Source organism: Podarcis pityusensis, assembly GCF_964106645.2.
Source record: "Podarcis pityusensis genome assembly, chromosome: 17".
NCBI classification, from domain to species: Eukaryota; Metazoa; Chordata; class Lepidosauria; order Squamata; family Lacertidae; genus Podarcis; species Podarcis pityusensis.
In genome coordinates this window covers 5,317,053-5,418,718 of record NC_138042.1, presented here as the reverse complement: position 1 = coordinate 5,418,718, position 101,666 = coordinate 5,317,053, and the positions used below count along the sequence as shown (strand labels likewise).

The following is a 101,666-nucleotide window of genomic DNA, read 5'->3' as shown; positions in this document are numbered from 1 at the left end:
GGAGAGAGGTTGTTGATGTGTGTTGATAACTTTGCAGTAGTTTCCAGAAGATTAGCCCTGTCACCATCCTGCCTAGATCATCGGTCACTGCAACCATTTCACCTTAGGTAATTGCCACTCTGTCCTTGTTTCATTTATTTCCCCTCCCACTTCACTCCTCTCTCTACACACACAAAAACACTCCCATGTATGCACTTATGTTTGCCAATTCAGGATGGAGCTTCATGCAGCTCGCGACGCGGACTGCGGCCCACAAATGCTTCGACCACAAAAAATTTGTATGTTCCCTGTTTGCGCTTCTTAGCCATCCCCACCCAGCCAGGTGGCCACCAGATGTGTTGGGGAGCAGAACTCCCTTCAGCCGCAGCCAACACAAATATCTGGAGAAAACGGAGTTGAGGAAGACTGCCCTTAGTCTTTAAGGTGCCACAAAAAGTCCTTGCTACAGTTATTTTGTGACAGTATTAAAAACGCAAAAAAGTGATGACGCCGCAGCTTTTTTTTTTTTTTTTTGCAGTGTCATCTTGAATATATCTTCTCATCTTTGCTGAGAATCTTGCCCTCCCTCTGAAATCTACGCCTCCCCTGCCTGGTCTGATATGGCAGCTCTCCAGGGTCTCCTCGGGAGTGTGGCTAACTGCAGCCGTTATCCTCACTAGAGCCTTTACCCGTCTTGCAGTTGGGGACCCTGTTAAGGGAAGGTGCCACAAAACCCAACCCGAAACCTTCCACAAGCGACAGAGTGTGTCCCATGCATCATGGAGCAAAGATAGCCCTTCCCTCTTTTCGCATCCATGGTTCCACATCCCCCCCTCTAGGAAGGGGAGGGGGTTCTGGGGAGTGGGGGGTGTGTGGAGTGAGTCTCCTTCTTCTGAAACCGGTTGTTTTTCTGGGGCGCATCTCTCCCAAGCGCTGACATATCGGGGTCACCGTCACCCGCCTGTCGCTGAGCTGGCTTTGAAGGCTCCAGATTAAAGAGCGGTGGCTGTCACAGGCGCCGAGCTAATTGAGAGCTGACGTGGGCGCCAGGGGCCTCAGGTGTGTTCGTGTCTATGGAAGGATCCTGCCTCTTCAGAAGAGAGTGGGGCACAGTGAACGCTGGTGGGGGGCACATGCTCCAACTCAGACCCACTTTGGAATGGTGTTGGGATGTGTGGTGTGCATGGGATGGGGAGACGGAGTCTGAGGGACCCATAACCAATGGGGGATGCCTCCTCTTAGGGTTCATTATGTTTCCAAGCACAATTCAAAGTGTTGGTGTTGACCTTTAAAGCCCTAAACGGCCCAGTATACCTGAAGGAGCGTCTCCACCCACATCGTTCTGCCCGGATGCTGAGGTCCAGCGCCAAGGGCCTTCTGGCGGTTCCCTCACTGCGAGAAGCAAAGCTACAGGGAACCAGGCAGAGGGCCTTCTCAGTAGTGGCGCCCGCCCTCTGGAATGCCCTCCCACCAGATGTCAAAGAGATAAACAACTACCTAACATTTAGAAGACATCTGAAGGCAGCCCTGTTCAGAGAAGTTTTTAATGTGTGACATTTTAATGTATTTTTAACCTTTGTTGGAAGCCACCCAGAGTGGCTGGGGAAACCCAGCCAGATGGGTGGGGTACAAATAATAAATTATTATTATTATTATTATTATTATTAATTAATTAGTCATGACGGTTTCCATTCCAAGAGTCACGGAGACTCCCTATAGTGACAGTCCATTTGTGATGGATACTTTTCGGTTTGCACAAGACGAGGATGCGAAATGATGTGGCCCCTGCTGTGTGCACTTAGGATCTGTGCTCATGGTCATTTAATAAATGTCAGAACAGCATGTGACCGGGTCAAGGAGGGGATCAAAGGAGCCATGATCTCACCTACGGAGACTGTAGCAAAAACCCTCCTGTTGCTGAATCTCTCCACTACCAAGAAATCACTCTACCTTTCACGGGTGACGGTCCTAGAATGTGTGGTGACCAGTTGGCTCCAAGTTTTTGTATATGAAACTGATTATTTTGCTCCCTTCCTGTCTAGTTTTTAGCATAGCTCTGGGACTGAAACTTGCCCCTCCATGAATGACCTGTGCTGAGAGAGATGAGGGAGAACAGGGTTGCATACAAACCTGTTGATTCTCCTGGACATTGACACAGCTTTTGATAGTATTGACCACATTATTGTACTGGGCTGCCTTGCCTAGATAGGCTTTCTAGGAGAAGTGGCACACTTTTGCAGTGGCTTTGCTCCTTCTTGGTATGATGAAATACTGCCTCACCCTGTAGCTCAGCGATGGGGAACCTTTGGCCTTCAAGATGTTGCTGTGCTACAACTCCCAACTATTGGCCATGCTTGCAGGGACTGACTGGAGTTGCAGGTCAGCAACAACTGGAGGACCAAAAGTTACCCACAGTTGCCATGCCCCCTCATGCTTCTTAACATCTCAATCAGCCTTCCTCAAACTGATGCCCTCCATATGTTTTGAACTACAAACTCCCATCATCCTCAGTAGTCAGGAATGATAGGAGTTGTAGTCCAGCAACATCTTGAAGGCCACAGGTCCCTCACTCCTGATCTAGGCAAAACCACTGAGAGAAGTCGTTCACAGATGTGGACTGGGATTCAAGTGGGTATGCTGGAGAGACCCAATTTTGTGTCTCGTTTCCATTGCCTGATTTTGGGGAGGCAATGAAAGTTCTAAACTTGTGTCTCACCACAGTTTTGGAGGAGAGGGCATTGAACAAACTGAAATGTAATCCAGACACAGCAGAGGCACTATTGTGGAAGTACTGAAGATCTGGGAAGAAGTATTTTGGTTATGTTAGAATCCAGGGGTCAGCAAACCTTTTCAGCAGGGGGCCGGTCTACTGTCCCTCAGACCTTGTGGGGGGGCAGACTATATTTTTTGGGGGGAAATGAACAAATTCCTATGCCCCACAAACAACCCAGAGATGCATTTTAAATAAAAAACACACATCCTACTCATGTAAAAACATGCTGATTCCTGGACCGCAGGCCGGATTTAGAAGGCAATTGGGCCAGATCCAGCCACCGGGCCTTAGTATGCCTACCCATGTGTTAGATGGAGTTTCATTCACCCTAAAGCAACAGGCATGGATTGTAGGGGGTGCTCTTGAACCCATTTCTGCTTACTGGTGACAGTGGAACCAGTAAGTGGCCTTTGCTAACTCCACCGGGTTCTCCAGCTACACTCCTTCCTAGACAAAAGTCAGACCTAGCCTTGGTCACTCATGCGCAGGTTCACGGTGGATTACTGAAATACAATCTATGTTGAGGTGTCTCTGAAGAAAGTCCAGGAAGTTCAACTGGTTCAGAATGCTGTGGCCAGGCTTTCACCTGGGGTCTGCACCACTGACCGTCACTCTGGCTACCAATTTGTGTCTGGGCTCAATTCAAGGTGCTGCGTTGGCTTTTAAAAGCCCTAAGCCACCTGGGACCAGCTTTGGGCTCCTTCAGGAGGAAGGGTGGGGTATAAAGCTCAATAAATAAAATAAAATAAATATCAGGCATTATTGCTCAGTGGCCCACCCCACAACTAGCTTAAGATCTGCATTCAGTTTTCAAGCTCGGTTGACATCCCTTTGTCAAGGTGTGGTTGGAGAGGATGAAGGGATCAAATGCCTTTGGGGCTGTGGCAAAATGATATTAAATGGCCTCTCAAGGGAGGCTTGTCTGATTACTCTTAAGCAGGTGCTTTATACCATTTTATTACGGAAGGCATTTTATTAAAAAGTAAATATTTGCATTTTGTAAGACAGCTTGATTTAGGGAGCATAAACGCTGAAATAGAGCCTGTCCCATTCAAGCAACCTGGCAGGTGCTGCCAAGTTCTACATAAAATGCAGGGTTGCCAACTTTTCCCACTGGCCACAGTCACTGTTTCCTTTTTTAAAATAAACAACTTCATCCGTGGGGTGTGGGGAGAGATTTAGGAGTGCTCCCAGACACCCTGTTTGTTGAGTACTCATGCCGGGAGATTAGATGACAACTCTTTAATGAGCTGCATTCACTCTGATTTGTTTGCGGAGATGTTAGACAGCTCTTGCGTCAAAGCCAGCATTATCCCACATTCTCTGGTGTCTTCCCCCATCCCTGTCCTTATCACAAAAGACTGATCATTTGCGGAAGCGTGTTGGTTGCAGAAGAGCTCCAAGTCAGCTTTAATTGCTCAGCCTCAATTTGCTGGTATGTGACTGAATCCCACCCAAAAATAGTGACAGTCTGGAAGTTCCTCAACTCTGCTGTGAAAGACTTTGCTCCTTGTTTTTTGCACACCGGGCTGCTGCTGAAGGCATAAGAGCAGACCAAGCCTATTTGTTTTTTGATCAGTTGGCAACCCTACATGAATGCAAGGTTGACTTATTGGTGGAATGGAAAGAGATTCTGTGGTGGTGACCACAAGCAAAGGGGGAGAGGGTTCCTGTGCCTTTAAGAGGGAATTTTAACAGCATGACAAGCTGCACCTCCCATAATACTTTGCTGGTTGCTCCCTTGCTCCTTGCTTCCCTTTGGTGGTCCATGTGTCCCACAATACACATCCTTTCCCAGGCTCTATCAATAAAAGTAATTGCAAAGAAAGAAACATATGTATTCTCCCCAGACCTGCCTTTTGGAACCTTGCTTGGTGCTATTGGTCTGTAATTAGTATTTAGAGCAGTGGTTCCCAATTGGTGGTGGTCTGTGGCACCATTCACATAGCAAAAACCTGGGCTTTTTTCAGCCGGAACTCGCCGGAACTCAGTTCCGGCACCTCTCAGGTGGGCGCCATTGCCAATAAGAGAATGAGAGAGGTGGCATATAATTTGGATAAGAAAATAGGCTTCCAAGTGGAAAAGTCAAAATTAGAAACAGAATTGTTAGAACCCAAAACTAAAAATTTGTCAAGAATGTATAACTTGCTGTTGAAATGGAATACTCAGGATGAAACGGTGAAATCTGCTATGATTAAATGGGCACAAGATGTTGGACATAATATTATGTTCGCTGACTGGGAACAGTTATGGACCACAGGTATGAAGTTTACGGCATGTAATGCCTTAAGAGAGAATATTATGAAAATGATATACAGGTGGTACATGACCCCAGTCAAGCTTGCAAAAATTTATCATTTGCCCGATAATAAATGTTGGAAATGTAAAGAAACTGAAGGTACATTCTTTCACCTTTGGTGGACGTGCCCAAAGATTAAGGCTTTCTGGGAAATGATATATAATGAACTGAAAAAGGTATTTAAATATACCTTTCTGAAGAAACCAGAGGCCTTTCTCTTGGGCATTGTCGGCCAACTGGTGCCAAAGAAGGACAGAACCTTTTTCATGTATGCTACAACAGCAGCAAGAATACTTATCGCAAAGTATTGGAAGACACAAGATCTACCCACTTTGGAAGAATGGCAGATGAAGGTGATTGACTACATGGAATTGGCGGAAATGACTGGCAGAATCCGAGACCAGGGAGAAGAGTCGGTGAAAGAAGACTGGAAAAAATTTAAGGACTATTTACAGAAATATTGTAAAATTAAGGAACTTTAGAAGGATGCTGGATAGAAATTAAGAGGTTTTTAGCTGTAATGCTTTAAGAGACATGGAAAAAAAAAAAGGTTAACAATTGGGTAAAAGATTAATGGTAAGGATTTGCTGAACCAACAAACTGAATTGGAATACAAAGAAGGGAGGTATGAGGAGGTCTGGGGAAATAAGAGTAAGGAAGATAGGTTATGGAACATTAGTGTGTTTTTAACTGCTTTATTTTGTATGTTTTTTCTTACTTTTTGCTTTTTTGCTGTAATTTATACTTTTTTCTTTGTTTTCTGTATTTTTGTGAAACTTTAATAAATATCATTTAAAAAAAAAAAAAAGAGAGAATGAGAGAGGTGTTTGTGGTGAGTTCCAGCACCTACTTTTCTAGAAAAATAGCACTGGTAAAGGCTATCAATTTTTTATTTTATTTTATTTGAATTAAGGGATCCATGGCTTATCTTTTGAAAAACAGGGGGTCCACAGCACTTAGGTCATTGGGAACCACTGATTTAGAGGAATTTGTCCCCAAGCATGATGGGGAAGTTGTAACTGCAGGACCGGACACTTTTTTGCAGTTGCGCTGTTGAGCCCCTCACCAATATGAAGATGATCGATCCAGGATTTCACCAGTGTGAGACTCTGCTTTTCTGCAACTGGGCTGAATCCAAGAACATAGGGAGCTGAAGTGAATTCCTACACCACAGCCTATGCTGGATCAAAGCAAATGTTTATTTGGTCCGGAGAGAGATGGCTCTGAGCCTGAGGGGGCACTTTATTATTTATTATTTACTTATAATATCTATATCCCAAGAGCCTAGGGTGCTATACATGGTTCTTCCTCTCACCATTTTATCCTCACAGCCATCCTGTGAAGTAGGTCTTGCTGTGGCAACACCATTATTCTGAACATAGATTTTTTTCTGTTTACTTGTCAGGGCTAAAACTTAACCACAAGCAGGCTCCTCCTCCAGGAGTTTTCTGTAATCTTTTTTAAAAGTGCCTAAGACCTAGTCTACACATGCAGTAGAATTCTGAGGTAAAAGTCTGAGGTGGAGTTGTGGACTGTATGACTTCAGGCTGCAGAGAAAATACCTTTTTGGCTTTTTAGTTTCCCTCTGTTAAAACTCCTGGGATTATTTTATTTTTTTTATGTGCCACTACAAACACCAGGGACACAGCCAGCTCTTGCTGTGCTATTTTCTTCAGTGCAGATAGGTTTTTGGTAGGGTGGAGCTGAGGAGCTGGAGGGGACAGATTTTTTGAGATTTCATCTTAAGGCTCCATCACCACTTCCTGTGGCAGCAAACTGTATACATTAAGGGCACATTGGCCACACACTTAAAGCACTCTGATACCACTTCAGTTATGCCTTGGGGGAAGCTGTGGCTGTTCAAAACAGTGTCATAGCGAATGTGACCATTGTAAGCAACCCCGTGCACTGGGCATGGAGGAGCCAAGTCCCCTCTCTTCAGCCCCAAATCACAGGGTCCCTGCTCTCAAACACCTGCCTCTTATCCACTTGATGTTTAGTCGTTTAGTCATGTCCGACTCTTCGTGACCCCATGGACCAGAGAGTAGCTTCAAGAACACTGTCCAACCATCTCGTCCTCTGTCGTCCCCTTCTCCTTGTGCCCTCCATCTTTCCCAACATCAGGGTCTTTTCCAGGGAGTCTTCTCTTCTCATGAGGTGGCCAAAGTATTGGAGCCTCAGCTTCAGGATCTGTCCTTCCAGTGAGCACTCAGGGCTGATTTCCTTCAGAATGGATTGGTTTGATCTTCTTGCAGTTCATCGGACTCTCAAGAGTCTCCTCCAGCACCTCTTATCCATTACTGTTGCTTAATGTGGATTGCAGACTTCCTGTACCTCCATTACTTCTCTGCTTTCCATATGACATTCTGCTCCCAAGGAATGGCATTCCTACACTTTCCCAAATACTCCAAAATCCAAATTGAGGGAGGGGGGAAAAGTATGGGGCCAACAGAGAGTTAATGGAGGTACAGGAAGCTTACGATCCACCTTAAATGGCAGTATGGATGAGCCCCAGGCCTAGTGTTCCTGGTTGGGTTTGGTCTTTTAACATCTCTTCCTAGAATCAGAATGGTAGAGTCAGAAGGGACCCTGAGGGTCATCTAGTCCAACCCCCTGCAATGCAGGAATCTCAACTTAGTAATACGTATAGAATCATACATATAGAATAGAGCGGTTATCCTGCATTCTGAACTAGCTCCTCTCTGGGCCTAGCAAAGCCACTTTTCCTGGCTCTGCCAACATCTGAGAGCCAGGGGGCTTTTATGGGGAGGAGGAAGGGGTGCCATTGCTCGCATGCCAGCCTTAGAACGGGGAGGGAGAGGTTGGCTTTTGGCCAATGTAATGAACAGCTCTTAGCCAGTGCCTGTATTGATCGCTGCTAAGTGCTGGTTGTTCCCTCATTGCTGATTCAGAGGTTGATTCATGCTGGAGCGTCCAATTCAGAGGAGGTGGGGGAAGGAAAACTCCAACGGAGGGGATTATTGGAGTGCCCAGTGATGTTGTCCATTACATTGGCCGGTGAGGAGATTCCCAGCTCAAGTGGAAGCTGGTGAATCACTTGATTCCAGCAGGAAATGCTGAGTTGAAGAGGAGGGGGTTTCCAGGGGTCTCCCTCCTGCAAATTTCACACACGCTGCATGGGGCCTCTACTGCTACGTAGGTGTCCCAATCCGGATATTGGCCATTCCTCTTGAATCAAGACCTAAGCCTCTGGAGCAGATAGGTGTGGACATGATCTGGATTGGGGAGCTACCAAAAGCACCACCCTGTGCAAAATTTACAGCGGGGGTGGGGGAAGAGGATAATATTGCCAGTTCTGTTTCCCCGTCTCAGGTAATGATTTTTTAATGGCAAATCAATTGACCAAATCAAAATTCAATATGCATCTCCATTCGTTTCCTGCTTTTTCAATTGTTCAATTAGCACCCTCCATTGCATTGTTAGGCTTGTGTTACAATGCTCACGGTCCTGCTGCATGATGGATTTTGTAGTCTTAAAGCATCAATAACAGCTTTTTATCACACCTGCCTAGATCGTTCAGTGCTACACTGTGATGGTAAAGTTGCACAAGAATGATTCAGCAGTTATGCATTTTGGGGGAGGGGAGGGAGTTGCCATCTGTGCCTTTAACCCATCATGCAAAAATTAAGCACGGGAAACTTTCTCCACTATCAGTTAATGTCTGAGCCAGGAAAAATTCACCGGTTCAATTCACATGTGTCAAGTTGCACAGCAGATCTCTGAGAATGAAAGGCAGCCCCTCTAGCATTTATCTGATGCAAAAGATGGCAGTGCTGCAGGATTTGAGAGTGGCTGGGGTGGGGTGCAGGGGAAATCTCGTGGCTTGTAGGTAGATGTTGAAATCTAGACAGCCGTGTCTTTGTTTAGTAGACGGAATTCGAGTGATCCAGCTTTCCAGGTTAGGTGAAAGGGCAACAACAAGCAGTAATTACCAGAGGGGACAAAGTACAGTGGTACCTCGGGTTACAGACGCTTCGGGTTACATACGCTTCAGGTTACAGACTCCGCTAACCCAGAAATAGTACCTCGGGTTAAGAACTTTGCTTCAGGATGAGAACAGAAATCGTGCTCCAGGGGCAAGGCGGCAGCAGGAGGCCCCATTAGCTAAAGTGGTGCTTCAGGTTAAGAACAGTTTCAGATTAAGAACGGACCTCCAGAACGAATTAAGTACTTAACCCGAGGTACCACTGTAGAAGCTTTTTTTTACCAGCTCAGCCTAAAATGCAGAAATGAAATCATGCAGCCAAAGCCTGTCCCCCTGAAGCCTTGATCTCCATGCCAGGAGAAGCCTCACCTGCTGAATTTACGCCTGCCATGTAGCTACTAAGTGTCTTGAAAAGCATAAAGTGGCAGTGCTCCCGATGATTTGAGGTTTCTTGGGGCAGAATTGTGGGCTGATCAGAAGGAGGCAACTTTACAAGGAAGGCTGGTTCAACGAAGCAGCCCTGGACTTCTGCCTGTGTTACAAGGAGGCACGTTCTCAGACTTTGCTGAGAAGGCAACTTTGCTGCAGCAAAACAGGCAGAAACCAACAGGAAATGTTTTCCTTAGTGAGCAGCTTTACCTGTTGAATTCTGCTTGTCATGCAGCTATCTAAAGGCAACAAGAGCCAGGCATACACCAGTCTTCTCTAAGCTACTGCTCTCCAGCGATTTCAGACTACAGATCCCATCAGCCACAGCGAGGACACAAGCTGCAGCTGATGGAGGGCAGCAGGTTGGGGCTGCTACACATTACCTGCATCACACAGCATAGAGGAAGCTGCTTGGTACTGAGTCAGATCACTGGTTTGTCCATCTAGTTTAGTGTTGTCTGCTCTGACTGGCAGCAGCTCTCTAGAGTCTCCCTTGGGAAGTCTTTCCAATCACCAGCTACCCAATCCTTTTAACTGGAGATAAAGCAGGAATCGAACCTTGCACCTTCTGCAACTGCAGCCTGACACACAAATTCCAGATATTGGCCGTACCATTTGCAGGGCGGGGCAGAGAGGTGGACACAGACACACTTTGGAACTCCCTAACTCAAGAAGGTGGACTGGCTCCCTCCTTGCTGTCCTTCTGCCAGCAGCTGAAGACTTTTGGGAACTGATAGCTTTTACACTGACAGCTTTTAATGAAAGAGCTGGTGCGGTGCTATTTTTATTGTAATTATATATCTGTATAGATGCACATACACACACACTTTTAATTCTATCAATGTTTAATTGTTTTTAAAATCAGCCCCCCCCCCCCGTTTTTAGCTGTTCTTATTCTTACAGTGGACACTTGGGTTGTGAACGTGATCCATGCAGGAGGCACGTTCGCAACCTGCAGTGGCACGTCTGCGCACGTGTGGGTTGTGATTCGGCACTTCTGTGCATGCACAAAGCACGATTTAGCACTTACGCGCATGTGCCGGTACTTCTGGGTTTCGACGGGTGTGTAACCCGAAGAAATGCAACCTGAAGCGGCTGTAACCTGAGGTATTTATCAGCTGCCATGAGTCCCTGTCAGGGAAGAAGGCGGGGTATACGTACAGTATACTACTACAGTGGTACCTCAGGTTAAGTTGTTGTTTAGTCGTTTAGTCGTGTCCGACTCTTCGTGACCCCATGGACCAGAGCATGCCTGGCACTCCTGTCTTCCACTGCCTCCTGCAGTTTGGTCAGACTCATGTTTGTAGCTTCGAGAATGCTGTCTAACTATCTTGTCCTCTGTCGTCCCCTTCTTCTTGTGCCCTCCATCTTTCCCAACATCAGGGTCTTTTCCAGGGAGTCTTCTCTTCTCATGAGGTGGCCAAAGTATTGGAGCCTCAGCTTCACGATCTGTCCTTCCAGTGAGCACTCAGGGCTGATTTCCTTAAGAATGGATATGTTTGATCTTCTTGCAGTCCATGGGACTCTCAAGAGTCTCCTCCAGCACCACAGTTCAAAAGCATCAATTCTTCGGCAATCAGCCTTCTTTATGGTCCAGCTCTCACTTCCATACATCACTACTGGAAGTACTTACCGTAATTCGTTCCGGAGGTCTGTTCTTAACCTGAAACTGTTCTTAACCTGAAGCACCACTTTAGCTAAAGGGGCCTCCCACTGCTGCCGCACGATTTCTGTTCTCATCCTGAAGCAAAGCTCTTAACCCGAGGTAATATTTCTGGGTTAGCGGAGTCTGCAACCTGAAGCGTATGTAACCCGAGGTACCACTGTACTACTACTAATAATAAATGCATATCATACATATTTTAAAAAGCAATCTTGAAATTGAGCATTTCATTCATATATGTGTGTGTGTGTGTGTGTGTATAGAGAGAGAGAGAGAGAGAGAGAGAGAGAGAGAGAGAGAAAGTGAAAATCTGGACACAAACGTTGTTGAGCTTTTTTCTTCTTTTTGCCAAAGTTGTTGAGCTATTTTTAAGGAAATCCGCCCAAATCTACACTTCTGACATGGGATGCGAAGCACCCGGCCTTCCCCGGACACACGGGCGATCTCCCCGAATCCGCTGTGCGTCCGGAAAATTCCGGAAGCATGGCAGCCCCCAGATATGAATAATAAAAGCTCACGTGTATGCTAGCAATACAGCATTTCACTGTAAAGAGCAATGGGACTCCGCCTTACCGACGCGCGGCACCCCTTAACGGATCCCGGCGCGCCAAGCGGGTCTCCGATGGGTCCCCCAGGCCGCGTGGAAGGAGCCGGACTCCTCCCTCGGCGCCCCGTTTCCAGGAGGGAGAGCTGCGGGGTGGAGACGCAGCTCCGGCTCCGGCTCCATGGCTGGCCAGCCCGGCCAGGGAAGGTGGAAGGCAGTGCCCGGAGAGGCCGGCCAGACAGCAGCGCAGGCGCTCACTCGCACCCACGGGTGCCCGTCCTGTGCCACCCCCATCGCCCCCTCCTGTGTGGGAAGCGGGAGGAGGGGTCTGCAAAAGTACCCAAGCCCCAGGCCCATGGCTGGTACGCAGGGGCTGGAGGATCTGCAGCGTCAGAAGAAGGTGGCCAGGTGGACTTTGGGCATCACCCCGTTTCAGCAGAAGAGCATCGGGTTCCTTGGGCGGACCAAGAAGAAAGCTTTTTTCTGGCCTACACATAGCACTTTAAGCTGCGTCTCACGCAGTGCAGGATTTACTTATAAACTAAACAAGCTATAGCTCAGGGCCCCATTCTCTTGCCCCCCCAATATACTACTTCTTAATTGTATTTCACTATTAATATACTTCTTCTTAATTTTCTTTCTTTTCAACAATTACTTTGATAAAATACATATTTTGTTATGTGCAAATGGCTTTAGATACCTATTAGGTCCATAAATTACAATACAGTGGTACCTCTGGTTGCGAACGGGATCCGTTCCGGAGGCCCGTTCACAACATGAAAAGAGCGCAACCCGCAGCGGCACGTCTGTGAACGTGCGGGTTGTGATTTGCCGCTTCTGCGCATGTGCATGACGTCATTTTGTGCTCCTGCGCATGCGTGAGCGGCGAAACCCGGAAGTAACCCTTTCCGGTACTTCTGGGTCGCTGCAGGACGTAACCTGAAAGAACGTAACATGAAGCAAACGTAACATGAGGTATGACACTATAGCATATATTCAACACAAAAAACAGCAACAATTTGTTGACAAAGGACAGTTGGACATATAAAGGGCCCCATTACCTGCAGTAGCTTAGGACCTCATCAAATCTAAATCCAGCCCTGGTCAAGCGAGGTAGTGGTGGGGAGAGGGACTGCATGTACCGTATTTTTCGCTCTATAAGACGCACCAGACCACAAGACGCACCTAGTTTTTGGAGGAGGAAAACAAGAAAAAAAATATTCTGAATCTCAGAAGCCAGAACAGCAAGAGGGATCACTGCGCAGTGAAAGCAGCAATCCCTCTTGCTGTTCTGGCTTCTGGGATAGCTGCGCAGCCTGCATTCGCTCCATAAGACGCACACACATTTCCCCTTACTTTTTAGGACGGAAAAAGTGAGTCTTATAGAGCAAAAAATATGGTAATCATGGGAGAGGGAAGAAGTCCCCTGTCTGCTCCAAGAAAAACTTGCAGCTCGTGGGAAAAGGGCTCTCTGTGCAAAGAGGTTCCCCCACCGGCCATGCCAAGCCCGGCCGCAGCACAAAGTGGTGCAATAGTCCAAGAAATGTTTTACTACTTAATGCTGCCAGTGGTATAATAAACTGGCCCTCAGAGTAGTGGGGATCTGGGACATTCTGTATTTCAGAATGCTCCCTTAAAATACACTATATATAAGCGACCAACCTCCCAGAGTTTAATACATTCTGTTGGCCATTTGGCCTCCGGCCTTTGGGGAGAAACCAAGACTTCCCCACATGAATCATAGGAAAGGTGAGCTTGAATCTTTATCATACCTTTCTTCTGCTGCACATGCACAGGGGTCTTCTTTTTTCATTTAGCTTCTGTTTGCAAAAATCACCAATGGATTACTTATGTGCCACCTATTATATTGTGGCATGTGTGCCATAGTTGTGGCCATATTTCGCATGGATCAAATGCAGTGCTGACTGGTGGGGCCTTGGAGATCTTAGGAGCCCAGCGGCAGGTGCAGCCAGAGCTTCTAGGCCCAGCTGAGGCAAGTTATTGCCTGTACTTTTCTTCATTTCATTTCTCTCTTATCTCACTTGCCCACACATACACACACACCTATGATATATACAGTCATACCTTGGTTTTCTAACAGCATAGTTAAACGTTTTGGCTCCCAAACGCCGTAAACCCGGAAGTGAGTGTTCCAGTTTGCGAACTATGTATTTTTGGAAGCCAAACGTCCGACGGGGCTTCTGCGGCTTCCAATTGGCTGCAGGAAGCTCCAATCAGAAACTGTGCTTTGGTTTTTGAATGTTTTGGAAGTCAAACAGACTTCCGGAATGGATTCTGTTTGACTTCCAAGGTATGGCTGTATAGGTATAGGCCGGCCCAATGTTGAGGCAGAGTGAGGCAGCTGCCTCAGGTGGCAGATGTTGAGGTGCAGGGAGTGGCCAGAGCTGTGGGTGCCATGTGGCCTGAACCTGCACCAACTATGCTAGCCTGCTGCCCTTGAGTGCATTAGAAGGCACTGCCCTCCCACCCATATTGGAGCAAGGTTTCACTGCCAGTCCATTTGGCTTCTGTATGTTCCTTAGGAGTGTGGGAATGTTCAGGGATGCAGGAGAGGATATATTGTCTGATAATATCCTTTTCCAACTTGTGTTAACAAGTTCCACAATTTAGCAGAGTAACATTCCCCTTTTTAAACCTGCAGCAGATGCATTTGCTCAGGCTCGCTAAAGCCTCTATAATAACTGTTCTGGCATTTCCCCCTTATTCCCTCATAAAAGATAAGACACGACACAGTCTTCTATAAAAGTATAAAAAGGTTTACTTTCACATCATTCTGTTCACAATAGGATCCCAGAAGGCAGACTTCGCTTAGAAAAGTAACATATACCTGGAAACTATCTCATAAGAAGACAGTCCCTTTGTCCTCTCTTGGCTGGAAGCCAAGAGGGCATCTTTGGCTAAACAGATGTTGCTTCTTCAATGCATGTAGTCAAAGAGAGAGAGATGGCTGCCCTGCCCTGTGCTTTTGTCGTTACCTGCACAGGTGAGGCCACACCCACCTCTAGTCACATGCAGAGGAAGTCTGTCCCAGCCCAGAAGGAAACAGGAAGTTTTCCTGCCGACTGGACAAACATTCCTCCCCATGTGTAAACATGTTCACTCTAGGAATGCTGTACTTGACTGCTCTTGTGTTTCACATCCCACAAGGAGAAGGCACTGTCTTGTCTTTTGTGGGAATGCTCAGGGTGGCAGGAGAGGATAAAAGGTAAAGGGACCCTGACCATTAGGTCCAGTCGTGGCTGACTCTGGGGTTGCAGCGCTCATCTCGCTTTATTGGCCAAGGGAGTCGACGTACAGCTTCCGGGTCATGTGGCCAGCATGCCTAAGCCGCTTCTGGTGAACCAGAGCAGCGCACGGAAACGCCGTTTACCTTCCCGCCAGAGCGGTACCTATTTATCTACTTACACTTTGACGTGCTTTCAAACTGCTAGGTCACCCCATCGCGGGGATTTGAACCGCCAACCTTCTGATTGGCAAGTCCTAGGCTTTGTGGTTTAACCCACAGCGCCACCCACATCCCAAACTTATATATACTAACAGGTTTATCCCATAAGGGAAATGACCTGGGGGACTGCTTGGCTGGCAGCCAGTAGTTCATTCCAGGAAGTTCGCAGGACGAAAAGAAGATGTAAAAGAGAGAGACTGGCAGCCTTCCTTGGCCTTTTACCAGGTCTGGAAAGGTCACGGCCACCCACTAGTCACATGCAAGGAAGGATGCTCCAGGCCAGGAGGAACAGGAAGTTTCGACTGGCTGGACCAACGTCCCCTGCATGACCGCTCTAGCAAAACAGGTAATGTTGTACTTGACTGCTCCCAATGGATTACATTCCACATCTTTCACCTCGAGCAGCAAAATGTTTTGCCTTCAACTCAGGATAACATTCCACGCATGTGATGAACATAAGAAGAGCCCTGCTGGATCCAGCCCAGACCCCAGCTAGCCCAGCCCTCTGTTTTCACAGGGGTCAAACTGATGCTCATAGGAAGTCCAAAAGCAGACCCTGAGCACAGCAACAGCAGTTCCCACCAAGTGGTACCCAGAGACATACTGCCTCCAGCAGCCCAGATGGAACAGAAGCATCATGGCTACTAGCTACTGAAAACCTTATCCTTCATGAATTTGCCTAATCCTCTTTTAAATCCATTCAATTCACTATATATTGTGGTAGCAAGTTCCTTAGTTTAACCATGTGCTGTGGAAATAAGTACTTTTTGTCTCTGTCCTGAACCTTCCAACATTCAGCTTCACTGGATGCCCCCAAATTCTGATAATATCATGAGAAATGGAGAAAAGCTTTTCACTATGCAGTTTATCCACACTTTGTATAATTTTATAGATCTCTTTCATATCCCCTCTAATTCACCTTTTCGCTAAACTAACGCTCCCCCCAAATGTTGTGACCTTTCCTCATAGGTGGGTTGCTCTGCCCCCTTGATCGATTTGGTTGCCCTTGCGTTTTTGTGAACTTTTGTGAACTTTTCCCAGCTCTAAAATACCCTTTTTGGGGGTGAAGTGACCAACAGTTACTGATTCAGGCTAGTGACCCATCTGACTCTTCTCACAGTGGCCAACAAGACACCTGCAGGAAGGCTACAAGCCAGTGCCTTCTCTTGAATTGTGATTCCCACTAACTGGTATTCAGAGACTTACTGCCTTCAACTGTGGAGGCAGAACATAGACACAGTGGACCCACAGTGGACAGTTCACCCAAGATTTTGCTGTAATCAATTTGTTAGTCTTAAAGGTGCCACAAGACTGTTGGTTGTTTTTCCTACGAAAGACTAATACAGCTACTCTTCTGGAAATGAAGTTCCCAGTTCAAATCCTACCGCAATTCTGACCTAACCTCTAAAAAAACTTAAAATAATATTTAGCATGCTTTTGACATATGATTCATATGTTGTTACTATATTTGGTGATTTATCTGACTTTTATTTTCAAGTTGTTTAGCTTGTTTGTTGCTCAAAGAACTCTGGTTTGGGGGTGATTTGTGTAATAACTAAATAAAATATTGATGGAGCGCTGTCTCTTAAGTATACCCATCTGTGCAACAAATTCTGCTGACAAAATCCTTCCCTCTTCTCACACCCCCTCTCCCAATACCTTTGCTTTTAAAATCGGACCTCCACCTTGTTTCTGAGGTTGGCGGTGTGGTTCTTTGTCCTTGCCTCCATCCTATATTTCTGCTGATCTGTCCAGCATCATCCAGCACCCACCTTCTCCTTGTCTTCCTCCAGCCAATTCACATTTTAGCTCTCTGCTGAAGGAAACCAAATGAGTCATTATCTTTGCCTTTGGATATATATGCCCTCACTGGCATGGTCCAGAAAGGGTTCTCTCAGGTAAAGAAGGAAGTGGGATGACTCAGTCCACAGGAACTAGGGAGTTCTCCCTGGCAATGACACAACTGGGGTGATGGAGGCAACCAGTGAAGCTGAACGTAGGAAGGTTCGGGGCAGGCAAAAGGAAGTACAGTGGTACCTCGGGTTAAGAACTTAATTTGTTCTGGAGGTCTGTTCTTAACCTGAAACCGTTCTTAACCTGAGGTACCACTTTAGCTAATGGGGCCTCCCACTGCCGCTGCCGCGCGATTTCTGTTCTCATCCTGAAGCAAAGTTCTTAACCCAAGGTACTATTTTTGGGTTAGCGGAGTCTGTAACCTGAAGCGTATGTAACCTGAAGCATATGTAACCCGAGGTACCACTGTACTTCTTCACATAAAGGTAAAGGGACCCCTGACCATTAGGTCCAGTCGTGGCCGACTCTGGGGTTGCAGTGCTCATCTCGCTGTATAGGCCGAGGGAGCCTGCGTACAGCTTCTGAGTCATGTGGCCAACATGACTAAGCCGCTTCTGGTGAACCAGAGCAGCACATGGAAACTCCATTTACCTTCCCTTCAGAGTGGTACCTATTTATCTACTTGCACTTTGAGGTGCTTTTGAACTGCTAGGTTGGCAGGAGCAGGGACCAAGCAACGGGAGCTCACCCCGTCACGGGGATTCGAACCGCCGACCTCCCGATCGGCAAGTCCTAGGCTCTGTGGTTTAACCCACAGCATCACCCGTGTCCCTACTACTTCACATAGCACATAGTTAAACTGTGGAACTCCCTCCCACAATAAGTAGTGATGGGCACCAACATGGCTGACTTTCCAAAAGGATTAGACAAATTCATGGCGGCTGCTGTTGTTGTTATTATTATTATTATTATTATTATTATTATTATTATTATATTTGCATGCCGCCCATTTGACTGGGTTGCCAGTCAACGGCAACTACCCATTATGGCTATGTTTTCCTCTGCTGCATGTCTCTGAAAACCAGTTAGTGGGACTCACAGATGGGGAGCCTGTTCTTCCACTTATGTCCTGCTTGTGAGCTTACCAGAAGCATTTGGTTGGCCACTTTGAAAAAAAGGACGTCGGTTAATGTGGACCTTTGGCTTGATCCAGTAGAGCTCTTATTATTTTCTGAAAGTATGTATTGCCTGCTTTGCCCCCATCAAAGAAACAAGCACCTTACCAGGAAAAATATGGTAGCCCCACTGCCAGGGGTGGGTTGTGGGTGTAAGGCTGGCGTGGGAATTCTTGCTAGTGATTGAGAGCCCAGAGAGCCGGGGGGGAGGGGCACTAATTAGTTCATCTGTAACCTTCTCAGGGAAGGGACTTGTCTCACTCCCCACCCCACCTTGATGTTGGTGTACATAAATAGTGATATATTATCGATTGATTGTTTTTTGTGAGTAGCTGTTTCTGCCAGAAGGCACTCATAGAAATACACATCAATTAAAAACATAAAGCCAATAATATAGTAAAACTTTAAAATCACCCCCACACCACAATAGCCACGAAACCAGTGGGCAAATAAGCAAGAGAACATCATTCCTCTCGGCATTAGTTATTGTTAATTCAGGTTGTTTATTAATTCCAGTTGAGAAAGGGCATGACCTCAGGCCGCTAAGCAGAAGCAAATGACACTTCCAGGCTCTCCCCGCGATTGTGGCAGTTCAGACGGCAGAGAATAAGTTGCATGTTCTGGATGCTCTCGCATGGCAATAAAAACTCACTGCACGTAAAAAACAAAAACGAAACCTAGAGTCCCAGAGGGTGAAGTTCTGCCTAGCCCATGGGTAGGCAAACTATAGCCTGAGGGGCGGATGCAGTCCAATCGCCTTCTCAATCCGGCCCACGGACGGTGCGGGAATCAGCGTGTTTTTCCATGAGTAGAATGTGTCCTTTTACAGTGTTACCTCGGGTTACAGAAATTTCAGGTTACAGATGCTTCAGGTTACAGACTCCACTAACCTAGAAATAGTACCTCAGGTTAAGAACTTTGCTTCAGGATGAGAACAGAAATCTCATGGCGGCAATGGGAGGCCCCAATAGCTAAAGTGGTACCTCAGGTTAAGAACAGTTTCAGGTTAAGATCGGACCTCCGGAACGAATTAAGTTCTTAACCCGAGGTACCACTGTATTTAAAATGCACCTCTGGGGCAAAGGAATTCGTTCATCCCCCCCCCCCAAAAAAATATAGTCCGGCCCCCCACAAGGTCTGAGGGACAGTGGACCGGCCCTCTGCTGAAAAAGTTTGCTGACCCCTGGCTAGCCTTTCTCCCTAGCATGTTATTTTTCGATGAGCAGGGAGGGGATTTTAGGGCAGTGATAAGGAACATGGAACCCCCACTGCCCACCTCAAGAAGTGTTATTGTCCAGGGGATGCACCCAGGGAGGCCTGATCCAGAGGGTGGCACTGCCTGCCAGTCGCCTACTCCCCAGAGCTGTGGGGCAGGCATTACAACCGCTGCAGTCTTTTTTTGGGGATACAGCCACGGGGCAACTCGGAAGTGAGGAGGATAGAGGGCTCTGCTTCTCCTTGGCTCTGCTGCACCTACTGGGGATTCCAGTGGGCACCTGTGAGTTACCACTTTTCCCGGCTGAATCTAGAGGTCCCGGGCCCTAAGGAAGTCAGATTAGCCTCAACCAGGGCCAGGGCCTTTTCAACTCTGGCTCCAGCCTGGTGGAACGCTCTGTCTCATGAGTCCAGGGCCCTGCAGGATCTGATTTCTTTCCGCAGGGCCTGTAAGACAGAGTTGTTCAGCCTGGACTTTGGCTTGGAATCAACTTGATCCCCTCCCCCTCTTTCTTTTTTCCTTTCTCTTTCTGTGATGGAACTCCTATTTGGGGACTTCCCTGGCTTTTTTCTGACCCACGAAGGACCAGCCTTGGTGAAGACTTGACGTTTTTATCCCCAAAAAAGTTTTTGATTTGAGTTTCCACTGAAAGGAGGCTGCATTTTAATGTTTTAATTTTGTATTTTGTATTTTAATCTTGTTTTTAAAGTTGTATTTCGATCAATTGTTTTATATTGGGTGTTAGCCGCCCTGAGCCCGGTGTTGGCTGGGGAGGGCGGGGTATAAATAAAAGCATTATTATTATTATTATTATTATTATTATTATTATTATAGACCGTTCCACGGGCGGCCTTTTCTATCAGGATGGGACCCCGCCGCTCTGCAGGAGAAGGGAGCTGGGCTCTGTACCGCAGGGCAGCGGTACCCACGGCTTCCACAGGAGGCGCTCCCGGGACGATCCCGGGAGGCTGCTCCTAAAGCGAGAAGCCGTGCAGAAAAGGACGCAGAAGGGGCCGGCAGGTGGGGCTGGGTGGCCCAAGGGGCGGCTTGGCGCTGCTCCTTACGAGGAGCTGACCCCCTCCCCATGGCGTGCGGATGACACCCCCCTCCCTCCTCCTCCCCCCCCCCACGCCCCAATCCTGAGTGGCACCAAATTTGAAATTCCTGCCGAGGCTCCTAAAGGCGACGCGCGGCGGGAGCGCGATCAAAAGTCGCCTCGGCTGCGCACGGGGAAATCCCGGCTGCCCGGGCGCGCCGAGGGGAGAGCTGGCCGTTGCCTGGCGAGGCGAGGGGCGCAGAGGCACCCAGGGCTGGAGGAAGAGGAGGGCGCCGCCTGGGTCCCTCCGTCGCTGCCTCGCGCTTTGGAGAGGCCGCCTCCTCCTCCTTCGCGCCTCGAGTCTCCAAGACCCCAAGTTAGTTCTCCTGCGGTTCTTTTTTTGCGCTCTCCTTCTTTCCTCCGCCCTCCCCGCGCCCCCTTTTCTCCATTCGTCTTCCGCATCTCCATCTCCCCTTTCTGCACGTTTCCAGCTCTGGCTGTGGATCTGCTTTTTCTTGCTCCGATTCGCCCGCCCAAGTCTCTCTCGATCCTCCTGGCCGGGGTTTCTCGCGTCCTCTCCGCTTCTCCGGCCATTCCGTTTCTCCGAGCTGTTCCTTGGCTTGCCCAGCGACTACCAGGCTGCAGCCTTGAATGTCTTCGTGATCCTGCTGAGATCTCTCTCTCTCCATCTCCATCCTTTCTGCATCCTCCTGCCCCTTGTGATTCTCTCCCGCCCAACCCCCTTTCCTCACCTTCCTCTCTGCGTTCTCCAGTTGAACTTCTGCCTGTCTGCCTACTTCGACCTGCCTGCCCGCCGGTCCACCCATTTCCTCTCCTCCTGCCCAGCCATCCTCCCGCCGCCGCCGCCCCCCAGCCCCCTTCCCAGGCTGCGTCTCCCGTCCCCTCCTTCGCCTCCGTCTGCTGCTGGTCCCCAGTCGGTCGGTGCGCTCGCTGCCTGGGGTGCGCGCCTCCGCCGCCTGCGATGCAGCCACTCGCCGCTGCCAACCGCTCGCTCGTGCCCCCTCCCTGCCGAATGCAGCTCGTACACACACACACACACACGCACACCCTCACTCACACGCACACACACACGCGGCGCCGGGAGGGAGGGAGGCAGCGCGGCACAGTCAGACGGGCGAGCCAAGGGGAGCGATGAGGATCGGCGCCGTCGGGGGCAACGGGAGCCCTCTCGCCCACGCACGGGGGGCAGCCCGGCACCCCACAGCCGGACACCCCTGGCCCCGCACCGGGGTTTGCGGACGCTCCGCCGCTGCCTGCTCCCGGGACAGAGCCAGCACCCAGGGGGTAAGAGGATGGAGATCAGCGACCCGCGGCACGTCGCCCCACGGATGTGCCCCTCTGCCCTCCTTGCCTCATGGGTTCGCCACCCCCCTCCCCACGGGGACACCTCTTTCCCCCGAATGTGGCCCTTTCCCGCCACAGATTTGCCCTTCCCCATCCCTTGATTGCCTGCTTCTCCCCCCCCCCCCCACGCCCTGTGCTAGAGATTTGCCTGCCCCTTTCTTAATTTCCATCCCACGCTCCCCAAATCTTGGGGAAGGGGGGGGTTGTTCTTTTTTTAAAATTTCACGTTGTTTACTCCTGTCTACAAAGCGATGTAGATTCACTACCGCCCTCGCCAAACCAAATTGAAGAGAAAAGGGTTTGAGGGTCGGAGATTTCAGGAGACAAAGGGTTAATGGGAAAGTTTGTTCGGACCCTGAACCCCTTCCTCTCCACCCTCTTTCTCTGGGGCTGCCTGCTTGCTCGCAGGGAGAGCCCCTGCTCACTCTCCAGGCACCCTTGCAGCTTGCTTTGCCAAACTCCTTGTTGTGTTGCCAAATTCCTGCTCTGCCAAACTCCTTCTTGACAAAACCTTTGCTCTCTTCTTTGACACAGTATTATTAACTGCTCTCATACTCTCTTCCTTAAATGTCCCTTCAAACTCCTTTCCCAATATGAAACTAGCCCTGGCTCCTCCAGCCACCCAACCTCCAACTCAAAGCAGCTTAGAACTGGAGGGAGATTACTTAGAAGTAGCTGATCTCAAGTAACCACCCTGTTCTTAGATCCCATCATCCTGGATCCCATCATCCTGCCCAGTCTGTGGATCCCCATTTCTTGCCCCCAAACAGAGGAGGGGTTCTGGGTCTCAAGTTGCTCATCCCCTAACAGCTACTGTGATGGATATTTCACATAAAACCTTTCTTGTTTTCAGCTTTTGAAACTTGGCTAGTTTATAACTTCAGAACTGCCGCATTCAGTCCAAAAATTGCAGCCTTGCACACTATTATTTCTCTCGCATAGTTTTACTTCTCTCTCTCTTCCCTGTCTCTCTTTTTTCCATTATCACAGCATTGTGTAATCTACCCCTGTGGCCATATCAACTGAGACCCCTTCTCTGACTCTGCTCCCACACCAGGAATACTTTCTCTCTTCCTATACATTCTCTCTCCTGCCAGGAAGAAAGAATTAGTGGAGCAGCAGCAGCAGCAGCAGCAGCAGCAGCAGCAGAGGAATACAGCACTCGTACATTGCAGATTTTCAGAGGGGAGTTTCCGCTGTTGTTCACAATGCACAGAGCCACATGGGCTGAACATCAGAGAGACCGTGGGCAGCATGATCACACTTACCTGCATTGCCTTCCTTTGACCTCTGCCCACAACTCCTAAAGTTATTAGCACTGACAGTAAGGAGGCATCTTGCCTGGGAAAACCCAGGATGCTGTTTGACTGGGAGGCGTCTAGGTCTATGGGGCTTGCTAACATCCATTGAAAAGACCTTGGCTGGGGAGAATAACATCCTTCGTTCTTGGGGAGACCTGGATTTTTATGTCTGAGACAAGAACTAGACTGGATGACGGGGCCCTCTGCTCCATTGATTCTTGGCGATAATTGAGCAAAGAAACGTTTTCAAGAAGGCTTTCAGAGAAAGCCTCTTTATCAAAAGCTTTTCCTGGGACGATACTTAGAGCACAGTTGAGTTTGGATGGTGAGACATTTTAGCAAAGGTTCTGTTATCTACTAACTGCGTACAACATGGCCGCAGGGGTGGCAACATGGCTGCCCTTTGCCCGGGCAGCAGCTGTGGGCTGGCTCCCACTGGCCAAGAAGCCCATGCCCAAGCCTCCTGCTGACAAGAAACGCCGCAGCGATGAGATCTTGGTAGTCAACGTCAGTGGGAAACGCTTCCAGACTTGGAAGAACACCTTGGACCGTTATCCGGATACCCTGCTGGGCAGCTCAGAGAAGGAATTCTTCTTTGATGAAGACAGCAAGGAGTACTTCTTTGACCGGGACCCAGAGATGTTCCGCCATATCCTCAACTTCTACCGCACTGGCAGACTCCATTACCCCCGCCAGGAGTGCATACAGGCCTTCGATGAAGAGTTGTCATTCTACGGCATCATCCCAGAGCTCATCGGCGACTGCTGCCTGGAGGAATATCGCGACCGCAAGAAGGAGAATGCTGAGCGCCTCGCTGAGGATGAAGAAGCAGAGATGACCAATGACACTGGCCTGCCACCGGACAGCACCTTCCGCCAGCGGCTCTGGAGAGCATTCGAGAACCCCCACACCAGCACCATGGCTTTGGTCTTCTATTATGTGACTGGGTTCTTCATTGCCGTGTCAGTCATTGCCAATGTGGTGGAGACCATCCCATGCCGGCCCTCTCCTGGGAGGAAGAAGAACTTGCCCTGTGGAGATCGGTTCCCCAAGGCTTTCTTCTGCATGGACACAGCTTGCGTCCTCATCTTCACCTTTGAGTATCTCATGCGCCTCTTTGCCGCCCCAAGCCGATTCAAGTTCATGAAGAGCGTGATGAGCATCATTGACGTGGTTGCCATCATGCCCTATTACATTGGGCTGGTGATGCCAGAAAACGAGAATGTCAGCGGGGCCTTCGTGACGCTAAGGGTGTTCCGCGTCTTCCGTATCTTCAAGTTCTCACGCCACTCGCAAGGGCTGAGGATCCTGGGATACACCCTCAAGAGCTGTGCCTCTGAGCTGGGCTTCCTGCTCTTTTCGCTCACCATGGCCATCATAATCTTTGCCACCGTTATGTTCTATGCTGAGAAGGGCACTGCGTCCACCAACTTCACCAGCATCCCTGCTGCCTTCTGGTACACCATCGTCACCATGACCACACTTGGGTGAGTTGTGCCCATCCTTGACATAATCCCCAGAGGCCTGGCCTTGGTTCCCCACCAACGCAACATTATTCCCCTGCACTCCTGGAAACCTCATTTCCAGAATCCCCACGTGGACCTCTTGATGGCTGTCTACCCACTAGCACCCTTTCTTTGTCCAAAAGCACCTCTGATCCAGACTGGTCCCAGACAATGGGATTTGAGGGCTTTCCCATAGAGGTATGTTAGCTCAATGAGACAACTGAATCCATTGGTGCACTAAAGTCACTTTAGACTCTTGGCCTTATGGAAAAGCCCTCTTGAGATGGTGATGTGCATTACTTACCTTACCTCGACATGTGGTAAACCAGCCTTGCTGCATTCAGAGGCCCTCCTGCTCATTCTGCTGAGTGGAGCCCTGGACCTCTGCCCTGAAGTCCTGCTCTGGTGGCACCAGCATAGACGGCCTCTCCCTTGTTCCAAGTTGGAAATAAGTTCCAAGTGCTTAGGAGATGGATAAGCATGGAGACCATACACAGAGCTATGCTGGGAAAGCAGGGTTCTGTTCAGCTGGGAGTGGGCCACCTCTCTTTCCTTTAATGTTTTGACATTAAAGTCAAGCATTCTGTGAAGTGGGTCTGCCTAGCTTTCTCTCAGCCACCAAAACAGAAAACCGGTCCAGATTTCTGACAGTCCCCAAGTGGGGAAAAGAACATGGCCCCTCATACCTGAATGATCTAGGTAGCTGTGTGGCACTGTCTTGCAAGGAGCCCTTCAAAAAGTGTTGTGCAAGATGGGGAGGTGCCCAGAAGGGAACCAGCAAGGGGTGGGGTGGTCTGCTGGTGCCAAGGAAGCAGGAGCAGCGAAGAGAAATATGGGTGGGGGTGGGAAGAAGAGTCAGATTGCGGGAAAGGGCTGGGAACGCAGGGACTAGGGAGCATTTTCCAAGGAAAGAGAAGCACTTTTGTGTCTACTATGGGTGAGAACTTTATCATGCCCCTCCCAAAATAACATTTCCTTCAGTGCAATGCTCATACCCTCCCTTTCCCCTACGGTTTTCTGGCATGCTTGGACTGCAAGCAGTTGCTGTGCTGTTTTGTAGCACTGGTATTCCCTGTTCAGATTTCATGCTGGAATCCTGAATTTGGATATATTCATTTTAGCATGGTTCCCTTCCTGCGGAAAAATCAAATACTGATTTTTGTAGTTGTGTGTGTGGTGCATGTCTGATTCTCAGAAACTGGTACAGTACTGGAATTCTGGCATTTCAGAATGTTGGCCGCCTCCAGGGATTTGCTTTCCTGGGCCAATTGACTGCCTCACTTTTTGTCTGGACTCTGCTGGATATCTTCCATGACATCAGAACAAGAGTAAAAAATCTGGTGTCTCATCAGATTTCTACATAATGTTTCACTTTCCAGTTTATTTCAGGGCTCTGTTAGGGTTGCATTACCCTCTTCCCTGAGGCTACCATAAGATAGTATGAGGACTATTAATATCATGCCATTCAGTAAAAGACAAGCCCCTGCCCCAAAGAGTTTACAGTACCAATTTAGAGAGCCCGAAGGGGCAACAGAAGGACAGGAGGAAGCAGCGAGGGATGAATGCAATGTGTGTTTCTGTGGGGGGAATTATTTGGAATGTTTTGTGTGCTAGATTTGCAGACAGTGTTTTTGGAGGCTCTGCAACCAAGGATGATTAACAAAGGGCTTTCTTGTACCCCATATATTAATGAAGCATCCATCACTGGCGCCGTCTATTCCTGCATGGCCCACAAGTGGATTCCCAACTGAACGAGGATGTTTTATTGTTATTGGGAGGTGTCAGGGGTTCAGTGTTGAATCAAAGTTGGTGAGATTTAAAACCCATCAGCTTCCATCTGGGAGAGATTATAACAGTGCACTGAGACTGTAGGAGGCCTGCAATTTGCTTCACTTCTCACCCTTTCTTTGAGAAACTCCAAGAGAGGGGAGCACGGGGGTTACCCGCTCCCCATTTTATCTTTACAACAACCCTTTGAGGTAGGTTTTTGCTGAGGGAAGTGCCCCTGGCCCAGAGTGAGCTTGATGGCAACACTCTAACCACTATGCCCTACTGCCTTGGGAGCATCTCAGTGCTGCTTGAAGGAAGGAGTAGAGGTGGATCTTGACTGTGAGAAAAAGGAATCCGTAAGGCAGAACTGGGGAACCTCCAGGTGATGCTGAACTATCCCTGACCACTGGACGTGCCAACTGGGGGTGGTGGGAGCTGAAGCCCCCCACATTTGGAGGGGAGCAGGGTCCTGTCTACAAATCAGAGAGGAATGGGATCTGAACAGATAGACAGGTGCTGGCAGCTGAGACATAATGCTTGCCCATCTAGGGTTCCTGGGTCTCCGGGTGTTGTGTTATGGGTTTTGACCTCTTCCTCAGAGTTTCCAGGCAAAGGAGTAAAATGCAATTTCTCTCAGTGCCCATCCCATATGAAAAAATAAAGTGGGGTGCCACTGCTTTACCAAAAGTGCTATAAAGTTATAATGCAGCAGATGGTACTGCCTGGCTTGAGCTCTTGCTGGCGGCTAGATCCCACTTCCCTGTCCATCAACTGCCATACCAGACGTGCCACACACCGGCAGATCCTGCCACCCATCCCACTAGGTGCAAGCCGCAGCCTCCTCCGGCCTTGCTGCCCCCCCCCCCACATCTAGATGCAACCCCTGCTTTTCCAGGCACTTTGCACATGCTCAGAGATACTTTTCGCACGTGCTCTGCTCTTCCAAACAGATGCAAGGACCAGGCTAGGTTATGGCTTAGAATTCATCATCGAAGGGAGGGAAGCGACAAGATAAGGAATTTGCGGGGTACCAGCTGGCCTCTGTGAATGTTTTCTGGCCTGCTTCCGATCAGGGAATGAATGAATAAATGAATGAATGAGCAATTTCCCAGATCGCTGGACGGGTGGGAGGGGGCTATTTATTATCCTACCAATTGGAACTGCTGCTCTGCTTGAGGCTGAGAGAGTCTGAATGATGGATGAGCTGAGGAAGCCATTGGAGGTGACTTCCGTTCTTCTGCACCCCAAAGGGGAGGCTGCGGTTCAGTGAGGCAATAGGCTATAGGGCTATAGGGCAGAAGGAGCACGCTTGTTCAGAGACACTCCGGAGTATGCTCCCCTCCCCAATGAACCAGCATTCGTCTGCAGTGGCTTTTTCTGCACATTTCAAGCCAGTGAAGGGAAACCAGTTCCTGCAGAGCTGGGACAAACCGAGGCTTGGTTTGGAAATCCAGATTAAAGGCTGGAGCTCTGGGTCAGGATTGATGGGAGCTCACGGTAGAGGAGCAGGCGATAAACAGGTGGCAACCGGTTAGGATGGAAAAAGGAATCATCTTTCTTTTACACATTGCCCTGTCCAAACTTAATGAGAATCCACTGGTTGCTATAACATTTCCCCAGTGTCAGCAGCTGAGCTAGCAAGAACTCTTGGCTCCCCCCTTCCCCAGCCCCCACTAGGCCTCTGCTGAGAACTACAATCCTCAATAAATCCAAGCCACAATTCCCGAGCCCTTCCTCATCCTCTCCCAGCCCTCAGAGCTGAGGTATATCGAACCTTGGGAGCCCTGGTCCTCTCCTGAAACCCAGCAGTTCCCATTATTGGGAAGCTTTAATTAGCTGCCTTGTTCCCATCCGCTCAATTAAGTTTTAATAACTCGCCTGTGCGTGTGCCAGCGAGGCACCCGCTGTCTGCAAACCACCACCCCAGTTCCCAGCATTGATGAGCTGCCTGTGCAATACACCCTGAAGCGCATTAACGAACAGCGGCTTCTGCTTCTGCTGATGTCCCTTTTCCACAAAAAAGAGGGGCCTAAAGGTGCCCTGGCCACTTTCAACCCCCCCTAACACCCTGCACTGGAACTGAGCCACAAAGGCAGATGTCCTGGGCATCCTCTTCTACAACCCACCCCCCTCTGCTCTGAATAAAGTCTCTTTTGTGTCTCACTGCAATCTTTGCTGGCTCTTCTCCATCTTGCCCTCCTGCATCGCTTCCCCTTTATGCTGGGTGAGTGCAGACTGGCCTTTAGCAGTTTGATACCTTGGCGCTGTGGTTAAACCACAGAGCCTAGGACTTGCCGATCAGAAGGTCGGCGGTTCGAATCCCCGCGACGGGGTGAGCTCCCGTTGCTCGATCCCTGCTCCTGCCAACCTAGCAGTTCGAAAGCACGAAGTGCAAGTAGATAAATAGGTACTGCTCTGGCGGGAAGGTAAACGGCGTTTCCATGTGCTGCTCTGGCTCGCCAGAAGCGGATTAGTCATGTTGGCCACATGACCCGGAAGCTGTACGCAGGCTCCCTTGGCCAATAAAGCAAGATGAGTGCCGCAACCCCAGAGTCGGTCACGACTGGACCTAATGGTCAGGGGTCCCTTTACCTTTACCTTAAGCTGTCAGAATGTTAACATTGGCTCACTATCATCATGACAACCACCGAGGGCCGCAGCTCCATTGGCCTAACAGTGGCAATTCCCGATTCCTCATCCATGAGCCACCACGTGCCCTTCCCTTTCTCTACCCTTTGCTTCACTCCTAATGGCGACCAGCCCCATCTCAGTTCTGCCTCCTGCGGAGTGCCTTGCAGTAGGGCTGGCATGGCCTAGGGCGCTGGTTGTTGCACCTCACAAAAACCCGAAGATCTGAGTCAAAAGCCAACGCAGTCATGGAGTTGTACGTTCAAAGCACTCTGGCATCACCTTAACAGTCATGGAGAATCCCGGGAGCTGTTATTTGTTATGGGTCTTTGAGGTCAGCACCCAGAACAAATGGCAGCTCACAGGATGCTTTGAAGGAAGCCATGACTGGTAGAAAAGTCTTGGGCAAGTCCAATTTCATTGCCTCCATCTGTAATACAACTGAACTCCCTCCATCTGTAACAGTGAATTACCTCACATTTTAATACAAATTTTGTCTGTGTGTGTGTATGCACAGCAGTGTGGAGTAGTGGTCAGAGGGTTGGACTAGTACCTGGGAGACGAGATTCAAATCTATGAAGTTTACTAGGTGACCTTGGGCCAATCACCATTTCTCAGCCTAACCTACCTCACAGGGCTGTTGTGTGGATGAAATGGAGATGGGGAGAACCATGGATGCCACCTTGAGCTCCTTGAAGGAAAAGTGGGGTATAAATGTAACAGAAAAAACAAAGCACGCATGTTGGCTGCAGTTGGCTGGTTCATTCAAATCAATACGTAAAACTTACCCGCTATCTCTCAGCCTCGCTGTCTAACTAGTTATCAGGTCACAGTGCTGTTGTAGGGAGAAGCCACACAGAGCAGAATTCTTCCTTTCTACTTGCCTCTTAAATGGACGGAACTCCTCTCAGGATCTAAAGAGGCAACTCTTTGTATCCTAAGTTCGCAAGAGCCGCAGGCGGTCCAATTCCTTCACACCAATAGCAGAGAGCCTTTTTATTTTTATTTTTAAAATCCCTAGGCCCTTCATGCAAGCATGGCCAATAGGCAGGAATTGTGGGACTTGTAGTTCAGCAACATCTGGAGGGTTCAGCGTTCCCCAGACCTGCCCAAGTCTTTACTTTCTCCATGCCTTCTGCCTCCATTACAAGTAGCTTCTACAGACAGATCTCTGCTTTTCAGTACCCTGCCTTCACTTTACTGACTCCTGGACAGCATTCCTTAACCATACAGCATCTCTGCTGCCTCTGCACCATCCTGCCACCAGCATAGGGCCTCTCTTGTCCCTGGGATGATAAGTCCTAGAGTTTTGAAACCTGTGGCCCACCCCATATTGTTGGACTCCAGCTCCCATCAGCCCCAGCCAGCACGGCCAATAGTCAGGGATGATGGGAGTTGCAGTCCAATGGCAACTGGTTCCTCATCCTGCTTTAAAGGCACCCTCCTTTCATTGGCGCCTTCTCAATTTCCTGCCTCATTCCACTCCCCCTTCACTGTGTGCCCCCCTTGCTATGTTGCTTCTCAGGATCCCTTAGGGGAGGGAGCCTTTCGCCTTCCAGATGTTGGTGGACTACAACTCCCATCAGCCTAGACTATTGGCCCCAGTAGCTGATGGGAGATGTAGTTCAGCAACTGGAGGACCAAAGCTTCCCTCCCCCTGCTTTAGGCTTCTCTACCACCTAGTAGACCAGCATTCACTCAGTTTTCTCGTCCTCACACTCGCCCAGCTAACTGGTTCCAAGGACTTAGCAAAATCTCTCCATGCATGGCAGAATGAATTAAATGCAGCTCTGGTGCAGCAGTCCTGTGCAAACAGGCATCCTGAGCATAAGCGCTAGGAAAGGCATTCAGGAACATGCAAGTGTCTCTTCCTGCACCTCCACACCACTCCAGATACAGCCCCAACTGCTGTACTCTAGGGGGGAAAACCCTACCCCTTTGATTCTTCATTTTCACTGGAGGATTTCAAGGGGAACTGCCCGCTTGGCCTCTTGTGCTGGGGGTGATTCCAGCCCTGGGCTTCCCCCAACCCCGATGCAGCCAGGTCAGCAATTTCAAGCTTTTATTGTTGTTGCTGAGTAATTTCTTTTTATGGGCTAAGTCACTTAATGTGTAACCAAAGGGAGGAGAATGAAATAAATAAATTTCCAGGCAGTGAAGGAGCGTCCGTAGGAATTGAATTATTTATGGTCAGCTGGGGAGAGAGGAGAGAACTGGCTGCCACTGAAACTGGAATTCTGATCAAACACTTGCAATGTAAAAAAAAAAAAAGGACTCTGCCGGAGAGCAGGGTGTCGGCTGCGAGAGCATGGGGGGCAAGGAGAAGACCGAAGTGAGGTGCGAATGGCTGGAGGCAGGGAGGCTATGGGATGGGGCAGGTGGTGGGGGGCACAGATGGAGTCCAGGAAGAACTCTATTGATCGAATCTGTGTTCAGACAGGTAACCAGGTTTGGGGAGGGGGTAGTAGTGGCCTTTAGAAGCTAGGAGACTTTTCCTGCCCATAACAAGCCTAGTTTTTAAGAAAATAAGAACATAATAATAGGCCTGCTGGATCTGGTCAAAGGTGTGGGAATGTCCAGGGATGCAGGAGAGGATATATTGTCTGATAATAGCCTTTCCAACTTGTGTTAGCAAGTTCACAATTTAGCAGAGTAACATTCCCCCTTTTAAACTTGCAGCGGATGCGTTTGCTCAGGCTCGCTAAAGCCTCTATAATAACTGTTCTGGTATTTTCCCCTTATTCCCTCATAAAAGATAAGACATGACACAGTCTTCTATAAAAGTATAAAAAGGTTTACTCACACATCATTCTGTTCACAATAGGATCCCAGAAGGCAGACTTAGATTTAAAAAGTAACATATACCTGGAAACTATCTAATAAGAAGACAGTCCCTTTGTCCTCTCTTGGCTGGAAGCCAAGAGGGCATCTTTGGCTAAGCAGATGTTGCTTCTTCGATGCATGTAGTCAAAGGAGAGAGAGAGAGAGATGGCTGCCCTGCCCTGAGGATCCGGCACAGGTGCAGGCGCTTCAGAATCAAGGCCCTGCCCCAGCTCAGCCGGCCCTGGAGGCAGGGACTCCTGTGCAGGCTGGGATTCCTCCGGTTCAGCCTCTGAATCGGATTCCCAGGCCATCACACCGAGTGCAACAGCGACTGGCATTCAAAGGCATATTGCCACTGGCAAATGAAGGTAGAACTTCACTATTGTGGCCAGAAGTCCTGGGTTTTGTCCTGGGTTCCACCTCAACCCTGCAGATTCTTCCACAGCTCCATCCTGCCAGGCCTTAGCCTGCACTGGCTCTGGTTAGGGAGGCAGCAATTTCCAAATCACAAGTTGGCAACTGCTCACCGGTAGAAGTGCGTTTCCCAGCATTTGAGTGGAACGTGGGCCTGAGAATGCATTAAAACTATAAAATGCAACACATACCAAAATGCCACAAAAGCCCATGTGGAAGGAAAGAAAGAAAGAAAGAAAGAAAGAAAGAAAGAAAGAAAGAAAGAAAGAAAATAAGTCAGGGGCCTGAGACAGAGCTGACTATCAGGATAAGACTTACTCCTAAACACCAAATCCAATCTTCAAAATGTCCAGGTTTGGCTTTGGTGAAATCTCTTGTAAAGACAGAATGCAGTTTGAAATGGGGTTCATCAACCCCAGAATCTCTTTCCACTGCTAGGACACAAACGAAAAATGAGGCAGGGAACATTTCGGCTGAGGTGCAGGATACATTCCCTTCAGTACTCCATACTACAGCCAATCTTATCTATTGTGGAAGGCTTTCAGATCTGAAGATCTTACTGTTTTCCAGACTGTGTGTAAGCCACACTAAAGAAATAAATATTCTGTAGCAGGATAATCCAAATTGTGCACCAGAGAAAGCAGGAATCTGTGTTCTGTGTAAAATTATTCACGCTACTCTTCCTGCTGGGACTTATGGATATACAGTTAGAAAAGGACTATGGAACTTTGTTACAATACATGATTACGGCTGCGAGACTTTGATATGCACAAAGATGGAAGGACCCATTATTGCCAACAACAGAAGACTTAGCTGAGCTGGCAAAACTGACATGTTTAATCAGAGGAAAGTTATGATTAACATTGGTTAAAGATTGGAAATGTCTCATAGACTTGTTGCGTGGAAAAGAAAAAGAAATAATGACATTTGGATTTGAAGATTGAAAATAATGTTTGTTTATAGAAAGTGGCTTTGTGGGTGTTATACTGGAGTAAGTGAAGTGAATTTGTGTGTGTGTGTGTGTGTGTGTGTGTGTGTGTGTATACACATACAAATTACATATATATATATATATATATATATATATATATATGCGACATATAATTATATATGTGACATATATAATTATATATATAATAGCGACAGATGAAGAACTGGAAGTCCCTTACCTTCTGAATTTTATTTTTCTCTCTCTTTTAACCTCTTTTCTTTTTCTTCATTTCTCTCTTTCTCTTTCTTTATCCCTTTCTCCCCACCCCTTCTCTTTATGTTTTTATTGTATTTAGACCAAAGTTTTAGTTCTGACAAAAAAAAAGAAAATTTATTTGATATTAAGTTTTGTCTTTTTATCTATAAACCCTAACAAAATTTATTCAAAACAAACATTAAAGTTATTCACACTAAGTACATTTGCAAAAAAAAAAATTCTTCGTTTGCGTATAATATATTCTTCTCCAGCTAGTCATGGGAAACTTGGAGCAGTGTGAAGCACTAAAGCATTTTATCCAGGCACCTGTTTGGCTTCTGAGATTCAGGAAGCTGAACTCTGTGCCTAGAGCCACATTTTGTGGCTTTTCTGAACTCAAGTAGCATCATGGCACATACAGCTCTGACTCTGGGGCAGATCTGAGCCCTGTTTAGAAATTAATCCAATAGGATTTCATAATGGATCTCTGCCATGGGGTCTATTTCGTATTGTATTATAAGCTTGTCTTCTGCTATTTTTATTATTTAACTATTTCGTACATTTTCAGTTGTTTTTGTTATGTTTCGTATGCCATCTTTGGAGGCGCTTTGGATAGCAGTGAATTTAATAGCATTGCTAATTGATGCACTGCTATTGGGTATATGTGCTTTTTGAAGTATGAAGACAAATATTAAGGTCAAGAGAGTGCTGTTGTCTAATTGTGAAGAGGCATGGGCACGTATGAAGGAGGGAATTCTTGCTCTCTGAGGTTTGTGGTGTGAGGGGAGGAAGGTAGCAGCAGCAGACCTAGTAGAAAGAGTTCAGTTCCCTTTACCCTGCCCTTTGGCTACCCTGAGACCTGATGGGATTTGCTGAATCACTAACCCTGTCATCCTGTGAATGCTGTGCTAGCTGCCAGGTTGTGGAGGCACCAAGGAACAAGGCAGGACTCTCCAGTTCAGCATAAGTAGCCGCCTTACAGTGAGCCAAACCGGTAGTTCATCATGATCCAGTACTCTCAGGTCTCAACCCAGCTCTCTTGGGGCTCCTCGGGCAGAAATATTTCTTGGCATTGACACCGGGACTGCAATCACTGGGACTTTCTGGTGCCCCTTGACATGCTGCCATACATGTATTTTATCACTGTGCTATGGACAGGGGCTTGGCTTAAGCAGAGTCTATGTCAGGGGTCAGCAAACTTTTTCAGCAGGGGGCTGGTCCACTGTCCCTCAGACCTTGTGGGGTGCCAGACTATACTGTATTGGGGGGGGGGGGAATGAACGAATTTCTATGCCCCACAAATAACCCAGAGATGCATTTTAAATAAAAACGCACATTCCACTCATGTAAAAACACACGGATTCCCGGACAGTCTGTGGGCCGGATTTAGAAGGCGATTGGGCCCGATCTGCCCCCCCGGCCTTAGTTTGCCTACCCATTGTCTTTATCAGCCGTTCTTAATCTGTGGGTCCCCAGATGTTGTTGGACTACAACTCCCATCATCCCTGAGCTCTGGCTTTGCTAGCTAGGGCTGATGGGAGTTGTAGTTCAACAACATCTGGTGACCCACAGATTGAGGAAAGGCTAGTCTATATGGACTCAGTGTAGCGAATGGTGTCTGGGAACATAAGAATTCCAACAATGGGTGCGTCCCCATCTCTCTGCTACCACTTTGCCGAACAAAAGTACTCTGGATGTTGAGAGATTCCAGATGGGCAAAATGAAGTCCTTCTTTGCATGGTGCACAGCAAAACTACAGAATTCACTCCCACGAGAAATAGTGTTTGTTACCAACTTGACTGGCTTTAAGAGAAGATTGGAGAAATTCAAGGAGGAGAGGGCTATCAATGGCTAATAACCGTGATGTCTATGTTCTGTCTCCATAGTTGGAGGCAGAATACCTCTGAGTAATGGTTGCTGGGGACTGCAAATGAGGAAAGTGCTGTTGCACTCAAGTTGTGCTTGCAGGCTTCCTGTAGGGATCTGGTTGGCCACCATGAGATCAGGACGCTATATCTTGATTTCAGGAAGGCTTTTGACAAAGTCCCCCATGATATTCTTGCAAGGGAGCTGGTGAATTGTGGGTTGAACGAGGTAACTGTTAGGTGGATTTGTAGCTGGTTGACTGACCGAACCCAAAGAGTACTCATTGATGGTTCCTCGTCATCCTGGGAAAAAGTGACAAGTGCAAGGTGTTGTTGTTCAGTGTCTTTATAGATGACTTGGATGAAGGAATTGAGGCAATGTTCATCAAATTTGCAGATGACACCAAACTGGGAGGGATAGCTAATGCCGCAGAAAACAGAATCGGGATTCAAAATGACCTTCACAGATTGGAGAACTGGGCCCAAGCTAACAAAATGAATTTCAATGGGGACAAATGTAAGATTCTGCACTTAGGCAGGAGGAACCAGATGCACAAATGTAAGATGTGGGACACCTGGCTTACTAGCAGTATATGTGAAACAAATCTAGGGGTCTTGGTGGACCACAACCTTAACATGAGTCAACAGTGTGATACAGCAGCAAAAAAAAGCTAATGCTGTTCTAGGCAGCATCAACAGAAGTATAGTGACCAGATCAAGGGAAGTAATAGTCGCACTGTATTCTGCCTTGGTCAGACCTCACCTGGAATACTGTGTCCAATTTAAGAAGGGTAATGACAAGCTGGAAGGTGTACAGAGGAGGCCAACCAAGATGATCAAGGGTCTGGAAACCAAGCCTTATGAGCAAAGATTGCAGGAGCTGGGTATGTTTAACCTGGAAAAGAGGAGACTGAGAGGAGATATGATAGCCACCTCCAATATATCAAGGGCTGCCACATAGAAGATGGAGCAAGTTTGTTTTCTTCTGCTCTGGAGGGTGGAACCAATGGATTCAAGTTACAAGAAAGTTGTTGTTGTTTAGTCGTTTAGTCGTGTCCAACTCTTCGTGACTCCATGGACCAGAGCATGCCAGACACTCCTGCCTTCCACTACCTCCCGCAGTTTGGTCAAACTCATGCTTGTAGCTTCGAGAACACTGTCCAACCATCTCGTCCTCTGTCGTCCCCTTCACCTTGTGCCCTCCATCTTTCCCAACATCAGGGTCTTTTCCAGGGAGTCTTCTCTTCTCATGAGGTGGCCAAAGTATTGGAGCCTCAGCTTCAGGATCTGTCCTTCCAGTGAGCACTCAGGGCTGATATCCTTCAGAATGGATAGTTTTGATCTTCTTGCAGTCCATGGGACTCTCAAGAGTCTCCTCCAGCACCATAATTCACAAGCATCAATTCTTCGGCGATCAGCCTTCTTTATGGTCCAGCTCTCACTTCCATACATCACTAGTGAGAAAACCATAGCTTTAACTATACGAACCTTTGTTGGCAAGGTGATGTCTCTGCTTTTTAAGATGCTGTCTAGGTTTGTCATTGCTTTTCTCCCAAGAAACAGGTGTCTTTTAATTTCGTGACTGCTGTTACCATCTGCAGTGATCATGGAGCCCAAGAAAGTAAAATCTCTCACTGCCTCCATTTCTTCCCCTTCTATTTGCCAGGAGGTGATGTTTTCTCCTGCTCTGGAGGGTGGAACCAATAGATTCAAGTTACAAGAATGTAGATTCCTACTAAGCACCAGGAAGAACTTTTGGGCAGTAAGAGCTGTTGAACAGTGGAATAGACTCCCTTGGGAGGTGCTGGACTCTTCTTTTAAGCAGAGGTTGGATGACCACCTGTCATGTATGATCTAGTTGAGATTCCTGCGTTGCAGGGGTTGGACTAGATTTCATCTAAGCATCAGGAAGAACTTCCTGACTGTAAGAGCTGTTTGACAGTGGAAGGGTCTCCCTCAGGAGGTTATGGACTCTCCTTCCTTGGAGGATTTTAAGCAGAGGTTGGTTGGCCATCTCTCATAGATGCTTTAGCTAAGCCAGATGACCCTTGTGTCTCTACAATTCTATGATTCTATGACTAGATGGACTTTTGGCCTGATTTAGCAGAGATGGTTTTATATGATGTCCTTATCCTCTGCTGCTGCTGCTGCTTGCAGAAGGGTGGGCCAGCTCCAGTTCCTGGTCTTTACCTTCCATGATGTGCTGTCAGTGAAGAAAATGACATTGCATCAGAAGCTACCAGCTTGAATAATCCTGCAGTGTGGCTTAGCTAGAAAAAAGATTTGCTGGTTTTGGCTAGCCACAAAGTTCTACAAGGAGGGAGGAGTGTTGCAAATAAGTTTGCCCCTTTATGCTACAAGGGAAAGAAGCGAGCAGCACCAGTCTTTACCAAAGAGAGCCACAAAAGTACAACAATCATAGTGTTCTGGTCCAATGTGGTGCCCATTTCATCCCCAAGAGAAATTTTGGTTTCTGAGAGGGCCTGCTTCTATCAAAGAGCTTGGAAGCCTTGAGAAACCGACCCATTTGCCTTGTGTGAACAAGCTGAGACCCGTGGGTTTGCAGATAAACATGGTGAGTGCCTGAGAGATAAATTGGTGCTTGGAATTCTCGGCAAAGAATTGCAAGCTAATAGAGGTCTTAACCTTTCACAAAGCCATTGAGATGGGCAAGGCAATCTGAGTTCATTGAAATCCTGATCAGGGAGCAAAGACAACTGGAGAGTGACTTGGAGGAGGCAAGCACTTAAAGAAGCCATTTTGGAAAGGGTAAAAAGTCACTTCCTCCTCAGATCTCTGCAAAAGAAGGACAAAAGGAAGCCTAGAAAAAGTAGCCCACTCCCCAGATGGTGCAAGAAGTGATCACAGCCAAGTTTTCACAGCCTCCATAGCTGGGGAACAAGCCTATTTGTGGGACAGCCATTAATTTCAAAACACGTTCAGCAGCTGATGTCGCAGTTATTTCAGAGGTGACGTATAGAGAATGGTGGAACCATCCCACCTGCCGAAATCTTCAAAGTGGGCGGAATTGAACTTACACAACAACTTCACAAGCTCATTGAAAAAATCTGGGAAAGAGAAGAGATCCCAGCAGACTTTAGGGATGTCAAAATTATCAATCTCTTTAAAAAAGGTGACAGAACTGAGTGCAGAAACTATCGAGGCATCTCTCTATTAGCTGCGGCCGGCAAAATTATTACAAGGATCTTAGCAAACCGTCTCTTAACAATATCTGAGGTGACCCTTCCTGAATCCCAAAATGGTTTTTGGCCTTCTAGGTGGACAGTGGAGATGATTTTCACCGGACAGCTTCAAGAAAAATGCAGAGAGCAAAACCAACCCCTGCATATGGCGTTTAGTGACCTGACTAAGGCTTTTGACACTGTAAATCGTAATGCCCTGTGGACTGTCCCTCTGAAAATTGGCTGCCCAAATAAATTTGTAAACATCATTCGGCCCCTCCATGATAATATGACAGCAACAATCGCAGATAACAATGGCACTCAAAGTGAACCATTCACAGTGGGATCTGGTGTTAAACAGGGTTGTGTTATTGCCCCAACTCTATTCATTATTTTCATTGCCATGATCCTACACTTTGTTGAAGGAAAACTCCCCACCGGAGTAGAAATCATATATCGAATAGATGGAAAGCTCTTCAATCTGAGCAGGCTGAAAGCAAAGAGTAAGGTTACTGTAACTTCCATCATAGAGTTTCAGTATGCTGATGACAACGTAGTGTTTGCACGCTCAGAGGATGACCTCCAAAACATCCTAAATATCTTTGCAGAAGCTTACCAAAAGTTTGACCTATCACTCAACATCCAAAAAACCAAAGTGCTGCACCAACAAGTACAAGATAACCCCTCTGCAGCACCACAAATCCAACTCAATGGTGTAACGTTGGAAAATGTTGATCACTTCTCCTACCTAGGCAGTTATCTTTCCACAAGGGCCAACACTGATGCCAAAATCCAGCATCACCTGAGCTCTGCAAGTGCTGCTTTCTCCCTATTGAAGTGCAGAGTGTTTGACATTCGCAGGGAAACCAAAATGCTTGTTTACAAAGCTATTGTACTACCAACCTTACTATATGCTTGTGAAACATGGACCACTTATAAACGCCATCTCCAACTCTTCGAAAGATTCCATCAACGGTGTCTCCGAAAAATTTTACACATCACTTGGGAAAACAGGCGAACTAATATCTGTGTACTGGATGAAGCAAAGATCACCAGTGTCGAAGCAATGATTCTTCAACATCAACTTTGTTGGACTGGTCATGTTGTGCAGATGCCTGATGATCGTCTTCCAAAGCAACTACTCTATTCTGAACTTAAAAATGGAAAGCGTAATGCTGGTGGTCAACAAAAGAGGTTTAAAGACTGTCTCGAGGCAAATCTTAAAAAATGTAGTATAAACACTGACAACTGGGAAACACTGGCCTGCGAGCGCTCCAGTTGGAGAACAGCATTTACCAAAGGTGTCATGGGCTTTGAAGACACTCGAACTCAGGACGCAAGGGAGAAACGTGCTAAGAGGAAGGCACGCTTGGCAAACCCTCACCGTGATCAACTCCTGCCTGGAAACCAATGTCCCCACTGTGGAAGGACATGTGGATCCAGAATTGGCCTCCACAGTCACTTATGGACTCATTGTTAAAACTGTGTTTATGGAAGACAATCTTACTCGGCTAAGAGTGATCGCCAAAGAAAGAAGAAAGAAGAAGAAAGGCATAAACTGGTTCCCAGGGAATATCCTGCATGGTCTTAGACACTTTCTCATATAAATAAGCTAAAAGAGGGAGCAGTTTCTGTTCACTGCATATGTGATACATATAAGTTCATAACCTGGATCATCACCTGAATTGTGGAGAAGCTGCCTGAATTGGGCTACTGAAAATGCTGGGAGGAATGGGAGTGTTTGAAGACATTGGTCTACCAAAAGACGATGCTGTGGACATTATTTTAAGATCCGACATTGAGCCATAGCGTTGAACCATACAGTGTCTTACTCTCCGCAAGGTGGCTCTGGAAAGGATGAAGGAACAATTAGGGAAATCCTGGCCATCAAGAAAAATGGGGAAATTCACACCAGTACAAGGGCTCCAGAGATTTTTCAAAGGATGATGACAGGATTCCAGTTGTAGGGATCTGACAGTCGGATGATTAAGTTTTGGGAGATGCCCAAAAGACTGGGAACAGTTACCAAAACAATAAAACTTCTTGTGTTAGCTAATACCACTTACGCATAATAATCTTGGGGTTGTGAGTTATATTGCTGGCCATTTCACAACAGTGTTTAGACAGACTAACCTAGTGGATGAACTCTGTGACCCAGTTGCAGATAATAATTTTATTCTGACTGCTGAAGAAGATCAATTGGGTTGAAATACATATGGACTTTGACAAATCTTGTTGCTGTCTTTGGACATATAAGGATTTTGATCAGGCTTTGACCTAAATAGACAAGTCAAGTTGTTACTATATCATCTTGCAATTTTATCCATGTTGACTACTGGTCTTTGACAAATGTCACTGTTATTTATTGGCTCCATGAGGACTTTTATCAGGTTTTGACCTGAAAAGAGAAGTCAATTTGTTATTGTATCAGCCTTGCGGTTTTATCTCTTTTGACTTCATTTTTATATATTTACATTGGATTAAAGCTATGTACATAATTTTCCTACAACAATTAGAAGCATTTCACATTTTTAATTCTAACCCAACTTAACCTTAATGCATGGCACGTCAGTGGAAGGCCATGACAAATGCACGCATTACCTTCAATTTGATTTTTTAATCTGGGCTTCACCTAAACAAACAAACAAACAAACAAAAACAAGTGTATTTTGCATCAAAGGGAAACCGAATTCTTGGGAAAGATAATTGCATTACACGGAACAAAGCTATGCTCATCAGAGAACTGAAAGCACCAATTAACATTACAGAACTGAGATGCCTTCTGAGAAGGGTGAGCCATTATCAATGTCGTTATTTGTTAGGCATCTCAACAGAGACACTACTGAAACCTACTACAGAATCTACTACTGAAATCCACAACATCCTGGTTTGGGGGAAATGATCAGCCTTTACAAATATAAAGAATATAAGAGCTAATGTTCCAGTCTTACAGTTTTATGATGCCAGGAAGCCTACCATGTTCAGCACTGATGCAAGAAGCTAGGGAGTCGGTGGACTAATTCCACATTTTAGAACAGACACCACTTTCATTCTGATCCAGAACTTCTACCAAAGCAGAAAAATGCTCTTCACAAATATTTAACAAACAGTGCCTTGCTAGCGTTAGGGCATGTGAAATCTTTTACAGATACCTATTTAACCTACCTTCTTTTAGGGATTACAGAATTTCAGTTGCAGGATTTCAGCAGGAAACTGCAGGACACACAGTGACTGGAAATGAAACAGCATGTTCACCCCAGATCTTTCGCAGGTGCAAACAGTACTGAATGTTGGTTTGCATATAACCACCCCCGATACCATCATGATCACAAATAATCATGAATGCACAATAACAAAGGACCCTGGAGTGTCCCTCAGACTCCTGACATCTTTGGTGACCTTGATAAAAGGAAAAGATTTCAATCAAGCATCATGGCAATGCCAACATCTGTGAACCGCCCTGAGGCCCCTGGGTATAGGGCGGTATATAAATTCAATTAATAAGAATAATAAGAATTATGAGATTCAACCCAGTGACTCGGCATGTTCCTGGAAAAAAAGTTGGCCATAGCAAATACCTTGCCATGAAGCTCAGCGATGTAAGTAGGAATTAGAAGATGTAAAGATTTATGTCTGGGCTATGCATGGTTCTCTACTAGCATCTGAAAATAAACTCAGTCACAACCCAAATGCTACTCATGGAGATCAAGACCTTCAAGAAGCCATGCCTACAGAGTAGGGTGGCCTAAATCTCTTAACAGGACTTCAGAGATGACTAGAAAGCTCTTTGCTGTTCATGGACCACAGAGTGAACTGGAGGTTCTTAGACCTTATCAACCAAGGTCATCATAGGAGCCAACTCCTTGGGGCTGAGGGGGCTTTGCCCCCCAAAGTTGATGGGCACTGCCATTCAAATGGTGTGTGTGCACTTCATCATGTGATCAATTATGTGGGGAGGGGCTTACCTGGGCCCCCACAATAGTTTTTTCAAGTTGCACATAAAGATCTAGCCAAATGCCATGAAAGAGCCAAGCAGGCAGTACGGTAGCCTGCTATTGGAAATGTCATAAAGAGTAAACTCCATTCCATTCAATGGGACTTCTCTGAGTAGACATGCCCCGATTAACTGTGGATAGGGCTGCAACTTTTTCCTGTCCCCTTTCTCTTTCTCTTTCTCTCCTGATCCTCTTCCATTCTAAGGGATGTTCTGGAATAAGGAACAGAATCATCCACAGCCTAACCTAACTCCCAGGTTTCCTGTGTGATAAAATGGGAGTGGGGAAAAGATGTGTATACACCATCTTGAGCTCCTTCAAGGAAAGGTGTGATACAAATATATCAATCAATCAATCAATAAAATTATTGGGAGCCCCTGGTAGCACTCCACCCCATATCATTTCAATATTGCATGGTGCATAGGGTGAAGCTTCCAAAGCTGATTGGCTGAACTGGTGTGATGGCATGGCATGTTCATTATGGGGGAGGGAGCAGGTAGTTGAGGAGCAAGGCAGGGGTCAGAAGAGACCAGAGAAAGAAGAACTTGAGGGGAGCATAGATGATGGAGAAGAAAGCCTGGGAAAATGGGCAGAGGAGAAGGGACTTGAAGAAATGCCAGAGGGATTATGATGAAGAACAATTGTGCCCTTAAGGGTGTGGAAAAGGAGACAGGAGTCGGGGGGCGGACAGCTGTGTTAGTCTGTTGCAGCAAAGCCAACAAAGAGTCCTGTAGTACCTTTGAGATGAGCACATTAAGCCTGTACACATTGAGCCTATTTGCATAATTTCTGTTATTTTGTATAACTGACTCCAGATTTGCTAGTCATGGGGAGGAAGAGGGAGCTTTGCAAGTCATCCTACCCGCTACACACTGGAACACTTACTTGGCCATCCCTCTGGGTTTTGATATTTCAGCTGCCCCCGCTGGACCATTCAAACTTGTTTTCCCCCTGCCCCCCCCCCATGGTTAAGTCAGAGCGGCAGCTCTCAGGAAGCTGTGTTCTGCCCCTGCTACCACATTTTGCACTCTCCAGTCACCCTTGTCGAACTGCGCCCTGTACACTTCCTATATTACACTAACACAACGGCGCCAAAACAGCTCTCGGCACTGCGCAATGTTCAAACTGGCTTTAGCTGGTTAATCAACTCAGGATCTTAGTGGATTGATCTGTGGGTTTAAAGGTCTGCAGCCCTCCCTAATTGCCAAGGCAGGATGTCAGAAGAGTGCCTTGCCACACACCACCGCTGCGTCCCGGGCAGCCTGCATGTTTCTGACTCATCCTTCTCCTTCAGCAAACATGCAGGGAGGCGGACTCTTTCCGAAACATGTGAACTAGTGCATCCACCACAAGAGAAACACTCCCTGACAAACCAAATCATCTCCAGACACACAAACACACACACCGCATCCCACACCCCAAATCTTGGCTCCTAGTGGCAGATGCTGCCACTACAAATGCAATGGGTGGGTTGTGGCGGCTGCTGACTTTCCTGGCTCTCTGACTTAACCCGGGGCCTACCAGCTTGCATGCTTTGAAATCCCCTCCCTGCACCGAGCCAGCGGATCCCATCGGTGCAGAATCGGCAGCCCCTGCCCGCTGCTTCTCACCCCTCTGTACTGTGGCAATCTGCAACACAAGGTTACTGCATCCTCTTTCCACTGGAGCGGAAATGCTGTGAGCTGGTACCTGGGGATTATATGAATATTTCATGCCATCCGTATTTATAATCTGTGCCAGCAAAATATATCCTTCTCCAATGCGGAGAGAAGGGATCCTTGGTGTTTATTTTACAGCCCTATTGTCACTCCCATTTCCTACCCTTTGCAAACTCTCTTCGCCTAGACGCCTGTAGAGGTGAAATAGAGCAAGTTAGGTAATTAGTCTCTAATTGCCAATTTGCCTTTGCTTTGATTTCCCCCCCCCCCCCCATCTGGGTGGGCAGAAGCAAAAAACTGAACAGTGGGGAAAGACGAAGGCTGTCACTCTGGAGGTTGGGTCTGGACACTGCTTGGTAATAAGGGCTTATTAGGTTGACCCAAGACCTTTTACTGCCCAGCCCCACAGTCATGGAGTGGGAGACATAAGTGCGGTTGGGATAGATGGCAAACGCACAGGGTATGAGTTCAGAAGCCTGAGAGGACAATTACCCTGCGATTCCCTGCCTGTTGTTGCATCTGGCTGGCTGCTGTGAGAACTGGACGCTGGACTATATCAGGGGTCAGCAACCTTTTTCAGCAGGGGGCCGGTCCACTGTTCCTCAGACCTTGTTGGGGGCCGGACTATATTTTGGAGAGAAAAAATGAACAAATTCCTATGCCCCACAAATAACCCAGAGATGCATTTTAAATAAAAGCACACATTCTACTCATGTGAAAGCACACTGATTCCCAGACCGTCCGTAGGCTGGATTGAGAAGGCAATTGGGGCAGATCCGGCCCCTGGGCCTTAGTTTGCCTACCCATGGACTAGATGGACAAGTGGGCGTGTGGGTGAGCTCTAAGGCTCTGCTAGGCCTACGCAAGGCCTCTGCTCTGTCCATGGTGCTATAGCATCAAAGGCCTCAGTGCTATTTTCCTAGAAAAAGAGGTGCTGGGACTCTTTTGTTCTCTTATACAGTGGTACTTCGGGTTACATACGCTTCAGGTTACAGACACTTCAGGTTACAGACTCTGCTAACCCAGAAATAGTACCTCAGGTTAAGAAATTTGCTTCAGGATGAGAACAGAAATCGGGCGGCGGCAGCGCGATGGCAGCGGGAGGCCCCGTTAGCTAAAGTGGTGCTTCAGGTTAAGAACAGTTTCAGGTTAAGAACGGACTTCCAGAACGAATTAAGTACTTAACCCGAGTATAATGGTATGGGGTTGCTCGTGCGTAAGTTGCCGCCTCTCCTGGCTATGTTGCCTTGTTAAACCTTTCTGTCTGGACAGCCCTTCACTTCGTGGCTGCCGCAGTCGCTAGCAGAATCCGTCAGTGGGCGTTTCTTAAACCTTTTCCAACATAAAAGTTGTTTGACACCCAGTCTCCTCCTACTTTCTCTGCGCGGAAGTCTTCTGCGCAGGGAGGGTGTGGGTAGCGGAGGACCAGTGCTCTCCCCACTGGTGTCCGGTGAAGAGTCTGGGAGCCCTCTCTCCGATTCCCCCATCTGCCCCTCCTTATTCCTGGTGTTGCGCTGATTTGCTTCCCTATCTGCTGAGCTGCCTCTCTCCCTGCTGGGCCCTTCTCCAGCATCATTAGAGAGCCTCCCCTCCACCTCTAGCTCCGATGTCAGTTCCCTGACACCAAGGCGCTGTAATGGCAATGGTGCCCAACTGAGAGGTGCCAGGACTCGGTTCCGGCTGGAAAAAAGCCCTTTAAGGCCACATTACTCATGATTCCCGATGAAAGTGATTCCAGGGCCCTTCGTTTTCTCAAGACTCTTTTCTTCACTCTCTCAACTCGCTGCACCTTCTGCGAAAAGCCTCTCATAATTGTGTAAACAAATTAGCGAACAGAGCGAGGATGCTCACCGCGTATATTGAGCACTTGGAGATTTAGCTTTTAATGCAATAGAAAGGTTGTTGTTGTTTTTAATTGTTGGAGAGATTGGTCTGCCTAGAACAAAGAATCTCGCAGCTTTAAGAGATAGGAATATGTTTAGGAAAGGATATATTGTGATGTTTAGGGTGGTGGGTCAACCTTTGAGTCCAGGAAATAGATCTCTGTCTCTCCCCCGCCGGCCACCCCTTCCTGCCTTCTCCTTCCTTGGACATTAAAGTCTAATGAGGTTGTAAGTTACATTAATAGAACCACAGTTTCCAAATCGTGGGAAGTAATAGTTCCACTTTATTATGCACAAGTCACTCCTCATCTCGATTTCGGTGCCCTGAGCTGCACACAGCACTTTCAGAAGGCTATAGACAAATTAGAATGTATTCAGAGGAGAGCGCCAGAGATGGCCAGGGGTTAGGAAACAAATCCTGTGAGGAAAGATTGAAATAACAGGGTACGTTAGCACTCTTCAAATATTTGAAGGGCTGTCACCTAGGGCCCGTCTTCACTATACACGTGAAGTGGAATCATATTACTTTAAACAGCCGTGGTTTCCCTGCAAAGAATCAAGGGAACTGTAGTTTCGTAAGGGAGTTGTTTGGAGACCCCTGTTCCCCTCACAGAGGTACAGTTCCCTGAGAAGATGGATTAACTGTTAAACCACTGTACCTCTCTTGATAGGAAGGGGGGAGTCTGCTTACAACACTCAGCACCCTTAACAAACTACCATTCCCAGGATTCTTTGGGGGATGTTTAATGTGATATGGTACTGCTTTAAATGCGTCACGCAGATGGAGCCCTAGGGAAAGGGCAAAGGGGTATTCTAGAGTTGACCATTGTTTTTTCTGACTGGGATTCAACCACATATCGGTAAATTCCGTTTGCAGAATTATAGTTGATTGGGAGGTCTTGCAACACAAGCTCCCTTCTCCAAAGGACTGGGCTTTTTGCAATGAGGAAAGTGACAGGGAGATGCACTGGAAAGTATCTAACCTTACCACAAACACCCACCATGCCTAACTATTCACAGTGCTTGCCATAGGTGATGGGAGTTGTAGCTTAGCAACATCTGGAGGATCAAAGGTTCCTCACATCTGGTTTAGGCCCATATGTGGAATGGCAGGCTGTTGGGATGAGGACTGGACTCCATCTTTTGGATTCTGCAGTTGTTAAATAATGACTCTGTTTTATTCATTTGCATAGTAACTTCATATGTGCCTAGCCGTCACTCATGGTTTCACAGTCCTTCCTTGTTAATCTTTCCCCACTTTCTTTTGCTCCGTTCTGCTGTCTCCTTCGCTGTACAAACAAACAAACAACAAACAAAACAAACAGAGGCTAGGTCTCTGCCCTGAGGAGACTACAGTACAAATTTCACCAGTTAAGGGAGACCGCAAAGGGGAACAAAAGAAAAGGCAGTGCAAGGGTTAACAAGGGATGAATGTGAGGAAATGTAGTTACATGTACTTAGCCCGTGTTTTGCTTTGGGTGTAGGATTAAGTGATTAAGCCAAAGGCTTCACAGAAAATAGGCGGTTTAATAACTGGGTGTGTGTGTGTAGAATGCAGAAAAAGGTAACCAAAACAACCAAGGCGCTAGAATAACTCCCCTTTAGGGAGGGTTACAACATATCTGGTTTGAGTTGAAAGTGAAGGATGTGAAATTAGGATGTGGAGAAAGTAGGCCTCTCTCATCCAATGAAGCTGAATTCAAGACAAACAAAACAAAGGGCTTACTTCTTCACATGGCACATAGTTTAAAACGATGGAACTCGCTGCCACAAGATATAGTGACTGCTATCAACTTGAATTGATTATTGATCATTTAATTTCTATACCACTTAATATATTAAAAATATCTCTAAGTGGTATACAGAAAACTGAGGCAGTGACAGACAACTTAAAACAAGTAGGGCAAGAGTACACAGTTACATATAAGAATGTTAAAAAGGTAAAGGTACCCCTGACCGTTAGGTCCAGTCGCGGATGACTCTGGGGTTGCGCACTCATCTCACTCTATAGGCCGAGGGAGCCAGCGTTTGTCCGCAGACAGCTTGACTGCTCTTGTGTTTCACATCCCACAAGGAGAAGGCACTCTCTTGTCTTTTGTGGGAATGTTCAGGGTGGCAGGAGAGGATAAAAGGTAAAGGGACCCCTGACCATTAGGTCCAGTTGCGGACGACTCTGGGGTTGCAGCGCTCATCTTGCTTTATTGGCCGAGGGAGCCGGTGTACAGCTTCTGGGTCATGTGGCCAGCATGACTAAGCCGCTTCTGGTGAAATAGAGCAGCGCACGGAAACGCCGTTTACCTTCCCACTGGAGCGGTACCTATTTATCTACTTGCACTTTGATGTGCTTTCAAACTGCTGGGTTGGCAGGAGCAGGGACAGAGCAACGGGAGCTCACCCCATCACGGGGATTCGAACCGCCAACCTTCTGACCGGCAAGCCTTAGGCTCTGTGGTTTAGACCACAGTGCCACCTGTTACATTAATGCAATGTTACATTAATGCAAATTTACTAATGCCTATAAATCAATATCAAATCATTTTCAGACCTCACCCTAGTCTCTCGCTCTAGTCTTGCTTTTTATGGGCAGGCGCCAAGGCGGGTGGAACTTGCTCAGCCTTCCCACAGCCGAGTCCCATTCAGCTGCACTCTCCACCCCCAGTTCCAGGTACAGTAGGTTTGTCGAGTTTCCCAGGGGGTCCAAAAGATGGGGAAAGGGCCCCCCTCCACTCACAGCTCTTTCTTCACCCTCTGTCCTCTCATCCTCCTCCACCTGGCTTTAAGTGGGGGCTAGAAATTCATGGAAAAGAATATGATGGCTGTATATCACCTTCAGTATCAAACAGAGTGTGCCCCTGAATACCAGTTGATGGGGATCATCATTATTGTGGTTTAATTCGATTTATTCCTCTCCCTTCTCCCTTCTCCCTTGATCTGTGGGCTATTATTAAAATGAGGCTGCATTTTAAATTGTATTTTTAACCTGTATTTTAAATTGTCCCCCTCCCCCATTATGTTTTTATTGTAATTTTACTGGTGTTAGCCACCCTGAACCTGGCTCTGGCCGAGGAGGGTGGGGTATAAATAAAAAATTATTATTATTAATTATTATTATTATTATTATTATTAAAGTCTCAAGGCAAGTCACAGCAATTTAAAATTCAACTATTTAAAATCGCTAGCAGGAGAGTCCCCTAGTCCTAACTGGGGGCTTCCCATCGTCGTCTGTTTGACCACTTTGGGAACAGAATTTCAGACACCTTTGGTTTGATCCAGCACGACCCTCCCTATGTTTTTAACTGCTCAGGGAATGAATTTGTGGCAAAGGCAGAGTTTGCAAACAAATCCCAGCCTAGACCATCCTAGAATTATATTAAAATGTACACGCTGTGCATATATTATTGATCTGTATCATTGATTTTAAGGTTTCGTGCATCCATTCTGGGAGCTCTTCTAGAATCTTAGCACAGAATTTTTAGACACGGGATGTTTAAGAAAGACAGTGATGCATAGTAGCTAAGAGGCCAGGCTGGGAAGCTCCCAGTTCATCTCTCACATCAGCCATGAACTTGCTAGGTGGTCTTAGGGTTAGCTACTCTCTCTCAACATAGCCTGCCATCTGAAATGTGAGCATAAATAATATCACTGGCCTTGATGGACTATGCAGAATTGGACAAAATGACAGGAAGGATTCAAAACCTGCGGGACCAGAGATTCACAGAAGATTGGAAGAAATATACGAATTATTTGAAGAGCAACTGTAACCAACAAATTACGCTAGTAGGACTACAAGAAGCAGTGTAAGGAAAAATGTATGAAACGTTGCAAATTAGAGAAAGAATAGGGATATTAGTTATGAATTAAATATAATTGAAGAAGGGGGAAATGTGTATTTAGAGATTAGATTGGAAAATTCTCAGACGAGATTGATGGAAGTAAAATAATTGCATAAGATGTTAAAATATGTTTAATTACTGTTGAAAATGATATGCTGAAAATTAATAAAATAAAAATAAAATAAAATAATATTACTGGCCTGCCTTACAGGACTGTTGTGCAGATTACTGAGATGAGGTACGCCATACACCTAAAGCACAATATGAATGCCAAGTAACAGAATCAATATTATGTTCCATGGCAGCTATTTCCCAACTGCTCCATCCAAAAGTGATTGAGTATAGGTTTGCCAACTGCTTGGAAGGGGAGGGGGGAGCAGCCTAGAATGCTCTTGTGCTTTTCACAACAATTTAAATGGGCAGAAATAAGCAGGTGAAGAGGGGTTCTTTTGTAGTGTGGAGATCGTATGCTTGTAACGATGGCAGCCCTCCTGCTTCCAGGGGCAAACCAGCCCCTTCCCTCCTAGCTCTCCCCTGCTGCCTGGCTCCTCCAGAGAAATGCCTGCGTCTTGAATTGGCCTTGGGTATTTTTAATGAAAGCCAGGCTTATCTTTGCAGGGTTCCTCTTTTGCCGTGATGGCTTTGCTGGGTCTCTTTTTCTCCTTACGAGCCATTTGATTTATCCCCGCTCCCATTAAATTAGTAATGTCATTTCTGAGCGTATTTTATTACATAATAGCAGATCACTTTAGTTAGATTAATGATGTTGCTATATAAGCTATTTAGCTTTCTGCAATCTTCTAGCACCAGTCCCCGTCCCAAGAGAAGGTGCCGGTTCATCAGAGAACAAAAAGGACTGCCAACCTCGGTCAGATCAACCCTCTTTCAGGTCAGTGTCCTGTTACGGAGGACAGAACTTGACGTGCCAGAAGCAGACCTGCCCTTTCAAGCATGGGCTGTGCCAAGCTGTTACACAGTAGAGTCGTGGGGGTGGTGGACTTTCCCCCCAACCCATTGCTTCAAAAGCCCTTCTTTCCCACCCTCTTTTCTCCTGGCCAGACTTGAAGCCTGAGAATAGGTTCAGCTAGGAGAAAAACAGTCTTGTCAGCGGAGGAAGAGACTGCATGCAGACCATACAACGAACGCACATCGTTTTCCCCCAGAGAATCATGGGAACTGTAGTTTAGCTCTCACAGAGCTGCAGATCCCAGCATCTTTAGCAAACGACGGTCCCCATGATTCTTTGAGGGAAGTCCTGTGCTTTAAATGTGTACACAGCAGGAGTCTCTTTTTTAAAAAATATATTTTTATTAATTTTTACATGAAATTTCCAAAGAAACCCACCATACAACATATTTTCTCATCTTATTCAGTGTTTTGGACTTCCATCAACCACATCTGAAGATTTTTCAATCTTTATCACTTAATCTGCATTTCATTAATTTCACTATTACTTTTAATAGGTAAAGGTAAAGGGACCCCTGACCATTAGGCCCAGGCTTGACCGACTCTGGGGTTTCAGCGCTCATCTCACTTTATTGGCCAAGGGAGCTGGCATACAGCTTCCAGGTCATGTGGCCAGCATGACTAAGCTGCTTCTGGTGAGCCAGAGCAACTCACGGGAACGCCATTTACCTTCCCTCCGGAGCGGTACCTATTTATCTACTTGCACTTTGACGTGCTTTCAAACTGCTAGGTTGGCAGGAGCAGGGACTGAGCAATGGGAGCGCACTCCATCATGGGGATTTGAACCGCTGACCTTCTGATCAGCAAGTCCTAGGCTCTGTGGTTTAACCCACAGCACCACCCACGTCCCTTTACTTTTAATAGTCCTTCACTAATAGTTCTCTTCATACTTTTCTCTGCAATATTTCACATAGTCCTCCTTACAAAACTTCTTGCAATCCTACTAGCGTAATCTGTTGATTACAATTGCTTTTCAGATAGTTCACATATTTACTCCAGGCCTCTGAGAATCTCTGATCCCACAGGTTTCAAATCCATACACAGCAGGAGTCTCAACAGGCTGAGGGGAGGGCCAACTCCACCATTAGGCAGCTTGAGGTGGCCTAAAGGTGAGTGGCAATGGAGTTTTAGAGTTCCTTCTCAGCTGTCGTGCTGCCCTCAGGTGTGGTAGTGGACACTATCCACTTGCTGGTGTTGAAATTAGATTCAGCTGCCCATCCAATCAGCTTCTGTAAATGGAAGGAGCGCCATCTTGTTATTTGCCTGAGGCAGTGAGATGTCTTCGGCCCGTCCTGAGGAGCGCAGATCAGTCCCCACCCCGGCCTCTGTTGGTAGCAGCTTGTGTTCGAAGTCCTGTTTAGTTTTGCCAACCTTGAGCTCCGGAAAGGCAAGATGGGATATAAATAAAGCAGACGAAGAAGCAATGAGGTCAAATCTGCACCATACATTTATAGCACTATCATACCACTTGAATTCAAAGTTTAATTCAACAGTCAATCCCCTTTTCCAGGAGGGAACACTGACAATTGCAGCTCTGTGAATGGAATAGGTAAAGGGTGAAGGTACCCCTGACTGTTAGGTCCAGTCGTGGCCGACTCTGCAGTTGTGGCGCTCATCTCACTTTATTGGCTGACAGCTTCCGGGTCATGTGGCCAGCATGACTAAGCCACTTCTGGCGAACCAGAGCAGTGCACGGAAACGCCGTTTACCTTCCCGCCAGAGCGGTACCTATTTATTTACTTGCACTTGCAGGGACTGAGCAACGGGAGCTCACCCCATCACGGGGATTTGAACCGCCGACCTTCTGATCGGCAAGTCTTGTGGGACTTGACATCTTTCCGCAGGGCCTGCAAGACAGAGCTGTTCCACCAGGCCTTTAGCCAGGGCACAGCCTGACTCCCTCCTTTGGCAATCCTCACAGAACTTCTAGCCCAAATGGTTGCCATTAATTTGATTGGAATTAATTTTATAATGAAATGATTTTAGAATGTTTTACCATTTTACTGTTGTTAGCTGCTCTGAGCCCGGCTTTGGCTGGGGAGGGCGGGATATAAATAAAATTTATTATTATTATTATCCCCAAGTAAAAGGGTCAGAGAGTAGAGGATGAGAGAGTCTTTTGCCTGAGTCTCTGTTGATTTGCTGCAGTCAATGTGGACAATATTGGGCTAGGCGGGATAGCAAATGTGGCTCCTTCCAGATGCCATTGGATTTCAACCACCATCAAGCCTAGTTTAGCTACCTATGATCTGGAATAATGGGAGCTGTTGGTCAGGAACATCTGGGTGACACCATGTTGGCCACCCCAGGGCTAGAGGGATCCATGGTCTGACCTAAGTGGAATCTACACACATATAAAAAACACTGTGAAAATGCTTTTTTATAATAAAAAAAGTTTTGAAAAATACATTAAATTTTGCGTAGCTCACTGTTGCCATCTAGTGTCACATTTGTATACTGCACTTTACATTTAAAATGATTTATTTGCAGCTGTGTAGATGAGTCCCTAGTAAAAGGCAGCTTCCTGTGTAACGCAAGTCCCCAAGGCAAGGGAATAAGAGCAATCTGACTGCCTAGAGCCTAGGGAAATATTTCATTGCCCTTCCAGGATAGGAGAGGCACATGGAGTCCCTGGGTGGGCAGTGTCACCCTGGGAGTTCTTTGATATGCAGTTTTGCATGGCTGGCAGCAGAGCACAGCTCTGAAATGTCCTGGTTGTTCTAGCCCAGGAGTGCTACAATTCCCATCAACCTTGACCATTGCCCTTGCCAGTGGGGGCTGATGGGAGCTGGCCACCCCCACCAACAGGAGATGCAAGGAGCCCTCCTACATATCCTGCAGAGCCTGCCTGCGGATATCTGTTAGTCTTGTGCCTGCTTCTGCAACAGCTGCCTGGCTCCCATTCCCTGTTAGTTCCCTCCAGGATTTGCTCACAGCCTGGCAGGAACGGGGTCCTGCTGTGGGACCCCACTATGGAATTAGGGGCATGGAATCAAAGAGCATGTCAAAGGGGAAGCCAAGGATTTCCTGCTAACAAGATAAAAGCAGTTGTGGGGTACTGGCAGTGCCAACATTACAGCTGTCTTTGCCTACCTGTCATGTTGTTCCCAGTTTCTGCTTTCTCCCGTACCCACTTCGAGCCTTACTTCGAATCCTGTCTGCTGGCTCCACTCCCCAAGCCATAAGCTAAAGGAATCCTAAGAGCATGGCACAGTAGAGATAGCCTGGCAGTTGCGACCCCAGCACCCCTCAGTGGAGATGTGAGCATACAGGCAGCTGAACAGGAAAGGTCGTTTGGAACTTCTAGATGCAGAGTTATGGGGTCCATGAGCAGGAAAACTGAGAAAGGGATAACAGAATGTTGGCAGTACATGTGTGTGTGTAGGCAGTAGGTAAAGGTAAAGGGACCCCTGACCATTAGGTCCAGTCGTGACCGACTCTGGGGTTGCGGCGCTCATCTCGCTCTATAGGCCGAGGGAGCCGGCGTACAGCTTCCAGGTCATGTGGCCAGCATGACTAAGCTGCTTCTGGAGAACCAGAGCAGCGCACAGAAACGCTGTTTACCTTCCCGCCGGAGTGGTACCTATTTATCTACTTGCACTTTGACGTGCTTTCGAACTGCTAGGTGGGCAGGAGTGTAGGCAGTACAGGTGTGTATATATATGGAGCTGGCAGGTAAAATGAGTGGGGGAAACTCACAAAGAGCCTGTGGAATGGATATATGCAACAACAGCTGCCAGGGTAGTGATTGCCACTATATGGACATCTCAGGACACACCAACAAAGGGAGAGTGGATTTGTAAATTAAGTGAGTATATAGCATTGGCAAAATTAGCTTGAATTATAAGATATCAATAAAATCAAAAGTTAAGAATGGAGTGGAAGTATTTCGAAGATTATATGTCAAAATATCGTTCTAAAAATGACATGCTAATAGGCTTAGAATAAAAAATGTAAGCAATAACAAAACCCATAAAGAAAGAAGGAAAAATCAGAATTTAACAAAAATAATTTATTATAGAATGCAAGGGGGGAAAGGTAGAAAGAAATATAAAGAAGTTGAATTGCTGTGGAGGGAAGTAGAGAGTGGGGGTGGGTTTTATAATTAAGTGTATAATTATGCAGCTGTTGTAATTTAGATATTATATTTTATGTGAGGGAATCATTGGGAATTTTGGTTATTATGTATATATGTTAAGTTTCAATAAAGATCTTTGGGGGGGAGAGCCTGTGGAATGGAGTTGCCCTATTCTCTTATCAGGACAGGAAACTGAGGCAAAGGCCTTCAGGGAGGCTAAGGTCGGAAGCAGGTAGGGATACCAGGTGCAGGATACTTGAAGGGACAAAAACAGAGGCCTTGAGGAGGGGTAGGCAAAAATATAGACAAGGAATTGAAGAAAGAGGGGGAAGATGTGCTATTGAAAAGAAGCGAGTGAAAAAATAAGGACACCATTGATCTTAGGGGTGGTGGAGATATTCAGCATCAACCTGTAGGTTTGTTTGTGAAAGTTCAGCTGGGATGGATAGATAAGATCGCAGTCAACAGAGTTCAGCAGCAGAATATAGAAATGAATATGAATGGGAACAGTGGGTGAGTGGAGAGGCAGACTGTCAGGACTGGAGCGACCACGGGACAGCAGAATGCAAGCAGGTGGTCAAAGCTGGGAAAGCCACAGGGTTTATTTTAACAATAAGAACTGAAACATCTGAGGAAAAGATAAAGGGGCTCCATTTCAGGCCCCACTTATACTGTGTCTCTTCTGAGCACCTGAGCTGCAGATATATAAGGACCCCAAGGCCAGTCAAGTTATCTGGGCGCCCGAGGCAGAAAATCTCACAAGCGTCTTTCCCTGGCAGCTACAAATTAAAAATTGGGCAATTTGCTGCCTTTTCATGACTCAAAATCTGTTGCCCGAGGCAGCTGCCTCACTCTGGCTAATGGGTGAGCTGTCCCTGATCCCGAGACATTTTGTCGCTCCCAGCAGCTGCATTCATTGGCAATAGTGCTGTGGAGGCTACAGTGCAGGTGCTGGACAGTTTGGGATCCTGGCTTGGCTCTCCCAGATTGGATGCTACGCCAGGGAGATCCTGTCATCTCTTACAATCCCTAGCAATATTGCTGGTGAATTTTTGCTTCTGCAGTCAGACAGTTCTGTTAGCAGAGCAGGTGGGAAAGCCATCAAGGGAGTGGCTGTGCCCGTCAGTGCATGGACAAGCCTTTTATAAGGAGGGACAGTGAGAAAAAATACTAGAAGTTCTGATTTGCTAGACAGCCTCAGGTTAGTTTCCTCCTGAGCCAGGTCAGCCTGTAGTAAGTCCTTGTACTTAGCCAAAACTGTCTTGCCTTTTTGTTTATAATGCTTCTGCTCCACTGCTCTGTTGATGATCTCGTTCCCTATTGTACATCTGCCAAGGGGGCCATTTCAGATTTGGCAGCAGGGTGTGATGGCCCCAGACCAGGAAACCTTGGAGGCAAAGTCCTCCAGCAATGGCAGCCCTAAGGAGGAGTTAGAGCCACTCCCTGGTCTGTCCAATGCAGATCTACAGGCAATGGGGATGGCTTTTCCCCCCACCCCAACCCTAAGGAAACACTCCTGCCACCAGACTCCTCCGAGGATCAGTCCATCATTTTATTTGCATGCCACCTTTCCAGGTGGGAAAGGGCCTGCAAGGCAGGGAGCAGGTCTTTCAGGTCTCTGCCAAGGTGGTTATCCCTACAGCTTGATACCCCAGGGCATTGTTGTTGTTGTTTAGTCGTGTCCGACTCTTCGTGACCCCATGGACCAGAGCACGCCAGGCACTCCTGTCTTCCACTGCCTCCTGCAGTTTGGTCAAACTCATGTTCGTAGCTTCGAGAACACTGTCCAACCATCTCGTCCTCTGTCGTCCCCTTCTCCTTGTGCCCTCCATCTTTCCCAACATCAGGGTCTTTTCCAGTGAGTCTTCTCTTCTCATGAGGTGGCCAAAGTCTTGGAGCCTCAGCTTCACGATCTGTCCTTCCAGTGAGCACTCAGGGCTGATTTCCTTCAGAATGGAGAGGTTTGATCTTCTTGCAGTCCATGGGACTCTCAAGAGTCTCCTCCAGCACCATAATTCAAAAGCATCAATTCTTTGGCGACCAGCCTTCTTTGTGGTCCAGCTCTCACTTCCATACATCACCAGGGCATAGAAGAAGCCAACTGGTGCAGGAGAAGGCACCAGTTCTTTAACTGGTCAGATGCAGTATTCAGGGTGTGGGGCTTCTAGTCAACGAATACCTATAAAGATCTGCCAGTTGCTCCAGGACACTACTGAGGCAACTTGTATGTTTTGCCTCATCTGCAGAATCACCAGCCATGGTTCTGAAACCTACCCTTTGGCCTCTCTCCAGGGTGCTGATCTTGCCTTCCTTTCTTCCTTGAGCCCTGGGATTACTGAATCTCCCCCTTGCATGGGCTATTGCCTAGCCTTCTGTTGTTGTTTTTTATATACATTTTTATTGATTTTTTAACATATCATTTCCAACAGTCATTTAACATACAGTAACTTCTTATCTTATACAACATTTTAGACTTCCGTCAACAACCTCTGATGATTTTCCGTTTTTTATCACTTATTTTGCATTTCTTAATTTCTCTATTACTCTTAGTTATCATTAACTAATAATTCTCCCCATAGTCTTTCTTGCAATAAGGATTACTCAATAAGGATTACGCAGTCCTACTAGCGTAATCTGTTCATTACAGTCGCTTTTCAAATAGTTCATATATTTACTCCAGTCTTCTAAGAATCTCTGGTCCCGTAGGTTTTGAATCCTTCCTGTTAATTTATCTAACTCTGCATAGTCCATTAATTTCGTCCACCATTCTTCTTTCATCAGTAATTCTTCTCATTGCCTACCCTTCTGATTGGAAACCAGTCATAGGGAGTTGATGGGGGTATAGGGGTCAACATTCTCGCCAGGGTTTAAAAGCTCTCTCTCAGTTATTCTAAAAAGATGAGGAGATGCAAAAAAAAAGAAGGAAAAAACTTGTGTATTTTTAAACAGCATTTATTGCGGTCACGTTGAAATGATGAACCTAAGAACCGTAGCAGTTTGGTCAACCAAAGTCACCCTTTCCTGAAGGAAAAGGCTTGCATACCTTTGGTACATAGGACCGCTTAACTGTTTGCAACAAAAATAACATATTATTATGCGGAACCAATAATTGAATTTAAACCCAAAGTCGCAAAGGAATAATCACCATGACATGGTTTGAAATATAGGCATAGGTGGGTTTGAGACCCCCCTTCTGCCCTCCTTAGTTTTACAGACTCCTCCTTCTCCCGTTAGTCAGGAATACTTGCTTGCCTTCTGGCAATCATATTTTCTTGGTCCCAGGACTGCAGATGAATTGACAGATTTCCAGGGCTGTGCTCTTCCCCTGCCTGTGCACCCCCCTCCCCTCCCCAATATCCTGATGGTTAGATTCTGTGACAATTCCTGGCTAAGGGCCATCCATGGTTCTCCCCTGTCTAATCCTTTTTGACCTAAAATAATATCGGCACTAGTGTTCAGAATTGATATAGTGCCTGACTCATGGCTGTAAAAGTGCTTTGAGCATTAGCGATTAATAGATTTCAAGGGACTGCTTCGATCATCAAACATGACTGTCTGGATGGCTCAGCGTACCCGGCTTCCGATTCTGCCATCTGGGTGAGCTACAGGCAGGGCTTCTGTAGAAGAAGAATAAATGGAATATGCTGATTGTGTTAAAGCCAGCTCCTTTGTCAACTAAAACCAGATTCAGTGATTTCTGTTTTGCAAAGTAAGCAAATGTACATATATATATGTTTAAATTGCAGTTCTCTGCACACTTACTTGGAGGTAAACCTATCTGAATAAGTGGGGCTTAGTTCACAGTAAACATGCTGCTGTTGCCAGTCAGAGTACCGATGGTCTGATTTGGTATAAGGCAGGCCCCCACATTCCCACGTTCCTCTTTGAGTCCCAGATTTCTCTTATTTCAAGGGTTGGGAGCCTGTGACCCTCCAAATGTTGTTGGATTCCAACTCTCACCAGTCTCAGCCAGCATGGTTGGTTCTCAGGCATGATGGGAGTTGAAGTCCAACAAAATAATGTCCAGATCAAGAGAAATAATAGTCCCGCTCTGTTCTGCCTTGTTCAGACCCTAGCTGGAATACTGTGTCCAGTTCTGGGCACCACAGTTAAAGGATATTGACAAGCTGGAACATGTGCAGAGGAAGGTGACCAAGATGATAAACGGTCTGGAAACTAAGCCTGATGAGGAATAGTTGAGGGAACTGGTTGTGTTGTGGTAGCTTGAAAAAGAGGTGACTGATAAGATAGCCATCTTCAAATATCTTAAGGGCTGACATAGAGGATGGAGCAAGCTTGTTTTCTCCTGTTCTGAAGGCTGGGACCCAAAACAATGGCTTCAACTTACAAGAAATGAGATTCTGACTAAGCATCAGGAAGAACCTTCGGACAATAAGAGCTGTTCAGCAATGGGACGGTCTCCTCAGGAGATTGTATACTCTCTCTTTTGGGAAGGGTTTTAAGCAGAGATTGGATGGCCATCTGTCATGGATGCTCTGGCCTGGTGGAACGCTCTGCCTCATGAGACCAGGGCCCTGCAGGATCTGATTTCTTTCCGCAGGGCCTGTAAGACAGAGTTGTTCCACCTGGCCTTTGGCTTGGAATCAACTTGATCCCCTCCCCCTCTTTCCTTTTCCCTTTCTCCTTCTGTGATGGAACTCCCACGTAGGACCAGTCTGGATAGTTGGCCTTGGTGAAGATTTGACGTTTTCATCCCCAAAATGCTTTTGATTTGAGTTTCTACTGAAATGAGGCTGCATTTTAATGTTGTACTTACCGTAATCTTGTTTTTAAGTTGTATTGTAATCAATTGTTTTTATACCTGGTGTTAGCCGCCCTGAGCCTGGTCTTGGCTGGGGAGGGAGGGGTATAAATAATAATAATAATAATAATAATAATAATAATAATAATAATGAGTCATGATAGCTCTATGCTTCTTCCAGGATCAGAGGCAGCAGGATCTTTGCTCTCATGTCCTGTTGTGGGCTTGCCAAGGGTATCTGGTTGGCTTCTGTAAGATACAGGATGTTGGACTAGGGCTCTTCCTTTGGTCTTACATCCTTTGTGTAAGTGCATCTGGGAAGACCATTGCAGGGTGTCTCATGGAATGAGGCTGGGAAGGAACTAGGTGGAACCTGGAATCAGAGCTTCCTCAGCAGCTAAATACAATCTATGATTAATTAAAAGAATGGAATACAAATGCTTTAATTGAGAAACATTTTGGACATGAAATATGACTGCAGTTATATGAATCCATAACGTATCTCTGAAATGCAAAGCACATTAGTTAGATAATGTCTTTTGCTGCTGCTGTAATGACTTGCATAATTTGCATTGCTCATTTATGTGCAGGCATTTGCAGTGAAAACAGGAACAAAAAAGTAAGGAAAACAAGGCAATTTGAGATTAACCAAGATGCTGTTATTGTCACCTCTGTGGTCCAATGTGTGGTGGTGATTTCCATGGGGCAAGGCCTCCAGTCAGTGTTTTACCACCACAACACACGACACTCAGGGCTGATGGGACAGGGTGAAATAATTTGCCCATGAGAGCTGCCTCCGCATGTGTTGTTGTTTTGAATGCTGCCCAAAAAAAAAAATGGATAAAGAGCAGTTTCATACAAATGAAGCTGCAGGGATGTGTTGACTTCATTATTTCATTCTTTGACTTTAGTTTACTGCCACTTTTATACCCCACCTTTCTACAAAAGGTGCACAAAATCAACACAGTGCAAAATAAGATAAAGGTACAACCTTAAATGAGATAAAATTGCAACCTAAGAACAAAACAAATGAAACAAACCACAAAAAGCAATCACAGAGCACTTTTAAAAAGCAGATCACATATTAGAAGATAGGGAAGCTGTGGGATCCCAGTGATCCATCAGTGCACTCTTGAATTTACAAAGCATGAATGCATTTGCAGGATATTTTAACAATTAAGACTTAATTGAATCTATATTAAGTGGGTTGAAAATTGCCTTCCCTTCTTACTTAAGAGCATAAGAAGTACCTTGCTGGATCAGACTGAGGTTCCCCTTGTCCACTCTTTTTTATGAGAAACCCACACAACCAGTAGGCCATAAATAGACAAACAGAAATTCTCCAGAATCTCACCAGCGCACCATGAATGGCCTTGTGCTCTGCCCTGGCATTCTGGGTATATGTGTGAAATGAGAACTAATTTGGGTGAAAACCAACCAGAATGCGCATTGGCAACCCTAGGCCTGTGTGTGTAGAATCCAGCTGTTGTTGTTGTTGTCTCTACTTATTGTTACTGATGAAGCACCTAAAATTGTCTTAGTGCTGTACAGAGGCAGTTCCTAAGATGATGCAGAAAGAAAAATGAATGGAGAGGAAAGGGAAAAGGAGAGCAAGCAAATTCAGACACCAATTCTTGAAATCATAGTTGAGGTCTAATACAAGCCTGTCCCACAAGCATTCAACATCACTGGATGATAACAACAAGCTGTCTTATCTTTAAAGCTGCCAGACATCCTTTTATATTCAGATATCTGTTATTCCTAAGTGTCACAGCTTCGTTTCATGTCAAGCCAGTCTCCTCCACGCCCCACGCCCCGAATATCCAGGGCTCTGTTTTTCTCTAAAACCTGAGGCTGGCCTTCCTGCTGAACGTGGTCCTGGCCTAAGATGTGTTGCTGCCTGAGGCAAGCGACAACTTGGCACTCCCCTCTCAATTTATTCTACAGAAGCCACCTCCATCTACCCTAATGGTAGGGTTGGAGATGGGTTGCTAAGCTTAGTGTGAACTCCTCCCTGCCGCCCTGCAATGTGTGCCAGAGACAGGAACTGCACATGCAGAAGGGATAAGGTGGGAATCACCTGGCAGCATGTCACGGTGGGGGAAAACTATCCTGTTCTGTTGGGGCTTGAGACTCATGGTGGAAGTGGATGTGGTCAAGTTGAGTCTCTTCTGGGTGGGCCTACTTGTTGTTTAGTCATTTAGTCATGTTCGACTCTTCATGACCCCATGGATCAGAGCACGCCAGGCACTCCTGTCTTCCACTGCCTCCCGCAGTTTGGTCAAACTCATGCTGGTAGCTTCGAGAACACTGTCCAACCATCTCTTCCTCTGTCGTCCCTTCTCCTTGTGCCCTCCATCTTTCCCAACATCAGGGTCTTTTCCAGGGAGTCTTCTCTTCTCATGAGGTAGCCAAAGTACTGGAGCCTCAGCTTCACGATCTGTCCTTCCAGTGAGCACTCAGGGCTGATTTCCTTAAGAATGGAGAGGTTTGATCTTCTTGCAGTCCATGGGACTCTCAAGAGTCTCCTCCAACACCATGATTCAAAAGCATCCATTCTTCGGCGATCAGCCTTCTTTATGGTCTGGCTAGGGTACTTTATGGTTCTTTATAGTACTACTAGGGTGGGCCTAGTAGTAGTAGTAATAGTAATATTACTACTAATATTACGCGGCAGCTAAAAAAGCCAATGCAATTCTGGGCTGCATCAATAGGAGTATAGCATCTAGATCAAGGGAAGTAATAGTGCCACTGTATTCTGCTCTGGTCAGACCTCACCTGGAGTACTGTGTCCAGTTCTGGGCACCACAGTTCAAGAAGGACACTGACAAACTGGAACGTGTCCAGAGGAGGGCAACCAAAATGGTCAAAGGCCTGGAAACGATGCCTTATGAGGAACGGCTAAGGGAGCTGGGCATGTTTAGCCTGGAGAAGAGGTTAAGGGGTGATATGATAGCCATGTTCAAATATATGAAAGGATGTCACATAGAGGAGGGAGAGAGGTTGTTTTCTGCTGCTCCAGAGAAGCGGACACGGAGCAATGGATCCAAACTACAAGAAAGAAGATTCCACCTAAACATTAGGAAGAACTTCATGACAGTAAGAGCTGTTCGACAGTGGAATTTGCTGCCAAGGAGTGTGGTGGAGTCTCCTTCTTTGGAGGTCTTTAAGCAGAGGCTTGACAACCATATGTCAGGAGTGCTCTGATGGTGTTTCCTGCTTGGCAGGGGTTGGACTCGATGGCCCTTGTGGTCTCTTCCAACTCTATGATTCTATGATTCTAATATGTCCCACACATCTGGCTGGGTTTCCCCAGCCACTCTGGGCTGCTTGCAGCATATAAAAAAACATAATAAAACATTAAACATAAAAAACTTTCCAGTACAGGGCTGTCTTCAGATGTCTTCTAAAAGTTATGTAGTCAGACAGAGTCAGGTCAAGTCTTTTTAAGCAGACATCAGAACCATGGACAGCGTAATGCTGGTGGTCAACAAGAGGTTTACAGATTGTCTCAAGGCAAATCTAAAAAAAATGTAGTATACACACTGACAACTGGGAAACACTGGCCTGCGAGTGCTCCAGTTGGAGAACAGCCTTTACCAAAGGTGTCATGGGCTTTGAAGACACTCGAACTCAGGATGCAAGGGAGAAACGTGGTAAGAGGAAGGCACAAATCCACACCGTGATCAACTCCCACCCGGAAACCAATGTCTCCACTGTAGAAGGACGTGTGGATCCAGAATTGGCCTCCACAGTCACTTACAGACTCACTGTTAAAACCGTGTTTATGGAAGACAATCTTACTCGGCTACGAGTGATCGCCAAGAAAGAAGAACAGCAGCTCCCAGCAGTCCTTGCTGCTCTGACCTCTCCCCTTCTGTTGCGGTTACAGAGGGATATCATCTCCGTGGTGAGCTGGAGCCATAGTACAAGGCATCTACTATAGGTGGCCTGGCCCTGTTCCCCCTGGAGGATCTGGCTGTGTTTTTTCAGAGGTCTTTTGCTTCATTTTGTATATGTTACCTTCTGCAAAGTCAGGGAAGGGGAAGGTGCTGTTGACAATTCATCTTCTGAGTCTGAGGAACGATGGTCAGGCCACATCCTTCAGCAGAGAGGGCAGATACCAAAGGTTCCTCCTCAGGTGAAACAGCCTGTACTTCCTTTTCCTCTGAGTCTTCCTCAAGATATTGCGACCCCTGCAGTCAGGGGCCATGACAAAGGGATTGTGCCACTTCAGACTGTGGGCAGAAGATTTATTTTTTTTATTTTTAATGTTCTTTTGTGTAAAACTTCCCTCGTTGCAAGAAGTGAGGCTACAGGGAACCAGGCAGAGGGCCTTCTCAGTAGTGGCACCTGCCCTGTGGAACGCCCTCCCAGCAGATGTCAAGGCAATAAACAACTATTTTACTATTAAAAGACAACTGAAGGTGGCCCTGTTTAGGGAAGTTTTTAATGTCTGATGCTGTATTGTTTTTAATATTCGGTTGGAAGCCACCCAGAGTGGCTGGGGAAACCCAGCCAGATGGGCGGGGTATAAATAATAAAATATTATTATTATTTATCATTAAAACAACAACAACAACTCCCTGCGAATAGGAGGTGGGAACCTTTAGCATACTGGAGAGTAAGTATTAGTAGGGCAGTAACCAAATGAGGTTGCCAGCTCCTGCACAGAGGTTCATTGTGGTGTGGACCGTTTCAGTACTTTCATGCAGGACTCAGAGGAAGGAGCACAGAAGAGCCTTATCAAACGCCCAGCCGTAGCAAAGCTGGCACTGATTGCACTGCATTACATTTTGGAGGTCAGGATTAGAATCCAGAATGAGTTTGGGTGGATTGACGAGTCAGCCTTGTCATCAAGAAGATGAAATTCAGGGCGAGATTAATATAAAGTGCTGTGTGGAAAGCAAAGCCAAGAGACGTGCTGAAAAAGAACGAGACGTGTTGAAAACGGAACTGACAGTGGGAATGAGGGATCTGCACTGCTTGGTAGAAGGCCGAACTTTCAAACCCAGACAGCCACTGTGGTGTTGTGGTTAAACTACAGACTTCCGACGAAGAGACCTGGGTGCAAATTCCCCCTCAGACATCAGTTTCACTGAGAGACTTGAGTTCTGTCATTATCTGTCAGCCCAACCTCCTTGACAGAGTTATTGTGAGGATAAAATTGAGAGGAAGAACTATGCATGCTAGCCGCTTGGCAGAAGGGCGAGCTATGAATATGATTGTGTGGTGTGATAGCCTTATTCCTAATCCTCTTTTAAAGTTGCCAGCTATCAGGGACTAATAGCTGTGATGGTTATATTCTATCTCCACTGTCGGAGGTTGCATATGTCTGAATGACAGTTGCTGGGAGTCACAAGTGGTTAGAATGCTGCTGCTCCCATGCTGTACTTGAATAATAATAATAATAATAATAATAATAATAATAATAATAATATGCTTCCCACAGACATCTGGTTGGCCACTGTGGGAACAGGGTAAGGTAAAGATAAAGGACCCCTGGACCCCTCTATGGGGTGCGGTGCTCATCTTGCTTTCAGTCCGAGGGAGCCGGCGTTTGTCCACAGACAGCTTTCTGGGTCACGTGGCCAGCATGACTAAACCGCTTCTGGCACAACGGGACACCATGATGGAAGCCAGAGCGCACGAAAACGCCTTTACCTTCCCACCGCAGTGGTACCTATTTATCTACTTGCACTGGTGTGCTTTCGAACAGCTAGGTTGGCAGAAGGTGGGACAGAGCAACGGGAGCTCACCCCATAATGGGGATTTGAACCGCCAGCCTTCCGATCAGCAAACATAAGGAGCTCAGTGGTTTAGACCACAGTGCCAGCAGCTTCCCTTGTGGGAACAAGATGCTGTGCTAGGTAGGTTTTTGGTCTGATCCAGCTGGGTTCTTGTTATGTTCTTAGGATGAATGAATTGATAAAAACCGCAAATGTTACTAAGTATGAGAACATTGTGTGGTGAGGGAAATGTATTCTGCAGGTGTTAACAGGCATATTTCTCCATTAATATTTGATTTATGTATTTATTTATGTGATTTACATCCTGCCTTTTCCTCCAAGGGCAGCACACAATTCTGACACACATTTTATCCTCACAGGAACCCTGTGAGGTAGTTGCGTCTGAGAAACAATGACTGACCCAGGGATTTTGTCCCTGCTGTTATTGTGGTCTATGCTTTGTTAACCTCTAGGTTAGATTGCTGCAGCGAGACATACGTGGGGCTGCCTTTGAAGACTGTGTGGGAACTGCAGCTAGTGCCGAATTTGGAGGCCGGATTGATGACTGGGACAAGGCGATCTGAACATATAACACCAATTCTGGCGCAACTGCACCAGCTACCAGTTAGTTTCCAGGTTCAATTTGAAGTGCTTTTGGTTTTGACCAATATTTGCTCATGCAGTTCAGGGCCGCAGTACCTTAAGAGCTGCAACTTTCCATATGAACCTAGCCAGACACTGTGTTGCTCATCAAAGCCCTTCTCCATGTGCATCCTGCTAGAGAAGGGCAGAGGGTGGCAAAACAGAAACGGGTCTCCTCAGTGGTGGCCCCACTTTTGTGGAATGCTGATCCCAGAGATGTACACCTGGTGCCATCATTGTTTGCTATTAGACACCAGACCAAAAAATTCTATTTACCTAGGCCTTGAATTGTTAATTAGAAGTGCCATGAGTTGTGCCTTTCTACTGCTCATCTATTAGTGGGGTGGGTAGGATCTGTCTTTGCAGAAATATTCTTGGTTGTGTGTGGGGGTAGTTTCTGTGTTTTATTATTGTTCTACACTGAGTTTTAGTGTCTTTTGTCCTGAAAGTTGCTTTGGGACATACTTCTGTATGTGAAAAGGGATGAATAAATGTAATAAATAAATACATATTAGCCAAATTAGGGAGCAAATGACTTGGTTGTAGAACCTCATGGATTCAAAAGAGATATAAACATGCATCTGATGTAATTAGATGCAATTAAGTATTTTGATTGGTAATTTGCCTTAGCATGAGAGGATCAGAACAAGTATTAATTACTGTAAGCTGCTTTGTATCATCTATGTGCATTGCAAGGGTGGCGTAAAAATTCCTAAACAAATAAACAGCAGTGTGACATAATTATAAATGACATAGATGGGCCGCAACCCACATAACCATAATCATAACTACCGTATTTTTTGCACCATAACACTCACTTTTTTTCTCCTAGAAAGTAAGGGGAAATGTCTGTGCGTGTTATGGAGGGAATGCCTACAGGTGGCATGCCTACGGATTTTCCTCCTCTAAAAACTACGTGCGTGTTATGGTCGGGTGCGTGTTATAGAGCGAAAAATACGGTAATTGATAGCAGCAGGAGCAAATGATGGCTGACTTGTCTGACTGGCTTCAGTGGGACATAGGTGGAGGTCTTGTAAACAGCAGATGAGGTAGGCAAACTGTGTCTGGTCTGTGATGCTTCAGACCAAAGGCTGGCTCTCATGCGATGACGTAGCATGGGGGGTGCCAGGGGGCTGTTGCCCTGGCGACGGCGACTGGAGAGCATGGAGGGTGCTTTTCACCCTGTGCACCCCCACCTAGCACACAAACACCTGCTTGTCAGGGGCGAGGGCTGAGCAAGCGTGCTCTGCCCCTCCATGTGTCTGTACGCACCCGCCCCAGGCGCTGGCAGACGGCGTTATGCCCCTGCTCTCCTGTAGTCAAATGCCGCTATGCACACACAATGCCAGTACCAGAAAACTTGAAGTCAGGGAGAAAGTTGTTGTCAGGGACTGGGCAGAGGAGAAGAAGAAGAGAAGAAGAAGAGAAGAGGAGGAGGAGGAGGAGGAGGAGGAGGAGGAGGAGGAGGAGGAGTTTGGATTTGATATCCCACTTTATCACTACCCTAAGGAATCTCAAAGCGGCTAATATTCTCCTTTCCCTTCCACCCCCACAACAAACACTCTGTGAGGTGAGTGGGGCTGAGAGACTTCAGAGAAGCATGACCAGCCCAAGGTCACCCAGCAGCTGCATGTGGAGGAGCGGAGACGCGAACCCGCTTCACCAGATTACGAGTCTACCGCTCTTAACCACTACACCACATTGGAGGAATGGTGGAGACCACCTCCCCAGCCTGGCTCTTCCAGAGAAGAAGAAGACAGTTAAGATTTACAACAGGGGTTTGAGGCAAGTCACATCTCAGAGGCAGATGAGGGGAAAAGCTGGGAAATCATGGGAGAGGAGGAAAAGAAACCACCAGGAGGGCAACAGCTGATGGACACAGTGTTTTTAGAAAGCATTCCAGACCACCACCACCCTGAGCCCAGCGAGCCTTGAAAGTAGTACAGCAAAGGGCTCAGAAGCAAAGGGCCCTCAGCGCCACCCGTAGAGGAGATGATGATGAAGGAGGAAGTGGGAGAAAAAAGACACTGGAGAATCATTCGGGACAACACCATTATTCGAAGAGGCTGCATTCCAAGCCTCTCTCTGTAAATATTGAATAAAAAGCAGATGGTAAGGACTTTTCTTTGTCTTATCCGTTCCTGGCAACTTGCCGTGGGGCTTGTTTCCTCTGCCACCTGACAGTCTTCTCCGTGACATACCAGTTTTCCATGTGAAGGTTCCCCTTGCCTTTGAACAGTGAAATGTCCAGTTATGTCAGCCCTCCGAACTGAAGAAGAAACAGAGGAAGAACCTTAGGGGTAGCCACCAGTTACAGTCTGAAGTGGCTTTCCATCATGTGTCAGAACTAGACCTCAGACATACCAAACTCTAGCTGCATTGAGGCCATAGGTCCTTGTCCTAAAGGCTCACACTCTTCTATACTGGAACCACTGTGGCAGAGCGGGGAACCTGTGGCCCTCCAGATATTGATGGACTACAGCTCCCATCATCCTTGTCCATTGGCCATGCTGGCTTGAGCTGATGGGAGTTGGAGTCCAACAACTTATTGAGGTTCCTCCTCCCTATAATACAGGGGGTGGGGGTGCCAATATTCTGTTGTCAAAGTATTCAGAGGAATATCCTACTAATCCTGTCTCCACATAATGGAGAAAGAGAGACTTAAGTAGCTGCCTGAACCAAGTAGCACCACTTTTATTTGTGGGCCTGAGTCCATGTCACCCTCAAGAAAAGCCACTTCCGCCTTGAGGAGGAGGTGGAGTTGCGGGGTTCACGACCCTCCCACGTGCGCAGGGGGGTGGGAGGCCAGCCCTGTGAGACTGGGTGATTCCCAGCTGCGTCACACCTCTAGCCAGCCAATCGGGTTGGTCCGGGGGTGTGGCCTGCCCCATAAAGGCAGGACGCAGCCGGGGCTCTCCCTCTTTGCCGCCCGGTTTCCCCACCCTCCTGCCCTTTAAGGTTTTCTTTCTTTGACCTTGCTATGAACTTTGGTTGGTCGCCGTTCAGGGGCCTGGTAGGAATTTTTCCACTTGGCAAACTGGCTCCAGCCACTTGGTTTTCACCTACCTCATAGCAAATCGTCACAACTTTCTGGATATTGGCGATTAGGCATGGGAATAGTTCTATAGATGGAAAGAGGGGAGGTAGCGCCATCACCTGCCCCACATATCGAAGGGTAGTCTGTTAAAGGATTCCGGGGGGTGTGGCCCTCTCCGAAGCCTAAGGAGGTTAGGGCCTAAGGCACGCCCCCTATCGGTGACCCCGGGGAGCTCCTAGCAGGACTCCCCCTACTGGTGGTTAACCCTTCCCGGACTTCCAGCACACGGGCTGGTGTCAGATATAGTCAGTTAGGTCCAATACCGCTCATCACCTGTAACCAATAAAGTTGTGGCCTTTTTGAGCCCATTAACCTTTTTGAGCCCATTAACCACAGAGGTCCTGTGGCTGGGACGGGACGATATGGGATTGGGGGGGGCAACTCCCATCTCTTGCGGGGGCGCAATTAGTGCCAGCACCGTCCGTTAAGAGTTTGGGTGTAATCTTCGACACCTCCCTTTCCATGGAGGCGCAGATTGCAGCTATAACAAAGGCGGCATTTTCCCATCTCTGCCAAGCTAAGCAGTTGGCTCCTTACCTCTCTCGCCCTGATCTAGCCACTGTGATCCACGCGACGATCACCTCCAGACTGGATTATTGTAACTCGCTCTACGTGGGGCTGCCCTTGAGACTGCCCAGAAACTCCAGCGGGTGCAGAATGCTGCAGCGAGACTCCTTACGGGGTCTTCGCTGCGAGATCACATTCACCTGGTGCTATACCAGCTGCACTGGCTCCCGGTGGAATACAGGATCAGGTTTAAGGTGCTGGTTTTAACCTTTAAAGCCCTATACGGCCTAGGACCCTCGTACCTACGGGACCGCCTCTCCTGGTATGCCCCACAGAGAAACTTACGGTCTTCAAATAAAAACATCTTGAAGGTCCCAGGCCACAGAGAAGTTAGGCTGGCCTCAACTAGAGCCAGGGCTTTTTCGGCTGTGGCTCCGATCTGGTGGAACACTCTGTCACAAGAGACCAGGGCCCTGCGGGACTTGACATATTTCCGCAGGGCCTGCAAGACAGAGCTGTTCCACCAGGCCTTTGGCCAAGGCACAGTCTGACTCCCTCCCTCAGCAATCTTCGCGGAGCTCTGGCCCAATGGTTGCCAGTGGCTTGAATTAATTAATTTTATAATGAATGATTTTAGAGTGTTGTTTGTACTGTACTTTTGTACTGTTTTATTGTTGTTAGCCGCCCTGAGCCTGGCTTCGGCTGGGGAGGGCGGGATATAAATAAAATATATTATTATTATTATTATTATTATTATTATTATTATTATTATTGTCTCATGTGTCATTATTTCTACCTGTGGGGGTCGGGAATTCGCTACGCAATAGGCTTATACCGGCACCTGAAGAACACGACCATTTCCACAAGTGTCCCTATCTCAGCTTTAGATTCCTTCCTTAAGACCCATCTTTTTCTGACTATCCTTTGCCTAAAGCTCCTAGTCAAAGCGGCAAGGATAGGAGCTGCGCGGTCAGAGGAGTTGGTGGTGGTAGTGGTTGGAGCAGCTGCACAGCTCTTTACCTCAACGCATCTCCACAATGTTTCCCCATCTGTATCCGCTGGGGAGAACCAGGTCTGTATCAGCTGAGCATATGCTAGATTTCAGGTTAGCAGCTTGTGCCGTGGTGTGAGCCCAATTGAAATAAAGATGTAAATGAACCAAAGATCAGAGGAAAGCCACGGAGATGTTAAAGGATTTAGAAAGCAGCACTCGTGGGAGAAGGATGAAAGAAACAGTCCTTGTTTAGCAATGAGGCAAGGAGGCAAAGAGCACGAAAGCCTCTAATTGTTTTCCAGTGCACAAAAAGGCATAAAGAGGCAAGATTTAGGTCTGCGTCATAGATGACCAGGGGCAGCTGCCAGGGGCTGCACTCTCTTGTGGGGTAGTGGGGAGAGAGTATAAAAACCACAAAAGGGTGCCAGGTTTGGTGTTCTCTGATCAGCGCAAGGCTTATTGTGAGCCAGAACTTTCAGGGGTGTTACCCTTGAATTTGTTTTCAAGGCTGAAACCTAGAGCAGGGGTCCCCCGGCTCGCGGGACTCGTTTATCCGGCCCGCAGTGACCCCCGCCACCCGCTCTTACTGGCGCTGCGCGGCGCGGCTACCCACTTCCGGGTCGGAGGAGCACCAGAAATAGCTTGTGCATATGTGCAAGCATTGTGCGCATGCGCAAGCATTATTTCTGGTGCACATCTGGGTCGGAGGAGGCCCATGCACATGCACACAAGCTATTTCCAGTGCTCCTCTGGCCTGGAAGTGCACTGGAAATAGCGTGTGCGCACACATATGGGCATTTCCCTGCCCTCCGGCCCACTGCACGATCGGTGCTGGAGACACTGGCCCGAGGCGTGGTAAGTTTGCTGACCCCTGACCTAGAGCATGCCAAGTAATCATATCAACCATTTTCGGCCCTGCAATTGGCAGGTGAGGCCCTGTTGGTGCTGCTGCTGCCAAGAGCTGCCCGGTTGGCATCAGTTTGCGACAGGGCCTTCTTGGTTGCAGCCCCTTGTTTGTGAAATACTTTCCCTGGTGAGGTGCGTCTGTCTCCCTCGTTATTAACGTGCATGAAGAATTTTTAAACATTCCTGTTCACCTGGGCGTTGGATGGATGAAAGATACTGTTTGCAGTAACCTTGGAATTATTGTTTGTGAGGGTGTGCGGTTGTTTCAAAATGGTTTCAGATATTCTTAACGGGTTTTTAAAAAAAAAGAATCAGATGTTCTTAATTGCTTTAAAGTGTTTTAAATACATTATCTAATTTATTTTTAATTGTATTGTTTTATTGCTTTGATGTTTGATCCTGGGCTCCTTTGGGAAGAAGGGTGGGATAAATATTTTATACACAGAGACAACAGTGATTCTGACCGTGTGCAGAATATCTTTTCTTTCCTATCAAGATGAAGGGAGAATGCAGGTCTTGGGGGCAACATTACGCAATGAAATGATTGGGTACTAACGTGGCTGCCACTGACCTCAGTTCCTGGCAAATTCTGCACGGTACATTTAAAGTCTTGTGGTGCTGAGGAGAATATTCCCTCGGTGCAGTATTTTCTCTTTCTACAATGAAGCATTATCTCTTTCCCCAAAGCGCCCCCTGTCTGATTTCCCCCCCCCATCCTTCCAGAGCAGATTTGGGGATAGCACAGGGCACATGCCTGGCAGAGGAGACGGGGGGGGGGATCCTGTTGACCTTGTGCTAATCCTTGCAGTAATTGTGCAAATATTTAGTTGAATGAGGTAAAGGTAAAGGGACCCCTGACCATTAGGTCCAGTCGTGACTGACTCTGGGGTTGCGGAGCTCATCTCGCTTTACTGGCTGAGAGAGCCAGCGTACAGCTTCCAGGTCATTTGGCCAGCATGACTAAGCCGCTTCTGGCGAACCAGAGCAGCGCACGGAAACGCCGTTTACCTTCCCGCCGGAGCGGTACCTATTTATCTACTTGTACTTTGACGTGCTTTCGAACTGCTAGGTTGGCAGGAGCAGGGACCAAGCAACGGGAGCTCACCCCGTCACAGGGATTCGAACTGCTGACCTTCTGATCGGCAAACCCTAGGTTCTGTGGTTTAACCCACAGCGCCACCCACGTCCCATTTAGTTGAATACCACCCTATTATTCCACTTTAATAGTCATGGCTCCCCCGTCAAAGAATCTTGGGTATTGTTGCTTGTTAAGGATAGTGAGATTTGTTAGAAGACCCCTATTCAGGGACTACAACAGGGGTCAGCAACCTTTTTCAGCCGGGGGCCGGTCCACTGTCCCTCAGACCATGTTGGGGGCCAGACTATATTTTGGAGGGGGGGAAAGAACGAATTCCGATGCCCCACAAATAACCCAGAGATGCTTTTTAAATAAAAGGACACATTCTACTCATATAAAAACATGCTGATTTCCGGACTGTCCATGGGCAGGATTGAGAAGGCGATTGGGCCGCATCCGGCCCCCGGGCCTTAGGTTGCCTACCCCTGGGCTCCAACTGGAGACCCAGTGTGATGTAGTGGTTAAGAGCAGTGGACTCGTAATCTGGTGAACCGGGTTCGCTTCCCTGCTCCTCCACATGCAGCTGCTGGGTGACCTTGGGCCAGTCACACTTCTCTGAAGTCTCTCAGCCCCACTCACCTCACAGAGTGTTTGTTGTGGGGGAGGAAGGGAAAGGAGATTGTTAGCCGCTTTGAGACTCCTTCGGGTAGTGATAAAGCGGGATATCAAATCCAAACTCTTCTTCTTCTTCAACTTCCAGAGTGCTTTAATGATCAATCCCTCTTCCCAGGAAACTCTGGGAGCTGCAGCTCTGTGAGGCCTCCTGCAACTCTCAGCCCCCTTCACAAACTACAGTTCCCAGGATTCTTTGAGGGGGGAGCCATGACTGTTAAAGTGTTGTGATAGTGCTTTAAATGTGTTGTGCAAATGGGGCCCTAGAAACTGCCCTTCCCTATGATAATACGGTGCCTGTTTGTTCAAGGACAATATGATAAGGAACCACGCTGAGAGTCAGCTGAGACTTACTGTGGCCAGGGACTGTCAATTAAATGCTGCTTAAACTTATTTTGCACTCATACACTGGCACTAGAGTATACCAGATACAAGCACTGCAGCAAGCCTGAAGGGCGCATTTGTGTCTCAGGTGGCGCTTTCTCTTTGAAAATACTCCCTAATGGTAATGGAATATGAAGAAATAGCTAGATTAATGGGGGAAATTCGACAACATGGCAATGAAACATTTCAAAAAGAATGGGGAAAATTTATGTCATACATAGGAAGGATAAGGTGAAAGAGTGAAACCAGTAGAACTGAAATAAACCTCATAATGTGAAATACAAAGAAAATTTCTGGATAAAGAAAATAACAAAAAGTAAAATGTACAATGTGATCAATGTAACCAATGGTAGTTGTAAATGAACATAGACAGACAATAAGAACTGTATATACAGGAGGATTTATTTGACTATAGGCACTCTATGGACAAATACGAAAGCAGAACAATAATATACGAAACGGATGAAGACAATGCGAAAAAGTTAGATGTGATATAAAAGGCCAGAAGAGGGAAGGAGGGAAGTCGGCTCTGGGGAGCAGGTGTAAATGTGAAATGTAATACAATATGCGTATGTGGAGTGTGCAAATGAAAACCAATAAAGAATATTATGGGGGGGGAGGTACTCCCTAATAGGAGTCAGAAAAAGACTGGGTCACCAGTTGGGAGCACTCTGATGTGGCAAGGCACGAATAGAAAAGTTTTTGAAAAGGTCTAGATACGTTTGTGTACACCTTTCAGTGGACATTAGCTGCGATACATAGCAAAATAGAACCTCCGTATTCAGTGGTAGTCTATCTGTGAAGTACCACTGCTCAGAAGAAAGAGGCACATGGCTGGCTACAAACAAATTACTGGGCAAGATCGATGCACCATTGATCAGATCTAGCAAGTCAGTATTTATTATGGAGACACATCATGCTCCGTGTAATGTGTGCATATTTTGTACTTTGTACTTAAGTACAGAGCGCCTTGTAAGAAAAGGCAATTAAATCCAGGCTGTAAAAAAGAAATTCAGGGGGGGAAACAACCCATACCCCGCCTCCTCCCCGCCGGAAGGAATGTGTGTGTACATTTGTACAAACTACTGATATAACTTGGAGAACAAGACTGGATTGGATGAGCTCTCTAGCATTCATTCATTCATTCATTCATTCATTCATTCATCCCAGAAGCCTGCTGCGTCTTAATATTCAATTACCTGCTTCCCCTACTCCCTTGCCCAGTATTGCTCCCATTAATGATCTCCCAAGGGCCCGTCCATCAGAGAAAACCGAGGACTTATTAAGGCTGTAATTCTCAGAACCTGCTGTTTTCTGACAGAGCTGTAGATCCCTGGCCCATAACTCAACTACTTGGTTCGTGGAGCGTTGCTCCAAGCTGTAAACTGGAGGGGTGACAATCTTCTGGAAGTTGTCCAAGGGAAGGAGAATCAGCCACTGTGGGCACAAGCTTACTATGCCCAGGGAATCTGTGGCTGTAGCCCTCCCTCTTGTGAAGCCATGCACCCAAAGAATCATAGAATTGTAGAGTTGGAAGGGACCCCAAAGGCCATCTAGTCCAACCCCCAGTAATGCAGGAATCTCAATTAAAACTTCCATGACAGGTGGCTATCCCACCTACCTTAGAAACCTCCAAGGAAGGAGAGCTTGCAATCTTCCAAGGGAAGAACATTTAGAGGTCTCTCTCTGCAATGTTCAGGATGCGGGTGGCGCTGTGGGTTAAACCACGGAGCCTAGGACTTGCCGATCAGAAGGTCGGTGGTTCGAATCCCCGTGACAGGGTGAGCTCCTGTTGCTCGGTCCCTGCTCCTGCCAACCTAGCAGTTCGAAAGCACGTCAAAGTGCAAGTAGATAAATAGGTACCGCTCCGGCAGAAAGGTAAACAGTGTTTCCATGTGCTGCTCCAGTTCACCAGAAGCGGCTTAGTCATGCTGGCCACATGACCCAGAAGCTGTATGCCGGCTCCCTTGGCCAATAAAGCGAGATGAGCGCCGCAACCCCGGAGTCGGTCACAACTGGATCTAATGGTCAGGGGTCCCTTTACATTTACCTTTACCTCTGCAATGTTCAGGTAGGTGATGGGTATTTTTAGAACAAGGGGTGGGGAGCCTTTGGCCACCCACATGTTGATGGACTACAGTTCCCATGATCATTGACCATGGGCCATACTGGCAGGGGCTGATGGGAGTTGGAGTCCAACAGTATTTGGTCACCCGTTGCATACTCCTGTTTGGGGTCATTCACAGGCTGGGGGAGGTAGGGGCACAGGGAGAGGCAAAACCTTTGCCTGGTGCTTGCAAAACAGCAATTATTATTCTTATGCTTTGAAATTTGTTTGACGTGTTTCAAAACTTATCTTTGCCAGGGACCAAGAGTCTTATCCCAGCACAGCAGGGAGTAAACTCTCTTTGGGCTGATGTACCAGACTAGGACAAACGAAGGCCCTTTGCCCTTGAGAATGAACATTTTCAAAATGAGTTGGGCAATCTTCAAATAAAAATTAATTGCTATTTTCAAGCGCTAGGCTCAGGCTTTGACTCTTCCTTTGTTTTGCAGGGGGAGTTGGGTGGGGGAACTCATAGAATTATTAAAAATAATATCTTTACCAGGACCTAGCAATGTTCACAATGCAGTATGTGACCTTTTGAGTTGCATAGAGTTCCTTCTCAGGCTGGAAATCGATAAAATTTAACTTGAAACCTTACAAACTTGCATTTTGAACGCAGCCCAGTCCTAATCATTTTACTGCCTGTGTGAATTTTGTTCTTATGAGCCTATGCAGTTATCTGATTTTGATCTTCTTCAGAGAACTTTCCCTCCAAATTTCTCTTAGGCATTGAATTAGACTGCTGACTGATTCAGGCAGGCATGCTTTATAGGTTGAGACCCTATTCTTATTTGAGATTGTAGTTACCCAAAGGTGGGCGGGTGGGTAAGAAACTCACTTTCCTTTCCTGCATAGATGGAGATGCTGAGATAAGCTTTCTCAGTTCATATGCCCTTCAGCAAACTAGTGTTGCCAACTGACAAGAATCTTCTCCTGGTCTGCTCTTGGGCCTTGTAACACAGTGCAATGTGCAGAAATGAGAAAGTTTCACAGCACAGAGATGAGCATGACTACATTGTTGTTGTTGTTTAGTCGTCTTAGTCATGTCCGGCTCTCTGTGAACCAGAGCATGCCTTGGAAACTCTCACTTTCTTCTCAAAGCTTCTCCTTTTTTATGTCCATGGAGTTTTCTTGGCAATGACCACATTATCACCTATTAATGTTTGCACAAGCTTCTGTTTAAAGGTTCAGCTAGAGTGGCTGGTAGGAAAGTTAGTGAGCCTAGAAAGGGCTTGTAGGTCATCTTGTTCAGATTGTACCCTAATGCAAGGTCTGTGGCTGGCTGTGTACTCTTTGCGGTTTATAACAAATTTAAAATTCAGTGCTAAAGCAATACCAATTTTGTGACCTGAAATACCAGATTCTGTGACCTGAATAAATTCTACAAATGCAATTTGCAAATGCATGCTTTGCATAATTTATGCTGTTCTCACTCGCCTTCGAGAGAGATGCGGAGCAATACAGCGCTCTCCCAAGTACGGGAAACCCTGCCTGGTCCCCTTCCAGTTTCTACGATTTAACCAGGCATCACTCACATGGTTTCAAGCTTGTTTGAGGAAGAAGGAGCTCAGTGCTATGCTCAGTAAAATTCCATGCTTATGCAACCTTTATGCAAGATGTAAAATAAGGACCATGTGGGAGGGGTGCCACGATGGAGGGACAAATGTGTCAGTTTCAGTTTCAGTTTCTCAGTTTCCCAGGCTTTAAGCTCAGTTCTACAAATTTCTTCATCTTTGTGAAATTTGTTTTATGTAAAATAAAATAATAATAATAATCCTCATGAAACCCCACCAGCATTTTTGATCTTCCGGGGTGGCGCCATCGGCAATGGCGGACTCCCTCTGAACTGGAGGGACCAGCTCCGCGCGAAACGGGTCTTCTCCGCTACGGCGAAGCGGGGACCCTTTTAAAAATCACAGGCGGATGAAGCCTGTGACCATGGGACTCAGTGGGCACCTTTAGCGCCCCCCCAACCCGCAAAGGAACCCACTAACGGGCTCCGAAGTGAAGAGGGGGAAGTGGCGCGGTGCTGTGAGTCAACTGCTATTTCCATGGAGCGAAGCCGCATAGCCGTTGCCGGAAAGCGCTGCCTTTTTCCTGGGACAATTTGGATTCTAAAATAAGCACCCGTGAGTACTTAAACTTTGAACAACTGGACTTTAAATAAGGACTTGCGAGCAGAAAGGAATTGGACTTAAAAATTTATTTCAATTTGGTACTGAAACGAGAAGGTCTAAACAGGAAGTCAGCCTTCCGTTCTTTTGTAGACAGAATAAAGCAAAGACAACGTAAACTAGAGCTCAGAAAATCGCCTCTAAAGGATTGGATTTCATCATTTAAAATTGTGGAACCCCCCTTCGACAGCAGGAGAAGAAGGGGGATCTTTTTCGGACTGTTTAAACCTGCAGAAGTGAGTTTAAAGTAAAGTAACTTTCCACCGGCTTGATCCTGGAGCGGGGTGTCAGGACTGACGTTTGAAGCTCATTGACCAGAGACAAACGTTTTTGACAGATAGCTAAAAGAAGAGAAACATAGTGATTCCACTGTTTCCTTTCGCAGTTTAAAGGAACAAATATTGACAAAATATCTCAAAAAGGAAAACTTTGTTGCAAGAACAAATAGAAGTTTTCCCCCTAGAGGGAGACTGTGAAACTGTAACTAATTCCAGGGAGCCGGCAGCTGTTACAGATTACAATCGTGGGAATAGACATTTGACCTTGCAGGACAATGTATTCAGAAGCTCTGTTGTGTGCTTTCTATAAAACAAATGCCCTACTGGAACAGTTACATGAGAAGACGAATTTGATGGCGAATTCGATTAGAAATTTTGAACAGGCAGTGGGAAACTTTGAACAGACAGTGGGAAAATATGTGGAGCCCACCCAGGAATTAAATCAGGAGTGTGTCCTGACAGAACAGGCCCAACAGGAATATGAGCTTTCGGATTTGACAAATGAACTTGGAAAAAGCCAGATTTGGAAAGAAAAAGTTTGGTTTGGCTTGGAAATGGGGGGCTGGATTGACCCCCCCATGCAGGGATGTTTGGACTTTTCAAATCTGGCAATGGGCCGTGAGATGTTTGGGATTGTGGGGGCTCTTAATTTTGGAGGGTTTTTGAAACATGTTTTTAAATACCACATGGAATTTAGTGTCGAATATGGAAAAGGGGCTGATCTGTTGAGAAGGGTCAAAAATATTGCTAAGCTGGAGTTCCCACGAGCAGGAGACAAGGGAAAATACAGTTACAGATATGAAGAAGAGCTGCGGAAGGGACATGGAAGAGACTTAAGAGCCTCGGATATAAGGTTGCCAGGTTAATGCGCTAGATTGATGGGATAATAAGGACTGACAAAACCCGGGACCAGGAGGAAGGGACGCTGGATGAAGATCGGATTTGTTTTTATTTCTTTTTTTTACTATTAGGACTGTTTTATAAAATTGATGAATGTTAGAAAAATGTTGGAATGAAATTACTCGGCTTTAGTAAAAATGTTTAAATAATTATGAAAGAATATTATGGTTATGAGAAGTTGGTAAGGATAAGATTTAAGTTTTAAGTTTCAAGGTGTTTTTTTTTATAGAAAGATAAGATTAAAATAGTTTAAGGTAATGTAATGACAGAATATTATGAAATATGGAAAGGATTTGCTGTGATAATTAATAACTAGGATACAAAAAAAGGGAGGAGGAGGAGGTCAAAGAAAGAAGGTAATGACAGTTGAGGATTTGAGAATAATGGATTTGTTTTTAAATGTTTTTAAATGTGGTGTATTTTTGTTTTTTTCTGTTCTTTCTTATTTTGAATTTGTATTTGTATTGTTGGAAGTGGTTTGTTTTTCTCTTTTTCTACTTTGTTTTTTTTTGTAACTTAAAAAAAAAAATTCCAATAAATATCTTTTTTTAAAAAAAGAAAACCCACCAGCATTTTTGTGTGTCTTTTCTCCAATATTCACATTTTTGCATGCATTTTTGTCTCATAGACATATTTTGGTGAGAAATTTCTCCAGATGTAATGCATTTTTAATGTTATTTGCACCGGTACATATCTATTTTATGTGCTCTTCTCCCTAATATACAGTATTCACGTTATGTGGTTGAAGAACTGCATTGCAAAATTCAGTGATGTGCGAACTCTGAAGGAGTGATGCATTTCTGTTTGCAAATCAGGAAAGCTCTACTTTGCTGGATTTCTTTGTGTCAAACTGCTGCTAAACATATAGGAGGCAGCTCAGTGTGTGTGTTGCGGGGTGTGCGTGTGAAAAACTTGGCATCCCTACCAGAATTACACACACACACACAAACGTTGCCACTCTCCATTATCACAGCCTAATCATTGTATAACTTGCTAAAAGCAGCATCAAGAATATGCCCCAAGATAATCAGCAGCCAGCAAACAGGAAAAAGCTAACTCTAACCTCCTTCCTTTCCCCTCTGAGTTGTCAGCCAATCCCTCCATGACCCACATGCAGTATCGTCCTAGGAAGGTGTGCAGCTCCATGCGCTGCAGGAGGAAAGGGGGTTAGTCATGCGCATGTGTGACAGGGCAAGGTCAGGCAAGACCCCAAGAACTTCACTAACTACCATCTCCCTTCCAGCTATGGTGATATGGTCCCGAGCACCATTGCAGGGAAGATCTTCGGTTCCATCTGCTCTCTGAGTGGGGTGCTGGTCATCGCCCTCCCTGTACCTGTCATCGTCTCCAACTTCAGCCGCATCTACCACCAGAACCAGCGGGCAGATAAGCGGCGAGCTCAACAGGTAGCTGTGCGGCCAGGCGGAAGAGAGAAGGCGGCAGGGCGATGGGAGGAGGGGGGGAGGGAGGGAGGGGAGGGCCACACCTGCCTCTCATTCCATACACAGTCCTCCATCTCTCCCCCTTGCAGAAGGTTCGCCTGGCCCGGATCCGCCTCGCCAAGAGTGGCACCACCAACGCTTTCCTTCAGTACAAGCAGAACGGGGGCCTCGAGGTATGGACCACGCAGTTGCACGCTCAACACTGGTTTTCTCGGCTGCTTTGGGCTTTTCTTGGAAAGGAAAAGCGGGACGTAAAAATAGAGGCGGCTCCATCAGGTGGCTCCATTAGGCATTGGCCCACCAACCGGAAGTCTGCCCTCAGCCAACCCCTACCTGCTTTCTTGCTTACATCAAGGCTGTGTTGGCCTCCTCCTCAGTCTTAGTTGTCCTTATAGAGCTCAGCAGGGAGATGGGTGGGGGCAGAGCTAGAATTGGTTGGCCACAGGCTCTGCCTACAAGTCCTAGCCGAGTCCTAGCCACGATGCCCTAGTTTTCTCTGCGCAGGGGAATCCCTTTTAAATGCGAAAACAGTCAAACTTGCATCACCCAGCTATAGCCTGAAGTACTTGCGTCCCAAGTGATTTTTCTGAATGTGCTGATTGGCTCTAATGTGGGCATGTATGCACATGCGCCTATACCCAAAGTGTGCCCCGATGCATAGGCACTTGTCACCTATGAGAGCCAGTGTGGTGTAGTGGTTAAGAGCAGTGGACTTGTAATCTGGTGAACCGGGTTCGATTCCCCACTCCTCCACATGCAGCTGCTGGGTGGCCTTGGGCTAGTCACACTTCTTTGAAGTCTCTCAGCCTCACTCACCTCACAGAGTGTTCGTTGTGGGGGAGGAAGGGAAAGGAGATTGTTAGCCGCTTTGAGACTCCTTAAAGGTAAAGGGACCCCTGACTGTTAGGTCCAGTCGCGGACGACTCTGGGGTTACGGTGCTTATCTCGCTTTATTGGCCAAGGGAGCCGGCATACAGCTTCCGGGTCATGTGGCCAGCATGACTAAGCCGCTTCTGGTGAACCAGAGCAGCGCACGGAAATGCCGTTTACCTTCCCACCGGAGCGGTAACTATTTATCTACTTGCACTTTGACGTGCTTTCGAACTGCTAGTTTGGCAGGAGCAGGGACCGAGCAATGGGAGCTCACCCTGTCGCCGGGATTCGAACTGCCGACCTTCTGATCAGCAAGCCCTAGGCTCTGTGGTTTAACCCACAGTGCCACCCACGTCCCACTTGAGACTCCTTAGGGTAGTGATAAAGCGGGATATCAAATCCAAACTCCTCCTCCTCCACCTGTATGTTGGTATTCAAGCCATAGCTTCCCTCAGAACAGATCTGTTGAAATGTATGGACATGACTCTGATTTCAATAGGTCTGCTCTAAGCAGAGTCCTCCTGGATCATGTCCAAGGCCCACCTGGTCCAACATCACAGCGGGGAATCAGATGCCGGTGGAAAGCGCACCAGTAAGCCCTGAGTGCGCCAGCGCTCTCCTCATTTACGATACCCAGGATGTCGTATTCGGAAGCATCCTTCCTCTGACATTGGAGGCGGAACATAGTCAACATGGCTTGTAGCCACTGATAGCCCTGTCCTTCATGAATTTGTCTAATTCTTAAGTCAGCAAGGCTGGTGGAACCTCCCTGCTTATTGCAGGAGCAAATTCCATCGTTTAACTATGCGCTATGTTTTACTCAGTGTTTTACTTTGTTGGATAGCACCCAGTGCTGCCAACTGTGGGAATCAAATGTGTATGTATGTATCTGTCCTATTTATTTGCATACATATATATTCCTGCCTTTATGTTCCTGGGCAAACACCCATCCAGGCGTTGAGCCAGACCTGCTTCCCTTCAGCAAGGTGGCGGTGGCCTCATGCACCTTCAGACGGTCTGCTTCAATTAATTGGCGCTCCTCTCTTTTCCTCTACAGGACAGAGACCCTGATGCTCACGTCTTGGCTGTGCGAAACCGATCAGCCTTTGAAATGCAACACCATCATTTGTTGCACTGCCTGGAGAAAACTACCGTGAGTAGCAGGAGAGGGTGCAAAGGAAGGAAAGGGGTTTGGACAACACAAGTGGGAGAAGCTAGACTTAGTCACTGTGAGGAGCTTTTTGGACGGCCAATGGAATCTGATTTCGATCCAGGATTGCCTAGATCTGACACAAGGAACCAGTGACCCTCCAAATGTTGTTGGACTCCAACCCCCCTCAACCTCCCCCTCCCCCGCAGTCCAGCATGCCTTAGTAATAATAATAATTATTATTTATTATTTATACCCCGCCCATCTGGCTGGGTTTCCCCAGCCACTCTGGGTGGCTTCCAACAAAACACTAAAATACAATAACCTATTAAACATTAAAAGCTTCCCTAAACAGGGCTGCCTTCAGATGTCTTCTAAAAGTTTGGTAGTTATTCTTCTCTTTGACATCTGGTGGGAGGGCGTTCCACAGGGCGGGTGCCACTACCGAGAAGGCCCTCTGCCTGGTTCCCTGTAGCTTGGCTTCTCGCAGCGAGGGAACTGCCAGAAGGTCTTCGGCGCTGGACCTCAGTGTCCGGGCAGAACGATGGGGGTGGAGACGCTCCTTCAGGTATACTGGACCGAGGCCATTTAGGGCTTTAAAGGTCAGCACCAACACTTTGAATTGTGCCTGGAAACGTACTGGGAGCCAGTGTAGGTCTTTCAAGACCGGTGTTATGTGGTCTCGGCGGCCGCCCCCAGTCACCAGTCTAGCTGCCGCATTCTGGGTTATGGATGACAGGAGTTGTGGTTCAATCATGTCTGGAGGGCCACAAGTTCTCCATCTCTGTCAAGGTGTTTTGGGGGTTGTTGTTGTTTTTTAAAAAATGATGATCATCCTGTTGAGTATCCTTTACAACTCCAACATTCTACACACGAATTCTGTACCGATTCAAAAACCAGATTCTGCAATCCGAATAAGTTATGCGAATGGCTGTTCTGCGTCATCTTTTCTCCTCGGAACAAGGATTACACCCCGATCCTTGTTCACCGAATACCCTTCAGACAGTGGATTTCCCTACATGGCTTCAAGTGCAACTCTGCAGCCATAAGAAAATCAGCTGAGACTCTTGGGATGATGAATTCTGCCTCTGACTCAAAGTTCCTTGTTTGCGTAATGCCACGCAGCAGAGCCACAGAATACGCACAGTCACGATGGCGCCCTTATCTATGTCGTGACGCAAGCAGGAACGTACATGATGTGGGGCCCAGCTGTAAGAGTGAATGCCCGCACACCAACCCCCTGACATTATTTTCTCTCTCCCTCCCCCCCCCAACAGAGTCACGAGTTTACGGATGAGCACTCCTACAGCGAGTTTTGCCTGACGGAACCCCTGGGCTACCGCACCAGCCGCAGCACCTCCCTCTCCTCCCAGCAAGGCGGCAAAGGGGGCCTAAGCACCTCGTGCTGCCCCCGCCGGACCAAGCGCCGCACCACCCGCCTAACCAACTCCACCATGTCAGTGAGCCGCACCAGCGCTCAGGAGCTCGATACGCTAAACAGCCAGAAAAGTGCTGCCCCCCAGAGGTAAGGGTAATGTTTGCATGCCGTCACACCTCGCCGTGGGAACAAGAGATCGGCTCTGAGCTCGTCCACACTTCTGCTTGTGCTGTGCCTAGATATCATGGGTTTCGGCGGTTTCCCCCTTGCACCTCTCATTTCCCAGGGCAAATCCACTCTTTAGTGCTCAATTGGAGCAAATGTCTCTCTGGAGAAAACCCAAATTGCCATTTGTTCTGATTGAGCACTAAAGAGCAGTTTTCACGGGGTGTGTGGGGGAAGCAGCACGACAATAAGTGTGAATAAGCTCTATGTTACATTTGAGTAGTTCCTTTCCCACGTGGGAGATTGAGCTTTGGCCCTGTAGCTTAGCTGCAGGAGGATATTTTGTAGGAGATTAAGGAGTCACATAAAAGGAGGCTGTATATCTACTGCAATCTGGTGTTTAGCAAAGGTAAGTTAAGATATCCTAGAAATATTGCTGGATCAAGGAACATTGCCAGTTGGATAAATTTAAGACACTTATTTTTCTTTTTGTATATGGGTCCAGAAGGGTTTCCCCTGCCCCATCAAATGTCATAGTAGTACACAAACTTTTAAGTTTTGCTGGTCAGGAACCAATTCCTCACTTCCTACATCAAACAGGTCACTGACCTCAGAGGAGGGAGCTGCATCAGTTCAAGTGAAGAGTCCTCCTGGGCTTGAGGATTGGGAACAGGAGAATGTTAATGCATGAAAACAGAAACAGAGAGACCACTGGTTCAGAGGTGGGTGGAGGGGGGAAAACTCTGACTCTGGTCCATCTGTCAAATGCTGGCTAATTTTTAGTGGGTCACCCTGCCTGATAGGTCAGCATACCCAGGGAATCTGGAAGACGAAGAGATGAAGATGCAATTCCTGTTTCCCCACACAGCATGCCATGAGCTCTCACTGGCACCAACAGAGGGTACTGTCTTGATGAGCCTGCATAGTTTGAAGCCACCAGTTGCGTGCCGAGACCCCGAAGACACCCCCTCGTTGGGAAATAACACACACAAGGACACGGATATTAGGTTAATGTTATTGGGCAAATTTTGGCCACAACTTTATTGATTACAGAATGTGAGCGGTATTGGCTTAGGCATTGCATGGACCCGACTATACCTGACTCCTGCCCGATGCGCAGGAAGTCCAGTAAGGGTAAACCACCGGAAGGGGGAGCCCTGTCGATGCGTACCAACTTGAGCTCCCCCTGGTGTTCACGTTGGGGTCGTGTCTTGGCCCTAGCCCCCGACCCGGGCTTCGGACAAGATCGACACCCCTGATGCCTTTAACAGAATACCCTTCAGCTTGGAGGGGCAGGTGATGGCCACACCTCACCTCCCCCACACAAGGTCAAACAATGCCTAACCGCAACCCTAACAAAGTTGTGACAATTGTTATGAGGTAGGCGAAAACCAAGTGGCCAGTGCCAATTTGCCAAGTGGAAAAATTCCTACCAGGCCCCTCAATGGCGACCAACCGAGGTCCATAGCAAAACTATTGCCTAAAACCTGCAAATTAGGGAGGGAGGGTGATTGAGGAAGTGAGCCAAAGAGGAAGCCCTCCTGCGTGCGCTTCTGTTTAAATGGTCCCGGCCACACACACCTGGCCAGCGGATTGGCTGGCCGGGCTCTGACGGGGCCTGGATCCCCCGGGCAACGGGGAACTAAGTCCCCCGCCCCTGGAGGGGAAGGGTGGCCATGCGGTCCACCACAACTCCTCCCCACGGGGAAGTGGAGCGGATTTCCCACAGCATCCGCACTGGCTGCGTCCAGGTCCAGGCTGCTAGTGAGGCTGGCAGAGACCAGGGAGCTGTCGATATAATGTCTGTTGGTCCATTAACTGTGATGGAAGCAATGCAACTGTCCTGCCATCCTCCTGCCACCCACAGCACCCAGTAGCCAGCCCCAGGAGGAATCCAGTAGGCGCCAGGGCGGCGAACAACATAAAACACTGAAATGTACAGTGAACCAATAATATTAACAAGAATATGAGGCAGCAGCTGAAAACACACAGCAGACTAAGTGGAAATACAAAAATTTTGTGTTTGTTACCTGTCCTGCCACTTCAGGTGGTCCTCATGCCCACAACTCACTGACTGGCTTTTGTAGCTTTCAGGGCAAAGATCTCAACCTTATAACTATTATTTCCTTTTGTGGGAAGTCTGCCTCATAATTCCCCTCCAGAGAGAGAGAGAGAGCGCTGGGCCTGCTCTGCTCTGGCATTCCCTGTCCCCTAAAAGCCCTGCCTTTGTGGCTTCCAACAGATTCCTGAGCCTTCGTTGCCTCAGCATTTGGGACCCCTCTTAATTTCTTCTTTAAAACCCCATCATCTGTGTGATGCAACCCAGCAGCAAGTCCTAACTAATACTAGGCTGAAATTCTCTTTCCACCATCCTTCCTGTTTTTGCAAGATTTTGTGCCCCCAAGAAAGCGATGGTAAGGGAGGTTCAAGTTTCTTTTACATTGGGGGGGGGCAGTTGGCTTTCCTTAGACGAGATGCTCAAAGGTTTGTTTCCCCCTGTTTTATAAGTAAAAAATAAAGGCTGATTGCCAGCCCTAGCAGTGGCAAGGCTCTCCACAGCCTACTGACTGCATTTCCTTAGGCAAATTGTTCCTGGGAATGCGGCTGTGAATGCGCATGAGGCCGAGGCTGCAGAGGCAAAGGGCCATAGCTCAGGATAACAACATGCATTTTGCATTCCAAAGGTCCAAGGTTCAATCCCTGATATTTCCAGGCAGGGCTGGAAATGACTCCTGCCTCAACCCCAGAGAGCTGCTGCCAGTCAGTTGCAGACAATACTGGGCTAGATGGACCAATGGTGTGGCTCAGTTGAAGACAACATGGGATGTTCCTTTGTTCTGTAAAGGGTAAAGGGACCCCTGACCATTAGGTCCAGTCGTGACTGACTCTGGGGTTGCGGCGCTCATCTCGCTTTATTGGCCGAGGGAGCCGGCGTACAGTTTCCGGGTCATGTGGCCAGCATGACTAAGCCGCTTCTGGGGAACCAGAGCAGTGCACAGAAACGCCGTTTACCTTCCCGCCAGAGCAGTACCTATTCATCTACTTGCACTTTGGCGTGCTTTCGAACTGCTAGGTTGGCAGGAGCTGGGACCGAGCAACGGGAGCTCACCCCGTCACGGGGATTCGAACCGCCGACCTTCTGATCGGCAAGTCCTAGGCTCTGTGCTTTAACCCACAGCACCACCCGCGTCCCTCCTTTGTTCTAGAGCTTTGTTATTGCCCTGTGCAGCAGCAAGGCTTCTTTTTAAAGTTTAAACATATCCTGGGCCATTTCATCTAACATAAGGTACATGTAGCCTCTTATGAAATATCTGCTGTGCTTCTGGAGGGGAAGTTTCTTTTGTCACACTCCCTCCACAAATTGCTGGAAAACAATATATGCAAGCAGTTCCGTAATTGCTTATCTAGCTAATAAGATCTTGCAGCATTTGTTTAACTGCAGAACTGAACTAGTGGCACTTACAGGGCGACCGCACTGAAATTATAACCAGCTCAACTGTGCGGTGAGAGTATTCCTAGGCTTTCTTCTTCTTCTTCTTTTGACGGAAATTTTATGGCCAATTTACTAACAAAACCTGCAGCAGCTCTGCAGCAGCGGGACTGGTGATTTCAGAGTAAATGAAAATAACATACGGTGGCCCAGGAAAAGTCATCAGCAATATGTAATAGTAGTGCTGCAAGACTCAGGTGTGCGAGCAAAGGGATGTTACGTTACATAAGAAGTGTCTCATCTTTCATCTCTGAAATGTTGGTAAATATGACTTCCTCATGCAATCTCCAGCAACGGTAGGAAAACCATTGGAGAACCATATCCTCTACTTGTGGGTTTTCTCTGCTAAATGGAGGAGTCCTGGAAGGACTATCCTGACAGATTCCCTAGTAAACTAGGAGGTTTCCCCCCCTTCCCCTTCAGCAGGGATGGGGGAGCCTGCAGCCCTCCAGATGTTATTGGACTCCCTTCAGTGATTATGGATGAAGGAAGTCCAGGAACAGAAACATGTAAAGAGGAGGGTGACCAAGATGATCAAGGGTTTTAGAAACCAAGCCTTATTAGGAACAGTTGAGGGAGTTGGGTATGTTTAGCTAGGAAAAGAGGAGACTGAGAGGAAGTAAAGGTAAAGGTACCCCTGATTGTTAGGTCCAGTTGCGGACGACTCTGGGGTTGTGGTGCTCATCTCGCTCTATAGGCCGAGGGAGCTGGCGTTTGTCTGCAGACAGTTTTTCCGGGTCATGTGGCCAGCATGACTAAGCCGCTTCTGGCGAACCAGAGCAGCGCATGGAAACACCGTTCATCTTCCCACCGGAGCGGTACCTATTTATCTACTTGCACTTTGACATGCTTTTGAACTGCTAGATGGGCAAGAACTGGGACTGAACAACAGGAGCTCACCCTGTCGCGGGGATTTGAACCCCTGATCTTCTGATCAGCAAGCCCTAGGCTCAGTGGTTTAGACCACAGCGCCACCCATGTCCCTGAGAGGAGATAGGCATCTTCAAATATCTGCAGGACTGTCACATGGAAGAAGGAACATGCTTGTGTTTGGGTTTGTTTGGTTTTTTTGCTCTGGAGGCTAGGATCCAGACCAATGGATTCAAGTTACAAGAAAGGAGATTGACCAAATATCAGGAAGAACTTTTTGACAGCAAGAGCTGCTCAACAATGGAACAGACTCCCAAAGGTGACAGACTCTCCTTCTCTGGAAGTTTCCCCGCAGAGACCTGTCAGGGAGTCTTGAGCTGTGATTCCTGCATTTCAGGGAGTTTGACTGGATGACCCTTTAGGTTCCTTACAACCTTACAGTTCTATGATTCTATGAACCCTTATATATAGTTTGGGTGCTTGCATCTGCACAGCCTAATTCTGGGCATGTTTACTGGGAAGTAAGCCGCACTGGGTATCCAGGACTGAAACCATTTAACAAGGGAACTTACCGTATTTTTTTTGCTCTATAAGACGCACCAGACCACAAGACGCACCTAGTTTTCAGAGGAGGAAAACAAGAAAAAAAATATTCTGAATCTCAGAAGCCAGAACAGCAAGAGGGATCGCTGCGCAGTGAAAGCAGCAATCCCTCTTGCTGTTCTGGCTTCTGGGATAGCTGCACAGTCTGCACTCATTCCATAAGACACACATTTCCCCTTACTTTTTAGGAGGGAAAAAGTGAGTCTTATAGAGCAAAAAATACGGTATTTCTGAGTAGATGTATAGGATCACACTGCTAGCATCATGTATAGGGCGCTTCCAGATGACCTGTTTATTTGAGTATATCAAAGCAAGTACAGTGGTACCTCGGGTTACAAACGCTTCAGGTTACAGACTCTGCTAACCTGAAAGTAGTACCTCGGGTTAAGAACTTTACTTCAGGATGAGAACAGAAATTGTGCGGTGGCAGCGCGGTGGCAGCGCGGCGGCAGCGGGAAGCCCCATTGGCTAAAGTGGTACCTCAGGTTAAGAACAGTTTCAGGTTAAGAACGGACCTCTGGAACGAATTAAGTTCTTAACCAGAAGTACCACTGTATTATCCTACACCAGGGGTCAGCAAACTTTTTCAGCAGGGGGGGGCCTTGTGGGGGGCTGGACTATATTTTGAACAAAAATAATGAACGAATTCCTATGCCTCACAAATAACCCAGAGATGCATTTCAAATAAAAGGACACATTCTACTCATGGTAAAACACGCTGATTCCCGGACCGTCCGTGGGCCGGATTGAGAAGGCGATTGGGCCGGATCCTGCCTGTGGGCCTTAGGTTGCCTACCCATGTCCTACACTTTCCAGTGCATTCTCTCCTTTTTTCTTCCTTATCATAAAGCGTCTGATCTTCTGGGAAAGCAGGCTTGTCGTGTAAGAGTCCCTATCAAGTATAATGGTGAAACCTGAATTTGCTGATTATGTGATTGAATCCCACTCGAAAACAGCAGCAGTCTGGATGCGCCCCAAGTTCACTGCCTGAGTGCCACTCCATACGTACGGTCTGCTGATAAGGTGGGCAGGATCTCATCACAACACTGCTTTCACCTCCTTGGGGAGTCCCAAATGAGTCAGCAATGTGGTGCTATTGCATTGGAGTGGAGAGAAGGAAAGGCTTTTTATTTTTTTGGATTTTGGATTGACAAAAGCAGGATTGTGGTGATACGGGGCAGGGGCCACTGGCACCGCTATCATGCAAGTTTAAATTTGTGCCCACACTTTCAAGAATGATTCAGAGGAGAAGTGAGATGGCGTAGGGTTTCGAATGAATGATGAATGAGGAACTGCCAAAGGAGCTGGACATGAATAGCTCAGGGAAAAGAAGATTAAGGGGAAACTCATGAAAGTGGCTTCAAATATCTAAGAGAGATGTCATGAAGAGGGAGAATGACTGACTGCTTATCAGCACCCCGTCGGGAAAGGATAAGGACTGGTTCAGCAAAGGCAGGCGTGGCTTGGGTCTCTGAAAATGTTTCCTGGTTGCAAGAACCTATGGGTGACAGAGCAAGCTGCAGAACTGGGGTAGATTAAGTCTGAGGAGCTTTGTGATTTGCACTGGATGACCTTTGACTGTTAAAAACCTCCTCTACTCCCTCTGAGTAACCAGCTGAGCTGCTGCTGCTGCTGGAAAGGAAGTGAGCAGTCAGTGGCTGACGGACAAACACCTCGTGTGGAATCTGTGGAAGGACTCTGTGCATCAGCTGAAAGAGGAGGCCGAGGAGAAAGGGGTAGGAACCAGAGCAAGGCTGCACAGAGGACAAGGATGGCTGGGTGAAGAGGGACTGGCAAACTGGAATAAAGATGGTTAGACAAGATAGAGAGTCAAGGAAAAGAGGGAGAGGATGAGAATGGGGGGAAGCCACTTAGTATCTAGTAGCTGTGCAAGAGACGCAGGCAGGCAAAGGTAATGAGTCTGAGACCCAGGAAGCAATGGAGCTGTAGGGTTGGAAAGGGACCCTGGCGATCATCTAGTCCAGGGGTGTCAAACTCAAATTCATCGGGGGCCGCATCAGCAGTTTGGTCACCCTCAAAGGGCCGGTTGTATCTGTAGGACTTACAGTACAGGAGAGAAGGGTTCAGGCAGCCGTTGGATCTGTCACATCACAGGATGGCATGCGCTCAATATAAAAACAAGTGGAGGTTTCCTGAATGCATGTAAAGTGGAGGTTTCCTGTGTAGAACGGCCGGCGCCTCAAGAGGGCAGACGTTCTCTGGCTTGGTGGCTGCCGCGCATCCGCTGAAAAGGCGGCTTTCTTGTGTAAAACAAAAAAAAGCGAGAATAAAAGGTGAAGGCTGGCGGCCGGCGGCGGCTACACGGGCCACATGACGAGGTCTGGCGGGCCAGATTCGGCCCGCGGGCCTTGTGTTTGACACCCGTGATCAAGTCCAACCCCCTGCAATGCAGGAATCTTAACTAAAGCATCCATGATAGGTGACCAACCAGCCTCTACTGAAAAAAACTGCAAGGAAGGAGCATCCACTACCTTCCAAGGGAGTCTGTTCCAGTGTTGAAAATGGGGGATTAAGCAGCTTTTCAGCTACAAGTCTCCAATACTGTATTGCTGAGCCGAACTGTATTGCTTTTTCTGTGGCATATTTTAGAGGGCCTTTTCCCGAAGTGCGGAATCTGCTGCCACCTGCTGGCGGAAGAGCTGCAGTGCCACACAAACAATGGTCAGTGCCTGGCTTCATGAGTGGCTAAGTGGAGAGAATCAACTTTGGTTGCTGCCTCCTATACTCCAGCCAGACACTGGTCATGTGAAGGAACAAGTAGCGTCCCCCACCCTCCCTGCTTGGGCTCAAACCCACCTGCGAGCTGCATTCTTTGATCTTTGAAACTGTTCCCCCTAACATAACAGATGTGTGGCATCTGGCTATAGCGGGGTGATCACTGATGATGGACCAGCACTCTGCACATGCTCCTTTGGGTCTGAATAGAGACAAAGGCTTTCTTTTTTTCCAGCACAGCTATCTGCTAACTCAGCATTGCCAAACTGATTGCTTTTTATCACCCTTCGCTGCTGTTGTAATCCCTTGCATACTTTCTAGCTGGAACCAAACTGTTGCTATCTGTTATTTCTTTACAGGTAGGTAGCCATGTTGGTCTGCTGTAGTCAAAACAAAATTTTAAAAATTCCTTCCAGGAGACCAACTAAGTTTGTTATTGGTATGAGCTTTCGTGTATCTGAAAAAGTGTGCATGCACACGAAAGCTTATACCAATAACAAACTTAGTTGGTCTCTAAGGTGCTACTGGAAGGAATTTTTTTATTTTTTTTATTTCTTTGCATTTCATTCCCCTCTGGCTCTGCTGTTTGCAACTTCGATTGTTTGTTTGCTTATGTTTATTTAAATATTTTACTGTGAACTGCCCTGTGATCTTCAGATAAAGAGTAGTATATACATTTAATTAGTATTAGTCGTCGTCGTCGTCGTCGTAGTAGTAGTAATGGTTATAACCACACTCTAGGGCTGAACTTGGCTGGGGACTGCAGTTGCCGGCCCCTACTCTAAACCCTGTTCTCCAAGACATTGTTTCCAAGAACAGTGATGGGTTATGAAACACGCTGGCCCAAGAACAGCTTGACTTTTGTAGTACATGTGCAAAATATGTATACGCAGATCAGCAAATATGTGATCAATGCACCGCTAAATGTATTTAGTGGAAATGGATGAAATGTTAATTGTCATAGGAAATGGATGGGACGATTCCTTTTAAAATAAAAGCAGTGCTGGGCTTCAGACCTCCCAGCAAAATTGGATGTTCCCTCCAGATGCTGTAGGACTGCATTTCCTATCAGCCCTGGCTGGTAAGGTCAAAGGTCAGGGCTGATGGGGCGATGCAAACCAGCAACATTGCCCTCTCCTGCTTCTGCAAATCATCCAAAGCACTCTTAAATTAACCACCTCCTGTTTTTCCAGACTATGTGCCAGAACGAAGCCTGGGGAAGGTGGTGACTACAGACCCCCCCCCAAAGCCCCTTCCTAACCTTTCTTTCTCCCGTTGTCTCCCCTTCTTCCAGCCGCTCCAACCTGAACGCCAAGACCCACGACAACTTGAAGCTAAACTGTGACACCACAGACTTCACAGCAGCCATCATCTGCATCCCCACCCCTCCTGCCAACACGCCGGATGAGAGCCAGCCCCCGTCTCCCGGAGGCCCTGGCGGACCCCTGCGCAACTCCAGCCTGTCCACTCCCTACATACTGCACGAGACGGTCAAGATCTCCTCCTTGTAAGGGGAGACTGGGGCGGGGCGGGGTGCTTGTCCCGACTCCTTCCTCTGCCCAGAGTGGCTGCTGGCTGCCTGGGTCCTGCTTACGAGCCGGGGACGGGGTCCTCTGCCCGTGCCCCCCACCCCGCCCGTCGAACTGCAAGCTGGAGGAGGGCAGCAGGGGGCGTGTGTCACGCAGTCCCTTCCTCAGAGGCGATATCGTTGGCCACCAACAGGGGGAGCTGGCGCACGAGGGGGGTTCCGATGCCCGCCCAGCTCCCCCTCTACAATCAAAGCCATATAGGAGGGGAGGTGGGTCCCCGATGCTATGCAACCGCAAAGGGGTGGAGCGATGCGGGGGGAACTGGGTTCCGACAGGTGGACCTCAGTGGTAATAGGGAACATATCCCAACAGTGGGAACATATCCGGAAAACTTTTTCCACACTATACCAAACCTATTACACCTTAGGTTGGGATCAGGCTGAGTCAAAATCCCTGGTTTGACTGAGAGGGGGGTTGGGGGCATTACAGCAGCAGGGAGAGGGAGCAGGGGCTCCTTTGGCTGTGGAGGGCAGGGGTCTGAATAGTGGGACTGCAAGATTGTTGGGTGAGGGAGGTCAAGAGTGCGCCGTTGATGCCCATCTGCAGATGGAAAGGCGAGCTCTGAGGATCGAGGCTCTTTGATTCTGGTCCTAAGCATGATCAGAGTGGGGGGGTGTATTGCCTAGTGGTTAGAGCAAGGGATTCTGGAATTTGTTCCAGCTAAAGATGAGGAAGCCTTTGGGTGAAAGGGATGGAAATAGAACCGGCTAAGCTTCCAACCAGTTCCCGCCCCCCACCCCCAATCTTCTGCCTCTCCTGGCTGAGCCATTTCTGGGACGGACAGAGCCTTAGAAGCCCCTGTCTCCCGGTCTATCTCCTTGCCTTTTTTTCTCTCTGCCCTCCTCCCGATACCTGTTCTGTAACTTGGAAACTGCACTTTAAAAAAAGAAAAGAAAAAAGTCTATTGCACCAAAACACGACACCTCATGGGAATCTCATGTATCATTCTCCCGACACCCCACACAGCCCTGCACCCCACTGCGTAGCATCGAGACTGTGCATGTGTATTATACCTCCGAAGAGTGGGATCCAAAGCCCACGGCTACAGAGCACCACATGGCATGTGCAGCCGTGTCCCCCATTCCTACCCCACCCGCCTACCCGGACGGAAGATACGCTGTGAAGAACTGAAACAGACCTGTAGAGCAGGGCTGTGGTCTGTGGTCCTCCGCCTCTGGACATTTTTTAGGTTATGATCAAGAGAGAGAAAGAGAGACTTGATCCTGAAAACCTTGCACCATTCCGTGTGCTCACTGGAGAAGGAACCGAACCTGGCAGAAAAGCTAAGAAAAGGAACTTGGGTGGGATGGCGGATACCGTTCTAGGTATCAAGTGAGCCACAAGTCCCGTCGCATGCATCAAGCTGGCTGGCTCTCAGCATCCAGCAAAGGTTGCTCTCTCAACAGGATCAGCCATTTTTGTTTCTATCTGCTGGCCACTCTTTATTTTGCTCAGCGTCTTGGCTTTCTCTCTCCTGGCTACCGGTGGGAAGTCAGCATGGCCTTGGGTAGCCAGGAGTCACCCGTGAGTTAAGTTCAGAGAGGAATAAGGTCTGGTGGCTTATGACATAGGCCTTGTTGGGGGAAGCAGCAGCAAATGAATGAGGAAGAATGGAGCGTGAGGATGCCTGGGGGACGGAATTCCTCCGGTCAGTCTCCAGCTCTAGCAAAGTAGGGGGATCCAAATGGGTGTGTTGAAGTTAGCATCCTTCGATAGGACCACGTGAAACATGGAGCGTACTTGGGCTGTCTCTCGCCCCGGACCCCACATTCATTTTCTAACCAGAGTTTTCGTTTCCAACTATTATTAAGTACCTGTAAATCAACATCTCCCCCTGTTGGATGGTTAAAGAAATGACAGTTAGTTATTTCAGGGCACTTTAATGCTGATCAATTAACTCAAATGCACTTTGAACAGAATCATAGTGTCTGCTAGTGGGAGCGATGAATGAATGACACAAGAAGAGATGGAAATGTCTCATAAGTGGATTTAAGGGCTGCCACAAAGGCACAGAAATGTAGATAGGAAGTGAGAAGAATCAGAACAAGGTTCCTTGAGCTGAATCAAACATTCCAGTGTCTATTTCTCTACTGCAAAAAAGCTGGGGGGGGGGGTCCCTTATACCCTAACAGAGGTTAAATTTCTACTATGCACACTCAGCTGGGGTCAAGATACACTGAACAAAGTGGAACTTTTTTCCAAGCAAATTTGCATAGAATCAGGCTGGCTTCCAGTTACGTAACTGTGAATGAAATCTCTCCTCCAACTACTTTCCTTTTAAGCAAAGACAGGAGGATGCATTTGTTCTGGCTGTTCGCCACTCTTTTACATCTGGAACCACATTGAATGTGTCCCCAAACACCACAGGGATCACTCCTGACCCCCCACAGTGTGAGATGAGATAATTATTGGATGATCAATCTGTAGTTTACAGTTCCTGTCCTCCCTGCTCAGACTGGGGTGCTTGAGAGAGACAACAGGGACAGATTTGGAGCAGAGCATAACTATTTCATTTCTCTTGAACATAAATGCTGCTCCGTTTTCCCTGCTAGGTATAGCACAGAGGACAATGTCCCAAATTCCCAATGTTTAACTTCCGCAATACCAAACAAGAATACTCCACCCTCTTGAAACAGATAGCAATATTCCCAGGGTTTGACATATGCAAAGGGCAAACAGCCTTCTTCCATTTAGGGTAACCTAAGTCAAGAGCGGGGTGAGTGTGTGTGTGTGTGTGTGTGTGTGTGTGTGTGTGCCTTTGGAGCTGTTGTTCTTCCATCCCAGTCACACGCCTAAATTGCTCAGTGGAATAGATTAGGTCCCCAGACTTTCTGGGTTCTAGCACAGGTAGAGTTGTTGCATCCTTGACAAATGCTCTGTAGTTTTCACAGGCAGAAATCTAATAGGTGACATTTCAGCTGCACCACATATTTATGTGGGGGAAACTTTCACCTGGTGTTTCCTCCCTCACCCCACCCCCAAAAAACCTGTTCAGGGTTCAGACCATCTTTCAGGGGGCAAGTGGCAACCCTAGCTTGGGTGTGTGTGTGTGTGTGTGTGTGTGTCCATGCCCATGGCTAAGCTCCTCTAAGTGTAGGCCTCCTTATGGAGGCTTGAATCATTGCTAGATTCAATGCCCCCACCAAAAGAAGCTCCATTTGCCTTCTCTTGCTTCCAAATTTCCCAGTGTAGGATGGGCAGCACTGTGCAATCCCAACCATTGTCAATCTGGTGCCTTCCAGATGTTTTGGACTATGACTCCCATCAGCCCCAGCCAGTGGGAGTTGTAGTCAGGGGCTGATGAGAGTCGTTGTCCAAACATCTGGAGGTGTGAGATGTTGTTGGGAAAGGGAGTTCTGCCACAAGGCAAGCTGCCCAAGGTATTCTGAGTGCCATTTAGAGGCAATGGAGGCTTTGTTGCAGCTGGCTAACTCCATGCCACTGTCATACTTGCGTGAGCACTGCTAACGTCTGAAGTGGGCCACATGTGGAACACTGCTGTGGCTAATTTGGTGACTAGGAGCAGAATCACAAGATGCATTATCCACCCTGCCCACTTCCAATAGGATTCAAACATACGCTGGCAAATTCGGGCTGCACAATGAGAGTTGAATGGGAGATCTTGCACAGCAAACCCACTTCCCCAAAAGACACTACATTTTGTGATAAAGAAAGTGGCATCTAACCTCCCAGCAGACAAATCAGGATGGATGCTCATTAAGCAGCTGTCTAATCTGGATGCTTGCTCAATAAACAGGTCTTCTGGGAGGACTGCTTGTTACAGAAGTAACTGCAATCTTCCACATATTCCCTGAGAAACAAGGGGTGTGTGTGTGTGTGTGTGTGTGTGTGTGTGTGTGTGTAGGATGTATTGTCAGCAGTCCCTGTTCACAGAATAGCTGTAGGACTAACCCCTGTGGGCACAAGCCAGTGGTAGAGTATTTGCTTTGGGTGCAGAAGGTCCGATTCAATCCCCATGGCATCTGCGGCCAGGACTGGGAGAGACCCCGGCCTGCAGCCCTGGAAGGCTGCTGACAGTCAGTGTAGACAGCAGAGGTTGATTTAAGGTCACACTGGGCATGGAGCCTTGCGGGTGCCGCTGGGGATGCTGCAACTATAATCTGGGAGAGGAGCACAAGAGGCAGGGGGTTTGCTGAATTTTGGCGTCACGCAGGGTGCTGCTGAAATTTGAGACCAGATCTGCTACTGTAGACCAATGGGTCCCCAACTCTACCCTCTCTTTACCTCTCTCCCACAATCAGAGACACATAATTCTGTTGTAGTCACTTATTTACACTTGGGGAAATGCCGTTTGTTCCATTCCAGACTCAAGAAGCCAATTCATACAAGCAGATTGCCAAAGTTTGCTGGGCCAGTGGATTCACTCAAGAGTTCATTAAGGGGTGAACCACTTTTGTGAATGGCTCAAACCCCTACTCCCCTGTGGCAAGCCAGAACCTTCTCCCAAGTGACCAGGCAGGAAAGCCCCCCTTTTGGGCCCATGTTATGCCAACAGTTAACCATAACTAATATTTGTGGACTTGACCAAAGCTGATTCCCAACTGAGTCCACTGCCTTCTTTCAACAGTTTTACTATGGCGAAGAAAACATGACATGACTTATGAGCCGGGCATAAGGCTAAATAAACAAATTATTTACAATTGCAACAGCTGCATCACTATTGGCTCTGCACACTCTGTAGAGTTTCTCGACATGCCAACTTGTTCACTAACACAGGCCCAGCAAAATAGTGTTTCTGCATTTCGAACCTCAACTTTATGTTCTGTTTTGTTCTTAAAAAACACCCTCTCGTGAAGGGGAGAGGGTGATGGAGAAACTCCAAGCATAGACTCCACTTTTACCCTTCCTGCAGTTAGAGACTTAAACATAAGAGCAATCCTTCACCTCCTCTACCTTCTTGCAGAAAGGAGTGGGGGGGGGCAGATTTTCCCATCAAAAAGGCAGCTCCTGCAAGCCACTTAAACAAAATGGGAAGAATGTCATTTCCCTCCGCTCTGATCTTAAGGGTGCTGCTTGAGAGAAGTGGAAGGAGCTGATTAGAACCCATCACTGGCTGTTGTTCGAGATTTGATGGCCATACTAGGAACTGCTTTCCTTCAGCTGGTGTTGCACTGAGCAACTCCATATGGTCATGTACAAGAGAGCAAAGAATATAGCCCCTCCAGTGGAGGCCCTCGAGGGCTGTGTCTGTATGAGAGTTCTAGCATGCCTGGTAATACTGCAGCAGAATCAAGTGGTATAGCTTTATCCCAGCTGTATAACTTCATGCTGCACAGTGGGTGGTGTCTGAAGGCTCCTCCATGAAAAAAGGCCTCCCTGTATCTAACGAAGTAAAATGTCTAGGGAGGGAGAAGACTAGGCAGAACCCTTTGATGCAGTATCAGAAAAAGCTCATGCTATTCTAGGCTGCATCAACAGAAGTATAGTGGCTGGATCAAGGGAAGTAATAGTCCCACTCTATTCTGCCTTGGTCAGACCCACACCTGGAGTACCTCTGTGTCCAGTTCTGGGCACCACAATTTAAGAAGGATGTTGACAAGCTGGAACATGTGCAGAGGAGGGCAAGCAAGATGATCAAGCGTCTGGAAACCAAGCCTTATGAGGAACTGTTGAGGGAGTTGGTATGTTTAGCCTGGAAAAGAGGACACTGAGAGGAGATGTGATAGCCATTTTCAAATACTGTCACATGGAAGATGGAGCAAATTTGTTTTCCTCTGCTCCAGAGGGTAGAACCAGGCCATTTTCTTCAAGTTAAAAGAAAGGAGATTCCAACTAAACATCAGGAAGAACTTTCTGATTGTACAAGCTGTTTGACAGTGGAATGGGTTCCCTTGGAAGGCGGTGATCTCTCCGTCACTGGAGGTTTTCCACTAGAGGGTGGGTGGCCATCTCTCATAGATGCTTTAGTTGAGATTCCTGCATTGTAGAGGTTTTGGTGACCCTCAGGGGTCCTTCCAACCCTACCATTCTTTGACCCTGACATGCTAATTTTCTGCATGAAGCCAGATTTTGTTGTTATAAGGAAGCATTCAAATATGCAAACAAAACAAAGTCATCTGCAGTGTAAAGTGCTGCAGTCCAAGAAACGCTTTACCACTCAGTTCTGTTAGTGGTAGGAATTAGGCTGAACTTGATCCCTTACCATGGACAGAGTTGTCAGGGCTGGAAATGAAGACTTCTAGTTCCCATGTTATCTGTAAATGTGCTGTGTGTGACCTTGGTCAAGTCACTTCAACTCAGGTTCCTGTTTGTGTACAAATGGGGAGAATAAAACTGACCTGAAGAGAGATTTATCTTAGAAATGTGTGTATGCAGGAGGAGAAAGTCTGGGGTGTTTGGGGGTCTTGGAGGGTTCATCACTGAGGTGCAATGAGGGAGAAGGTGCTGGAGACAAGAGATGCTTGAAGAAGGTGGATGCTACTGTAGTTTTGTGCCAATAAAGAAAATTGGATGAGAGCTCAAACAAAAGTCATGTGCTCTATTCTTATTCTAAGATTTGGAGGCGTATGAGGATTTGGAGATGGATGTAACAATTTTGGGGGCCTGGGCCGACCAGTTCCATATTTTTTAAAAATCATTTTCATGTTATTATAAGAAATATTACATTAATATTTTTCTAACCAAGTTGGAGGGGAGAACTAGTGGACCATAATTCCTATTTATTAAAACTATGAAGGCATGGCTTAGATGGGGGCCAAGATAATTAATAAATCATCTGCGTTGGGGATTACACTCATATGAAGAAAAGTATCTGTGTAAAATTTGTAGACTGATATTAATGAGTGTAGAATTTGGGAACGTTAGCATTTGATTTTGATTTTTTTTAAAGAAAAAAACCCAGGAACTTTAAAAAGTAAAAATGATATATTTTTAAGATGGTTGCAGTGTAACAAATATTTAAATATGCTGCAAAGGAGCACTCTCTCTGACAATCAATCTGCACATGCAGAGAAGAATGATGCTTATGAATTCCAGGTATCAATATCTCAGTGTTCAAGAAGTGAGCTCTGAGTCCTATCACACATTAGTCTGTTGTTTTCTGTAAACCTGGTTGACGTGGAATCTTAGAAATCTAATTAAATTAAACCCAATTAAATAAGTATGTCAAGGCCGCCTGCCGCATCACACCAAGGAATTTGCAACAGAGGTATCCGGAGCTAGAATGGAGGAATAAAATAAAAGTATGGAAAAGTTATCACTGTTTTCAATAAACGACACAAAACAGCCCTAGGTTTGCCCCCCGTTGTCCAATAAAAGTCTCCCAGCCCTTTAGTTATCAATGAAAGAGTGTGTGTGTGTGTGAGAGAGAGTGTGACACAGATACACACACTCCTAGCGCCTTGCTAGATCAGAAGGTCAAACCTCCAACTACTATTGCAAAAAACGTCTGGCCAGATGCCTTCCAGAAGCACACAAGAAGGGCACAAAGCAAATACTGTCGCCCTCCCCTACCACTGTCCCCTCTGCAGCTGTTGTACAGAGACACTGCTTCTTAAATGTGGGTGTTCCATTTTGCTATCATGAGCTGTAGCCCTTTTCTCCACGAATTTGTCAATCTCCCTTTAATGCCGCCGGCCACAAGCAACATCACAAATGGTGCTACCTGGGCTACAATATGCTTGTTTATTGCGTTTTCTAGTCCTATGCATGAGCTCAGAAAACGTCGCAGAAGATTCCCCCTAAGCCCACAGGTATATGGAGGCTAAGGGGTGATATAAGGGGTGATATGATAGCCTAAGAGGAGGTTAAGGGGTGATATGATAGCCATGTTCAAATATATAAAAGGATGTCACATAGAGGAGGGAGAAAGGTTGTTTTCTGCTGCTCCAGAGAAGCGGACACGGAGCAATGGATCCAAACTACAAGAAAGAAGATTCCACCTAAACATTAGGAAGAACTTCCTGACAGTAAGAACTGTTCGACAGTGGAATTTGCTGCCAAGGGGTGTGGTGGAGTCTCCTTCTTTGGAGGTCTTTAAGCAGAGGCTTGACAACCATATGTCAGGAGTGCTCGGATGGTGTTTCCTGCTTGGCAGGGGGTTGGACTCAATGGCCCTTGTGGTCTCTTCCAACTCTATGATTCTTTGATGATTCTATGATTCTATATTATTAATTCCTGTTCCCAAAGGGGTCGCAGCCTCAATAGGTAAGGCTTTTTAAGAGCCCAAAGAGGCCAGATATCTTAACAATTGTATTGCAATAATTTATATAGAAAAATCTAATCGCTATAATAAATAAGTCTTTTCTGGAGCACGCAGATTCCTGCCTAACTGTACGGGATAAGGCACATTAGGAACCAATCAACCAATCAGCTTTAGAAGATTCTATATGCCAACCAGCTGTAGGAA

At 47.1% G+C, this 101,666-nt stretch overlaps 1 protein-coding gene across 1 annotated transcript; it reads left to right on the top strand.

Moving 5' to 3' along the window:
- The first annotated feature begins 22,820 nt into the window (after positions 1-22,820).
- KCND1 (potassium voltage-gated channel subfamily D member 1) lies at positions 22,821-94,723 on the top strand. Its single transcript, XM_080988149.1, has 6 exons — positions 22,821-24,473; positions 80,246-80,408; positions 80,534-80,617; positions 82,375-82,470; positions 83,745-83,992; positions 93,004-94,723. The coding sequence occupies exons 1-6, from the start codon at positions 23,359-23,361 to the stop codon at positions 93,218-93,220; spliced, it is 1,923 nt and encodes a 640-aa protein (XP_080844275.1). The 5' UTR covers positions 22,821-23,358; the 3' UTR covers positions 93,221-94,723.
- Positions 94,724-101,666: the final 6,943 nt, after the last annotated feature.

Excerpts from the sequence above, each read along its gene's own strand:
- KCND1 (XM_080988149.1), top strand. The coding sequence starts at position 23,359 with ATGGCCGCAGGGGTGGCAACATGGCTGCCCTTTGCCCGGGCAGCAGCT. Across the intron at positions 80,409-80,533 it reads ATAAGCGGCGAGCTCAACAG|AAGGTTCGCCTGGCCCGGAT; the intron begins GTAGCTGTGCGG and ends TCCCCCTTGCAG. Across the intron at positions 83,993-93,003 it reads AAAAGTGCTGCCCCCCAGAG|CCGCTCCAACCTGAACGCCA; the intron begins GTAAGGGTAATG and ends CCCTTCTTCCAG.